We start from the raw sequence: 144,179 nt of genomic DNA, 5'->3' as shown, positions 1-144,179 counted from the left end.
AACATATACATATTTTTACTTAAGAAGAGCAATAGTAAGCAGCATGGTGGCTCATATTAACAATGAGGTTCTTAATCAAATCACTTGGCTTGGCACAAACATGATCAATAAACATGTACCATGCATCTTCATTCCTGGGGCTGCACTTCAGTTGCGCCATGCATCTCTTGGTTGAGGCTGGGGGAACTATCCATAGCTTTGCGGATGATAGATGCAGTTCTGGTTGTTGACGATTCTGTAGCCGGTGTAGGGGAACGGTAAACATTCGTCAGAGCTGGCTAAACATTAGTTGGTTGCAGGTGGCTTCACCAGTTAAACTGTGGTGTTAGATGAGCTGGTGGTACAGATGCAGCTATGTTGGCAGCAATCAGAAAATCCTGTTGAAGGTGAGGCTGTTGCTGAAACTGATTCTGCTGCTCTGCCGAGCCAAAAGCTGCTGACAGGGGAGCATGTGTTCTGTACATATATGATGTAGATGTTGGAGGGACAGGCACGGCAAAACCTGTCGCGGCTGTCTGTTTACATACATACCCGGCTGCTTCTTAAGTAGCCAGCCGTCTCTTCTCCTCGTGGCTTTCGTCTGCAAGGTCAAGAGCTAACCTCGTGGCACGGGTGACCAACTCGTTCATCCTTTGCTGGTCAATTTGGCGCATCAGAAATTGACCAGTGTGTGATGCTGCATCCTGCGCACCTGTGATGGCACCACGCACGGACTCCAACTGGGATGTCAGCGAAGACAATACCCGAGCTGCTTTGGGGCGGCAACCTGATACAGCTGAGGTTGAAGGTGTCGACAACTCGGACGCTGCGTCATCATCCACGGTCTCATCCGAAGCGAACTCCTTTCTCTTCTCAGAAAACTGTAAATACAAAATGTATCCAAAATAAATGCACAGTTAACAAATAAACAAACTCTTGTTTATGTCATTTAAATTAAGATATAATGAAGGCTTATTTACGTATATTTTAACATACATTTATTATATAGTTTATTCATTATTTATTTTTTACAACTTACTTTGGATCCCCTCTGGTCACGCAGTTGTACAGGGTAAGGGCGCAGGAATTCAAAGCTGTCCAAAAGCCACTGTTGCCCTGCTGTGCGCTGTACAGCACCAGATCCCGATTTGTTGGGAACCTTGATGAGCTTTGAGTACTGTGTCCTCATATTTCGGTACCATATTGCAGACAGGTCACCAGGTCTCATGCCCAACTCCGTCTCTTTCGCAGCCCATGCACTGTTTTTCTTATCCGTGTACTTAAACCCCGCTGATGACTTGAGTGAGTGTACGTTGTAATGTTTTCCGGGGTTTGAATTCAGTCTGCCAAAATAAAAAAGAACACTTATGAATATCAATGACAATTACCATTAATGTTTTTTTGTTAAAAAGGCCCTTTGAGCCTAAACTGTCGAGCAAATACAGCCGTATACTAAATGTATGAATGCATTTGTACATGACAAACCGTTTAACAGTATACATTAATGTATGAAAATAACTTTCGAATTACTTAGCAAACAAAATAAGTGTTATGTCAGGGTTATTTATATAATCGTAGAGAAAGCGAAGAACTACAAAACATTTTGGTACCTCATTGTCGGGAAGATAAGGGAATTCTTCCGCTAGCTCAATTGGAGGTGTAGGTGGATCATTCCTCTCTTCCTGTGGGGGTACAATTACTTCAGTCTCAGCGACTGTACATTTACCACTAGTTTTAGCGGTATCAGTCGCCTCTTTTCCTTTTCTTGGCATCTTTAGATGTTTAATCGTCCGATTCTAAGAAGGTAATGGAAGACAAGCGCGACGTTTTGTTTTAGTGGCATGAGCTCGTGTATGGTCGAACAGCAATCGGAAAGTGATCTTGTACGGTCGAGTAGCCGTCGGGTAGCAGTCTAGTAAATATGTACATCAAATCGAATAGAGGTCGAGTGGATCGTGTTGCGATCTAAAATGACTCGGGTAGAGGTCGAGCGGATCGGGTACAGATCGTGTTGTAGATGTCAATCCGATCGCCACACGATTTCTTCACGATCAACTCGATCTTCTACTCGACTTATACACGACCACTTCCCGAGCGCTTCTCGACCCATTTTCTACTCGACCGCTACTCGATATTTTTTGAAATGTCAAAATATATCGGGTAGGAAGCCCGACCAATGCCGACCTACCCGATCGCCCTCGACCACTCATGCCGACCGAACTTGACCAGTACCCGACCGCTTGGTCGGGCTTGATCGAGTTGATCTGATCGGCAGTGGGAACCCAGCTTTAGTTTGTATTACTGTCCTTCCGGCTTTATTCTGAAATGATTGAAAACGACGACGCTTTGAGCTTGTCGCTTCCATAAATAACCCGGATGATAGATCGTATACACCGTGTAAAATAACAATAAATGCAATGAAATAGATTTTAATGCATTAGCAATGCATGTACATGAACGTATATTTCAATTTAAGTTGCTTTTTCATTTCCATAATCAAATCTTCACAAATGTATATTGTTTTCTATTGTTATTAATTTTATAGTGACATTAAGGTAGTCCACTAATCTTTCGATTTTATGATTAAGTGGATAACAAAATGTCCACATGAAATTTTCTAATCACGACAGTTTTTAATTATCTTTTAAGGAAATAGCATTTTTGCTCTGTAAAAAATCCGGTATGTTTCGTGTTCATGTGTGATAATTATATGAGCCATATATTGTAAATGATGCGTCACATCGTACGATATGTCGTCATGTAACATGTCAATGAAATTACAAAAATGGGTTGTGCTATCACATGAATAACACAGCGTTTGAAAATGACAAATTTATAATAAGATTTTAAATGGATTTGGTATGCGTAGAAATAATTTATTGTTTATGTTTGTGTTTTAATTTTTCTGCTTATGCGTAATAAATAGAATCTTACCGTATACAACATTTAGTGTAAATAATAAAATGGTATTGTTGAACATTAATAAAGACTTCATAATACCCAATATCTAAGACATTTGTTTGCAAGACTTTGCAAGAACAACTGAATTATTTATGCAATGAAAAAGCTTTACTGATGTCTCTTTATTTAGAAAAAAAGATGACATTCTTTTATTCATCAACGTATATAGTCTTAACTCAGTTTTTTTATTTCGTTTGAGTAGCCATCTCTCACTGTTATGAGAAACTTTGGTGTAATGAGAAAGCATATCTTCAATTCTAGAATAACGATAAAATATATTCTAATAATAAAAAATTCTAGATGCACTTCGTACATTACCTATAAACGTAAACAATAAATTCAAGTCATAAACTGAAAACATTTTATTCAAAGCATGCGTATTCGAATATTTTACATATGGACATCATGTCTTTTGGCGAGATTTATATTAAACTTAAATCCACATGTCAGAGTCAGAGAGAAACCTGTATAAGAACCCAAGTATAAGAAATAGTTAAACAGTTTCTCTCACATTAAAAGTCCCAAAACCGTATTGGCGTGATATTTAGAAGGTATAGAAAATATCATTAACACATGTATGGAATTGCAAGTTAAAAATAAAAAAATTAATTGTAAGCAGTCAATTTATTACCTATAAATCGTAGTTAGGTTGTATAAAAATATTCACCTTTAAAAGTCCGACAAATTTCCGCTTCAAAACATTTTCGTGTGTTCGTTTTATTTGATTATAAATTATAGAGACATGTGCAGGAGCACCTGTTGCCCAGTAGCCGGTAATGCAGACACATACATATAGCTTCACAAACAACGGCTATCACAAAAAGCCAAGGAGACTTAGCTCTGAATTGAAATGATGACATATATAGCATTAAGTGTTTCGACAAGCAACAACAATGACAATTAACAGTATTGACCATAAAATTATCGAATCTGAAATCGCACGGTACCTTTTACGAATTTTAAAATATTTATTTATTTGATTTGATGCTCGAATATGGTCAGTGATTTTGAATTACTCTTCTGGATACCTATATATCATCAAAATAGTTTATAGAACAAGAAAGACTTGAGCATTGTACTTCTGAAAACCTTTTAGCAAAGCTTCAACATGATAACTTTGTTATATAAACTTTTTCAGTAAGATCATATTTTTCAGATCTGTTAATGGATTTTAAAATACATAAAGTATAAGTTGTTTATGTGCCGCAGAGTGTATTAAGCATTCTTCTTTCGCACAGATACTAAATATGCGACATAAAAATATTGAAATAAAACTATAACATACTCGTCTAAAGTACGGAAATACGGTCGCCTAATATCATGCACATTACATAGGTTTTTTTGGAAACCGGATATTAGTCTTCTAAACATGTTGTTTGTGCTCTAATAATCTGCCTGAATTGTTTTCAAATTGCTAAGCTTCAGCTGAGAATATTTGTTAAATTAACCTGTTAGTTCATTTTCGTGGTGACTTCAAATGTCGCTGAGTACCCCTAGAAGCAAATGAAAACTAGTGTTGCATGATATTAGTTGTTTCTTTTTAATTCTCTTTTATGTTTGAAAACACTTTGAAAAAAAATCGTTCCGCTTTTCGTCGATAACTCAGATAAACACGCTGGCTCTCTGCGCAAAGGTAGCCTTTCAACAATTCAAAACTAAAAATTAAACTGCCGTTGGATGTTAATATTCATTGACATGCAACATAGAACATACATTTTAATGCGATAACATGCACAATACAAGTCTCGTTTTAGAGATCTCTTCTAAAGAGTAAAATTATAATTTCCATAAGCGATGCGTAAAAACCATTACTCTCCTCAAATATACCCCTGATGAGACATCTGACATTCCAACATAATATCTATATTAGCTATTCCTTTCATTATAGACTTAAATAATCCGCCTCAGCGTTTGTCGTTGAGTTTTGTTAGTCGTTGTTATAAACGACCCTTGGCTTGTGTCAATTTTTTTCCTATCACTCGTGGATGGCAAACCAAGAGCAGAGTATATAGCAGCTCTACTTTTATGTTAGCCTTAGTAATTTAAGGCCCGTCATCAACAGTCTTATTTAAAAACTTAGCCGACCAATAATAGACTGTATTATGAGCTCATTACTTAAAATCAATGTAGTGTTAAAGGATCTGTCATATTGTTTTCTTGTTTAATTCGTGTGCGCTTCGTAGTTTTATTTGATCTATACTACCAATACAATTTCATAAATTGAAACCATTCAGCGACCTTGCATGATCACAAGCCAATCGACTATATTACTGTGCTAAAATGTTCTTAATACGCTGATCAAGAGTTTAAAAGAAAAATTACAAACACATTATTTTGCAATAAACTTTTAAACGAACAATTAACAATCTGTGTTGTATTTATAACATGTTAAGAATAAGACTGCGTTTTTGAAAATGATAACATATTGGGAATCGAAATTATCGAGAATGTCGAAGCAATTTAAGGCATACTTTGCTCTTGCTACAGATAGACCCGATAGTTACAGGAAAGTTATTGCGTCCATAAACTCATAAACAAGTGCAAGAACAAAAGTATGTACGATTAAAATATGTAACTAAGGCGTGTTGTATGTGCTAAATTGAGACCATGCTTAATGTTGTCGAGCTTTATCAATGGTTTTAATATTTTAACATGTACATAAATTTATATGAATATTACGGGATCCCGATGGGCAACTAAAAAGCTCTTAATACAGTCTCTGATTGAACGTTTGACAGACAACTCATTTAAACTCTTCCGCTTGCAAAAACAAGAACTACATCAAGCGAAACTAAACACAAAATCCAATACAGACCTGGCTTCGAATTCAACTCTAAATTCAATTGTTCTTTAAGAGCTAATAGTAGAAACATGCTTTCTTCTTATATTAAAATGTATTGAGAAAAATAACAGGGAATGCTAAATCAAAATAGAATGCAAGCCTGGCTGCATATTCAGGACTGAAATCAGCATCGCATTGAAAGGTGTATAACCTCGAATATATACAGTATTTTTAAAGTATATATTCTCTACCTACACCTGCATGTCGTCCTTTCTGCGTGTGTTTTCAAAAATACTGTTCTGCCAACGATTTGAAATATTTATGTGGAGTCGTTCATGGATTTTGTCCACTTAACTATTTAAAATCGAATCGTCGACGTTTCAATGCTGATATAAATTGAATTACCCAGGCAATATTCTACGGTATCCAATCCATACTGATATCACATGTGTTTAACCTCACACGACTACATGTATTATAATTCCCCCTGAAAGTTCTTCGGCTTATGCTTATCAGCGATGTGTAATAACCGTCAGTAATGTTTTAGATGATCAACACGACATATAGCAACACGCGCCGACATTCTTCGAAAGAAATTCAAACATGTAAGTAATAAAAAACACCTATAAATTATTTACAGGACTGATTCTGAACTTGTTTTGTATCTATACACTTAGCGTATAGAATCTTCCTCTTGATTAAGTATTGTGGCACTCATGTATACTATCGGATATTTGTTAGACCTTTGCTACTGATTTGCCTTGTGCTTTCGATCACGATACTTTGGTTTAAAAGAGAAGAGCCATATATATGTATATTGACGTAATAATACCGATATTTCCTTAATTGGCCACCTTTTCGAAAAAACAAATTCTGCTGATTAATGTCAGTGCAAGCTTAGTCTGAGAAATGATTAAGTTATTGTTGTAATGGCAATAAAAGCATAGAAACACAAATGCTAAAATACGTCTATCGTCACATAATTTGTCAATTGAACTGGCAGACATTATTGGCGTCGCACTGGAGTGCGGCGACTTGTATTTAATGCATTTTTTTCGCTTATGGGAGGAGAAGTTATTTTACGGATCAATGTATATATTTTTGTTTTAAGAATATCTTGCATAGTGGTGATTTTTTGTGTAAATTAGTGAGAATAAGTACTGCATTTGTGCCTATTACATTTATTACAACATTTATTGCCAATAATGCAAAGCTAATTGTTTTAAATAATGACTGATCACATACTGATCACAGGGGAAAGATCACAGGGACTGTACAAATACGCAAAACTTTCTGGTTTTGTATAAAAAATCTAACAATAACGCAGACTTTTGCTGTTCGAGTTTTGATTAACGCGTATTTTCTTCAATTTTACAAGACGACAGCGATTACATGGTTTATTACTTTATTGATAGCCGTTACACTACAGTCAATTATTAAGGCAGTAGGTGCCTACTGAGATCGGGAATAGTCGGTCGATATCGACGTATTCGGAAAGCGTTTCGGCTATAAGCGATATCTACGGTAAAGTCCGGAAATTATACTAAATAAATACACGAAATAAATTTGTAAGTTTTTATTAAAGAGTTAAATTTGCTTATCTCTTTACGATTTAATAACTATACAGTACATATATAAGTTAATTTAATTCGTTTCATTAAATAGTTGTGTTCATGACGTCACGGTTCTTGACATTTTCTTAGCAAAATGAAAGTGCAAAATAAAAGCGAGCGATTTGCAAAATCGAAAAAGAAGCAAACACCGATCGACAACGTTGTGTTCGATAACAATTATCCATTTACCGAGCTCTACGATGGCGATTAGTGTGAAAATGACTCACGTAAAAGCTATTCGCATTTGCTAAATAGCGTGAAAAGAGTAAGCAGAAGTGGGTGGGGGGATTGAAGAAGATTGATTGACTCGTTGAGCTGGAGGTTTTGCTAAACAAATTACAGTATGGTCAGTTTTGTAATCTGTGTCCCATTCCTTTGACAATATATAACATTGTTGGCGAAGTACAAAATGGCCTCAGTGGTTATTTGTACGTTGTTTGTGAAAACCCTGACTGTAGAAAAGTCAACCGTGTTGCTTATGGAAAGCAGCACCATCTCAAGATCAGGGAATGCCATGCTTTGACGTAAATACCAAGCTTGGAACAGGTATGCATGTCTTCATTTTCAACCTGCCATTTCTATCAATGTTTAATCATTGTACAATTGCCATTGATCTTTGGACTTCTTACACATTTTCAGACCTCTTAAAATTCCACGTGGCATTCCCGGTGAATATTTGTTTATCGTGTAATATATAAGGAAATATTCCGGTGTCCATCATATTCAGTTTTCAAATTTAGTTTCGCATTTGTGTTCTTAAATCGAATTGATTGCTCATTCAGGTTATTTAATGATGTAATGATGATACGAATGAATTCTATGAAAATACATTGTGACGTCATTATTAAGTAACTACGGCCTTATTTCGTTTTCATGTTCTTATCATTTTCAATTCTCTTTTCAGCAATGAAAGTTAGTTTGGGCAGGCCGGTGAAGGTAAATAACTTCCTAACCACTCTAAACATAACGCTTATTGCAAATAGAAATCTTAAGAAGATGGAGGCTCGTGCTGGGGAGGCCATCAAGAAAATCTCAACTGCGTCGTCTAACAAGGCTGCCATCGATGCTTATGAGAAAGAAATGGAGTAAGTGTAAAAACTAACTTTTAATACAATGTTATTGACTATTCTGGTGCCAAATTTTAGTATTTTTTCTCATCAACTGTCTTCTTATTTCTTATTCCAGATAAACATGAAACATATTAATAATAATTGTTTTATTAAAGGCACTGTGTCCATAGTTTGGTAAAATTACATTTTTTAAAAAGATTTTTGGTTAGATACCCAGGGCAGGCACATTATTAAAAATATTTGTGATTGTTATTATAAATATTAAAAGCTATTCCAAATATTACATTTTCTAAATAAATTCATTACTTTTAGTAATAAATCTTATGAAGGAGCATAGGTATATCAAAATTCTGAGCTATTCGAATTCTTTTCACAAGCGATAATTTAAGTTCAACGACTTGTCAATATGTAAGGTGCTTGTTGTGCTGATAAATGATTTTTCTCATAACCAACAATCATATAAGGCGTCAGAATGAAACTCAAATGGGAATTATAAAATTCATGAAATAAGCAATGTGTGAATTTAATTTTGTATTTCAGTTCGAGGTACAGTGCCTGCTATTACTCAGATTGCTGCTGTGCATTTGAAGACGGGTTTTAAGTTCTCGACATATGTGAAGACAACAGTGCCAATTTCTTCCGAAGCTCAAAAAGTGATTGGCATCTCTTTTGATGATCATGGCATAATGCGTGTATCAATTAAAACTTCTCTACATGATTGTATAATGTGGCTTGCAAAGTTTCCCAGAGCCATTTTTGTTGCTCATAATGGGCGCAGGTTTGATGTTCCGGTTTTGGTTAGTGCATTGCTGAACACACACTGTTTTGAAACGTTTTGTAATTGTGTAAGCAGTTTTGTTGACTCTTTGCCGGTTTTCAAAAATCGTATCCTGGACAGTCACACAAACAGAAAGATCTAGTGAACGTGTTCTCCAGGCAACCTGCAACGCCCACATTGCTCCTGATGATGTTGAAACACTGGGATCTTTGCTTAAAACATGTAAAAGTACTGACAATATGGCCCACATCTTTACTGTTACTGAAATCCATAATTCAGTTTGTTTAAGTCATGAAAAGCCTTAAAGGCAAAGAACATTACGTCAACTGAATGTAATAAGTCATGTAACTGACATTTTTATAAATTTTTACTTTTTTCCATTTTTGTGTTTATTAAGGTGACATACATCAACTGTTAAAATATTAAGTCAACCTATTTGGTAAAAATAATGTTTTTACCAAATTTTTGAAATTGACATTACGAACACATGTCATTTTTTGAATTTAAAAAGTAGCGTACTGACATTTTGTTAAATTTTCAGGAGAAGCAAAAAACTGTTATATTAAAATAAAAAACATTTTTTCGTATTCAAATTTTCTGATTAGTATTATAATAACACTTGAAAAATGAAACACAACTCCAAACTGATATGTCTTTTTTAAAACAATACAAAATTAAGAAAGGAGCAGTTACCATAATTTCAACACTGAAATATTTTCAATGCACAAAATAACGTAAGTGCTCTTACTGTATTTCAGAAAATGTCAGAAAATATGCATTCCTGAACAATTCACAAAATGTCAGTTACCCTAGTTATAACATTCAGTAGACGATTAGACTGTTAGACGTGCTGTTGCATAGAGCAACTCTAAAGCGACCAACAGCTGAACACATTGCCGGATATGGACTGGCCTTGTGTGATTTGAAAGCCATATTTTCTAGTTCCGGAGAGGGATACTTTCACTGCTAAAAACAATGAGGGACTACTAAAAGTCACAAACGCAAATAAAAAATTAAATCATTTGTCATTAATGTTTATGCTAGCTTTGGTGTAAAAGCTGTTAACAGTATTTCATTTTCTTTAGTTTCTGAGAACCAAGTGCTCAAATATTTAAACCAGCTTAGTTCTAATAAAGCAACAAGTTTAGACGGTATACCCTCACGTGTTGTGAAAGATGGGGCTTCGATTATTTCTCAACCTCTTACTCACGTTATTAATCTATCTCTTATACAGGGTGTTGTTCCAGATGACCTCAATTCTGCTAGGGTTGTTCCTATTTTTAAGAAAAGTGATAAAAACTCTGTTGGTAATTACCGTCCAGTCTCCATTTTGAGTATTATATCTAAAATATATAAAAAGGTTGTATATGACCAGGTTGAGTAATACTTCAAGGTTAACAAATTGTTGTATAAATTTCAGTCTGGTTTCAGAAGTGGTGTTTCAACGGACACCTGTCTCATACATCTGACTTATTGGAAATGGATAAAGGTAATATCGTAGCGATGATTCTTCTAGACATCCAAAAGGCCTTCAACACTTGCAGTATTCGTGATGCAACTAAAAAAGGATATTAAAGCTCCTATAAGTAGTATCCTACCAGCGTTCCCACGGAACACTAAACGTATTCTATGAAGATGTGTCTAATTTTCTCTTGTACAAAAGTTGATTAGGCAAATCCCTCAAAACCATAACTGTATGTGCGCCGGTGCTCACAAACTGTTTTCGATATGCTTTATAAGCATTTGGGTAGGTTCTTAAACGATGATACACATGTAGGTTTATCTCCAACGATGATGTTTTCGGGTGTTAAAAATGGCTTTCATATTTAAATTGATTGAGGTATTAAGGGACAGTGATATTGGCAAATAAAATGAACTGTCTGATTTTTTGGTTTGTTATTTTAAACTTTGTAGCAAATCAGAGTAATCGCTCAGTTTGTTTTCCTGAAATATATTGGATCAATTGGTTTGAAAAGAGTGATGTTTCAGTAAACCCTTTTGCTTTCTAAATGACATGTGGCTGGTTGTTTTACAAAAGCTCCTGGATGGATAAATATGCAGTTTTTTTTACAAATATTTGTCAAAAAAATAACGAGAACATGTTTATAAAACGTGTTTTCCCGTTAACATGAGTATTAAAGGTGTTAATTGTTTATAAATTTCAAAACTTTTGAGTTTTCAAAAGATCCATATATTTCACATAAAAATGAAATGGTGTTACAATTCGCTATCTATTATTACAATTATGCAATATGCTTCTTATATTGATTTGACTTAATATTTCAACCAACAAATACGTATTAACTAATTCGCATTTACCGGTTCATGGCTGTGACAGCAGCTTTATTCAGTTCGTATGTTGTGTTGTGTGCATCGCCCTGCATTGTATAGGCAACAGATCTCTGGCCGTCAATAAAGAACTCGAAATGGCTTATAAGAATTTATATCTTGATACGTGTTCTGAAGTTGTATTATTCCTAATTATGTCTGATATAAACAGATATCCATTATGATTAACCTCTTATGTTGACTACTATATATTTACTTACGACAGGCACTGTTTGTACGTTGTGGTCTCCTTAATCCTTAAGCAGTAACGTTCCAGAGTAGAGCTGCCTCCGGCTCAAGTACATGTCCTGACTGTGTCAATGTATTTCAGCCTGAAATAACTATACCGTTTAAACGACCTCTTAATTCTCCACATGTATTGGACTATTTTCAACAAATACTTCATGAAATTTATTTCATCCCAATAACTTGAAAGCGACTTGCGCTAATTAAAAGACATTAAATGTATAAATATATAAATCTTAGTAAAATAATCACCAGTCTGATGAAAAAAACATTTGACAAAACATCCAGTATCAGAAATGATGATATTATTAAGGACCACTAGCGTTGTCTGTAATGCATCTTTTGCTTGTTCTTGATGGTTATCTTAATGTCATTTCGTTTGTTGAATACAATGTCATTACAGTCATGTTCTAAAATTAATGAAAGCTTACGTACATGTTGTAGATTTAGTTACATGTTAAGGTAAGGGCAATACACGTTTTGGTCAGGCAAGTGAAATTGTATTGCATTTGCCGATTGGACAAGTAAATTATAAAGTTACTTTCGAGCTCTGATATTTTAAATATGTTTATGGAAATATTTAATTTGAGTTTTTTAATGCAAATTATAACATTGATTTTGCTATAAAAAAAATCATCATTGGTTTTGTTTCTATAATATAATTTAAACACAAAAGATAAAACAGATGAGAACGGCAATACTCGGGCCATTACGCACACTTCGGAAATCGTTTCGGCTACGATCGGGTATCTACAGCAAAGTCCGAAAATGGTACTGAAAACAAAATAAATGTGTGTTTTTACATTAGAACTAAAACACGAAATGAATGTGCGTGTTTTTATGACTAAATATGCTTATCTCGTTAAGATTGTATAACAATAAAATAAAAATATAAGTTTTATTAATTCGTTGAAAAAAGATGTTTTATGAAGTGAGGCTGTTGTCATTCTTGCACAAAATTTAAATGCACGACCAATCGGCAGTGACTCGTCCTGAAGATGGGACAAGCAACACGTGAAGGATCCCATAAAACATTACACGGAACCTTTAATCAGTCTGGTAAGCGTGCATCATACACTTATGTATAATATAGAAAGTAACACACTTATAAATAATCAAATATCTCAAAATACTTTCTGTTCTTATTTACTAAGATCATTCTTTGTAGAGCCCTGGAGGCCGTTTCATAAACGATCGTACGACAATTTTAACTTACGAGAGAATTTTGTAACCTGTGAGGTAAATATGTCAATGTGCCGTGGCTGCCTTCGGCGCCATATGTTAACGGACAAATTAAATCCCAGTGATCGGGGGGTTAAATTCGATATCGGCTGAAGACGCATACGTTATCAAAGCAGACTATAAACCACACCTTTAATCTTTATTTTGTAATCTTAATAAGAAGACGAACTAGCTCGCCATGCTCGTCAAATATATAAGGTGCTTGAGATGCCTATGCTGTTAATTAAGTACTGAAAATTTATAATCATATGATATGGACTTTAGCAATTATGTATCTTCGAAAAATGCATTGTATCGTGAATGTGTACTACGCTGTTCATTGAAACGGTCCCAAGGTTTATCAATCCGAGGATAACGTGCTCAATCCACGGCCGGGACACATTAGTTCTGATGAGATTGGCCATACAATCCTTTCTACGGCCATTCGCCCTGTACCTCTGATTCATGTAGGGCAGTTGGATGTTATTTACAAAAGTATGTGCACCAAGTAGTGGTAAACAAGCTTTCCTAGGAAAGCGTGAGTTGGTAAACTGAACACCATGATATGAATGAAACACTGTCGGAAACGGAGAAAAACCCAACTCAATTAACAAAACAAGTGATGTGTTCGTCAGAAACACAATTCCCCCTATTGCACCGCTTTGAAATAAACAAAAATTTTTTTTTTGACCTTTGACCTTGAAGGATGACCTTGAACTTGAACTCAAAATGTGCAGATTCATGAGAACGCCGCTTTGAAAAAATTATTTTTTTTACCTTGAAGGATGACCTTGACCTTGAACTTCCACCACTCAAAATGTGCAGCTTCATGAGAACGCCGCTTTGAATTTTTTTTACCTTGAAGGATGACCTTGACCTTGAATTTCCACCATTCAAAATGTGCAGCTTCATGAGATACACATGCATGCCAAATATCAATTTTCTATCTTCAATAATGCATAAGTTATGGCCAACGTTAAAGTTTTTTTTTCGGACGGACGGACAGACTGATATACACACATACACACATACACACATACTGACATACTGACATACTGACGGACAGTTCAACTGCTATATGCCACCCTACCGGGGGCATAACAAGCAAAAGAATAAAACTGGAAAAATACATTTACTTGTATTTTGGATACTTTTATTTAAGTGATGGACATCTCTCAGATGTCGATCTGAGGGCATTGCCTGGAGCAGTTTCCAGAGGCAATCAGGCTTCTGTCAAGTTTGAGTCATAGCAAGCCTTGGTAACCTGTTTATCTTCAAACAATTGATCTAAGCAAGACAAAATTGTTTGGGGATCTTTCCCATGTGCATACAATAAAACGCAGTTGCAAGAAGGCTATAGTATTTAGAGTTTCAACGTTTGATACTCTTTCATTATGCAACACATCTTTTCACGTTCGGGAATTCGAGGTCAAGGGTGAAATTCGTTTGTTTCGCATAACATACAATCGTATAAGGCATCAGTATGACATTTTTAGGGAATACTTGAATTCAAGAAATAAGCAGCGTGAATTTATTTTTTTCAGTTCAAGTCACAGAAATGACGGACATATTTCGGATTGCCTGCGTGTATTTGAAGACGGGTTCCTAGATCTCAATATATGTAAAGCCAACAGTGCCAACATCTTATGACGCCCAGAAAGTAACTGGCATCTTTGTTGATGCTAATGGCAACATGTTTGTAAATGGTGTCAATAAGGACAGAGTTTTTATAACAATTTCCAAAATTATGGTCCAAATATTTACCGTAACTTTAATCAAAAATGCATTTCGAGTCGGTGATGAAAAAGATAAAGAACATTATCTGCAGATGTGTAAGTAGATACAAGGATATAAAGCGACCAACAGCTGAAAATATTGCAGGATCTGAATTGGCGTTTTGTCATTTGAAAGCCAAATTTTTTATTGTTTTCATTCACCAAGGATTGTCACTTGGATCCTTTCCTCGCTAAAACAATGATAGGCAACCAAGATATACATATTCAAACAAGATCCTATCTGACGCGATCCATTAAATCTATCAGATTTTCAGTAATGGAAAGTGGTCGTTTATAACCACTACTGTGTTAAATGTTCATTTCAATTTCCATGATACTTAATATTATAACACCTTTTTCAAGAACTAATTTTATAAGATATAAATTGTATTTGTATGTGCTATATAGAATATATAAACATTATTTTAAGTAATGTATGCAATATTGCGAATAGTTTTCATTTCTGATGAATTCGTGTGTTGCCTTTTGTTTTATGGTGATCTTGAGACTATTTAATTGCTCAATATTAAAGGGGCCTTTTCACAGATTTTGGCATGTTTTGAAATATGTCATTAAATGCTTTATATTGATAAATGTTAATATTGGATATACAAAGCTCCAGTAAAAAATGAAGAATACATTTTTTTTAAAGAAAAAAAGGTAAAACTCAGCAGGGCTCGAACCACTAACCCCTGGAGTCCTGGAGTAAAAAGTCTCCAACTTAGACCACTCGGCCATCCTTCCGTATACAATGACAGGTGTATTTTATACTTCATATAACCATTCCTCGTTGTTTCACAAAATATAACGACAACAGAACTCTCCAAATTATTAATTCGTCTCGCATTGCAACGCTTTATAATTTTCAGGTTTTTAATCGTTAAAAGATGCATATAATGGCTATTTTGGCGCATGGTAAATGTTCAGTATTACTGTTTCCTCACAAATAGAATAACTAAAACGAAAATTTGCGAATCTGAAACAACTTTTTTCAATTTTGTCAATTTACCCAAACGTGAATAGGCCCCTTTAAGCCAAATGTAGACAATATTATCATATATCGGACTTTAGATTTTAATTAAGCAACTAAAGCAACCCGCCCCCAACCCCTACTGGGGATGGCATATTCAAATGGTAATTTCTTGAAATAGAAACAGTAAACTTTCGTGAAATTCAGGAAGTATGTATATAATTTATTATGTTAAGTAAAATTTGTACAATATATAAATTTTATTCCACTGCAAGTAAAATAAAAAAAGGCCATTAACGTTTCTTGTCACTGCACGAACTGTTGTCCTTTACGCCTTTTTATCCAGATGATTGGAGATCAACGGCACAATCGCTTTGAATGATACTGTTTTCATGCTATGTCTACTAGCACATTCCATTTAAGTACGTTAATTAAGCTTGTAGTCAAAATGTATGCATATCCCACATACACAAGCTAAACATTATGAATATATGTTCGATCCAAATAAATTCCAGGCCAAGACAAGATGGCTAGTCAAAAGATTTACAATTTTGCACTAAGGAGTGCTAACTAATTTACAATGTGGAAACAATAACACATTTCGTATATGTAAAAGTACCCACAAGGCTGCAACAAATAAAATGCAAGCACTTAACTAGACACAAATTAGACCTCTGATGCAACAAAAGTGAGACACAACTGTTCAATATATGCATTCGTGTTTTAGAAGGGTACCTGCCACCAGTAGGGACGAACAAACTGAGCAACATGGGAACATCAAAGTACTGGTTTTACGATGCTTATGAAGAGGATGGATATATAGAGGATATTTGTTGGATTCGGTGGAATATCGATTTTCCCAGAAAAACTGCAAAAATATCGATATTTTCACTGTTATTTTGCACTGTTTAAAACAGTATAATACCAGTTTATTTCACTGATATTTCTGTATAAATCACCGGAAAGCATAACATAAATAAGCATCCATTTAAGTTAATCTACATCACCGCAATTGTGTAATTTGTATTGCTTGTCATTTATCCGCAGGTCAATAGTTAATGGTTGTGGTGTAATCGTTTTCGTTCTTGGACACTGCATCCCTTCAATGAAATTTATTTACCTAAATATCTCATATTTGAACTTACAACTCTTTTGGGAGTAATGGTCCAGACAACTGGATAAAACAGCAACAATATGCTAATCCATTATTTTTCGAGGAACATAATTGAGAATTCCTGTGCTAGCCCCCAATCACAGTATGTTGGGGTATAATAATAGTCAAATTTTGTTTATCTTCTCAAAATATTGTCGTAGATTATAAGTTGAGGAATATATCATCCAAGACTACAACTTTTAGAAAGCCATTTTTTTCATTTATTTTTATTGATAAACAAGGTTTTGTAACAATCTATACTATACATAGATAGCTTTAACAGCACAATGTGGCTCATCTGAAACTGATTGTTTCCTTTCTTCATGATGATCTAGAAATAAAAGGCATTGTGAGTATGAACAAACTATTTGCGTCTATCAGATCTAGTTGAGCCTTGTTACCGAGTTCCTACTTTTATTTATTTGAACATTCTGATTAACTGCCATGAAGATCAGGTAAAAAATGTAAGTGTTAACATAGATTTTAATGATTTTAGTTATTGATCAAATGCTTGAAAGCACATGACCCACTTTGGAACGTGACCTGTTAATCACTGAGACTAGACCTTGTAACCTAAATGTTGATTATGCTACTTTCAAGCTTGACTTTGAAATCATTTAAAATAATGTTCTAACCAATTTACAAGTGGATCAGAGAGAGAATGTGACCACTAAATTATTAACAGACCTTTTCTTATATTTGACCTTGTTCCCTAATTTTTGATAGAATATGAAACCCAAAATGACATAGAGGTGACTAGTTTCATAAGAATCTGGTAAAAAGGTGACGCCCAAATTTAAACATTGTATAATGATATCTTATGTGTTCATAATAAACTTTGGATAAAATACAACAAAGAGTGATAACAAAAGCTCACCTTATCACATCATAACAAGTGAGCAAAATAACCAAAACTATGACATCATATAATTGCTCAGTTACTTCCAATAACAATAACATGTTACTTTTGAAACAAATACAATACCTTCCCTTTCTTACTACAGGCTGTTCTAAAACAAGATAGCCCTGTATCGCTTACCCCAAACTCCTTCTATAGTGTCAAAAACTTGTGTATAAATTAACTAAGTTGTAACCTAGCTTTAGCCTGCCAGGACCAACTTGCAAATTCAGCTTTTGATTTGATTAAGATGGACATTGTAAGCAATTGTCATGAAAATCAGGAAGATAATGTGACCTGTAGAAAGGTAAAGGAAGTTTTCTATATTTTGACCAAATGACCTAGTTTTTGACAAACTACCAACTTTCAAACTTAAACTTTATTTCATCGAGATAACATTCTGTCCAATTTTCATGAAGATCTGGAAGAAAATTTGACCTCTGGAGTGTTCACTATCCTTTTCTGTGATTTGGTTAGTTGACCTAGTTTGGACCACATATAACCTACTTTCAAACTTAACTTAGAATTGACAGAGATGAACATTTACCAACATAAGACAAATAAGGGCTGTTTGTAAAACATGCATGCCCCCATATTGGCTGTCAGTAGTAGTGGTAGCCATTGTGTGAAAACATTTTTTGTCACTGTGACCTTGACCTTTGACCTAGTGACCTGAAAATCAATAGGGATCATCTGCCAGTCATGATCAATTTACCTATGAAGTTTCATGATCCTAGGCCTTACTATTCTTGAGTTATCATCAGGAAACCTTTTTACTGTTATGAGTCACTGTGACCTTGCCCTTTGACCAAGTGACCCGAAAATCAATAAAGGTTATATAACAGTCATGATCAATGTACCAATGAAATTTAATGGTCCTAGGCGTAAGCATTTTTGAGTTATCATCCGGATACTATTTAACTGTTTTTAGTCACTTTGACCTTGACCTTTGACCTAGTGACCTAAACATCAATAGGGGTAATCTGCAAGTCATGATCAATGTACCTATGAAGTTTCATGATCCAAGGCGTAAGCTTTCTTGTGTTATCATACGGAAACCATTTTACTGTGTCAAGTCACCGTGACCTTGACCTTTGACCTAGTGACCTGAAAGTCAATAGGGGTCATCTTTGAGTCATAATCAATGTACCTAAGAAGTTTCGTGATCATAGGCGTAAGCATTCTTGAGTTATCATTTGGAAACCATTTTTCAAAGTTGAGTCACTGTGACCTTGACCTTTGACCTAGTGACCTGAAAATCATTAGGGGTCATCTGCGAGTCATGATCAATGTACCTATATAGTTTCATGATCCTAGGCATAAACGTTGTTGAGCTATCATCCAGAAACCATTTTACTATTTCGGGTCACCGTGACCTTGACCTTATACTTAGTGACCTGAAATTCAATGGGGATCATCTGCGAGTCATGATAAATGTATTTATGAAGTTTCATGATCCTAGGCATTAGCGTTTTTTGAGTTATCATTCGAAACCATTTAAGTATTTTGGGTCACCGTGACCTTGACCTTTGACCTAGTGACATCAAAAAGGGTTATCTGCGAGTCATGATCAATGTATCTATGAAGTTTCATGATCCTAGGCATAAGCGTTTTTGAGTTATCATCCGGAAACAATTTTACTATTTTGGGTCACCGTGACCTTGACCTCTGACCTAGTGACCCGAAAATCAATAGGGTTCATCTGCGAGTCATGATCAATGAACCTATGAAGTTTCATGATCCTTGGCATAAGCGTTCTTGAGTTATCATCCGGAAACCGTTTTACTATTTTGGGTCACCGTGACCTTGACCTTTGACCTAGTGACCTCAAAATCAATAGTGGTCATCTGCGAGTCATGATCAATGTACACATAAAGTTTCATGATCCTAGGCATAAGTGTTCTTGAGTTATCATCAGGAAACTATTTTACTATTTCGGGTCACCGTGACCTTGCTCTTTGACCTAGTGACCTCAAAATCAATATGGGTCATCTGCGAGTCATGATCAATGTTCCTATGAAGTTTCATGATTCTAGGCATAAGCATTCTAAAGTTATCATCCGGAAACCATCTGTATGGACGGACATACGGACTGACATGTGCAAAACAATATACCCTCTCTTCTTCGAAGGGGGCATAATAAGACAGTAGCATGAACCAACAAGGGAGGCAACTTGTTATGTCACAATTTAGCAGTGTATAAAAAGTGGTACTTAATTATCTCGCTACACATGGGTCTAAATTACGTTTAAAAGCTATTTTCTGATTGGATGAAACAGTCCGAAATCATCCAATAAATAAAGTCGAGATATTTATCTTGCGGAACATGCAATGCCATGCCGCATGCAAGCTATTTATAAAGTAAATATCGTAAATCAAAAAGTTAGTTAAGTTTTTTTTTCGCGGCCATAGACAGTGTTCCTGGCTGAAAACGATGCAATATTACTTTTAAATCATTCATGCATTAGTTTTTAGCAAGAAAGAGGTAGAATATTAGTGTAAAACTTTTTTTTTTATTTAAACTTGTGTCTGCTACCATTTAACGAGTGGTTACGAAAATTACCGATTGTACAGATGTTTCGACAGACATATGCAAAACGAAAGAATATATTGCATATTTCAAGTTTATCAGCCTTGAAATTACCTATTAATCAAATGAGAATCGAAATTATTAAAATATAAACCAGTAATGTTCATTAACACCAAAATCTTTCGGCACAACCATAATATTTTTGGAAACCGTGACGTATTGTTTTTCGGAAACTGACGATCGGTAATTTCCATAACCATATGGAAAATTTCATCAATGACAAGTTTCGTTTCTAATGTTTTTCTCAAATAATCTACCACAAAATTATTGTATACCATTAAACAAATGAATGACAAGTAATAATTCCTTGATTTTGGGGAGGGACACTGTCTATTAATGCTTATAAACACCAGAGACTTAAACAAATGCTTATAAAAACCAGAGACTTATACATGTTTGTATAGGTCCCTGTAAAAACGCATTGAGGCTAAACTTAAGTGCATAAAATATTGAAAAAAAATATCATAATTTAAGTGTAGACAAGTTTTGGTTTTATCCGATATATTCATTTATCCACATTGCTCAGACACTCAATTATATTGGAAATTATTACGAATATCTGATAAAACTTGCATTATTTATTTTTATCTTTAAACTTCCATTTCATAAATGTTTTTTATTTTTTGATAAACGTCGTCAATTATTAATTGTATATAGATTTCTCTATAGTTTGAAAAACATTATGGCAAATATTTCTCATGTAAGATAAAATGCAAATAATTAATAAAATATTCTATTTTAATCAGTATGTTGGTTTATCGGTCAATAACAATATCACTTTGAACATTGAATTATTTAAAAGTTGTAACAAACATTAAATGTTTTCCGAACAAATGATTCATAACACATATAACAGATTGATAGAAAGATATGAACAAATCAAGGATACTAGGTTGCCCGCCTAGATTGGTCCCTTTAGTATGGAAGTACTTGATATATAAATTTTTTCGCCTGTCGGTGTTGTAAAGACATTAAATATTTTATGAATGTCTCAAAGTGTAGAATACTTTTGCATTTAGTAAAAGAAAGGCAACATATAACCCTTCAGCGGCTGACGAGAACTTGTGGCTAAATACAACTAAAAAGAGGCATTATGATTCTTGAAAATAAAAGTAAACATCATTATATATGAATTTTCTGATCAAAAGTGTTATTTTTAGTGAATAGGGGAAATACATTTTCAAGAATAAACAATATAATTATAAATGTTTTGGCGAATTGCATCATAGTATTATCATAGTACCAGTTTTGGTCTAAAAATCCAGTAACATTTTTTAAATTTCATTACCCCTTGTTGCAAAAAAAAATCATGAAAAATAGAATTTTCAGAGTAACCTATTAAAATAAAATAAAAATGCTTTATTAGACCCTAGATATTTTTTTGCAATCATCTTTCATCAATTACAAATGTTCAAAAAAATTATTGTTTCATGCTACTCATGGTACCAGTTTTTTGTCAGAAAGAGTTATGTTGTTGTTGTTGTTTAATTGTGTAAAGCTGTTGTTAATCAATTGTGTGAAACTACGAAGATTGCTTATCTTAGGTATAAAATACGTCAACCATTTATACTTTGCAGAATAGTCGAGCAGGCTAATGCGTTTTTACTCCAGGACTAAGGGGGTCACTGATTCGAGTCCTGCTGCGGACTACTTTTTTTTAAAGAATTTTATTTTGGATTTTTAACTGGAGCTTTTAATTTTCAATGTTTACATTTATCAATATAAAGCATTTAATGAATAACTTCAAAACATGTCAAAATCTGTGAAAAGGCCCCTTTAACATAATATCTACTTCTATAAATATGAGGTCAATATACATGGACTAAACGGTAAATTACGTCTAATTATTTGGACTATAATGATATCAACTACTTAAATAGAAAGAAGAAAGAATTCATACTTACCAGTAATTTGAGTAAAGAGTTTGTAATCAATGTTGTATTTCAGAACAGCTTGGTGATATGCAAATCCCATATGACATATTGATATCTGGTATCATAGCCATTCATTAAGTCGCAAAATGCTCGAACAAAATTTATAAAGCAAAATGGGACTTAAATTGATAACTAAAATTACCAGTATCATCAGTATGCCAGTTTTGCCTTGTCAAACTGTTGAGATCCAGAAAGTGCTTCATTCACATTGAATATATCCTTCGAATTCCATTTATTGTTGCATTACTAAATAGCGAAACAAGCCGATTTAAGCTGTAAGAAAGTTTTGACACGAGTGTTATCAAGTCCCTCATGGGCGAAGCCATAGAAAGTGATCCATTCACATCGAATATATCCTTCGAATTCCATCCATTGATGTCATTAGCGGAGATTTAGTGAATAAATAATTCATATATCATAAATGACAGCTTCTAAATAGCGAAACAAGCCAATTATGCAGTAAGAAAGTTTTGACTCGAGACTCTCATGGGGGCGGCCATTGTTGAATGTTGAAACACGAACGACACCTCTGCTAGGAGAATGTTCCTACGCATTGGCGAATGCCCAAGGGAAGTAACTGAAAAATCGAGTTATCTCAATCGGACTGGCTCGGTCTTTTACATAGGTCGCCATTGTGAAGAATTTTTTGATGGTTATCATACCTTAGACGATGCTGTTCCAGCATCGTCAAAAAGGAGATAGAAAGAAAGGTATAATAAACTCGATTTATTAGAGGGGCGAAAACGGCTGACGTCTTCGCTTTTATTATCCATTATGTAAGTTAACAGCAAGGCAAGTAATTAAAATGATACCAAAAATCGTATGTAGTCCATTATTTCATATTGACTAAATTGCGTAAACCCTCGTAACAATACTACGTCTGTTTTAAACCTTTCCCACTCAAAAAAGTGCAAACATCATAAAACCAGAACATCCTGCGAGTAACTCGTAGTCTGTTCAGGTTTTATGATGTTTGCTGCTAATGAGAATGTAAGGGTTGGAAGCCTTGAATTTTAATCTAGTGAAACGGTCTTTACTTAAATTTAACTTTCTGAGAGACAACAAATGCGTCAACATACGTATCTAAGTGGTAAATGGTTACAATAAGCATACATTGAGCATTAGCCTTGAAAAGCAATCCAAGCATGGGTTGGCCTATAAATATGTTATATTTAATATTGCATAAAGGTACACATGTCGAGGTGATTTGGCATGTAAACCAAAAATCAAGTCATCGGTTAACCATGTATTTACGTTGATGTACATTCGAAAACTTTTGGTGCGAAGACATTTTTGTATAATGTTATTTGAACGTTCTTAATCTTGCCTTATTTCAGACACAACCATTAAAAGGACAAATCAATTGATGGTCATATTTTTCGTTTGCTGTCTTTGCATGGCAGCTTTCGGCGACGTAACAATATTACGATATGTGTACACTAACGTGCAAGATACTTTTATTATGATGTTGAACGTATTATGTTTACCAAAGCCTAAGTCAATAATTACCAAATCCACGATAAGACACTGAAACCAATCAAACACAAAATTCTGTGGTGGAACAGGCCAGCGTGGCTGAACAAGAATGTAGAGTCATGTTCCGATTGCCGTATTACGACGAACAGAAGCGAGCTAAGGGATGCATACGGCGTTGTTTTCTACATTGGTATACTAGCTAGAGTGCCCCAAACGAAACCGCATCTACGCAATCCGGATCAAGTTTGGATTGCATTTTCTATGGAAGCGCCTCAGATTGCCGGAAAACGCCACATGGCACCGGCGTGGCACATGTTTAGTTGGACTTGGACGAACCGGCCTTCAGCGTATATATTTATTCCTTATGGTTTGGTGAGAACGAGAAAAGTTGCACAACACAAAAGTTACAGTGAAATATTTCATCGCAAGTCAAACTTTTCTGTCTGGGCTGTATGCAAATGCGACGTCCCGAGTAAGCGGAACAAATACATAAAGCATACAAGTGAACGCTGTTGATAATTACGGCAAGTGTGAGGGAAAAAGAGTTCCGAGTGAAGAACAGAATGCTCTGTTGGACATGAAATATAAATTTTATTCAAGTTTTGTGTGTGGGGGTTTAAGAGATTACATGTATAATGCGCGCCTTACGCATATTAGCCCACCACTAGCTAGTACTTAGTTTTCAATCGGTTCTCGTTTAGCTACTGACGATGCGTCTCGACAGAGAACAATTTATCGGCGTAGTATTCCGCAAATATCACACATAGTGCCTATGGTATATTACTAAGGATAGTATTAATTTTTATTCGTTTTACGTCAAGTTCAATATCGTGTCTACTTAAATAGATAAGCAATCATAGATAATATGTTAAAGTCTACCTGGACAAGACAAGAACTCACCAAGTAATGGCCTATTGCTCATTTCGCTGATTAGTTATGTCTGGGTAAGCATGCAGCACATTTATTGTTGTATAATCTCATGTAAATGGCGGGCTAACGTCCATATACGTCCGTTGCATGCGTCATATTAGGTCATTGCTTTTGGGCACGTGGTTTCGCACACGTTCCCGTCGGAAATTGCACACGTCACCATTGAGTGTTCCAATCTATATTAATATATTTTTATTCAGTAGAGGTCAGTACTACGCACACGGCAGTATATAGCGGACACACAATTTTGTATTGTCATGAGGCCAATAGGCCGCCGCATGTATCTTATAGTTGAGAATAATGTGCGGACACTGGAAAACGTTGTGCTAGTATTAAATCAATAGAAATAAATCGCTATGAACACTCAAAAGGAGTACGTTTATTATGTTTCAAAAGCTACGTGCCAAATAGTCTCAATAGTTAAGGAATAACACATTCACCACCATGGATGTCATGCGATCATTCGCGTGTAGTTCTGCTGACCGAAAGCGAGAATATGTTAACTTATTCATTGCCAATAATGATTATGGATTTGTATTAAAGAGGAAACTTCATTAACAATTATGTAAGATATACAAGATACATTACAGTATACTCAACACAAGTTTAAAGTTCATTTATCAGCTATATCATCTTCAAACTTCAGTTGATAATTTCATTTAATATTACATATTTATAGTAATTTTAGTATGCCTACATTGTTTTCTCATTTTGAGTAAATTACATAAGCCCACTATCACATGCACAGTGTTACCTGTAAATGCTCTGGTAACGCCGATGCAAATCATTCCATTTAATTCTTCCGGTAATGTGTTTTTACATGAACTAATAAGTTATTCGCACATAAGGTGGATTTATATATACCGTATATTTCCACACTCTTTTTTTATTGACAACGCCGTTTTGAGATTTTCAAAATTCTGTCGCGTGGTTTGAGACCGATATTACAATATGCCTTGCATAAATTCGCGAATAATCTATCTGGTGTAGTTTATTAAAGGTTTGATCGTCGAATTTTTAATTCGTGAAAAGAAGGATTCCAACAACAGATGTTTGGACAAGATAACAATACGATAAACCATGCGAACTATAGTGCATTATCATTTAAAGAACAACATGTTCGTGCATGAAATTGCTGTTCATAGAGAATGTCGATCTCGTATTATCAGTGACAAACAAAAGGAACAACAATATTAACAACAGCAGGATTTTTAGCACTGTTTTATATACCATTTTGTGAACAACGCAGCATAGTTAAATGACATAAAGCCAAAACCTTGACCCGATTTCTCGACACATGTAAAGTTTGTAATAACACAACTAGACTTGATTACGCTGACTTTCTTTATATTGCAATAAAGGGTAAATTACTAATATTGTGCCAGATAGTCAAATAAGTGTCTATCTATTTTTATTTTATTTTATTTTTTTATTTTTTTTTTGGGGGGGGGGAGACATTTGTTTAATATGTTCCAAACTGAAACCAATTACAAAAATATTATTAATGAATCATCATATAAATAAATATGTTTAAAGCACTCTTGATACGAGCCCGTGGCCAGTGAAAGAAGAAAGCTTCTTAGAAATATATGAACTGCTTGATTCCGAAGCATTACATAAGTCGGTTTTCAGTTTTGAATAGGGTTTTCTGTATTGAACCGAGTTTTATCTAGTTTAGATGTTCATATTGGTCAATATAGCCTAAAAGCATATAATTTTGTCACGTAAAGACAACTTAACATACCCATTTGACGTCATCAACCGCGTGAAAACATCTGACTGTATGACACTAATTTTTTTCAACCGTTCATTACAATCATAATGTAAGAACGCATGTTATTTGTTCACGCGACAATATACGTTATCATGAAACTGATTATTTGGCGCCCTGAAGTTTCGCTACGTGTATCATTTATGCAGACGGCATAAAGCCGATGAGTCATTTGTAGTTTTAATGGTAGCGTTATAACGCACGTGACTTGCACAACGGAGAAATGACATACAAGTCGCCAGCAGTTTCAAACGATGACGTTTAATAGTACGAAGTGTTTGTAGGCGACAACGACGAGAATGATCATGTGAGCAATGGAATTCGTTGCTATGCCAACGGATGATGACGTCTGTTTAGGGTCCAGAATGACCTCTCGGCTTTTAAGCCGGCCGCTGCCAGAGCTGAAAAACACAGAAACGAAGGTACAGAAGATAACTATTTAAAGTAAAATGAATTGGAATAATACATAATACAACACAGATAACCATATCAACTTCAAACTTCGATAATTGATAATAATTGTAAAATTATCTTCAATTGAAATTCCCAAAATAATTTGTTTTGATCATTCTGTACATGTAGAGCCCTATTTGATTACACAGATTATTAAACCGTCCCAAAATTAAACCAGAGGCTTGTATCAAAATCTTTATATAAGTCCACAAACGAATCGAAAATTGGTTAAATATGTAATTCTCTGCAGCTTTTAATATTTAAAAAAATCTGACTTGAGAAAGCACTAGTTTATTTTGTTATAATGATCTTGTTGTTAACTTAAAACGAATACCGATTTTAAAATAAGTAAACATATTGCTAACCTAGCCCGCAGTCGTATGGGTTGCGTCACGCGCATGTTTGGTTCAACACGTGACCATTCACGCGTGCGCTCTGAGTAATACTCCACTTCCTGTCCTGGAAATTCCGTTTTGACCAGGAGTCGGCCATTTACCAACCTTTACAAACATAAAAATAAATAACGTGTGTTCATAATAGTCATATGAATATTCAAACATAGTGTTCGATGTTTTAAATAAGTATCTTGTATTTTAGATAGGATCAATAAAAAAGCAAATAATCCTAATACATAATGACGCAAGACAAACGGAAATTCTTATGTCCGGGTGCAGCACAAATGCGATGATTGTGGACAAACGTAAGGTATGATAAATTGTTCTCTTTTATCTAAAACAACGACAACTATATATTTCTGCAAAGTGTGAAACTTAACAAAATTAGTTTGCTTCCCTTACTCTAATATAAAAAATACGAGAAAACAAGTCAGATAAAAATATAGTCTACGCCGCCTCTTTAACCTTTTTCCATTAACACGAACAGTGCAAATGGCTCATGCAACCAGAAAATAACAACAAAACAGCCTGTAAGTAACTCGTATGCTGTTCAAGTTACATGCTGCTTACAGCTCATCAGTATCTAATGAAAATGAAGCCTTAAGAATTGAATCTAGTGAGAGAGATCTCAACCTAAATTTGATTTTCTAAGGGACTACACATGCGTCCATATGCGTATCTGAAAGGTAACGAGTTAAGCACCCACCGTGCCCCGGGCGGACCCACTCTATATTGGATGTCAAAAGCCTCCAAGCGGTGCAATTCACCGAACCCGACTTTCGACACAAATATCGACCAATCGCGTTCCTTTTTAATGACGTTTGTTGTGTCGTCATCCTCCCAGCTGGCTGTGTGCCAGGCGCGTTCTGCCACCGCAAGCAGGCGCGGGAAAAGCATGCTTTCAATGTGTCCGTCCGTTCGTATAACCTCACTCCAAACCTCTGCCTGGATTCCTTTAAAGATAAAAGCATTGTTTTAAAGTCGTTATATTGTATTATTACCTTCGCTGTTGTAAACAAGTCAATTAACGGGAAACCGTCTCGAAAAAGCAGCCTTTCATATAAGCTACAAAAGTTGTCTATGCTGAACATTCTTTACGTTGTTCGCAAATTGAAAATAATTGTATGTGTGTAAATGTCTATGAGAGGTATCTGTTTATCAAAGTGTAGTTTATTATTCATTCGATAAGACCCTGATGAGCCTATATATAGCCAATCGAGAAAACGATCCCGTGGTTTAATCCACCCGCTGCAGATAAATTGATCTTTTTCTGTATAAACACTTATCATACCGCATACTAGGCTTTAAGGTGGTTTATAGCGGAAAAGTGTACTGTACCGGTCTACCCAACATACCGATAACGTTTTGTGGTTTCAACAGCTTATAACACGCGTCCTTGTTTTTGACTCGTTTCGGACAACCTTCGTCATCGTCAGCATCTAGCGCATGCGCGGTGAGGTCCCACGCGTCTCTGGTGGACACGGACCTGGCTGCCCAGTACAGACCCCGCTCTTGAGGGTCGGGTTCGTACGGGTGGTCGAAGTAAAGGTACGAGCCGTAGGACAACACCACCTGGGTTCGTGCGAAAAGTATTAGTATGCAATATGCGTCAAGCGTAGCTCCAGACTATAAAGTCACGGAAAGGTTCCGAAGTCTCATATGCGGAAAGCGTAGCTCCTTACCAGACTGTGCACATGTGCAGGATAGTCTGGAGCTACGCTGGCCGCACGTGATATAAGACCCATTTTCGTAAGACGCGGGTCGTATTTCGCATGCATCAAGATGCCGAGGCATAAACATAAACAAGCAGTTTAACCTTTAATACGGAAAACAAACATGTGCTCATTAACCTATTGGGTGTACCTTGTAGTCGTCATTGGCAAACAGCTTAGCTCGATGTGGAGTGGACACTTCCTTTGGTTGTTTCCATACGTATGAGTACATTTCACTACAAAAATAATATATTTGCAACTATACATTCAACGCACTATACAAACATATGAAACGGTAGGGTAACTTACACATTTTGGAATTGCCGCTAACTTAACCCTTTCGGAGAGATATCACTCACTAAAATCTATTTGTTGGAAAGTATCGCTAATCAAAAGCTTCCTTTTTAGAAGTTCTTGTAAAATAAGGCCCTTATTTCGAAACGTATCCCTGATACAGAGTTTTTCGCATTTCGATATACATAGTCTTAATAAGTGATTACGTATTCTGAAACGAATCGCTAACCGTTAAATTATTTTTGAAGGAACGATAAATAAGTATCAATATGCAAAATAATAGAGGGTCGACATTTTGAAAAATCGATACCAATTAAGTACTTAAAGGGATCTTTTCACGGTTTGGTAAAATAAAAAAATTGAAAAAAGTTGTTTCAGATTGGCAAATTTTCGTTTTAGTTATGATATTTGTGAGGAAACAGTATTACTGAACATTTACCATGGTCTAATATAGCCAATATATGCATCTTTTGACGATTTAAAAACCTAAAAATTATTAAGCGTTGCAACGCGAAACGATCGAATAATTTGGAGAGTTCTGTTGTTGTCGTTAAATTTTGTGAAACTACGAAGATTGCTCATATAATGCATAAAATACATTAACCAAGTATGCTTTGCAGAATAGCCGAGTGGGCTATTGCGTTTTTACTCCAGGTTACTCCAGGACTCCGGGGGTCACTGGTTCGAGTCCTATTTTTTTTCCTATTTTAAATTTTATTCTTGATTATTTACTGGAGCTTTTAAGATCCAGTGTTTACATTTATCAATATAAAGCATTAAATGACTTATTTCAAAACATGCCAAAAACTGTGAAAAGGCCTCTTTAATATACTTAAAGAAGGTATCGCTAACTTATATAATGTGCAAAGTTTCACGCTGTTTATTATTGTGGCAGGTATCTCTATATCATTAATTTACTTACACATTAAACATGCCAGTATTGCTAACTAATGCTCGATTGGTAATTGATTGTCGGCTCAGGTCTTATCTTAAAGTCCCTCGGGTACTCTTATGTATATTTCAAAATACCCGGTGTAGGAAAATAAACTTAAATATATCGGAGTATACCGGTAGTCTTGTGCCTTTAAGCGTATTGTCCGTACCCGGGGCAAATAAAAGTATACCTGAGATTACCCGGGGTACTTGTTAGTAGTACCTCAGCTTACAACGACCATTTGAGCCTAATTTATCATTTACCTATTTTGGAACGTTTCGCGGGGGAAGGGCAGCCCCTTTTCCTCCGTGTGCTCTATCAGCCCATCCTCCCATGCCCCTAGAGAGACCCCACGAGAGGCCCCTATTCGCGCCACGCGGGTCACGAAGTGTTGCATCAACTCATACTGTGTAGGGGCACCTATCAAGTATGTTCCAAAAAAGATATTAGCCGCGCTCTGGGAAAACGGGCCTTTATGAGTCGTGTTCTGAGAAAACTGGGCATAATGCATGTGCGTAAAGTGTCGTCCCAGATTAGCCTGTGCAGGCTGATCAGGGACGACACTTTCCGCGCCTCAACTTGATTTTTACTAAGAAGAGACTTCATTTAAACGAAAAAGGTCATTAAAGCAGAAAGTGTCGTCCCTGATTAGCCTGTGTGGACTGTGTGACACTTTACGCACAATGCCCAGTTTTCTAAAATGGGACTTTATGTATGGGACTTTCCGCCTCATCTTGATTTTTGCTAAGAGACTTCATTGAAACGAAAAATGTCATAAAAGCGGAAAGTGTCGTCCCTGATAAGCATGTGCGAGCTGCACAGGCTAATCTGGTACGAAACTTTACGCACAAGCATTATGCCCAGTTTTCTCAAAACGGGTATTAATGTATGTGCGCAAAGTTTCATCCCAGATAAGCATGTGTAGTACGCACAGTCTCATTAAGCACTAATTAAGTACCGCACTGTCCGCTAGTTTGACTTTTTTGTGTAAAGCAAGTTTCTTCTAAACGAAAGTCAAGCCTATGCGCAATGAGTCGTCCCTAATTAGCCGGAAAAATTGGATTGTCGCTAACACTTCCTTTAAACAAAACCTACAATACAAGCGGAAAGTGTCCTCGCCGATTAGCATGTACGGACTCCACAGACTAATCTGGGACGACACTTCACGCACAAACATTATGCGCACTTATCCCAGAACAAAGCTCATATGTGAAAGGTTTCTCTAGATATCGTTCGGAAACTAATGGTCTATGGACCGACCTACGGACCGACCGACGAAAGGTTACCAAGCAATATACCGTCGCTTCTTCAAAGATGACATACTGTAATTTCTATTAGTCAAATACATTAATCATTAATATACAATGAGGTTCTTCAAAATAAATTTTCTTACAAAAATATTTCGCTTCATGATAATCCATGAAAGACATCCTTATTTAGTACCGTATACTATTCTGTTAGTTATAGCTTGCGCGATTATGCGGAGCAAATAACGTTATGTTGGAATAGCAGACACGACTACGATTCTTACCTAATTAGTTATTACAATTCGAATGTAAAGAGGATACGAGGGTACTAATTTTCTTTTGCAGCAATGCCTGACAACGACAAGCAAATAGTGATCCTGTGTGCAGGAATGTGCACATATTGCATACATTTTAGCACAAATGGTATATTAAAACATCTACAACTTAAAATCATTTCTCGTTTGCCAGACAGCACAAGTGAAAAGATTCTTACTTGAAAACCACGATGCTCTGTTGAACAAATTCCGACACGGTTTAGAGTCTTTCCACGCCCCCTTGGCCACCTCGTCGCCGCCGAAGTGGAACAGCGTGAGGGGCTGAAGGTCAAAATGAGTCGTGTTCTGAGAAAACTGGGCTTAATGCATGTGCGTAAAGTGTCGTCCCAGATTAGCCTGTGCAGTCCGCACATGCTAATCAGGGACGACACTTTCCGCCTAAATTGGATTTTCGGAAAAAAGGGACTTCCTTTAAACGGGAAATACCATTAAAGCGGAGAGTGTCGTTCCTGATAAGCCTGTGCGGACTGCACAGACTTATCATGGACGACACTTTACGCACATGCATTTGCCCAATTTTCACAGAACAAAACACAAATATACACATTCGGACACCCATAAACCCTCATTTTTCTTAACGAGCATTCTAATCTGAATGCATTTACGAACTACAAAAGGTATGTCATATGCGATACTCGAGAAAGGATTTTACACTTCTACCGGCTTTTTGGGTTGATAACAACCCGCATTCGCAAAGGTTTCCTGCTTTAGTCTAAAATCGTAAAATATAACAGTGATTTCTTTGTGAATATTAACCCATTTATGCCTAGCGTCTAGAAAAAGGCCTTTCCGACCAGCGTAGACCCAGATGAGACATGATGCGGCGTCTCATGTGGGTCTACGCTGTTTACTTAAAAGAATTTCTGTAATAAATATTCTAAAAACATATAAATATACAAGACATTCCTAATTTTGGAAATAAATTGATCGCATTTAGAAGGATGGAAGAGTCCACTAGGCATACATGGGTTAATGCTTTCCCTGCACACAGGTCGAGAAAAGAATAACAAAACAAGAGTCATTAACTGAAAGCGCGTATTAAAGTAAATCAAGTTGAGTATATAATAGAACATCTCAAATATTTAGTATACTGTAACCTGAATATCTCGATGCATCTCTTGAACCGCGCCGATAATCTTCTCGACGAACTTATATGTGCTCGCCAAACAAGGATTCATGGCGTTGTCCGAAAAGTGTTGTCCGGACATGAAGCTATTTTTGTCATTTTCGTCTACGATGGTATATACTTCGTTCCTTTCGAGTCGTCGCTTCTGCTGATAAGCCTATGAGAAAAGACGTGAACCGCGCACTGAGGAAACGGGGCTGCAAGCATTTGCTTTAAAAACATGCTTGATCAGCCTATGCAGTTCGCACAGGCTGATCAGGGACAATACTTTCCGCTTGTATGGTATTCTAGTTGAAAGGCAGTCGGATTACACTTTAAGCACAAGATTTTCGCCCATTTTGCTACAACGTGGCTTAAATAATCATTACAAATTGAATGCCGTGTTTTCAAATTTAGTAAGCCTCACACGCATAAACATTGCACTAACCTAAATGCACATATATTTTAAATACCGTTACAATGAATATTTAGTTTTTATAAATGGTTTCCAAAACAACAGTTAAAAGAATAAATATTAAACTTATTATTGTTGTGTTTACATTTTACTCGTGAAAAACGTGTACAAACAAAACAGAATAGGAATATATTGAACAAATCAAGCTAGATTAATTTTCTTCACAACTATAAGGTTAATGTTAGCGAGCTTAAGAAGTGTGGTTTTCTTTAAATTTGATTTGCTCGTGTGTTTTTTTTTGCTATCGACTGATTCCTATTTATACCTAAACACAGTCAAATTCTCAACATGTAAATTTCAGTATTTCTTGGATTTGACAATTTTAAATTGCGTAACCTATTTATGTTTTTGAGTCACTTCAATGTTTAACGAGTTTCACATGTCTGAAATAAATCTTAGAAGAGAAATGTGCTATTAAACGGTTCAAGAACATCGCTATGGGTAATTGCGTGTGACAACAAGAGCACCGCCTTGCGGTTGCAGACCGCTCATCTATTTTCTTTTTAAAGGTGAAGGGACTCTCAATTTCAATCAGAAAGGAGGGAGGGGTGGAGTGAAGAGGGGTGTATAGTGTGGGGGTGTAAACATTTATTACATTATCTTCAAAAAATGCGGGAAAGAAAATGCAAAAAAAATATTAATTTTTTTGGGGGGTGGGGGTGGTAGGGGGGGGGGGGAGGGGATTCTTGGGTGCGATGGTTTGACGGTATTTCAAAAAGAAAATAATAAAAATAAATATTTTTTGTGTTTTTTAACCGTTTCAAAAAAAATGGGGGGGGGGGGTGGGGTGGGGGGGGGTATAGTGTGAGGGTGTGGTGGTCATTTGTGAGATGATCTTTAAAAAAAATAGGGGGGGGATTCGGGGGGGAGGGGGGGGGAGGGCACGGGGGATGGTTTGGGTGGAGTCTATTGTGGTATGTCAGGTAAGAGTAGTTTTGTCATTCAAATCTAATCATAAATAAAGAAGTTATGGCAATTTTAGCAAAATTTAATAAGTTGACCTTGAGAGTCAAGATCATTCAAAGGTCAAGGTAAAATTCAACTTGCCATGTACCGTAACCTCATGATAGCATGAAAGTATTTGAAGTTTGAAAGCAATAGCCTTGATACATTAGAAGTAAAGTGGATCGAAACACAAAATTTAACCATATATTCAAAGTTACTAAGTCAAAAAAGGGTCATAATTCCGTAAAAATGACAACCAGAGTTATGCAACTTGTCCTTTTACTGTACCCTTATGATAGATTGCGAGTGTTCCAAGTATGAAAGCAATATCTATGATACTTTAGGGGTAAAGTGGACCAAAACACAAAACTTAACCAAATTTTCAATTTCTAAGTATAAAGGGCCCATAATTCCGTCCAAATGCCAGCCAGAGTTACATAAGTTTGCCTTCACAGTCCACTTATGATAGTTTATAAGTGTTGCAAGTATGAAAGCAATAGCTTTGATACTGTAGGAATAAAGTGGACCTAAACACAAAACTTAACCAAAATTTTCAATTTTCTAAGTATAAAAAGGGCACATAATTCTGTCAAAATGCACGCCAGAGTTATCTAACTTTGCCTGCCCAGTCCCCTCATGATATAAAGTAAGTGTACAAAGTTTGAATGCAATAGCATTGATACTTTCTGAGAAAAGTGGACCTAAACGCAAAACTTAACCGGACGCCGACGCCAACGCCGACGCCGACGCCAAGGTAATGACAATAGCTCATAATTCTTTTTCAAAAAACAGATGAGCTAAAAACAATCCGGGGCGTATATATTCATCTTTTTTTAAGAAGCATGTTTTTATTTGGAAACGGTGTTTCTTACACGCGATAACATCAAGTACCTCATTGCGGTTGTAATTTGGTTATCGGACTCTAACCTTTGCATGGACCGCTTTAATGGCCGCCCGACTGTGGCCCGGCATATCAAACTCGGGAATGACCTGCACGTGCTTCTCCAAGGCATAAGTAAGGAGTTCTCTGTAATCAGAAACGGAATAGAATCCGCTCCCGGAAGTGTCATTAAATGGACCTGAGCCAAGTTGCGGAGGCAGACAACGTTCCCCAGGCGGGTCGTGACACCTGTTACCGCCTATCTGAAATGAAAGATTAAGTATAACATATTATTTCGTTTCAAAGAATTTAATTATCTTAAGCCACAGTCCTATATAAGCACGGATGGACACGGCAGTCCCGTATCGCCCCGGATCCCCCAAATCAAGAACAGGGACGAACCGGGACAATCCGTTGCCTTCTAGGAATTTTGAGTGTCGACGGTCTTCCAAAGGCCATCACCCCGATGACAGCACGACATCAACACGGACAAAACTCGGTAGTGACACGCCATTAACACGGCGCACGAGAGGATTGTCCCGGACAGTCACGACAGAGCCACGGGTCTATACTGCAATGACACGAATAAACACGTTATCCAAACGGACCAAACCCGATCGGCGCCAGACCGACAATAACTTGTATACTAGAAGGTTGATTTCCGGTGATTCCATCATTCAGAAATTCAATCTCGAAAGTTTAACCTCGTATACATATATAAATTTATAAAACGTCAAAATGCCACCTAAAATTAAGCGTTTTGTCAAATTGGACCTTCCAGCTTCCAAAAAGATCGTCACGAGCAGCATCCGCTACCAACGAAAAACATCAACAACAAGGAGAATCAAGCTCTATGCCCAGATCAAGAATGCCATTACATTTGCACGTGGTCCAACAATCATCAATACCAACCACAGAGACGGATGCCTATAAAAAGAAGACGTCTCTCGTAGGCATGAACCAACAAGGGAGGCAACTCGTGACGTCACATTTCAGGTAATGAACAAACAGTGGTTCTTTATTACTTCGCTTTACATGGGTCTTAATTACTTTTGGAGCTCTTTTCTGGTTGGATTAAACAGTCCGAAAATTACCCAATCAAGGAAGTCAAAACACTAATTTAACAGAACATTCAATATCAATCTGCATGCAAGCTATTTACATCACAAAAATTGTAACCCAAAAAGTTTGGAATATTTGTTTCCGCGATTATAGACAGTGTTCCTGACCGACATCAATTTGCTATTTCCTTGAAAATCATGTATTTATAAATTGGTATACACCAAGAAAGTGGTAGAATACTCACGGAAAACATAAGAATTTTGATTAAATTTTGTGTCTGTGAAGATTGTCTGAGTGGTTACGGAAATTGCAGCTCGTACTGATATATTGATAGACATAGGCATAAGGATATAATAGCCTTCTCATTTGAAGTGTATCGGCCTTGCAATTGCCACTTAATTAAATGAGAAGCAAAATCATACATGTGTCAACCAGTTAAAGTCATTAACATTAACATTTTAGGATGCAGTCATTTTGTTTTTCGTAAATCGCGACATGCTCTTTATCAGAAACCGACGATCGATAATTTCCGTAACCATTCGGAAAATTTCGCCGAACAAGTTTTCGTTGACATTCTTATGTTTTCCGCAAATATTCTACCACTTTCTTGTTGCAATTCCAATAAGTAAATGATCTAAACGTAATATTACCATGATTTTGATCAGTTCGTCTGACGAGCCTTTGTCTGACCCAGATGGTTCTCATTTTCATTATATTCACTAGTTTAGATAACCTTTTTGCAAATTTTCTTATTCTCTGTCGTGGTTTGCTTTAGCAATCAGGATACTGTTTCAACCTGAGCTTTGAGCAGTAGAAGCTGGAATCTAATCAGCATGAGCTTGTCTTCTGTCTACATCTCATCGCCCATGTTGCATCGTCGGTAGCACAAGAAAAAAAGTACAACTGCCGTCACAATCCTTGAAGGGTAGGGGTCTGAAATGTGTTCCCGGACAATCAAGGACGCACACGAACAACCAAGGCATCAATACGGTTGTTCCGGACCCTATACGGCTGTCCGCGGACCCCACACGGCAGCTACACGGGCCATTCCGGATGGTGCTCTCATCCCAGATCGTCACGGATCAACACAGCAGTTTTGAACTTCCCAACACTGCAGTGTTTGGCTCCCGGAGCACCAAGGACATTCCCGGAGGTCTTAGGACCTAAACGTATTGACACGGAGCTTCACGGAGGCTACACGGTTCACGTGCCGGATCTTCCCGGATATGAACCGTGTTGATCCGGCACCTGTATGGGACTGGGGCTTAACATAAACGAAATAATGGAAAAGCGTATATTTTAAATTTAATACGTGTATAGAATAATCGCTAGAACAAAACATCATTTCGGGAAAATTTGAAAACATTTATTTATTGAGTTGCGTTCTTAGAAAACTGGTCATAATGCTTGTGCGTAAATTGTCGTCCCAGATAAGCCTGTACAGTCCGCACAGGCTTATCAGGGCGACACTTTCCGCTTTTATGACATTTTTCGTTTAAATGAAGTCAATTTTTAGACAAAATCCAATTTAGGCGGAAAGTGTAGTCCTTGATTAGCCTGTGCGGACTACACATGTTAATCTGGGACGACACTTTACGCACATGCATTATGCCAAATTTTCTCAGAACACGACTCTGTTATTAAACAAGTAGATGTCACACTACAGTGTTGATATACGTTTGCGTAAGGCTACGCTGGTCCCCAAAAAAGTGGTCAAAGGCGAATGACCGCCGATATATAGCTGAATAACTGCAAAATACAGGGGGCGACAATGATACAAAATAAACAAGCTATAAACACACAGGGGCAACGTCTACGGGGGTGGGAGGACAACGTTCCTTCTTTTAGGGAATTTTTGGACGGCGATTGCGAGTTTGGGTATTGTGTTTTATGTGGGAAAGTGCCTTTTACGAGTTTTGTTTATAAATACGGCATGAATAGCTGAACTACAAAACTGATATTTGTAAGTGAAACCTCTGTAAGTTCCGGAAGTCCTGGGATCTCCAGGCGCCAACCCTCGTCGTCCGACAAGTGCAGATGTAGCTTGTTCATCTTATACACGGACATCACGTCCACCAGCTTCAACACTTCGTCCAGGGACGCGAAGTTGCGCGCAACGTCTACAGAGAAATGCATGTGCGTCAAGTGTCATCCATGATAGGCCTTGCAGTCCGCACAGGCTAATCAGCGATTACACTTTCCGCTTTAATGAAATTTTTCGTAAGACGAAGTCTCTTATAAACGAAAATCCAATCTAGGCAAACAGTATTTCCCTGATTAGCCTGTGCGGTCATACATTCAGCCGATTTTTTTTCTAAAACGCGTCTCATGTAATTAAAGTCCCAGTCAACACAATTTCCTTCTTAATCAACTGTGTAAAAAGCGATTGTAATGGGCATGTTATCAACATCTTACCGACCAGAAATACAAAAATTTGAATCGCAAAAATAATAACGAGTTCGTATTAATTCACCCTACTGTTTCTATACATGCGAATGATTTGTGATCACTCTAGAGTAAATCGAGTAAGTTTATTGCATTCGTAACAAGTACTGTCAAAAATAACTTAATTCGCACCAAGCGCATTCGAATGTATAAATTACTAACGAAGTATTGTAAGTCTGAAAAATCAACGTCAAAACATCAAATTCAAGTGGCTGTAAAAAAAGCAACAAAACATGTTTAAATCGTACATATAAATCAAAATCGAGTTGTACGCAAATCGCCTTATATAGAATACACACTATAAAAGCCATGTTTTGATACAAAGTTGTATGTACCCTTAAATACTGGCTATGAAACGCATGTCGAACTAGAAACATACACTATTCACAGGTTAATATGAGTTTAACAAATATGATTCAAATTCGAATTTCAATTAAACCTGTTTGAATGACAATTGATTTTGAAGAACAATAAGCCGAGTTATTGGCAATCTGTGCTCAATGCATGTGCTTAACGTGACGTCTCAGGTTAGCCTGTGCAGTCCATACAGGCTCATCGGGGAAGACACTTTCCGCTGTTATGGAAGTTTTTGATTATACGACGTATCTTCGAAACAGATTTCCAGTTTAGGCGGAAAGTGTTGTGCATAATAAGTAAGTGCGGCCTGCACTCGCTTATCGGGAGGGGGGGGGGGCACTTTAAGCATATGCATTAAGCCCTATTTTCACAGAAGAAGACTCAAATACCTACCGATATGAAGTCCGCGATATGAAAATCTTGGTGCATCTACGACCCGAAACTTTGGCAGCGATATCGAGGCTCCTTCAACCGTCAACCCCGCGCCAGCTTCAGGGGCGAATAAAATGCATTCTAGTGTTTGAAATGCATAGAACAGTCCGGTAGATGTCGGTGTGACTATGTGGATAGAGTTGTCCTCCGGTTTTGATTCCAGAATGTACGATTCATTGGCCACGTGACCAAGGGTATGCGTAGTTTTTTTGACCTCTTTGATAACATCGACTGGACCTTTGGTAATCTTGATGTAATTTCGCGTTGGTTTTGCGTAAACAACTTGCATCTCTGAAAGCTCTGTAAAATTGACATTAACGCATGTCAGTACGTTTTACCAATGAAAAAGTCATAACTAGTGAGCTTCATATTGTATGTGTCAATTATTGTTATTATCATGACTAACTAAGATAATAATGACAACGACCAAAATGATACAGCTAATGTTGCTTCTGCTGATTGTGATAATGGCAACAACAACGATGATGCCAGTGATCATTTTGATGATGACATTAAATTATATGAAAACGCCGATAAATTCCAATTTCCAATAATACAAACGTATATATATTAGTGCAATTGTCACAAAGATAAGGCAGTCAAAATAGCCTTTCTCTCGGTACAGACTAAATGAATACAGAAAATGTATATATTCATATTTTTATTCATATTTTTATTTAATTAATTAACTATTTAACAATGTACTTTTTATTTATATATTCAGTAAACCAGTGAGATGTTTTGTTTTTAAACGCAATTACTAATGATGATTACTGGTAACCTAAATTTAATTTAAACAAGAGCTGTCACCATAGGATGACTAATGCCCCCTAGAAACGCTTGATCGAAGTTATGAGCTTTTTTCGAAATCTATACGCAGATTTCGAAACCTAAATGCGGACCCTAAGCTCAAGGTCAATGTCACAGGGGTAAAAATGTGTGTGCGTATGGAAAGGCCTTGTCCATATACACATGCATGCCAAATATGAAATTGCTATCTGAAGCGACATAGAAGTTATCAGCAGTTTTCGAAACCTAAACGCAAAGTGTGACGGACAGACGGACGGACAGTCCGATCACTATATGCCCTCCTTCGGGGGCATAAAAATATTTTTAGAAACTTACTTCGACGAGGATTTATATATCGTTACACTATAAGAGGGATTGATGCTGAGTTTGACTTAAGAAAACAATCAATTGAATGTTTTCAAAAGACCCATAGGTATATTGATGATGTGTATAATACGGATTACTTATATTTTGAAAAATATATTAATAAGATTACTAGATATTGTCCTGCTTAGTAAAGGAAAATAGCTTTCCACAAGGTTGATGATGACTAGCTGAAAACATATACACACATTCACCTATTAAATTTTACCATGTTATAAAATGCAGCCCATTTCTAAATGCCCCCTCAAAAATCACATCAAATAATGAAATGTTCTTCTTGTATGGTTATGTGAAGAACAATAACTTTGATAATGCTGTTAACTAATACGTTAAACCAGTATTAGTCGAGTGAAATATTCAGACATAAAATTGTTAGTGTAAATATCCATCAATTTTGATTGTCAATAGATGTAAACATCAAACAGGTATTTGTTTAAACGAGTGCTTACCTGCAAACAGTTTTATCTCTTGAGCAAACGCAGCTTCGTTCACGATTTTCATATTATCCCTTTTAAACACCATTCTCAAGTTTGTTTGTACTTCTACATGAAAGGGCGTAGGAAACACGTTAATATCCGCGGATTTTGCGACAGGAACATTGTACATGTCATATCTCTCCGCGAGCGTCAGCGGACTACTTTTATCATCCGGTCTCCTTTTGTACTGTTCCACCCGCGTTAAATCACTGACGAACGCCAGCGACTCGTCGTCCGTATTGGCAACGATTCTCGGTGACAAGTCTTTTCCGGTAACATACCATCTCGGAAAAGAGTCCGTTTTCGCGATCTGAAAAGCGTTGACTTTGATCAGACACTCTAGAAGCGTTCCCGACGGAATGCCGGGAAACAAATCTTTTACCGGCTGGAATTTGTACAAATAACCGTCCACGTGAAATACCTTTAGACCGCAGCTCCATATATAAAACCCGTCTTTATATGGAAATGCCTCGTGTTCTACTTGCCGCATAAAGTAGCCGTATAGTTGCCATAGAGACTGTGGGATATCACGTGACCCGGTATTGGAAAGCGTCAGACGGCTGGTGAAGAATCCACCCCAGCCCAACAGCTGACCACTGGCAAAGTTACTGTCCACTGATATGTTAAGCTGGACATATTCGCCGAAATAATCTATAAGACCTTGATTGGGGTCTGGTAGCAACGTTTCTGCAATGATAATAAACACAGATGTAAATATACCAATAATACAAGCTGCCATAAGACCACGCGCTCGACTATTCTTCCTCTTTGATATCATTATGTATATTTTCTGTCAGTCGCCTGACCTATTGATCACAAATACATATTTTAATTTCTATATAGGTATAAGTTATACAATATGTCTACATTTAAAACAAATTGTGTATAAATTGAAACAAAAAATATGACCATTCTAGAAAAATATATTGTCAACTATTTACCGATTAATTTAGATGAGCTAATTTGTTTCGAAAGCGAGATGTGCAGATTTACTACCTACACAACTAATAACAGTACACTACATCCATCTAAAACTCATCTCAAACTATAGAGCAGAAACCAGTTTTCTGTTTTAAGTCACAATGACTGACCCGACTGGACTCATATGCAATCCCGCCGAATGGATGAAAGCTCCCAACAAACAAAATTACATTACAACATCTCCATCGAAATAAGAGTTATAAGTCGGAAACATATCTGTCTGTTTGTATAAACATTCGCCTTGACACATCTGGCTCCAAATGAAATCGCTCTCTTGATCAACCAGTAACCTACGAACTAACAAAATTTCAGCTCAACATGTATGTATATCCATCCTAAATAAATTTATTGAGCGCAAACTTTTTATCTATTTTAGCAACAGTGACTTTGACCCAACTGGCCCCTTATTCCCCAATGCTAGATATGCAAAACATGTAGAGATTTGATTTTCTTTTTGGCGAAAACGCTTACTAAAAGTACACGAAAAAAACATAATCATGCTAAAATGCAGCTCACAGTTAAGTTCCTTTGTCGGTGTCCCCATATGATGAACCCGTAGACATATATGAAGTTTAAATCGAATATATGTAGTACATGTGATTACAGAGATATGCACTTCTTGCATGCACAATTTCAAATGAATTTCAACTTGCATGCAAACACGAAACTGAAAAGTACAAAAGGGGACAAAATCCTGTATAAGACATGTTAAAATTATAGGCCTTAGTCGGCGAGTATTTACAAAGCCCTGAACACATATAAGCCTCGCTCTGTGAAAAGGGGGTTAAATGCATGTGCGTAAAGTGTCGTCCCGATTAGCCTGTGCAGTTCGCTAATCAGGGATTATTCTTTCTGCTTTTATTGAATTTTTCGTTTAAAGAAAGACCCTTCTTGACGAAAATCCAGTTTACGTGCAAAGTGTCGTCCCTGATCCGGAGAAGCGGCTTGTTTACCCTCACACAATTTCTGAGTAGCAAGAAGGCAAAATTGTACTAAATTGCAGGTAAGACATATGGAACTTAATCAGTGACATCATATGGCCCGAAACACGTGTGTAAAGTCTCAATTGAATACCTGTAGTACAAACATTGATATAGAGATATTGCAAGTTTAACTTAACCCATTTATGCCTAGCGTCTAGAAAAAAGGCCTTGACAAACAGCGTAGACCCAGATGAGACGCCGCATGATGCGGCGTCTCATCACGGTCTGCGCTGTTTGCTTAAAGGAATTTCTGTAAGAAATAGTCTAAATATAGAAATAAATATACTACACATCCCTAATTTTGGAAATAAATTGATCCAATTAAGAAGGATGGGAGAGTCCACTAGGCATAAATGGGTTAACATCAGCATTTCATGGACGCCGACAACGACGTCGACGCTGACATTGGGTGAGTAGTATATATCTCGGACTATTCGGTGTGTAGTCGAAATAAGGATCTATAATAATTCGTACAAGTCAACGATCTATCAATTCATGCTAGCGATCGTACTTTATTGGCGCCATTCATGTTTGCTCAGAATTTTAAGTATTTTATTTTATAAAGTAACGGACAGTACATACTTTAGTTTACATGCACTCTAAATCACGAAGTAACGGACAGTACATACTTTAGTTTACATGTACTCTAAATCACGAAGTAACGGACAGTACATACTTTAGTTTACATGTACTCTAAATCACGAAGTAACGGACAGTACATACTTTAGTTTACATGTTCACGAAGCTTGATAATAAGCTGTATTCTGTCATTTCTTCGTACGACTAAAAAGTAGCGAGTCTGAAATCCGCTTTGTGGTGTAATATATATATATATATATATATATATATATATATATATATATATATATATATATATATATATATATATATATATATATATATATATATATATATATATATATTAATAGAACCGCGTTAATGCACACGCAAAGAAATACTTGCCTCCGAACAGAACGTGATATAGCAGCCTCTTTGATCCCGTATCGTAGCTGGCTCTATGTCTGAAAAGAAGAAAACATTGTACTTAACCCATTTATGCCTAGCGTCCAGAAAAAAGGCCTTGGCAAACAGCGTAGACCTAGATGAGAAGCCGCATGATTCTGCATCTCATCTGGGTCTACGCTGTTTGCTTAATTTCAGTAAGAAATATTCTAAATATTGAAATAAATATACTATACACCCCTAATGTTGGAAATAAATTGATCCTATTTACAAAGATGGGAGAGTCCACTAGGCATAAATAGGTTAATGAAAAAGTACCATTCCACGAAGACGCACGTGTAGGACATCCTTACTATTGCGAACCAATACTTTTACACAATAAATAGTCTATGAATTTATATTCTTGCACTATACAACGATTCGTTGTTAAGACATCACGAGTTGTTCTGTTGAGGTAGGAGGAAGAAGTAGCAGACACACCCAGCCCACTCCTCTTCACTACTGCGTTTTCCAAAATAATTAATTAGTATGTTTAGTTGTGGACTCTATTTCAGTTTAATTAGTTATTCCCTGTTTCAAGCGGTATTTTACAAATTGTACTGTTTTTATTAGCTTCAAATTTTTCTGGTTTCTAAATTGAAACAGTTAATAAAAAGATCATCACCTATCCGGTAAATTTGTGAATGACGTCATATTTGAAATCGTAGGGTTTTATTCTCTTCAAATTTGGCGAATGCAATTTTTAAATGTAAACAAATGGTGCAAATGCGTTAAAAACACAAACATATAGTGTTAGCATCGATCTATTTTCATGTTGTATATGGAGTTAATATCTTATCTTGGTTGCTTAAGGAACACGTTGTGAACACAAACACTTTATATTGAGCCTTGGGGAAAATCGGGCTAAATGCATGTGCGTTAAGTGTCATCGTAGACTATTTGATTGCGCAATCCGCTAATCAGAAACGACGCATGGACACCTTTTTTAAGTTTAGAAGAAAATTTGTCTGCACAGGCTTATCAGCGACGACACTTTCCGCGTCTTTTTATTCATACGAAGTTTCTTCTAAAAACTCGACACTTTACCCATATGCATTAAGTCCCGTTTTCCCCGCGTGAGGCATCTTATTAAAGAAGTTACCACATACCTGCTGAAGAGTAGCAGCATAACCGAGGATACAAGTACGACAACAGCGATCTTCCTATGTAGCCCTTTCCTGAACATGACATGCATGCGGTATCTCTGAAGAATCCGCATGCTTCACTGTTTCTTAGAATATGGACAAAACTGCTTGCATGTTCGCAGACAGTCTGTAAGAAACATAATCCACGTTTAGTAATTGTTTTATAAAATACCGACAGAGTAAACTCTAAAAATCTTATGTTTTAATGAAACCTTGTGAGGGGGACAAAATATGCAAGATAAGAAGCAGCAAATAAAAAAGTTCCTTAGAATCAAGGAAGACAGTAGTGCGTTGAAATATCGTAGGTAAAACATCTTGTCCAAAACATGCATTAGACTAGTAATGGCGCGGCAGAGGCCGACGCGTATCCCCACGCCGCATGTTTGACCCAGGGGCGCCCCAGGGTTGGTAATGGGGCCATGCATAGTTGAGATTTACCGTATTGTCATAAGAGAGGTTTAGTATCAATTTGAAGTAATTCGGTGTAGAAATGAAGAAGTTAATGTAAAACAAGCAAATTCGTTGAATTTATATCCCCCGCCAATATGCTTCTGGACACAAAAGTGTTATATTTGACACTCAAAAAAGCATTTTTTTTTCAAAATACAAAGGGCCATAACTCCTTTATTATCCAATGGTGTACAATGCCATTTGGCGTGCATCATCCTCTTATCCATATATATACTCATACCAAGTTTCAATGAAATCCGCCAAAGCACTTCCAAGATATGGCTCCGGACACAAAAAAGCATTTTTCCAAGATACAAAGGGCCATAACTCTGTTATTAACAGATGGTGTACAATGCCATAGGGCGTGCATCATCCTCTTATCTATATATATACTCATACCAAGTTTCATTGAAATCCTCCAAAGCACTTCCAAGATATGGCTCCGGACACAAAACTGCCGGACGGACGGACGGAAGGATGGACGGAAAGACGGACGGAAAGACGGACGGACGGACGAACAACGCCATAACAATATCCCTCCGCCTAATGCGGGGGGTAATAACCTAACAAATGAGTGAACATCTATACCCTAATTTCTCCTCCTCATCCTGCTCTCCTAACAAATCTAATACTGAATCAACTTCACTGACGTCCATTATGTACATCTCATCCTCATTGGAATGACTTATGAGATGGCTGAACATGCTCTCTTATAGCCAATCTTCTTGCTTCTGTTTTGGAAAAGTTATGTTTTGAGGTTAAATGGTTGACTAAATAGTAGCGTCTCAGAAACTTTTTATCGCAATCTTGTACACTACAATGAAAATGTTGAATTTCATGTCTGTCTTTGATGTGCCTGTTCAAAGTCCATCTTGCTTTAAATTGTTTCTCACATTTTTCCCACTTGAACATTTTGACAGATTTTCAGTAATGAGTCTAAAAGTGAAATTGAACGAATTGAAAGTGTCAGCACTTTTAAAGATTCTTGAGGCTCTATTCCATGAGTTTATCATGCTTTTTATGCTTGACTTCATTCTATCTCTTCTATCATATACAGGTGTCCCTTTGCGCCAATATTTTATAATCCCTTGTATAAACATTAGATGGACGAGCTAAACCATTTCACAGATGAGTTAACAAAAACAATTGACTACTTAATACATCTCTGCGCCACTACTGTGTAACTCTATATGTGTTTTCAATACACAAGCTTCATTGTTGAAAAATTCCTTTGTCCGATGAAAATGCTTGCACTTCTTCTGATTGGGTAGATAACCACATAATAGATTTCGAAATCTAAACGCGAACCCTAAATTCAAGGTCAAGGTTACAGTGGTAAAAAATTTCATGCGCATGGAAAGGTCTTGTCCAGATACACATGCGTACCAAATATGAAAGCAATATCTGAAGGGACACAGCAGGTATAAGCCTTTTTCGAATCGAAGTCACAGATTTCGATACGTGAACACTGACCTCAAGTTCAAGGTCAAGTCACAGGGGTCAAACATTTTATGCGCATGGAAAGGAGTTGTCCAGATACACATGCATGCCAAATATGAAAGCAATATCTGAAAGGACACAGAAGTTATGAGCCTTTTTCGAATCGCGGTCACAGATTTCAAAACCTGAAAACTGGCCCCAAGTTCAAGGTCAAGGTCACAGAGGTAAACATTTGTATGCCCATAGAGTGTTGTCCAGATATACATGCATACCAAATATGAAAGCAATATCTGAAGGGACACAGTAGAAATGTGCTCTCGATTTCGAAACTTGAAAACTGACCACAAGTTCAAGGTCAAGGTCATAAGGGTAAACAATTGTGTGGGCATGGATAGGTGTTGTCTGGATACATATGCATGCCAAATATGAAATCAATATCTGAAGGGACACAGTAGTTATGGCCTTTTTCAAATCACGGTCGCAGATTTTGAAACCTGAAAACTGACCACAAGTTCAAGGTCAAGGTCACAGGGGTAAAACATTGCATACGCATGGAAAGGTGTTGTCCAGATACACATGCATACCAAATATGAAAACAATATCTGAAGAGACACAGTAGTTTTGAGCCTTTTTCGAATCGCGGTCGCATATTTCAAAATCTGAAAATGGCCCGAGTTCAAGGTCAAGGTCACAGGTGTCAAAACTTGTGTGCGCATTGTAAGGTGTTGTCCAAATACACATGCATACTTAATATGAAAGCAATATCTGAAGGGACACAGTAGTTCTGAGTCTTTTTCGAATCTCGGTCGCAGATTTCGAAACCTACAAACTGATCCAAAGTTCAAGGTCAAGAACACAGGGGTCAAAATTTTTATGCGCATGGATAGATGTTGTCTAGATACACATGCATACCAAATATGAAAGCAATATCTGAAGGGACACAGTAGTTATGAGCCTTTTTCGAATCGCGGTTGCAGGAAAATCTCTGACCCGGCCCTGCCCCAACCCCCATAACTTTTGACCCAGGGGTCAGATCAAAATTCCGTCACTGTCACCGTCGTACATATGTTCATAGCTACCATGTATGTACGTTTCAAGGTTCTAGTGCTAATAGTATAGGAGGAGCAGATGGCCAGGAAGGACGGACGGACATCACCACAATATCCCCACGCTTTTCGGAGAAAAAGTGGGGATAAAGGTTTAAAAAAAATTGATTCTACGGTTGTGGCAAAAATTATCCATATATATTGATTGACACAGAACCAAGTAACGTCAATAGAGATTATCAACAGACTTTCTATTTGAAAGATTTTGAACAATAGAAAAAACGTAATTATAAATATTAAGAACAACAGACATTCGTAAATTTAAGGCCACTTAGCAAATTTCTAGGGTAAACAATAGCAAGTTTTATGAAAGGAAGCTTATGGGCATCACCTCTGTGTTCTATTTGCTCTGTCAATAAAAAAAAGTTCTATAGCTGAAATTCAATCCAAACGTCAATCTGTGACAATACATTTTACCTCAACTTTTGACATTGGAATATTTTTTGAGTCATAAGTAGTCATTAAAAGGGACTTTTCACGTTTTGGTAAATTGACAAAATTGAAAAAAGTTTCAGAATCGCAAATTGTCGTTATAATAATAATATTTGTGAGGAAACAGTAATGCTGAACATTTACCATGCCCTAAAATATCCATTACATCCATCTTTAGAGGATTTAAAAACCTGAAAATTACACAGCGTTGCAACGAGAAACGATTGAATAATTTGGAGAATTATGTTGTTATAGTTATATTTTGTGACACTACGATCATTGCTTATATTAAGTCTAAAATACATCACTCATTATATGAGCACGGATGGCCGAGTGGTCTAAGCGTTAGACTTTTACTCCAGGGTTCAGTGGTTCGAGCCCAGTTGAGGATTACTTTTTTCTTTCTTTAATATTATTCTTATTTTGTACGGAGCTTTTTAGATCCAATGTTTACATTTATCAATATAAAACATTTAATGACAAACTTCAATACATGCCAAAATCCGTGAACATGTCTCTTTCAGTAGCCTTAGCTGTATCTCTCGGTCGTCCTCTTGTTAAGACTGATGGATTATTAAACGTGCGAGTCAATATCATGTTATTACAAATCGGTAGGAAACACATCTACAAATATTTTCAATAGCCCATTGTGTTTAATTCGTTAATATCAACTAGATTCATACGTTTAGAAATCATATTTAAAATATATTGTGTGGAAATATAAGTTTGTGTTGTTCTTTTAATTATGCAAATAGCCACTTTATCTTTGACATGCTGGGCGATAATGCATTCAAATTGTAAGTATTTTACATAAACCTCATATATCAAGTTAAAAAAAGCACGCTATGTTTCGAGACACATCAAGTGTGTATGCAGTTCGAGACACATCAAGTGTGTATGCAGTTCGAGACACATCAAGTGTGTATGCAGTTCGAGACACATCAAGTGTGTATGCAGTTCGAGACACATCAAGTGTGTATGCAGTTCGAGACACATCAAGTGTGTATGCAGTTCGAGACACATCAAGTGTGTATGCAGTTCGAGACACATCAAGTGTGTATGCAGTTCGAGACACATCAAGTGTGTATGCAGTTCGAGACACATCAAGTGTGTATGCAGTTCGAGACACATCAAGTGTGTATGCAGTTCGAGACACATTAAGTGTGTATGCAGTTCGAGACACATCAAGTGTGTATGCAGTTGGAGTGTCAATCCTTTGTTTCGAGACACATCAAGTGTGTATGCAGTTGGAGTGTCAATCCTTTGTTTCGAGACACATCAAGTGTGTATGCAGTTCGAGTAAAAGCACGCTATGTTTCGAGACACATCAAGTGTGTATGCAGTTCGAGACACATCAAGTGTGTATGCAGTTCGAGACACATCAAGTGTGTATGCAGTTCGAGACACATCAAGTGTGTATGCAGTTCGAGACACATCAAGTGTGTATGCAGTTCGAGACACATCAAGTGTGTATGCAGTTCGAGACACATCAAGTGTGTATGCAGTTCGAGACACATCAAGTGTGTATGCAGTTCGAGACACATCAAGTGTGTATGCAGTTCGAGACACATCAAGTGTGTATGCAGTTGGAGTGTCAATCCTTTTTTTCGAGACACATCAAGTGTGTATGCAGTTGGAGTGTCAATCCTTTGTTTCGAGACACATCAAGTGTGTATGCAGTTCGAGACACATCAAGTGTGTATGCAGTTCGAGACACATCAAGTGTGTATGCAGTTGGAGTGTCAATCCTTTGTTTCGAGACACATCAAGTGTGTATGCAGTTGGAGTGTCAATCCTTTGTTTCGAGACACATCAAGTGTGTATGCAGTTCGAGAGTCAATCGCAAAACTGTACAGCTGCGTAAAATGTCTATTTCACTTAGTTCAACACTAGATTTAGTGAAGAGGCCAACTTACAGTTTCAGATTAGCAAATTTCCGTTCAAAGATTGTGTCATAAATCTTATTAAGAAATCTGCACTTTCACAATACATGCAGTGGCGATATAACTTGTTGAAACCAAACTCTGTATATGAATTAACCCATTTATGCCTAGCGTCTAGAAAATAGGCCTTGACAAACAGTGTAGACCCAGATGAGACGCCGCATGATGCGTCGTCTCATCAGGGTCTGCGCTGTTTGCTTAAAGAAATTTCTGTAAGAAATATTCTAAACATAGAAATATACTAGACATCCCTAATTTTGGAAATAAATTGATCCAATTTAGAAAGATGGGAGAGTCCATTAGGCATAAATGGGTTAAATTCATGTACGCATATGTTCAAATCCACAGTGTATAAACACTTATTACAAGATTAAAGCGCGTGTCGTCGACATTTCAATATACACGTGTCACGTTAAGAACGCACTCGAAGAATGTAATTATTTTGTTTAAACCCGTTCATTTTTGCTCGTTTGCATCGAAAGCATTATAATCACGCCGGGTATGCGGATACTTTGATAACAGATGGCACTTCGATACCCGATAACAACAAAAGCCACGCGCGAGAGTTGAGTTCTTCAGCTTTTTTGCATTTATGTTCTTTTCGTTTGGTTTTCAGACACGTAACATTGTTTGGTCGATTAATGGCAAAGTACTTCGTATTGCGGAGCAAGAAAGTCGTGAAAAAAAACCAGTGGATTATAAAAAAGAGATACAATTTCATCGATAATCGTCATGAATTCGATGATCAGTACGTATTTCAACAAAATTAAAATACATGTACTTGGAAATAAATCAAGAACGTGCCAACTAATCGAAATAAAAGATCAATATGCCCATTAATGTTACAACATGTTAAATTTTAGATGAATAACGTATTTATGGAAATTCAAATGTTTTAAGAGTCGGATGGCAAATTTTCATGGACACTACTTTTACCGATCATCTAAAAGACAATGGCACTTCGATTCCAGATAACTCGACACTTTTTACTAGATATAACACACTCTATTTAGTGAATCATAAATGCAGAATTCGCTATAGTAAGCAGGCAATAAATAAAAATGTATGTACTGACGTAAATTAAAAAAGAATAACCGAAACATGTTCATATCCCTTTGGAATATGATAATGAAAGGGAAAGGGAAGTGTAAAGCTTTATATAAAGGGAGTTTTCCAATCTCTTTTCAATTTTGTGGCTACGCATTACTATCGTCTTCATGGTGCGATTCTAATAAACCAATAACAAAGGATTTTATGAGGAGCATTGGCCGCTTTAAGACCCCTTGCTCCCCTTATCTTGAGTTCTTCTATAAGTTCAATTGAACACAGTCGTGTTGATCAACATGATCCGTTGTATTTTCAATTCTCTTTATCTCAATTTACCATTTAAAAACAAGTTTATTATTTAGACAATTATTTTCGGTCGTCACTTGAAATATATTTCTTCAGAAGCACGGTGATTACTCTACATGCTGGAATATCAATTAATTTCTTGCGATATTTCTAAGTAGTTTTATTTTGTTGAAAAGTTTACTGTTCATCCAGTTTATGCTGTTTTCCGACCGAATTTTCTAATTTTTTTGAAAAAATCTACCATTTCTCCGTGATGTTTTTCTTTGTAATACAAAAGGATACACCATTTATAAACTCGACCATGCGCCTTGTCTAAAAAAACTAATCTTTATTATATAGCTTATAAAAAAAACTGATGAACTTTCCTCTCGCGCGTGGCTTTTGTTGTTATCTGGTTTCAAAGTGCCATCTGTTATCAAGGTATCCGCATACCCAGCGTGATAATGCTTATTGAGTCACCTTCGCGGCCGTTTTATTGGTAGAACCAGTACTCGCTGGTATAAGTAAATGTCTTCCGAACGCCCCCTGCAGAGTGATAAACGCTACAAGTCTCGCTCTTGGAAAATGGGGCTTAATGCATGTGCGTAAATTGTCGTCACGTGTTAGCCTGTGAGGTCAGCACAGGTTTATAAGGGAAGACACTTGCCGCTGGTAAGGTATTTGTTTAAAGGAAGTCTCATTTATCAACTAGAAATGGCGCGGCAGAGGCCGACGCGTATCCCCACGCCGAATGTTTGACCTAGGTGTGCCCCAGGGTTGGTAATGGGGCCATGCATAGCTGAGATTGACCGTATTGTCATAAGAGAAGTTCATCATCAATTAGAAGTGAATTGGTGTAGAAATGAAGAAGTTATAGTAAAAGGCAATTTTTGGGTGGGTGTGACATATGTGGGCAGGGCGCCCCAGGGTTGGTAATTGTGCCATGCATAGTTGAGATTGACCGTATTGTCATAAGAGAAGTTCAGTATCAATTTGAAGTGAATCGGTGTAGAAATGAAGAAATTATAGTAAAATGCAATTTTGGGCGGGTGTGGTCTATGTGGGCGGGGCCACAGGGTTGGTAATGGGGCCATGAATAGTTGAGATTGACCGTATTGTCATAAGAGAGGTTCAGTATCAATTTGAAGTGAATCGGTGTAGAAATGAAGAAATTATAGTAAAAGGCAATTTTGGGTGGGTGTGGTCTATGTGGGCGGGGCGCCCCAGGGTTGGTAATGGGGCCATGCATAGGTGAGATTGACTGTATTGTCATAAGAGAAGTTCAATATCAATTTGAAGTGAATCGGTGTAGAAATGAAGAAATTATAGTAAAGGCAATTTTGGGTGGGTGTGGTCTATGTGGGCGGGGCCCCAGGGTTGGTTATGGGGCCATGCATAGTTGAGATTGACCCTAATGTCATAAGAGAAGTTCAGTATCAATTTGAAGTGAATCCGTGTAGAAATGAAAAAAATATAGTAAATGGAATTTTTTGGTGGGTGTGGCCTATGTGGGCGGGCGCCCCAGGGTTGGGATTGGGGCCATGCATAGTTGAGATTGACCCTAATGTCATAACAAAAGTTCAGTATGAATTTGAAGTGAATCCGTGTAGAAATGAAAAAATTATAGTAAATGGAAATTTTTGGTGGGTGTGGCCTATGTGGGCGGGGCGCCCCAGGGTTGGGAATGGGGCCATGCATGGTTGAGATTGACCGTATTGTCATAAGAGAGGTCCAGTATCAATTTGAAGTGAATCGGTGTAGAAATAAAGAAGTCAATGTAAAATAACCTAAAAAAATGAGTGATAATTTCTGACGCGGCCCCACCCCAACCGCTATAACTTTTGACCCAGGGGTCAGATCAAAATTCCAAATAGTGCAGGGTCGCAAATATGCTCATAGCTACCATGTGTGTAAGTTTCAAGGTTCTAGTGCTTTTAGTGTAGGAGGAGATAGTGGCCAGGACGGACGGACAGACAGACGGACGGACGGACGGACGGACGGCGGAGATAACCACAATATCCCCACCTTTTTTTCAAAAAGCGTGGGGATAATTATCCAGTCATGTCGGAAAGTTTCGTCTCTGAATAGCCTGTGCGGAATGCACATGCTAATCTTGGACGACACTTTTCGCATATGAAATAAGCCCCGTTTTACATATCTTGTACATGTACGGCTAGTTATGCGAAAGCGTAAAAAACACATGGAAAAGTGAATTCGATAGACGAATTCGGAATTGGCACACAACGTATTAACTTTCAGTCTTCAGACCACATGTTATAAATCGAATTTGGTAGACATGATAATATACTCAAAGCAAATAGAACATGATAATTTCTCCAACAGATTAAATCGTGTTTTGGACTTGGAATGGCATACCTTGAAAGAAATATAATGAGGTAAGACTAAGAGAATAGTTATATCCTCATGTACAGATAAGATAATGATAGACATCTACTTTATTTCAAAAATAATGTGTTATTATGACGAAACTACAATAAAAAAGTATTTTATTACATATAATATCTCATTGAAATTATGAACTGTCAAAATACATAGTACTTTGTTACTTTTTTATTTTTCAACTAAAACTGTCTATTACATTTTGATTATTCATGAACGTGACACAACTCTCCTATTTTTCGTGCTGTTTTAAAATTTACATGTATTTTGGGCCGGAGGCCTTTGTTTATGAATTTGAATAAACAAGCTAAGCTTGTTGAAAGTAGGTGTAGTAATTACGTGGTACGTAAAATGGACATATATTTTTGGCCGGAGTCCTTTGTTTATGCATGGGAATTAAGATGTTCTAAGCATGTTTAAAGTAGGTTTTGTAATTACGTGGTACGTAAATCATTTGTAAGCAGACGCCTGTCAGTGCATACACAGTGCGTCTTTTCAAAGACATTAATCAGATGTACAGATGTCGCCCCTAGACACCCTTTAGTGTGTGAGGAATCTGAATAGCCATGCATGTGTGCTCTAATTCAAACATATACTTATAACGAGTTTGAAGCGCTTTTCGTAGTCATTTCTATAGACACTCACTACTTTAATTTTCTTTTCACCTATTTATTTTTGCTAGATTAAATCGAAGGCTTTAAACTTAATGAATCGCTAAAGAATCTGCTTCTTTTGGTAGAGTCAACACTTGCATTCTTTTGAGAGCTCTCCGCGACGGGATACCTCATGATTATAATGCAGATACCGAATCCGCCTTAATATCAGCTCGTTCTATGAGCACTAGACTTAATTCGTGTGCTGAACGCGTTGTCCCAAATATGTGAATCAGAGACGACACTTTAAGCTTGTATGGGTTTTTTCGATGAAGGGATGTCCCTTCTAATTGAAAATTTTGTTTAGGCTGAAAGTGTCAACCCAGGCACCATATTAACCCATTTATGCCTAGCGTCTAGAAAAAGGCCTTGGCAAACAGCGTAGCCCAGATGAGACGACGCATGATGCGGCGTCTCATCAGGGTCTGCGCTGTTTGCTTAAGGAATTTCTGTAAGAAATATTTTAAATATAGAAATAAATATACTAGAAATCCCTAATTTTGAAATAAATTGATCCAATTAAGAAGGATGGGAGAGTCCACTAGGCATAAATGGGTTAAGCACAATTGTTCAAGAACAAGGCTTACACGTGTTTCTTGGTATGTGGACGCGTACATCAAGTTGAGCTCACGCATCCAACCCGTAATAAACACATCGTCAGGTGACTTCCATAGAAAGACCCAGGTTTTTTCACGCCCCCCCCTCCCCTCCCCCTCTTCCATACCGCATTGATTATTATCAACGTCATTGTCCGTTCATCAACAACAACCACATATTTTAAGCACAATCACATACAAAATACTGGTGCTCTTTGTATAACGTAGTTTGACCTCTTATCACGTGATATCCGGATGCGATTATCTTATAATGCTGCAGTCAAGCACTAAATGTGTTTGACATGTGTGGAACCGTCAAGTACATATCAGACAACTTGATTTATTAAGGTGATGAATGAAACAAATAATATAATTACTTATTTGTGTACATGTTAATATATGCAGCAATACATATGTAATGTAAGACAGAATGCTATAAAACAACATAAACCATTAAAGTGAAATATTTACAACGTTAAGAATTTATTACTTGCGTTTCCGTTTCACCTTGTGGTCCTGTTAAGAGGATAATGCAGCATAAATTAAAGCCGTTGTCGTTCACGTATTCGCGTTATTAAGGCTAACACCTTATACCAACAGTAGGAAGAAATTAATGGAACATGGCTAACACCTTATACCAACAGTAGGTAGAAATTAATGGAAAATGAGAAGTCGCTTGTCTGTGCATATAAAGAAATTCATCAAACACGCAGCCGTCGCATCTAAACATTTTCAACTGTTGACACAATCTGTCACTATACCTGATTCGCGTCATGCAAAACTGGGTCTTATGCCATATACGACCAGCGTATATGTTTTTAAGGTCCTTCCCCGCATCGGGCGTATAGTGTGAGGACCCAAGTGTGTTCCTCCCTAAAAACTTACTAGACACATAAAAGTTAGGATTAATTGTGAGATTAATTTGCGATTTCCAGTATTTTATTTGTGTTATGAAAGGCATTAAATTTTGGTGGGGTATTGTGGGGTGCGGGTAGCCGGAGTACACTGAGGAAACCCTAACTCTCCAGTATGGTGACCACCAACCAAGCTATAATGATCCTCGAGCGGATTGAACCCGGGTCGCCTACGTGAGAAGCGCGGGTAACCCGGGTCGCCTACGTGAGAAGCGCGGGAAACAACGTCTGCGCTCACCGGGGAGCCCTATGCGTCCAGACGCGCGATTGCGAAGGATGGACTTGAGCTACCCTTGGTGCGTAAGAGCCAATGTCGCAAGTTTTGGATCGACTATATCGAAAGAAAGATCACACTGAACAAGATAAAGCTAAGCTTAATTATCAATGACATTAAATACGAACAAAAACAAAATAAACTAATGATCAAACATAGTCAAGGAAGTATATCTACTTACCGCACAGCAAGCTATGCTATCCTTGACTGCAGCATGTAATACACACCGTTAACCACGCTGTTATTCGATAAATGCTTTAATTATGTACCACAAATGTCACCGCATGTTGTTTAAAGCTAATGTGGAGCGGAGATTGCGTCACGCACCGGAGGTCACGCACATAGTTAATTGATCCCGACTTAAAGCCGATGTTCGTGTAGACAATCGATCGCGTTCCAAAGAATATGAAAACATTCTATTATTCATGCCTTTCATGGACGTCAATGTAATGGTGCGAGAGTTTTAAAAGCGGCCCATCCACACACAATATCGTTGTCAATTTTATTGTCAATAATGAAGATTGACAATAAAACTGATAGTAAATGGATGATATTAAAGGCACAGTCAATGTATAGATGAAAATCAGAGAGCTCAAATATTTATTGATGCATTGTCAATTTTATTGACAAGTGTTTTGCACCCTTCAATAATATTTAATCAATATTTACATATAATTTCTTCTTTTTTTCGCTTTCGTATATCCAATAGTAGCGCAATACTTATCATGACAACAAGATCCATCTTGTTTGATTGATGACCGAAGTACAAATGAACAAAATATTGATAAATATTTTTGTACACTTGACGGCTAAAAATGTTCTGTCAATATTATTGAGTCAATAAAATTGATAATGATATTGTGTGCGGATGGGCCGCTTTAAAAGCACAAAGGTACACATCTCCAGTTTTTTAAATCGCATATAGTGAATTAACGGTTAATTCAAATATTGATATAAAGTAGTATTCAACTGATTAAAAACATTTTCCCTACTCAATACTACTATTAAATGACCTTTCTGTACAGAATTCGAATCAGTTTTTTGGACCTCCAATTATGATAATGATTTATATTGCGAGTGTAAAACGTTTTTCCAGATTTCTGGTGAACAAATCAATGTGACCTGTTATAAAAAAAGAGAGACAAAAATCAATTGTCCAATTCATGAAATGGTAACGGTTTCACATTGTTTATTAATGCGGTTTCCTACTTAATTGTCGTTACCTATTAGAGATATTTATTTCGCTTTTTATAGGTAAAACTTTAATAAAGTATTCGGGTTTGGCTACCATTTGGATTTATTAAACATAAAAATATGTCCTTAAAACATTTCAACTTTACGTGAGGTGAGGAGAAAAATAGTAGCACAATTTAAATTCCGTTCTCACACCCATTACCTCTCCATTCAGTTGCCGGAAACGGAGCTTAACTCTTAACCCATTTATGCCTAGCGTCTAGAAAAAAGGCCTTGGCAAACAGCGTAGACCCAGATCAGACGCCGCATGATGCATGATCACATTCTAATATGACACTCGCCAATCTTCTTTAAAGGGACTTTTTCACAATTTTGTTGTGTTTTTTTAAATCTCAGAAAATATGTTAGCTAGCACGTGTGTTATGTTTTTAATAGTCGTACATAAATACAACAGTAGAAGAAAAGTTGAATGTATAATTTTGCCGTCACTTAGATTATAACTAGGGACCTCAAAACAGAGCGCTCTACCACAGCGCCAAGCATACTTTGCCAAAGAGGCAAATTTATATACGCTATCTTGGTTTTACTCTTATTTTCCAAATCATCGTGGTAATCCGTTACACACGGTTTTTAACGATTTCGAATGACTATTATCAAGTCATCCACCAATAATTAAAAAGATGGTTGGGAGTGTTTTTTGCTTGTTAAAACATACAACATAACTAGTGTTTTTTATCTTTGACGTGTTTTCATGTTGTTGTTGTTTTTTTTACCAAAATCGTCATATTGTCAAAATGTGAACAAGTCCCTTAAATGAAGCAGACAATGAAACTCTATAAACTTTGCATGTCTTGTTCTAATGGACTACTTTAACAACATAACCCAATTATCAATATGCGATGATAAAACGGGGATCCCCGCCTTGCTGGTAAATGCAATGAGTTGGTTGTTTGAACCGGTTTGAGGGCTAGCAGAACCCCACACTTTCCCCATAATTAATCACAAACCAAACGCTCGTCTGAACAAAAAAACAACAACAATTTATCTACGCAGAGATAAATTGAAAACATTAATGTAAAAACTTATCGGATGAATCAAATACTACAAACCTAATAACCCCAGTGTACTAGCGTCGTATGCATCGGAAGTCAATAAAAGCGATTAGTGGATACCCGGTCGAATATGACATAGAAAGATGCATAAAAACTAATCATAAACAACTGTAAAATAATTTCAAACGTGGAGAAATGTTTAAGATAACGATAGTTACTTATCTCATTTCACGGTGTAGATGCATAACGGTGGCCTCTCTGTCAAAATGTTGCCTCTCTGTTCATTCTTGGCTGCCTCTCTGTTATACACATGAAAAATGGATAATCGTAATTCACAAAAACAGATAAGAAAATCTAAAATTAAAACCCGTTATCACATTTGTGCATAAAAGGAGGTGGTCCATGAGTTGAAGCATACAGGTTTGACTGTATATTCAGCTACATGTTCACAGTATTCCGCAGGTCTAAACACTTATCACAAACTCTATCGAAGATGGAATGATGACGAGGGTGGTGGAACAATCGTGCATACATGCCACTTTGGTGACTTTTTAACATAGCTTTTCCGTAAAATGTCAAATATCTAATGTCATTGATATCATCTTTATTATCAAAACTTTACGTTCAATGTACGTTATAAAGTATTTTTCACCAATTGTACTTAAAAAATGCCTACTTTCGCTTTCGTTGTTGCACTGAAAGATTCTCGATCTGCTCACTTTTCTGGCACGGGAAGCCTAGTCGTCGATTGACATTTTTATTTTTCTAAGTAAATTGAGTTGAACACTTGTTAAAAGTATTGATAGTAAAAGTTTAAAATGTCAGAATATTGGATTTTAATATCAAAGGCGAAAGGGGGCTTTTAACGCAATTATTTGGACTAACGCTATTGGCTACATATTTGAAATATCTTAATGTACATGAACAAATCCGTCAGTAATGATGAGCGCGTTGATGATCTGCAGAAATAATGGACACAGATTGGTGACAACGTGTTTACAGTACTTAATGCAATAACCAAAGATTTGGTAAACTGCCACGAGTTAATGGATTTTCTCGTGCAATTCAAGTAACTTGTCGCCGGCTAGGCTCAGGTTATCAAAAAGGCCCATTTTATATTTGGTCCTTTTAAAGCGGCTTTTTACAACTGGATTAACCAGTCAATAAGTATCATTCTGTCCCTGTCCATTGACTCAGACTTATTGTTTCCTGGTTCACTGAGTTCTGGTATCAAAATGTATTCATTTCATAGCAATTTTTATTTTACAATTTTCGCCAATAGCCAAAACACAAATGTGTGTGCAGAAATATTTAAAATGAAATATTTACAGCTAAAAAGTGCACACATACAATATTCAATTTTGTATTTCATATCCACTTGAGAAGAGAGTTTTGATAAATCAAGCGGTTTAGTTCGACGACTAGGCATCCCGTGCCAGAAAAGTGAGACGATCGAGATGCTTTCTGTCCCACAACGAAAGCGAAAGTAGGCATTTTTTAAGTAAAATTGACGATAATTACTATATAGCGTACATTGAACGTAAAGTTTTGATCATAAAGATGATATCAATGACATTATATATTTTACATATTACGGAAAAGCTATGTTAAAAAGTCATCAAAGTGGCATGTATGCACGATTGTTCCACCACCCTCGTCATCATTCCATCTTCGATAGAGTTTGTGGTAAGTGTTTGGACCTGCGGAATACTGTGAACCTGTTGCTGGATATATGCTTCGACTCATGGACCACCTCTTTTTATGCACAAATGTGTTTACGGGTTGTAATTTTAGATTTTCTTATCTGTTTTGTGAATTACGAAAATCCATTGTTCATGTTTATAACATAGAGGCAGCCAAGAATGAAGAGAGAGGCAGCATTTTGACAGAGAGGCCACCGATATGCATCTACACCGTGCATTTGCACAAATATCAATAAAGAAATGTCGAAATCGAGCCGAAAACATGCGCAATTTTATTTTATGAAGGTTAATAAAAATATAAGTGCTTTTGATCCCTAGCTATCATGCAATGAGGCGGATGTCCTCCTGGTTTAATTCAAGTCGTTATAACTCATAATCGTTGTACATTTACATTTTGCATTGCCTAATACCTCAGTCATTTTGTAGCATCGGGCGGCGTCCGGATTTGTTATAAGATTTGTAAAAAATTTACCCGACGTCGGGCTCGGAAAGTAATCGAGTTGAGATCGAAAAAAGATTGGACGATCAACACACGGTTGTCGTCCGTCGATCGTCCGACATCGGATTCAATGTACGTGTATCGGCAAAAATCAAGGTATTTACAAGGGACTTATATATCGGCCGGACGGTGCTTGTCATTTTACTCGTACAACGAATCCGATGGTCGATCGCCGGGCGATAACTGTGCCAGCCCGATGAGCGTAAAAATACGTAGTACGCTGATCGGACGGTGATCGGTCTCTATTTTGACTGAGGTATTAAACTGTGTTACTCATCGGACGGCGGACGGTTAAGACGTGTCCAGTCTTCCCGATGCCTGGAGATCGGACACATCGGTCGGCTACCTGATAATTTGTGACTGAGGCATTATGAAGCAACGCAGAATACTAGTACATGCTAAAGAAATTAAATTAAACAAACTTTTCAGAGAAAGATCACAAAATGTTTACATAGACTGAAGTCCTGCGAGATAAAGCCACGTGTCCTGTTGGTGATTAATTTTTATCCGTTACTTACCTACACTATTGCGTAAGCGGAATTGCTTGGTTCAAAAATGATATAAACTTGTAAAGTCGACGAATTATTATCCTATGAGGCATAACAACTACACCAAACATCCATAATTTGCAACTATCCACTGGGATAATACTGATTATCGAATGCTAAAAACTGCGTACCAAATACAGTAAATAGAAAATCCAATTGATTAGTTTTCAATGCTATTGCAAATTCAAATACAGACTGTGGTATCGAATTGCAACTCACCGAATAACGCTACAGAGATTTATGAGAACACATATTAAATAAACTGTGTTTGCCGTCATATAAAAAAATCTTAAAAAGACTTGTTCAAATACCCGCGAACTGAGAATGTTTGAACTCACAGATTTAAACAAGAGCAAAGTGACATTACAGAACAAGAGATGTGTTCGTCAGAAACACAATGCCCGCTATTGCGCCGCTTTGATTTTTTTACCTTTGACCTTGAAGGATGACCTTGACCTTGAACTTCCACCACTCAAAATGTGCAGCTTCATGAGAACGCAATATTATGGAGGCACTTGTCCATGGAAAATCAGCTTGAGACATCTGTGAAAGATTTACAAAAAATTCTGAAACATTCGGTCGCATTCTTAGAACTTCTTATTCCGTGTGCTCAATTACGTTTTCATTCCGCAAATATAGACTGTTTGTTTCTTAAAGATCTCTGTAATGACAGACGGTTGTATTGGTTGGACCTCACTGAGTGTACATTATCAACTTTGTGTTCCATTCCGTGTCTGCCAAACATTGAAATACTAAATCTATCAGAATGTCGAAGTTTGGTGGATGAAGTCTTTGGAGTGATTTTGTCTTTGCAACCTGTACGTGGCCTTCACAAACATTGCACCTGAAACAATCGTTACTTTATGTGAACCATTGACTCAACATCGTTCAAGAATACTGAAACCAGAGTTGTTGCCTTTTCACTTAACACTGGCGAGTCAAAAAGATGAACAGATTAGTAAAAAAACGGTACATAAAGTTGTCTTTACATTTTTACAGAATTTGAAAGTAAAGATGTTTTCTAGAGATAGAATCTTAGTAAATCTGGCCTTGAAAAACAGTCTGAGCCTCATTTTAATACTGACGATACTAGGTCAGAGAGAAGGAGTTTTATTATACAGGGGCCAAAATTGAGGAACGCGAATCTACAAGCAACGAAAAAGACAAGTTGACTGAAATCTTTAAATCAACTTCTGCAACAAATTTAACCAGAAAATAACCCATTTCTATCGAGACAAAACTTGGAAATGATGATGAAATGTTAAAAGCTACAAAACGTGATATTAATAATAACAACTACCTATCGGATAACGATGAACCTTCTAATATATCATTTGATAACGATGACGAAGTAGCAGACCCAGATTGGAAAGACACTGATCCTCGAAGCTCAGGTACATATGACTACCCTATGGACAACAATGAAATTGACCACCAAAACGTGATAGAAACTAATGTTATTGAAAGTTAAGGTTCCAAAACAAAACAAGTTCCGAAAGATCATTTCAAAAGAGAAGTTTAAAAGAAGAAACGAATGAGAGGCGAACAGTATTTAGGGGTGTTGAAAAATAAAGATTCAGGTGTGAAAACGTATTGCGTTTGAACGTGCTGGACGATTGCTTTGTCCAAGAAAATATGGGAAAAGTGCACTAAAACCAGCAAAACAAGACAATGTCCAAACATAGATGACGAACACAGAACGATGATTTTTGATAAGTTTTTGGGGAAAAACATGGATTGGAAACAATATAAATTATACGTAATTAACCAAGTGAAAAAGGTTGAGGTAATAGAAAAACGACAGGAACACCTTCGTCGAGCAGAAGGAACTTTTTGTACAGGTAATATCTGACAAAAAGAAGTGGAAGAATCCCAGTTTATAAAAGTATGTTTACAACAACATTGGGTATAAGGGAGAAAACAGTTTACAACTGGCTGAATGATTCAGAAAGTGGCATACCAAATACTGAGAAAAAAGATAATCGGGGTGCTAAAGACGAATACAAGAAGCGTGAAGTGGCGGCCAGAGAATATCTTAATAACATTCCAAAACTTGAGTCACACTATTGCAGGGCTTCTTCTAAAAAGAAATACTCTGAACCTTTATTTGAAAGTAAAAATCATGTGTTTCGCGAGTACAGAAGTTTATGACAAAAGAAGGAAAATCACCTTATCACAAAACTGGCTTTTTCGAATTGTTCGAACAAATGAACTTATCGTTATAGAAACCAAAAAAGGACCCAGTGCGATAAATGCTGTGAACAAATAGCTGGGAACGTAGACGACGAAGATTACCAGCTTCATATAAAATTTAAAGACGAAGCCAGGCAGAGCAAACATTCAGATAAGGAAAGAGTGCAGAATGACCTAAGTGTTAAAGTAATATATATGGATCTACAGAGCCTATTGATATGCCCCCGTTTAGAGGCTAGTAGTCTCTACTACAAAATGAAACTCTCCTGTCATAACTTTACATTGTTTGATATAATTATCCAAGAAGCTCAGAACTATTTTTGGCATGAAGACAAGGGCGAACTTAATTCCAACATCTTTGCGACATTTGTGATTGATTATCTTGATAGTATTGATCTTTCAGATGTTAAAAAAATACGTATTTATAGCGACGGTTGTACGTATCAAAACCGTAAAACAACCATAGCCAACGCCTTGTTGCTTTGGGCAACTAGAAAAAAATGTTTTGATATATCAAAAGTACCTTGAAAGAGGTCACGCGCAAATGGAGTGTGAAAGTGTTCATTGGTGTATTGAACGCAAAATAAGAAAACAGGCGATTTACGTCCCGCAAATGTACGTAGACATGATTTCAGCCACATGTCGTAAAAACCCCATACAAGGTACGGTATGTGAACGACATGTTCTTAAAGAGATATGATGAACTTGCCTTTTACCCATCAATACACCCAGGTACTGGAGTTGGATCACCAATTGTGACTGTTAGAGTCAATATTGGAATACTTGCCCGAAGGGAAGATTCAATATAAGTTAAACCATGGTGATTCCGACTTCATCGACATCCTAAAAGCCAGAAGTGTTAGAACTCGCACGGTTCATGTTTCAAACATAGACCTGGTTGTAACCTATACAGCAACAACCTCCCAATTAAAAAATCGAAATATCTGCATCTGATGCAGTTAAAGTCCGTGATACCAAAGGATTTCCATGGATTGTATGACAGTCTTTCGCACGCATCTTGAAGTTAGAAAACACGATTGTCATGAGTCCACGTATAATTTATAGTACAATGTGCTTACTTGTGTATTGTGAAGTAACAACTAAAAAGTAAATTGTTGACATTTGTAACGGAATAACGGATTCGCCATCAAATTTCGATCAGACAGACACGCGTCAATTTTAAACATGCAAGTCCGCGACTGATTTCACTTAATTAGTCGTTGTATGTCTGTCTGGTTGAAAGCCGAAGTCGGAAACTATACTCCATAACAGTAAAATGTTTAATGTTGTTATCAAGGCTTGATATGTATTCCATGCTTTTGACTTACTTTATGTTATTGCATCTGATTTGTAAAATGTGTATTATGTATTCAGGGGTCGGCCTAGAGTCAAATTTTAGGGCAAAATCACTTCTCTCTTGACAGGAAATAAGGGAGACGTAAGACCGGATAAGGGAGAAGTGAGAAGTTACATTTGCTGCTAGTTATACACGACTTGTATTATATAATTGTTATATGCGTACATTCTAGAAGTACTTCATATGTTTATTTTGTATCCAATGAATACACATAAAATTAAATAATCTTACCGGTAAGTGTTTTTATTGTTTATTGTTGCTTCATAGTCCATATTAATAAACATTTCAGCTATACCCTATCCACCTACTGCTCACAAATGAAGAATAGAAATATATTATGCTTGAGTTTTTCAAACAGTAGACATTAATATGGTTTAGAATATAACTGTTTACAAACGCTGCAAGATAACAGAGGATCTTACATAATATTGAGCATTGATTCTAATAATAACACTTTCGCAATGCCAATTATCTATCATATATATATATATATATATATAATTTTAGGCATTTCGAAAGTGTTACCATGTTTACATCAAATAACGTCATAACGCTTGAGTTAAAATACACCACCTCACTGTAATTCCAAACACGTGTTTTCGTTAAAATTAGCTGGCCATGGCATATGCATATGTAAAATAATTACCCGTTCTGTTCATTGCTATTTAAGATATCCTTGAAATTGGATTGTATTAAAATTTGAACTGGATTCACGATTATGCGTTTATATGTTGACACTTTTCGAGTTATTCTTCAGTATGAAATACATACTGGTAATGTACCAAATTCTAGCCTGTACGAGAAATGTCGTTTATGTTCCAGGGCTTTAGATAACATTTGGGGTATATTGGGAAAATTACCCCCTGTTTCTGACAATAGGGTTTTTGTAAATTCAATAGAGTTTTAGCAAAAATTTTCACCCCCTACTTTTGAGCTAAATTGGGTTTATTAACTCAATAGGTTAATTAAGGGAATTACATATATAGTATAATAAAAATCTACTAAGGTTACTATATTTATACAAATGAATTACAAAAAAGTAGTGTACATAACAACAAACAATTACGATTGACCATTTTGATTATTTCAGAAAATGAAAGTAGAAATCGGACCGGTCTGCGAATAATTACAATAATACCCCAAAGATTGATAACCGCTGGAAAGACTGCTTTCTTTTCTTCATAGGACGGCATATAAACTATGTATCTATTAACTTACAGTCTAAAAAAATACGCCCGGTGTTCGTAAGATTCGTTTCGTGACCTAATGTTTTTTACGGGAATTAAGTTATTAAATTTGTATTTGCGCTTTGGTACGCTTTATTTTGAATTTAATTACAATTTTGGTTATTTTAATTGCTTTATAACGCAAATACGCTTGTTATCTATAGCCTAGTGTAAGTATCATTACCGCCAGTTTGGCTAAAAATGACACAACAATGTGATTTTGTACCAATATTTTTTGTTGTAAAGTTTTATTATGAACAGTGCTTAACTTTATAGGATCTTGAAAAGTAAAACATTGAAAAATGGCCAGAATCATCCACACCACAAGTATGTAACTTATCGTATAACTAGTTAATAAATGTTGAGAACAACACAAAAATAGCAAAAGTAAAAAAAACTTACATGTTTGCATGTCTGCATGGTTTGTAGTTTTTGATAGTTGCAAATACAAACGTGAAATGATCGTTAACAATTTTTTTCCTCCTTAATATGTACGCTGATGGTGTTATTTGTTTGCAATAACTGATAATTGGAAACATTTGCACGTGTTCTTCTGTACAGTAGGAATTAAATAACAAGTAGGTGTAATTTGTGATAATTATTTTCTAAAATAAAAGAAGTCCCCGTAAAGGACGAAGACTAAGATAACAATGACTCTTTACAAAACTCTTTACTCAATATCAATCAATGAACCCACCCGAACTTCAATGCTAATCAGTTTTTGTTATTATTCTTTAATTAATGAATTTACACAGGATGAGAGCTTATGCTGATTGAAGTTGCAGAAGACCATATGTGGTATGTTATTACAGATCTGATTGGATAGTCAACAATCTGTTAGCTAATCAGAGACGTTAACAAGGTATTGGCAAATCTGATTTAACCAGGTCAGTTACAGCTGGCGCAGTCTACCGACTCGCCAGGGTCATTGACAGGTATCTTGCACTTGAATATCCTCGTGTATTGATTTGCTTAGTCGCTTATGGCGTACCATTTGGGTCAAAAGTCAACAAGACCAACTAGGTTAAATGAAAATGTACGTCGACGTACAATATGTACGTCGACGTACATTTTTTTGTACGTCGACGTACAAAATTGTACGTCGACGTACAATTTGTACGTCGACGTACAATATGTACGTCGACGTACAAAAAATGTACGTCGACGTACATATTGTACGTCGACGCACATATTGTACGTCGACGTACAATTTTTCTGAACAGCCAATCAAACCACTCGTCTCTTGAGCCGCTTTTCCTTCAGACTTATTCATAATAATCGTTTTAAAAAAAACTTTTTAATTGAGGACAAAATGGATAAAAATATCAAAAGTGAAATAATAAAAAATAAATAAATAAGTATCTATACTTGACGGTATTTATTCTAAAATCGTTTCAAGTAATAAATATTATTAAGTCCTAAGACCGGTCTAGTCCATATCCGGTTTCCAAAAAAATATGGCGGACGTCGAAGGTTTTCGAGAAGAAGCAACTCGCATTATTCACTCTTTATGTAGAAATTTAATGACGCAAGATACAGATGCAAATTTGTGTGAAGCTAGTCTTATCACTTTGACAGCATTAAGTCGGAATGCACGACGTATGTGTACCCGTTATCCCATTTTTGAACGGTTGTGTGAGATTATCGACTCGTTGATGTCGACAATTGAAGAGCGAAAGAGGTTAGTATTTTCCCTGACCATTTAAATAATTTTCGATCCAATTACTTGCGGACTATTTGTTTCTATTGACCGGCTTTCGCGAAGCCTGCAATATCTTAAACCAATCCTCGACCAATTAGGTAATAAGATGAAATAATCCAACGTACATTGACTTTGAGTCGTAGGCGGTGCTCTTGTTATTACTATTATAACTAATCATAATATCAACAAAAGTGATTATCTTGATACAGTTAATATTTCTATGCACTTGTTAACAGGAGCATTCAGTTGTTGGTTGGTTAACAAAACAACAAATAATCAGACAAAGACTGGTTCGTTGCTTCGTGTTTATTGTCACACAATTGATTTCCGTCATCATTGCGGCATGCTGTTTTAGTAGGCGAAAGCGTTATTTGACACAATGTAGTGCGCTTAAGATCGATTTTGTACGGTTAAGTCCATGGAAAATGCATTAATAAACATGTTTTTGGTAATTCTTTAATAGTTTTTTCCCCGTAATTTACATTATACAGTGCGGGTTCGGTACTGACATTGCTCTTTCTGTACTTATACAGCGTTAGTTGTCATAATGTTGCGCGCTTGAGAACAAATTTGTACGAAATATTCCATGAAAAATGCATTTATACACAAGTTTTCAGTTATACTTCAATTGGAAATTTAACTGATTTACTGATTATTTCCATAACATACATTTTACAGTGCGCTTTCGGTAATGCTTTTGCGCTTTCGGTACCGATACCGAAAGCGCGCGCTTTTGGTAAATCTAGTAACCGCTATAATATAATATTATTTGTGTTGTAACTTTTGTTGATTTTATCTTTTCAGGACGCTGCAGCCTCTCGTTGGTTTCTTCGCCGCAAAACAGACTACAACCAGAGGCAGACCACTTTACGTCATTAGTCGAGAGCAGCTGGAGTATCTAGTTGAAGCAGGCTTCAAACGAAGAGCTATTGCTAGTCTGCTTCAGGTGTCAGATTCTGTTATTAAGCGCAGCCTCAGGTATGTTATCCAGTCAATTGAAAAAACATTGTGTATGCAGGGTGTCCCAAAAAACCGAAACCACTGGAAAATGTTTTAATATACAGATAATATTATGCCCTTTTGACACATTATTATTGAATGTTAAATGGGTATTAGTTAGGTTCATTAATCACAAGGTGGCAATTTTTAGGAAGTGATTTCATTTTTTTATAAAATGAAGTCATTAAGTACTTCTTTTACGAATTAAAATCAACCTAAAATTCAAAATGAACAACTGCAAGACAGTTTCTCAGATAATGCAAGTGTTGTATAAGGCAACAATGTTATATTATTGAAGATACAGAAGTGCAGTTGAAACATGTTATTTAAATGAATACTTGTATAGCGATTTGGTAAAACTGATTGTTTAAAATAGAAAAACAATCTCAACTCAAGATCTGGACGAAGGGAAAATCGAGTACTTTAGTCAGATTGCACTGCATGGGGAGCCACAACACAAGATCTTGATTGCTGCAAAGGCACAAACATACAGCAAAACATATTTTCTCCCTTCTCAGTGAGGTATATATTTCATATTCACTCAAAATAAACAAATATTCTCTATTATATATTTTCAGGTCATATGGTATAAGCATCAGAGGAAGGTACTCAAGCATCTCCAACGAGGAACTTGACAATCTGGTCCGAGAGATAACAGATGGCAATCAGACACTTGGGCAACGAATGGTTCAGGGACATCTTCAGAGTCTAGGACATCGGGTTCAAAGACAACGTGTTGCTGACAGTCTGATCCGGGTTGACGAAGCAGCTGTAGCCATGCGATGGTGTCACTCGATTCGGCGAAGGGTGTACAATGTTGCTGGTCCAAACTCATTGTGGCACATAGATGGAAACCACAAATTGATAAGGTACAAAATTACTATGATTCGTATTTTTAACAAATTAAGATTAAATAGGTTGATTAAATAAATACCTTTGGTCAAAATGTTAACCTTGGTGATATCTTATTTTCTAAGTCAAGTTAGAAGTAAGGTCACTAGGTTAAATAATAGAAAAACCTTGTTAACGCTTTAGAGGCAATATTTTTTCTTAAATCATCTTGAAAGGGGTGGGGACTTGAAAGGCTGTTTTTGGCCCTAATATCAAAAATCATGTGAGAAAGTATATAAACCTTTTATATTACCGTTAACCGTTACCTCAATGAACTTAGAATATTTATAAAAAAAATCTTTGCTGTTTCCATATTGAACAAGCATCTAAAAAAAAAGCTGACATAGTGGAATTTTGGATAATTTTCAGTCAAATTTTGGCAGAAATTGTGAAAAATAAATGACATCAAACTAAATTTTAAATGTTATCTAACACATATTTTGTGCAATTTTGGTGTTGTTTGTTGATTGGGGAGGCATTTAAATATTGCGTTATATGCCAAAAAGATGCATTAAATTGCTCTAATTGCTCAAAATTCCATTTTCCTAATTTCAGCTTTTTTTAGAATGTTGTGGAAACTGTGTATCAGTTTTCTTCAATTTCTGCCTAAATTGTATAAGATTAAAAACTTAAAATTTGGGTTACAGTTAGATAAGAAGGTATATTCAACAGATTTGAATTTTGTGACTAATTTGGGCCCAATTATTTTGGTTTGACTTGTTACCCCATTCCACTTGAGGCCATATATAAACACCAAATCAAACAAAATACTTTGCAATTTTAGTACATTTACATTGTAATATCTATTCAAGTATGTACAATTTTTTATTTTTTTTCAGATGGGGTTTTGTCATACACGGAGGCATTGATGGCTTCTCGCGGATGTGTGTTTTCCTCCAAGCTGCAACCAACAACAAGGCTACCACGATGACAAAAGCCTTCATGACAGGCACCCAGTGCTATGGTGTCCCATCAAGAGTCCGCAGCGATCACGGGCTGGAAAATACCGGCGTTGGGGCGTTTATGATAGCGCATCGTGGACCTCGTCGGGGTTCTTTCATCACGGGAAGGAGCGTCCACAATCAGCGGATTGAACGCATGTGGCGTGACCTGTTTGCCAGTGCAACAAACGTGTTTCACGGATTGTTTTCACATCTTGAGGAGTCTGGACAGTTGGATTTGACAAATCCAGTGCACATGTGGTGCCTTCATCACGTGTTTGTGCCTCGTGTCCAGCGAGCGTTAGACATATTCCGTGAGGGCTGGAACTGCCACAGGTTGAGCAGTGAAAGAGGTAGAACCCCCACACAGCTCTACATTGAGGGCATGATGCGCCAAGCTGGACAGGGTCATAGGGGTATCGACGACATGGTGTTCCGTGCTCCGGAGGAAGACATCCAAGACCATACTGAATATGGTATTGACGATGAGGTCGAGGTAGCCCCCCGAGAAGACATGATCACCAATGTGTCAAATGTAGACTGTCCTCTGAATGAGCAGGACTTCACAAGACTAACACAAACTTTGAACATTGAGAGTGACCACCAGGGTGTGGATTGTTTCTTGGCATGTGTTGAGTTTTGCAATTCTGTGTAGTGACCAAGCTATGATTACATGAAACTGCTTATATGGTGACCAGAATCAGATAGTGAATTATCGGATGATGATTGTTGTGGCAACTAGTCTAGTTGCCATAACAATCATCATCCGATAATTCACTATCTGATTCTGGGTCATATTCTAATATAGTTTAGATTAGAATCACCTGAAACTGTTTTATATTCTGGAAAATTTACTATTTAAAGTCAAATTGGTGTTAGTACATGTTTTAATGTTTTTTAATACATGTATATCTGTTATTATCAAAATCTTGATAATTGAGACTCTCATTATCTCTCAATATTCTCATTTGGTATTTTATTTGTGCTTTTCATAACATGTACACTTCTTTTTATCAGACTTTTATTAATTAAGTTATGTACATGTACTCATTTGTTAATGTCACTTAAAGTGCCAGACATATACTCATCTGATATCAGACTGTAATTTATTAAGTAATATACTCATTTGGTAATTTCATTTGAAGTGCTAGTCATAAACTCTTGGTAAAATGTTATTGTGTTAAGTGGAGGTTCATTATATTGAGATTGTTCTTTGTCAGTCTGACAGGTCAATTTTTGCAACTGTTTAAATGATCTCATGTGCTAAGAGTTAAACACTGTTATTGTACTGTTTTATTGTGTACTCTTAACACAGTATTACTTATAAATGTTCTAGTATTTGCTCATAAAATGCTTCAGTATAATTGTTTTAATTCTTGTGATGTTTATCAGACTTTATTTTTCTTAAGGTAACTTACTCCTTTGGTAATTCTATTTGAATTGCTAGTCACATTCTCTTGGTAAAATGCGATTGTGTTAAATAGAGGATCATAATATTGAATATTATTGTTTGACAGTTGATAAAGATGTTTACAGTTTTTATACGCCCGTATAAAATACGGGACGTATTATGTGAAACCCCTTGGCGGCGGGCGGGCGGCGGGCGGAAGGCATCACTTTGTCCGGACTCTAATTCAAATTGTATTCATCCGATCTTCACCAAACTTGGTCAGCAGTTGCATCTAGTTGATATCTAGGCCAAGTTCGAATATGGGTCATGCCAGGTCAAAAACTAGGTCATAGGGTCAATAAGTGCATTTTCAAAGGGGCCACTTTGTCCGGACTCTATTTCAAATTGTATTCATCCGATCTTCACCAAACTTGGTCAGCAGTTGCATCTAGTTGATATCTAGGCCAAGTTCGAATATGGGTCATGCCGGGTCAAAAACTAGGTCATAGGGTCAATAAGTGCATTTTCAAAGGGGCCACTTTGTCCGGACTCTATTTCAAATTGTATTCATCCGATCTTCACCAAACGTGGTCAGCAGTTGCATCTAGTTGATATATAGGCCAAGTTCGAATATGGGTCATGCCGGGTCAAAAACTAGGTCATAGGGTCAATTAGTGCATTTTCAACGGCGCCACTTTGTCCGGACTCTAATTCAAATTGTATTCATCCGATCTTCACCAAATTTGGTCAGAAGTTGTGTCTAGATGATATGTAGGTCAAGTTCAAATATGGGTCATGCCGGGTCAAAAACTAGGTCACGAGGTTACTTAGTGCATTTCAAGCATTTAGCATGGTGTCCGCTCTCTAATTGAAGTAGTTTTCATCTGATCTTCACCTAATTTGGTCAGAAGTTGTGTCTAGATGATATGTAGGTCAAGTTCGAACATGGGTCATGCCGGGTCAAAAACGAGGTCACATAGTGCATTTCAAGCATTAAGCATGTTGTCCGCTCTTTAATTGAAGTAGTTTTCATCTGATCTTCACCAAATTTAGTCAGATGTTACATCTAAGTGATATCTAGGTCAAGTTCAAATATGGGTCATGCCGGGTCAATAACTAGGTCTTGAGGACACTTTCAAGCATTGAGCATGGTGTCCAAAACCTTCGAACGGGCGTACCTTGTGACAGTTTGGCACTCTTGTTACTGTTTCTTCTTATTTGCAATAACTACTTGTGGACTAGTCATTTAAATTAGTTTAGTTATATATTTTGAAATGTCATTGTCATTATTGGAAGTTATAACTTATTAAAATGTTAAAACTTCCAGTGTTTGTTTAATTCAGATTGTCATTAATACTGTAAAGAATACATGTTATGTACTGTACAGAAATTATACATAAAGCTAGGGCCCGGTCCCTTCGACCCCGACTTTATTTTCAGGATTTCAAATTTGGGACAATCGACACCCCGGAGAGTTGATGTAACCTGAGGAATTTATTTTTTCTTAACAATTCACATTAATATCCTCTTTTTTAACTGGGGAAATACATGTAAAATATGTGCCAAAAATCGCTCGAAAGCCACGATTTGGCACCTTTATTTTAAAAAAAACTTGGCCTCCTCAAATAATTCAAAAGACTGCTACAAAGAATTCTAATGAAAACCCTGATGTATGTCAGATATATGAAGTTTTTATACTCAATGTCATGTTTCAGCGATTGTGTTGTTTTAAAAACATAAAGTTGATTTTGAAAGTGATATTTGATGTTAAGCTCACCTGACACACAGTGACAAGATGAACGTTTGTGGCCGTGATTTTGTGACCATTAAACATTTCACCCTTAATACTCGAGTTCTTTCAAATTCGCTGATCAAACTTGCCAGAAGTTGTATCTCAATTAAATTTAGGTCAAGATTGAGAGTCATGTTGGGTCAGACACTAGGTCACTAGTTTATAGTATAGGAAAACATTGCTCTAGAGGTCAGGTTTTTTCCTCATCAAACTTGTTCAGAATGTTCACCTAAATGATATCTTGGTCAAATTTAAACATGGTTCACTTGACTTATTAAAATAGGTCAAATTAAAGAAAAACAACGTTCGCACTCTAGTTACTGTTTCCTTCAGTTTGTTAGTGCAAACAACATACATGACGAAGTACCCAGCCTTACTGAGGTACACCAGCAGAATGTTATTCATAGGTATACCCTACACCAACCTTTCAATCCAGATTCTTATTTACTGTGAGTTCAATGTATAACATACAGAGGTAATGGAAAACACTACTCTGGTACCTTCGAAGTAGGTGTGTTATCGAATGAAGTACCTTGAGACGGTATATCAACACAAACACTGAATTCAATAACCAATGACTGCCTATCAAAATCGAAGGTGAACACAAAGCCAAAATGCGCCTTGCACTTAATATAGCCAAAGAAGAAAAAAAATAAACTAACATGGAGAACTTATATAATTAAAAAAAAAACATGATAGGTCAATGTCTAGATCACTAGGTCAAATAAAGAGAAATTTGTAAACTCTTTATCAAAATAGCTAGATGTATACATCTTGATGATTCAATTGTAAAATTGTACATGTTGTGCAAGGTCAAACACTAGGTAATCAGGTCTAAAAGTAACACTCTAGTCACATTTTTGCTGTTAGTAATAGTAATGAGTGTTGGTCAAAATATGTGACCTCTGAAGTGTTAACAGTATAATAGTTGATATTAAACAAGTGCATCACAATTATGGACAGCAGACACATGGCGATCACAATAGCTCACAAACCAAAAATGACCCTATTCAAACTTTACCTATATAACAGAGGCATATTTAGTGATCAATATCGTTCAAAACTTGACCTGTAGAGCATTGGCATGTTTTTTTGCTCACATGTCTCATAGAGACAATCACTATACCAGTCATATCGGCATCCAACATTCCTTGGTAAACAGGTCCTAGTTGTGAGGACATCTTTGCAAAACCAGGTCACAATATGTATGAAGATGGTATAAAGGTGGAGTTTGTGTATCCTAGTTGTTTGCTTCTTATTTGGTTTTGACTATTTTCGAATAAGTTATAGCCCTTTTTATATATAGTATAGAGAAAATATTTTGTTATGGTTACTCTTTGAAAACTACCTGAGGATTAACATTTAAACACTACAAGGTTGTCTAATGGTACACTAGCTGTGTCCCATGAATTTAATTTATTTCGGAAAACTTTTAGGGTGTTATGGATATTTGACTCTTTTCCTTTTTACATACTCTGGTACAGGACTTGATGAACTGTCAGTTCTTGCTTGTTATTCCTTAAATATCTACAAAATATGGTTGTTAAAAGATGATGTTTGTTTTTGGCATCATCAATAAGGTCTTGCACACATAACTTTCACACAGGCACCAACATCTGAGTGACTGCAATAAATATCAATACCCTTCAAATAGGTCAACATGCATTTTCATGAACAATATGTCGTGCATTTTAACAGGAATGACTTTATTTTCGATTGAAGGAGAAGCACATGATACAGGAATAAAAATAAACACAATTCGTTCAAGAGCAACAGTTTATTTTGATAACAATCTCAAAAACTAATAGACACAATGTCAAGTCTAAAACTAATAGACACAATGTCAAGTCTAAAACTAATAGACACAATCTCAATTCTCAAACTAATAGAAAAAAAATATACATTAGGTAAGTTACAGATCCTGTACCATTCTGGGCCCGTATTCACCAACCCATTCTTAGACTTAAGAATATACTTTGAACCAAGAAAATTATGCCCATGGTTTGAAAACATACAGGCAACCAGTGATGGTTATGTCCGTAAAGGAAATTTCTTCATTACGAATGAATTAGATAGAGACAGTTAATGTCAAGTTTGACTTAATATTAAAGCAATTTTTTAATAATCCTATTTAAAGAATATTCTTTATTCTTAGACTTAAGTCTAAGAATTGGTTGATGAATACGGGCCCTGGTTTAATATTTATGTTCGCAAGAACTTTTTTTGAAAGTCGGCACATGTGCATAACTTTTTAAAGCTTGTTTACTAATACAATATTGCTAAAGTAATACGGAAAAACTATATTTGGAAACATGTTGATAACTGTGGCTCAGCAACTTTAGTTAATGAACAAATTGTTTAACTCCAGTATATATTTATACAATATTTACAAAACACTTAAAAACAGTAATACAAAAACGTTTTTTTTTGTTTTTTTTATTTCCACAAGCAAATAGACATCGAGTTTGGTGAGGAGTTTTGTCTTGTATTTTACAGAGCGATTGATAAACTCATCAACATTAGATCTTATCTCCATAACATAAAGAAATATCACATATCACCGAATGTTGATGAGTTTATCAAACGCTCTGTAAAATACAAAACAGGGTCCTCAACAGCAGGCGTCAGATGCTTTAACGTAACACAAAGTGCACAAGTGTTGACCCTTTCCTCGCCACCAAACTCAATGTCAATCTGCTTGTGGAAACCCACAGCTGGGATTTCTGTTGAACCCGACATCCACATGAGGACATCCTTCGGCTTCAGGGTAATGCCGTTGATGGTGGCGCCATCACCCTTTGTCGCCTGAAGGAACCGAACAAACTGCTGGCCAGTTTCCCGGTCAGCCTCCCGGTTGATATCTTCGCGATATTTAAAGTTCATCAGACCTCTTACATCGGCAACAGTGACTGGCGGCTTACCACCACTGAATAGACAGGTCAACTTCTCCTGTCTCACTATGGTCAGAACATCATGAGTTTGTAGACCTGGAAGGATAATATCAAATTGAGTTAATGCTACAAACAGTCATTTAATCATCACACAGTTACATGTTCAAATGAAACATAGTGTCTAGTCATATGAAGTTGATTCATAAAAAGCATGTTATTTAAAACGACCCAGTAATGAATATAATGCAATTTAATAAATTATCAAACACACATCTTATATAATGGCACTAAAGGCAGTTTAATCAAAATGTTTGATTCATACATGAAAGCTTTTAGATTTTGATCAGCAGCAATTTCACTATTTTTTATTTTTTATTGAAAATAACTTGTATCATTGTGTGTTTAACTTGATGGAAAATCTATTGACAAGCCAGCTTGCAAAAACATCTCATTACATTTGGAGGAGCTAAGTTACTCAATATAATAATAATAATATCACATTACCTTCAATGAACTGGTCCAGTTCATCTCTGCAGTTCAACACCATGTTGTTAACAAGGGCCGACTGCAGGAGGGGGATGTGGTCCTTCTTGAAGATGTTAGATGGCAGGATAAACCCTGCTGCCTCTCGCTCGTCATAGATGCTAAAATAAAGGTCCTGGAGCTCACGGTCAGTCGAAGCATCTGTCATCTGAAATTATACATCTTTATTATATGATCCGTTTACCCGAGTCAGATGGACTGCATTTAACTCCATTTCAGCACAAACAAATCAATTTTCATCAAGAATTGACTATGTCAAAAAAAAATAATTATGTTGAGCTATTACTCATGCAAATAATATTTGCTACTTGGATAGGGTGTGTGAAGTTGGTTGACTATATAACATTGCATGTCTTTTCCTTACATATTATAAATTTCAGTCACTGGTTGTAGTTCAGGATCTGAATTTCAGGTCCGAGAGTATCTGTTTTGGCGGGATCAACTGCTAGCTGAGTTCCCGCCAAAACAGTTACTCGAGGGCCGGAAATTCTGGTCTGAGTCTAAAACTAGTGATAAATATTTTTTCTTGCATACATATTTAACAAGTTGTAAAATGGAATGATTTACGGCTGAAATGAAATTTGTTTAAGCTTTCTTTTTATTACGGACGCATATTTTAAGAAGCGTGGTATTATGATATCATTAAGAGAAAGTGACGAAACGCCATAACATTAACATCGAGAACAATGCACTGATGTAATTTTAATGTTTAAATTGCATGCCAGTCATCTGGCATCCCCCTGTGCCAGAAGGGGTTTCCTGGCATGAATGAAAGCAGGCAGCAGAAATCTCAGTCAGATATGCAAGAATCATAGGTCTTATTTTATGTCATTAACACATATTATAATATATACCTCTTCAAGTGTTTTCACCAAGTCTGGATTGAGGTCATTTGGATTGACACCATTTGTGATGTTGAGTATCTTGTTGACCACACAGTCGGCAAACACTGGCAGACCTGGACCATCTTGAAGAATGGAGAGAGCCACAAGCTGACCAAGGTAGAAGAAGGTGTTCTTCTCACGCTCCACAAAGTTCTTTCTTAATGTGAGGCGCCCGGGAGAACCTGAAACACCAAATACAAATAAGGAATTTGAATACACATAAGGGAATAATGTTCTGTGGTTACCCATTATAGTTCTCTATCTTATTAGTTCTGAAAGTGTCTCCTTTGAAAGCACAAAATGCATCCTAGAAATATAATAGCAGACCCGGTTTAATTCGGTCTGTTCTGGTAATGGAGAATGCATCACCACTCACGCCCATTAGCACCGGCTTAAGAGGTATTCTACTATAACAATAATGTTTACATTCTATAATCCCAAATGACCAGAAAATACAACTAAATCAACAGGCCAATTATAATTGATAGATGTACAATACTAGAGGTCATTTCATAATTCATGTGACACATACTTGAATTTTTCAAGTGAATTTGAGTTCAGTATTTCTTGCATTACACTTTTATGGATTTTTAACTTTTAACTTTCAATGACAGCTTGATATTTTAAACCTTATTTAGATGCCAACAAAAAAGCTGGTCTCTAAGAATATGCAAAGAATACTATAATAAAAAATATGGCTATCAAGTTGTTCACTTGGCAGACATTGTATGGTTCCAATGCTAGATGATAAGCTTTACCTGATGTAAGCGCTGAATGGCTGAACTGGTATGCAAGGAGGGAGAAGAACTCGCGACGGAGACCACCGAGATCAACACCGGCCTCACCAATGAACTTGATCTGCAGTTTGCTGCTGAGGTCACTCGGTGAGTACCGTAAGGTGCCTAGGGCGTCTTTCATGACGTGGTTACGTCTCACCTCCAGGAGCAAAGGATCTGTAATGGGACCAGTGATGCACATGCTCGCTTGTTGTTTGAGCTGCTCTCTGGCAGTATCTGTTATACGGCTTGGTCTGCAGAAACATATTTTTTATTTTAAAAAATATACAAAATCTCATAAAAATATCTTTATTCAAAATCTCAAATAAAATTACATTTTGATAGAAATAGAAATTTCTATTTTGACAAGGATCTGGTAAATTTCAATACAAAAAATCAGATATTTTCTAATTTCAGTGTGGTCATCCTAGCAAATTTTACAAAGGTTCTTCTGCATCAAAAATATCTAGGTTACCGGTATGCAGTGTGTAAAGCACATTGCTTATTGATTTTTGAGTTTAAATCCTGGCTTGGTCTGTCCATTTGCTTGGTAGCTCATACATGTATATAATTAATCTGCTTTCTTTTGAAATTGATAGCCTAGTGTTTATTCTACAACAAGGATATGAAAAAAAAAGCGAAAGAAGCCTCATTGCAAGATAATGAATTTAAAAAACAATGTCTTTAATCAAAACACTTCATTCAAAAATAAAGATTATTTAAGATATCATGCATAACATTTCATGCACATCAAAAATCTTATGCTCTTACGGAATGGGTTGTGCTGTTTGAACCGCAGGGATGTACTCATTCAGAACGGCTGATGACTGGTTGGTTGTCTGGTCAGCAGGCTGGTCAATGTCTCTGTAAGGGCAAAGTCAATTTTTTAATACTAATAACAGTACAAAATGGAAGCTTGAGATGCCAATTCTGGATATAGAAGCAAAGAGTAAGATCACATGCCATCTGACCAGGCACTTCAACTGTTGGATATCAAACAATATTACCTAATGACCATTCTGTAGCTAACAGTAACTGTTAAGTGCACTGTCAGGAGGCTGGTAACTGCTTAGCCATCAACAGTATTTATGTTACAGTGTGGATATACCACATGACTTTTGCTTCTTGTTTTGCTTCAAGTCTAAGACAAAACAAGAGATGTTTTTGTCAGAAACACAAAGCCCCCTACTGCGCCGCTTTGAAATAATATTTCTATTTATCATTTGGCAGGTATAGAAATTATCTCCCTTTAAAGCTTAATACTTCCCTTGGATTGTGTTTTTTTACCTTTGAGCTTGAAGGATGACCTTGACCTTTCACCACTTAAAATGTGCAGCTCCATGAGATACACATGCATTCCAAATATCAAGTTGCTATCTTCAATATTGCAAACGTTATGACCAATGTTAAAGTTTTTGGATGGACGGACAGACAAGACGGACTTACAGACAGTTCAACTGCTATATGCCACCCTACCAGGGGCATAAAAAAGTTCACTTCAAGATTAGAAATATTTTACTTGTTCATAAATTTCTATGGAGCATACATTCTTTAAGTGAAATGGTAGCTTAAGACAAAGAGGATCTTCATAAACAAATGAGCCATTTTTCCACACACTTTAGTACAGATCACTCACCTGGCTATGTCAAGGAAAGTCTGTTGACGTCGAAAGAGAACTGTGGGTGTCCCAGCTGGCTCATATAGGGAATCACTCTGTAATAGAAATATGTTATTTAAGAAATTGTACAAACAACTTAGGGTCTTTTGGCCTTATAGTGATGGATGAGTCTGCCCCAAACTTAAAAGGGGCCCAATCCAAAACACTGAGGTCTGCTATATGTTTGGGGCTGACTGGGAGGTCACTAAAAGGCCATAAGATCTTAAGTGGTGTATCCTATTTCTTATATTATACCCCATATTATTTTTGTGCAACTTGATTGTTCATTAACAGATTTTGTATGGGGATGTCAATTTTTGTTAACACGTGTGCCATCAACAATACACTATTCTTAAACAGTGCTTGGTACTATGCTGATTTATAGCCCCCTGTTATTCATATGATGTGCAAAGAAGGAACATATTTATTTTGTGTAAGGCATATTTGTGTTGTTGTTATACACTATCATGTCTATTTTACACCAAATGCAAGATATTATCAAAGCAGCATTCCACAGATGATGAAGGCCTTAAATCGCTCACCTAAAACAACTATCCAACAGGATAAAAAAGGAAGATGTGAGCAAAATGCAAACAGACTGTTATGATCAAACCACTTATTTGATTGGACCTAGTGGCCTAGTTTTTTATCAGAAATGACCCATTTACAAAATCGGCCTAGAACTTATTGATTAACGACTAATATTCATGAAGACCAGCAAGTAAATGTGACCTCTAGTGTAATTATTATTATTATTACACCAGAATTTAGCTTGGCATACATGATATGGATCAGTTTGTACTTAAAACCAACCTGAATTTCTGGAATGTCAATCTGGAAATCGTTGTCAATCTCAACAGCTGGCGTAGTCCTGATGGCTGGCGTTGACAGGATGGCTGGCGTAGTCATGACGGCTGGCGTTGACGGGAGAGCTGGCATAGTCCTGACAGCTGGCGTAGTCCTGACGGCTGGCGTAGTCCTGACGGCTGGCGATGACGGGATGGCTGGCGTAGTCCTGACGGCTGGCGTTGACAGGATGGCGGGCGGAGTCCTGACGGCTGGCGTTGACAGGATGGCTGGCGTAGTCGTAACGGCTGGCGTTGACGGGAGAGCTGGCATAGTCCTGACAGCTGGCGTAGTCCTGACGGCTGGCGACGACGGGATGGCTGGCGTAGTCCTGACGGCTGGCGATGACGGGATGGCTGCCGTAGTGGTGACCGCTGACGTTGACGGGATGGCTGGCGTAAGTGTGACAGCTGGCGTTGATGGGATGGCTAACATAGTGGTGACGGCTGGCGTTGATGAGATGGCTGGCGTAGACGTAATGGTAGGCATTGACGGGATGGCTTGTGTAGTCAGGATGGCTGGCGTTGATGGGATGGCTGGCATGGTCCTGACGGCTGGCATTGAGGCGGCTGGTGTAGGAGCAGTTATCTGGAGACCAATGTGGTAGTCTGGTAGGACCCAGAGTCTAACAAAGCCGCATGATTTGGTATCATCTTTAAGCTGTTGAAGAGACTTTTCCCTCTGAATCAACTCCAACTTGCATCTTGCCTGACCCACCATCAACTCAAAAGGTATAGTGTGGAGAATAGGATACAACTCAATGATCTTGTTTCTCAGGTCAGACTGTGTCCCACTAGTCGGAAGAGTGAAGGTGGTGTCTGGTCGCCTACCCAGACCTTTGGACATCAACTCTGTGTGATTCACTGCTGCTGTTGATGTGTAGAGCGGGTGGTCAAGCGCACAAGCTTTGAATCTCAAAATGGTGGATCTACGTCTGTCACCTGTGGGTTGTCGGCGGATCGGGGCCCTCCTTGGACGTGCGGGTGTCACAGATCTGTGAGGTCTCCCTAAGGTGGGAAGCGCAGCTATCAGCTCTTGCCCATGCTGAGCCAAGACCTGATGGCTCCAGTCAGACACCTGACTCATGGTGGTACTCAGGTGTCTTCTAAACCGATCGGCTGAAATATATTATGAGAAATTATTGACACAATTCCTTCGTTGAACTATTAAATGAACAAGCAAGTACTGAAAGTACCTGAGATTTTTTTTGTATATTCTATATTGTCATACATAGAAAAAGCCATGACTCCTTAAACAGGACCCACCATAGATCCTACAAGCCCTCATCTGCTCAAAGATGTTTGCTACTTATAAGTTTTTTTTCTCAATATTATTTAACCTAGTGATCTTTGGTGGTTTTGAATCAATATTACCCACAAGTAAAACTTCAAGATACAGTCCCACCCCTCTTTAGCAGCCAGTCAAGGGAAACGGCCAAATTGGCTGCTTAAGCGGGGTGGCCTCTTAAGAGGGGGTTGGGTCATAGGGAGTCTGGAGTTGATGAGTGCATGGTTAACTGTTCAATTTTTGTATAAACAAAGTGGTAAATATGTGTACATGTATTACAAAATGTATAGACTTAAAATAATTTTATTTCTTCATTTCTAATATCAGCCATAAAACAACATTTTCATTCATTATTATTTAAACAATAACGACATTTAGAGCAATACCGGTAATTATTGACCATATCGGCAAGCTGTTACATTCTCCGCGGCCGGAGAAAAGGGGTGACCAGTAATGAGGGGTGCATTATATAGTGTTTATCAACGGTCGCGGCACAGACCGGCCGCCTACACGGGGTGACCGCGGATGAGAGGTGACCGGGAGTAGGGGTTGGACTGTATATACATTTTGATGTACATGGTTAACAATGTTTTTCTGTGATTTGACCTAGTGACCCAGTTTTTTATATTACATGGCCCATTTTCCAACTTAACTAATGCCTCAGTCACACATTCACTGAGTTGATACTGAATTAGCTACGGATACGATCCGGCATCATTCATGGCAATCTGTATTGGTCTGTAGTTTACCAGTTGAAATTGGCCTACTGGTTTTTGAGAAGATTTTCTTAGAAGTGTAATAGACAGACACACAAGTCAATCACTATATGCCACCGCATAGCAGATGCTGCTGTGGCATAAAAAGCCAGGTTAGTTAATAATCTATATTCGTACTCAACTCTACAGAATTAATTTATTTGGTTTACTTACCGGCTGCTGTATCTGTAACAGTCTGTGTAGTCTCTGACATGATCTGTAAAATATAATGTTTCAATATTATATCTTCCAAATTTGAAAAATCACTATTTTCGAAAACAATTAGAAAACTATGACATATTATCGTAAGAAGTACTGACTGAGTAACAAACAGTTTGGATCCTGACCAGGCTACCCTTTCCATCGCAGGCTGATCTGGATCCAAACTGGTCGCAATCGCCTTAAGGACCATTTTCCTGTGATGCGGCTCTTATAACAATTCTATTATTGCATTGCATTTTTACTCATAAATATTATTCTATTTAAAAGTTCATACTTCTGCGAAAATATTTTAATCAAAATAAGGCATACACAAAGTGCACTATTCTCGATTTTGCCATTGTCAAAATTCCTGTTTTTCAATGTTGCAGTCCGTAAATTGCCTTATGGGAAACATGAAAATCATGATTTTATTTTATTTTTGGTGTCTGTTTAGTTGATGAACAATAGTAAAATTAATTGAAACAGATGTTTGTGTTAATTAGCTTTATTTTCAGATATAAATCATATCTTTTTTTGCCAACCGTTATGTAAATATACGCGCGGAACCTCGGGACGGTGAATCCGGCATTTAATGTACGCTTTATGGAATGGCATAAAGGTGAATTATCTCTAATGAATTTCTTTAAGAAATCATAAAACCATGACTATTAAATAAAAAAACATTTTTTAAGGGATAAGTTTGCATCATGAACATTTGCTCAAATATCAACAAAATATTAATAGAAATGAAGTAATTTAATTTTCTTAACCATTTAAAGAAATTATATTATAACGATAAAACAGAGGGGTTTTCAACCGCTGTCTTTTCACACCACAGTCACAGCAGTTGTGAAATCTAGCTGCAGTCACTTATATAGTAGATTAACAAAATATACATTTATGAGCTACCTAGCATATTATATCTTTAAATAAATTAACATCAATTAGAATGTTTACAGTAAACTTTTAATAACTGTATCAGAAATATAATTTGATAAAGTTAAAAACATGGACGGTAACTTAAAGCGTATTTAGCACCAATTTTGGCAAATGGACCCACTATATCCTGTAATCATTAAATGTAAACAAGATGTGTTTGTGAAACACTATGTCCCCTATTGAGCGATCTGACTCATATATTTGACCTTTGACCTTGAAAGATGGCCTTGACATTGACCTTACACCACTCAAAATGTGCAGCTCAATGAGATACACATGCATGCCAAATATCGAGTTGCTATGTTGAATATTGCAGAAGAAATGGCCAAAATGAGCAATTTTGACCCATATAATTGACCTTTGACCTTGAAGGATGACCATGACCTTGACCTTTCAGCACTCAAAATGTTCAGCTCCATGAGATACACATGCTTGCCAAATATCAAGTTGCTATGTTGAAAATTGCAAAAGTTATGGCCAATGTTTAAGTTTGTGCAAACCAACAAACAAACCAACAAACAAACGGACAGGGCAAAAACAATATGTCCCCCAGTATAGACTGGGGGACATAAAAAGTATGACAGACCAATCCTGTCAGTGTTGAATATATGTGAATCTAGCCTGAACGAATTTATTTAACTCATTTAAAGGAAACCATCAGCACATATATGACTGGAAAATATATGAAATGTATTATTATTACTAAAAAATTCTTTTACAATTTATAATAAATATGTATTATATGAATACATTATGTAATTTATAGCTAAGATCACTATAATTTGTCTGATATCAATTCTGTTAAACATGAAAGAAAATTTTCATATTAAATTAAAAGTTTCATGCCCTCATGCATAAAAAGTTGTGCAAATGGTAATGCAGAAATTGAAACAAAAATTTTCCCTTTCCCTTGCACACATTATAATTTAATACTTCATCCAATTAGATCCATGGAAATAGAGTGGGCGGGTAATTTTGACCAATAGAACGACTTTTCATAATATATTCACAACTGAATGGATTGCTTTGACAATATACAAGACCGTATTGAAGCTGTCATCACCCAAGAAGGACCTTTGCATGTGTGAAAGTTGCAGTACACGTGAATGTGTTGACACAAAAACACAAACTCATGTTATCAAAACATTTCTTGACATAGAAGCACCCCTTTTTGCTAAGAACCTGGCACATTTCAAAGTTGCTAATACATGGTCAGGTCTAAGTGAAATCTTTGAACAGTAAATATGATTTAAAAACTTCAAAAGCATATATTAAGCAATAAAAATGTATAACCCCTGCATAAAGCAACACATGGAATATTCAGAACTTTTCTTAACATTGCCCTTATTATATTGATAATTATTGCCCTCAAATTCTGAACTTTACCCCTTATTCCATGCATAATATCATACAAAAAACATGAATTGTTCAAAAGTTCCCCTTCATACCAATATATTCAAAAAAAGATTTTACTACCTTTCTATTTTAATTTTAGCCTCAAAGGTTACTGGAAACAAACAGTAATTTAGACACAAAGATACTTATTAAATAAAATACACACTTTCTTTCAATTATATATATATATGAATTGTTAACTGATAAAATTGAGCTCAAAATTTATAATGTTTACCATTATTGGGTACGGACATTTGCCCCTAGGACATAAGCCCCTTCAAAAAAGTGCATGCTAGGACATTAGCCCCCAGGTGTCTTAAAACGTTCAAAACTGTTTTAAAGTAACAATTATTAATATGTTGAAGTCTAATATATTTTTTTGCAATATAAAGTCATAACATATGCTTACACATACAGCAATTCATAAAGGTGTGAAGCATAATGAATCATTTTTCAACAAACACCAATAATTAATTTATTAATGGGTAAACTGTAATACCGATTAACCTATCAGAATCTTCTTAAATTAGTTGAAGGCTTGAAGCCAAACATATAGTACAGAAGATGCAATACTCTTGTTGTTTATCCAGTTGTTAAAACATAAAAACTTTTCTTAAGTTTTAATCACTCTTAAAATATACACAATTTTAAAGTAAAACATAGTTATATATATATATACATATAGTATACTAAGTGCACTGTTTGTTACTAAAAATCTTATAAAAAATACATTTTGTGTACCTAATTCTATGACCATGACATGTTTTACAATATTTCATCAGTGTTGCAATGGTGGAGTCCATTGTGGTATGTCAGGTAAGTCCCGTCTGTAGATCTGCCATAGTCATTAGCACTTTTCTATGGAATTCCATAGAAAATATTATGGAATTCTACGGAAATCGATGGAAATCCATGGAATTTGATGGAATTCCATCCACTTGCCAATTTTCCATCTGAAGCTGTTATGGAATTCCACGGAATCTCGACTAAAATTCCATGCATTTCCACGGAATGTATGGAAAACACCATGGAAAGTTGGACTTAGCCATTTTTTTCAACGGAAATCGTTATGGAAAATAACTTATACATTTTCTTGGGATAGAAATCAATGGAAAATAACTTAGAAAATTTTCGCTGGTTGTCTGAAATGTATTTGTAGTTTAATACATGTATGAATTTATTTGCATCATGTATTTTGTATTTAAAAGAAAATGCAATACAGATAATTATAAATTTGATCTAGAAATTGGAACAGTTCTGGAACTGTTCCATATTTGTGTTCTAAAATGTATGTTCTGGAATTGTTCCAAAACAGTTTTTTTAGAATAAATCCAGAACATTTGTGGAAAACGGCTTAGAACTGAAACTGTTCCAATAATTTCAAGAACCTTTTTAGAACATTTCATGGACAAAATATGGTCAAGAAATTTCTAAAAATGTTTTAAAATGTAGTTCTAGAACACATCTAGAACGCTTTAAGAACCAGTAAGTTCTACAAAAGTTCTAATGAGGAATAAGAACACATATAGAACACCTTACACTTACAAATAGCCAAATAGACTTCATAGTAGCGACAGCAGCAGCAGCAGTAGTAGTAGTAGTTGTAGATGTAGTAGCTGTATTAGTAGTAGTAGTTGTTGTTGTTGTAGTAGGTGTCGCTGTTGTAGTAATTGATTTAGTAGCAATAGTGTTTTTTTTATATCAGTGGAGGTTGTGGTGGTAGTAGTAGTAGTAGTAGAAGTAGTAGCATTAACAGTTTCTGTAGCAATAGTAGTAGCAATAGAAGTAGCAGTAGTAGCAGTTGTTGCAGTAGTAGCAGTTGTTGCTGCTGTTGCTGCTGCTGTTGTTGCTGCTGTTGTTGTTGCTGCTGTTGCTGTTGTTGTTGCTGCTGTTATTGTTGCTGTTGTTGGTGATGGTGTTGTTGATGCTGTAGTAATTAAAGTAGTAGTTCTGCAGAAGTAGGAGTAGTTGTTACTTTCAAAGCAATTTCTACAAGTTTAAATTCCTTAACCCTGTCCAAGTGGTATACACACTGTTTTTTCTCAATATCAAACTCAGCCAGTCCAGGTTGTCAAATAACAATCTATCTGATAAGGTCAGCAAGTGTTGTGCATCAGATGTTGGGTATGTTTGCTGCAAATCTATTGGTTATAAGATATAACAGCCTTTTCTAATTGGCTGAATTCAAATACAGAAAGTTTACCTGTTAGATTGAAACATGAAACATGGTGGACAATGTACTGGTTTAACTTGTTAAAATAAAGTTAAAGAAATTTAACAAACAGAAGAGTTCATTAGTTTTTCCATTAAAAACACTTTCTTAAAATACTTATGTATTTATATCATTTGGAAAGTGACATGAAATATTGCTAAAGAGTGATGCATACAGTGTTTGAGCAGTCTGTCTAGGAATAGAACAACAACTGAAGGTTTGTGATTTTTATTATTTCTAAATATTCCTTTAAATTTAATCTTCTTATGACATTATTGTAGACCTTTTTATGTGATATTTGAGGTTTTAGTATGGCAAATATTAGTTTAAAAGCAGCTGTCACCCAAATTTTCACTTAGTGAAGTTTGCAGGTTGAAAAAAGAAATTAATAAGACCTATGTGGAGAAATTAATAACGTTGAATGTAGTATCGGAATTTTATCATGCAAGGTTATGGAACTGAGGCTAAGGAAGTTTTGTACTGTGCATGTTGCGCACTCAATGCTCATTAATGGTGTTTATGTTTATTATTTTCCCCCGTCATAGGCGGAGGGATGTTGTTTTGGCGTTGTCTGTCCGTCCTTCCATCCTTCCGTCTGTCCGTCTTTCCATCCGTCCGTAGCCATATCTTGGAAGTGCTTTGGCAGATTTCACTGAAACTTGGTATGAGTATGTATATGGATAAGAGGATGATGCATGCCAAATGGCATTGTACACCATTAGTTAATAACAGAGTTATGGCCCTTTGTATCTTGAAAAAATACTTTTTTATGTGTCCAAGGCCTTATTCTGGAAGTGCTTTGGCGGATTTCATTGAAACCTGGTTCGAGTATATATATGGATAAGAGGATGATGCACGCCAAATGGAATTGTACACCATCTGTTAAAAACGGGGTTATGGCCCTTTGTATTTTTAAAAAATGCTGGTTTGAGTGTCAAATATAACACTTATGTGTCCAGAAGCATATTGGCGGGGGATATCAATTCAACGTATTTGCTTGTAAATAAAAAATTAAACCAACGGAATTGGTTTTTAGGTATCTGAGTGTGCATTTTCATACCAATAGAATTACACATCATTCTAATTATAGCAATAATAAATTTGTACTAATCATAACCACCAAATTAGGTTATGCTTATTGCTTGGCGATGTATTCACTTCGTATTTAGTTCTCTTTCTAAAGACCATTTAACAACTTAAAATTTAAAACAATTCATGAATTACGTTCCCTATACATTTTCATTATGTGCTTTAATTACCATTGACCAGTTGATGGAAGATACTGCAGAGTTTGGCAGGGAAAGAATCCAACAGCAAAGCGGCTCTTTAAGTGCATTTACCTAGAGGACTTACAGGGCCACAAATTCATGGTAAATATTGTCATGCCCTGGGCTAGATAAGTTATTTAATGTTAACCACCTGAAAGTATTTTGTCTTTTTGGAATTCAATATATTGGTCTAAGTCAGTTACACTTTTCTGGATCCTGGGATAACTTTAAAAGCTCTAAGTATTTTTTCATGAAACTTGAAACATGAACAGATGACAATAAGGACATTTTGCACGTCATTTCATGTTGTTTATAATGCAAGAATTCTGGTTGCTATGGCAACAAATATATTTAACAAACTTAGAATAGTGAAGTTTAACAGGTAGGGGACCATATTGCTTTGCAATCTCTTGTTATAGTTAGAATGTAAATAACTCTTTGCTTAAGCTTAGACATTTTTATGATTTTTAACCAGGTTTTCCGAAAGAAAAAACTGGTTATTAGATTGGCGAATGCGGGCGGGCTGGCTGACAGGCTGGCGGGCGGGCGGAACAAGCTTGTCCGGGCCATAACTATGTCGTTCATTGTCAGATTTTAAAATCATTTGGCACATTTGTTCACCATCATTGGACGGTGTGTCGCGCGAAATAATTACGTTGATATCTCCAAGGTCAAGGTCACACTTTGAGTTCAAAGGTCAAAAATGGCCATAAATGAGCTAGTCCTGGCCATAACTATGTCATTCATTGTGAGATTTTAAAATCATTTGGCACATTTGTTCACCATCATGGGACGGTGTGTCGCACGAAAGAATCACGTCAATATCTCCAATGTCAAGGTCGCCACGACTAAAAATAGATTTGTTTTAAAAACAAACTTACAAAGGGGGTTAATTTTGTTTGTTCATTTCAAAAGTTCAGTTTGAGTTTTCTCCCTTTATCAGATTTTTTTTTCACAATAAAAACCTGGTTTTGTGACAATTTTGTCCCTTGTTTATTCTGTAGAGCACATGTGAGCAGTATACAATGTACCTCATACCAAAAAGGACCCGGAGGCAGTGACTGGTGTTCAATATTCTCAGAAGAAAAGGAAAATGGCAGTGGAAGACTTGGACGAACATTTTTAAAAACTAGCCTCTGTGTTAAGCCTGGCAGTCTGTGGCTGGTGACATGTTTTATTTTGGTTACTTCTTGTATAAAAAAGACCAGTTATTTAGTTTGTGAATTGTATTTTGTGTTTGTTTTTTGTCTTAATTTATTTGTTTGTTTTTTTAATTTAGGAATTTGAAACTTGGATAATTGAATAAAGTATGTGTTCAACAGTACTGAGCATAGTATAATAAATAACAAATTTACAACAGTTGTTAATTTGTTATGTATTATTATTAACTATGCTCAGTACTTGAATACTGGCTGTCTGCATGGGAATTTGTTTTCTAGAAAGTTGGTTTCAGACTTAAATATTTGAAGTTAACCTTCGGAACTTTTCTAGAATTGTACTGGAACACATCAACTAGAACTGAACTTCTGTTATCATACTGAAAGTGTTCTAGAATTAAATAGGAACAGTTGTTGAACGTTAAAATTTATGAGAAAAAACTCTAGAACAATTGTGCGTGATGTGTGACAGTGCATGTAATTGTGTGTGTTTATGAACATATGTGAGAAAGGAAGTATACTTGTCATAAGAGAAATGTAAAATTCTACTTCTATGTTTTATATTGTGCCTTTTATAAGTTTTTCTTTTCTCACCTGTATATGCGTGCATGTTTATGGATGTGTTTTTGAATGTGTGCATGCATGCCTGTGGTTAAGAGAGTTGGTACTTTATGAAAATGTAAAACCACTCATTTTTGAATATGTACTGTGACTGCATGTGTGTGGTTAATGATTGATGCCAGATCTTGTTCTTGTTTAACTTCTATGATGAAACCTTTAGTTACATTCACATTTGTTTATCAAAATCAATGAAATGCCTTTGATCTTTAATCTGTTTTTTTCTATTTTATTCCAGCTTTTTATTAAATTCCATAGCTTTTCACGGAATTCCATATAATTCTATGGAATTCCACGGCATTCTATGGAATTCCACAGCATTCTATGGAATTCCATGGCGTTCTATGGAATTCCACGGCGTTCTATGGAATTCCACGGCATTCTATGGAATTCCACGGCATTCTATGGAATTCCACGGCATTCTATGGAATTCCACGGCATTATATGGAATGCCACGAAATTCTATGGAATTCCACGGCATTTTATGGAATTCCATCCCATATCAAGTCCCTCCCTTGTTTTTTTTTCACTTTTCCATTGATTGCATGGAATCGGATGGAAAGTTAGTGCCAATACTCCACGGAATTCCATCTAACGATTTCCATAGAATTCCATATGATTCCACGGCAGATCTACAGACGGGGTGTTGTTTTGTCAAAGTATGAATCAAATCTGATCATAAATACAGGTACATTACTGTCATGATAATAAGAAAGTATTTGAAGTTTGAAAGCAATAGCCTATATACTTTAGAAGTGAATCTAAACACAAAATATTCAAAGTTACTAAGTTAACAAAGGGCCATAATTCCAACTTATGCAAGTTATGCAACTTTTCCTGTACAGTCCCCTTATGATAGTTAGCAAGTGTTCCAATTCTGAAAGCAATAGCTATGATAGTTAGGAGTAAAGTAAACCAAAACACAAAACTTTACCAAAATTTCAATTTTCTAAATATAAAAGCGGCCATGATTCTGTGAAATGCCAGTCAGAGTTACATAACTTGCACAGTCTCCTTATTATAATTAGAGAGTGTTGCAAGAAGAAAGCAATAGCTTTGATACTGAATAATTATACTTAATTACTTAATTTACTTAACCAAACTTTCAATTTTCTGTGTAAAAAGGGAACATAATTCTTACAAAATGCTTGATACCCAAGGATCATTCCTCGTTTCGTTCAAATCAACCCAAAAGCCTTTTACTAAGTTCTTCATTTCTACACCGATTCACTTCAAATTGATACTGAACTTCTCGTATGACAATTCGGTCAATCTCAACTATGCATGGCCCCATTACCAACCCTGGGGCGCCCTGCCCACATAGGTCACACCCACCCAAACGCCTTTTACTATAACTTCTTCATTTCGACACCAATTCACTTCTAATTGATATTGAACTTCTCTTATGACAATACGGTCAATCTCAACTATGCATGGCCTCATTACCAACCCTGGGGTACACCTAGGTCAAACATTCGGCGTGGGGATATGCGTCGGCCTCGTCCGCGCCATTTCTAGTTGACATTGGTTTCACCCAAAAGCTTTTTTTTTTTAATTTTGGTCACCATGAATATTGCTTTAAAACTGAGTGAAAGTTAATACTGCTTTAAAACTAAGTCAAAATTAATTCTGCTTTAAAACTGGGTTGCCATGAATACTGCTTCAAGAGTTACAATGAATACTGCTTTAAGAGTCGCCATTAATACTGCTTTAATGACTGAGTCGCAATGAACACTGCTTTAAAACTGAGTCGCCATGAATACTGCTTTAAGAGTCACAATAAATGCTGCTTTAAAACTGAATCACAATGAATACTGCTTTAAACCTGAGTTACCATGAATACTGCTTAAAGAGTTACAATAAATACTGCTTTAAAACTGAGTCACAATGAATACTGCTTTAAAACTGAGTACAATAAATACTGCTTTAAGAGTAACAATGAATACTGCTTGAAAACTGAGTCAAAATGAAAACTGCTTTTAATCTGAGTCACAATAAATAATGCCTTAATCTGAGTCACAATTAACAATTAATACTGCTGTAATTGGTAGCAGGCTCTTAGTCTTATTAAGACCCAAGCTTTTTTGGCCCAGTCCTAAAACCTGGACTATATTTAATTACACTCATTTTTTTAAACTTACTTAAAACACCATTATCGCTTAACAAACTGTTACCAATTTATGTTTTGGTTTAGAATGTATGAAAGCAGTTATAGAGCGTTGGATCGTTGCATTTTATTATAATTGATAAAAGGAATTTAAACTGAGTCACAATGACTAAACAAGAGCACCGCCTAGCAGGTGCAGACCGCTCATCTATTTGTCAAAGTATGAATCAAATCAGATCATAAATAAAGAAGTTATGGCAATTTTAGCAAAATTGTGAGTGTGTGGACATTTATTACATTATCTTTCAAAAATGATTGTTTTACTTTCTTTTTTGGGGGTGGGGGGGGGGATTCTTGGGTGGGATGGTTGGACAGTCTTTAAAAGAAAATATATAATATTTTTTATGGGGGTCGGGGGGGGGGTGAAAGGGGGGTATAGTGTGGTCATTTATTACATGATCTTTCAAAAATAAGACGAACAAAATGGGGAAAAAAATGTTGGGGGGGGGTTTCTGGGGGGGGGCGTGGGGAATAGTTTGGGTGAAGTCTATTGTGGTATGTCTGGTAAGTGTTGTTTTGTCAAAGTATGAATCAAATCTGATCATAAATAAAGAAGTAATGGAAATTTTTGAAAAATGTAATACTTTGACCTTGACAGTCAAGGTCATTCAAAGGTCAAAGTCAAATTCAACTTGCAAGGTACAGTACCCTCATAATAGTTAGAAAGTATTTGAAGTTTGAAAGCAATAACCTTTATACGTTAGAAGTAAAGTGGATCTAAACACACAATTTAACCAAATATTCAAAGCTACTAAGTCAAAAAAGGGCCATAATTCTGTCGAAATGACAACCATTTGCCAGGTACAGTAACGTCATAATAGTAAGAAAGTATATTAATCTTTAAAGCAATAGCCTTGATACTTTAGAAATAAAGTGCATGTTCATAAAAAATTTAAAAAATATTCAAAGTTACTAAGTCAAAAAAGGGCAATAATTCTGTCAAAATGACAACCAGAGTTATTCAACTTGTCCTGTACTGTCCCCTTAGGATAGTGCGGGAGTGTTCCAAATATGAAAGTAATATCTATGATACTTTAGGAGTAAAGTGGACCAAAACACAAAAGTGAACCAAATTTTCAATTTTCTAAGTATAAATGGTCCATTATTATGTGGTTTGGGTGGAGTCTATTGTAGTATGTCAGGTAAGAGTTGTTTTGTCAAAGTATCAATCAAATCTGATCATAAATAACGAAGTCATGGCAATTTTAGATAAATTTTGTTATTTGACCTTTAGGGTCAAGGTCATTCAAAGGTCAAGGTAAAATTAAACTTGCCAGGTACAGTACCCTCATGATAGTATGAATGTATTTGAAGTTTGAAAGCAATAGCCTTGATACTTTAGAAGTAAAGTGGATGTAAACACAAAATTTAACCATATATTTAAAGTTATTAGTCAAAAAAGGGCCATAATTTCGTCAAAATGACAACAAGAGTTATGCAACTTGTCCTGTACAGTCCCCTTATGATAGTTTGTGAGTGTTTCAAGTCTGAAAGCAATAGCTATGATACTTCAGGAGTAAAGTGGTACCACGAAACTTAACGAAATTTTCTAAGTATAAAGGGGCCATAATTCTGTCAAAATGCCAGTCAGAGTTACATAACTTTGCCTGCACAGTCCCCGAATGATAGTTAGTAAGTGTTGCAAGTATGAAAGCAATCGTTTGATACTGTAGGAATAAAGTGGACCTAAACACAAAACTTAACCAAATTTTCAATTTTTAAGTATAAAAAGGGCACATAATTCTGTAAAAATGCACACCAGAGTTATCAAACTTTGCCTGTCCAGTACCCTCATGATAGTTAGTAAGTGTACCAAGTTTGAATGCAATAGCTTTGATACTTAAGGAATAAAATGGACCTAAACACAAAACTTAACCAAATTTTCAATTTCTTACGTATAAAAAAAGGGCACATAATTGTGTCAAAATGCACACCAGAGTTATCAAACTTTGCCTGCCCAGTCCCCTCATGATAGTAAGTAAGTGTTCCAAGTATGAAAGCAATATCTATGATACTTTAGGGGTAAAGTGGACCAAAACACAAAACTTAACCAAATTTTCAAGTATAAAGGGCCCATAATTCCGTCAAAATGCCAGTCAGAGTTACATAACTTTGCCTGCACAGTCCCCTTACGATAGTTAGTAAGTGTTGCAAGTATGAAAGCAATGGCTTTGATACTTTAGGAAAAAAGTGGACCTAAACACAAAACTTAACCAAAATTTCAATTTTCTAAGTATAAAAAGGGCACATAATTCTGTCAAAATGCCAGTCAGAGTTACATAACTTTGCCTGCCCAGTCCCCTCATGATAGTAAGTAAGTGTACCAAGTTTGAATGCAATGAATCCGGGTCCGTTCACCCTAATTTCAGTTCGCCCTTATTCCCCTTCGCCCTAAATCCTGTTCGCCCTGGGTCCGTTCGCCCTAAATTTTATTATCAAAGCAGGGGAAATATCAAACAAAAAAGTGTTACCGAAATATAAAATACGACGTTCTTTAACTTGTAAGCGTGTTTGTAACATAGGCCAGTAATGTTCACTAATTGCTTATTATATTAATTAATGAAAACTTAGGGTACAAACTTGGTTACTTGTGTGAAAAATCAAGATGGCGCGTTACATGTGTGAAAAATCAAGATGGCGCTCTTTAACTTGTAAGCGTGTTTGTAACAAAGGCCAGTAATTTTCACTTATTGCGATTTATATTAATTAATGAAAACTTAGGTACAAAATTGTTTACATGTGTGAAAAATCAACTGTTTATACCCCAATATGCAAATGATAATATAGGGCGAACGGACCCAGGGCGAACGAACCCAGGGCGAACGAACCCAGGGCGAATGTGTAACTATAGGGCGAACGGACCCGATACCGAATGCAATAGCATTGATACTTTATGAGAAAAGTGTACCTAAACGCAAAACTAAACCGGAAAAAAAATAGATGAGCTAAAAATGTCTCAATAGACAATGATTAAACCCTTAAACACTCAGATCAATTTGGAAGCGTGTTTTTTTTTTCCCTTAGAAAATCAAATATTGTAAATTTTAGGCTTCATTCCCAACCTTAAGATACTGATGAGCAGGAAACAGTGTAAAACAAGAACAGACTTCGAGTTACTTGCATGCTGTTCTGGTTGCATATAGCCATTTTCACTTTGCTTCCAAGCAGGAAAGGGTTAAACTTATTTCCAGTGCACATTGATATATAACTGAGTATCATGCAATTCATACTGATATAAAACTGCATCCCAATTAATACTGATACAAAACTGAGTAACAAAAAAATTCTAATATAAAACTGCAAAACAACAATTAATACTGATATACAACTTAATAACTTATTAAATTAAATGTATGATAAATAACTCCTTAAAAAAGACATTAATATTAAGTATTAATAAAATCAATATCCAGTCCATGTTCTTTTGCAAAAATGGTATCATTTCAATGTGAGTCACAATGACTCAAAACTGAGTCTCAATAAATAATGATTTAAACTTATAATTTCCAATGCATATTTATATAAAACTGCATGCTTAGGTATATATATAATGAATACTGATACAAAACTGAGTCACAAAAAATACTTATATAAAACTGAGTTACAATTAATACTGACATACAAATTAATAATTAATTATATTAAATGATGTACGCACATAATGTGCTATGTTATAACCTTATTAAGCATAAACTTTTATGATAATAACTCCGTAATAAAAATATTATACGCTCAATGTTCTTTCCTAAAAATGGTAACATCATTACAATGTCACAGTAAATTGGAATAAACAGAATATTTGAAGTAAATGAATTTATATAAATAAAGAATTGCTTATAAAAGAATTGTAATTTTAATGTAAAGTTTGAAATCAACTTACATTTTGTTTCTCAAATCTGTGTTAAGTATAGTTCCTCACACGAACACAAAACACAACTGTTGGGAAAAAAGAAATAATGTTATAGTTCCTCACACGAACACAAAACACAACTGTTGGGAAAAAAGAAATAATGTGAGTTTAAATAAAAAAGCAAATAACCATAATCCAATCAAATCAAGTTGAATTCATACGCTTATAAGAAACCTTTATTAAAAACATCCCAAATACCATGTATATTCCAGTGACACGAAAGGACCCATGTCATTTTTACCTGGCTCCTAAATTTTCTGGCTCAACCATGGTGTCTTAAGCTGTGGCAAGAGGCAAGCTCCCTTAAATGGCATTTGACACCTCTGGTCCCTATCTGCCTGTTTAATAACAATAGTGTCAGCAGTTTCACACCTACCAATACACAAGTTTGTATTTAGACAAAGTCCTTATTTTAAATAAAATAATGGCTAAAATAAAGATAAAATTGTGCGTTAAAACAAGGCTTGTCATTATAGGATGACATACACATGTATGCCCTCTTTTTCCACATTTTTCGAAACCTAAACGCAAACTTTAAGTGTGACGGAATTTCAGATGGACAGTGCGATCACTAGTTATATGCCCACCCTCGGGGGCATAAAAATAAGATATATATAATAAAACATAAAATTTAAATAAGATTATGACAAACAAATGTTAGTCATAAAACAAATAGTTATTTGATAAGCCACTAACTTGTACTTTAATAATCATTTAACATTGTCAATACTTACAATTTTGAAAATTTTAAATGTTTAATTTAAGTAATGATAACATTTGTGTGATCTGAACTTTAAGCACATGCATAAAACCATCTTTTTACAGAGCGAGGCACTTTAATTTATCCCACCTCTGAAAGTTGTAATTCTGTTGCTGTGATAGCAATATTATACCCTTGAGTATTTAAAATGCAATAGGATATATCTATATTCTCTTGAATTGCTTTTTAATTTGAGTTACCAATTTATTGATGTCAATGTTTGTTTTTTAGTTGAATGTGATTTATGTTTTGTGATTTATTCTGGGCGAGGTGTGAGGCTTGACATGTATTTTAGCCGGTTAAAACTGCTGCCACTGAAACAAAAATGAATATTGAGAATATGGCGACATGTACCAGTGTCGTTCTTTTTCCAATCCCATACCATAATATTTAATCTGAAATCACCGCTTTGATGGCTTTGAAACTATCAATTTAAAGATGTCATAATTTGTCCCCTACCGGTTTCACCGGAGGGGACTTATGGTTTGCGCTCTGTGTGTCTGTCCTTCAGTCACACTTTTCTGGATCCTGCGATAACTTTAAAAGTTCTTCATATTTGTTCATGAAACTTTAAACATGGATAGATGGCAATATAGATATTATGCACGTCATTTCATTTTGTTCATACGTCAAGAATTCTGGTTGCTATGGCAACAAATACTTAAAAAAAATCAAAAAAATCTGACAATGGTGGAGCCGGTAGGGGACATCATTGCTTGGCAATAGTCTTGTTTTGAATGTTTGACTTCGTGTTGTATGTATTGTCCTTTATAGTATAGGCAATTGGTCACTAGCCTTCAATAAATACTAGACCCAGTCGCGATGATCGGCTTGATTGTCGAAAAGGTCCATGAAATTTCGGAAAGATATCAGACAGAATCTATGCCGATCAAGCAATTGTAGAGCTATGCATGTATATCGAATAGTTCTAGTAATTGGGGTACTCGCTGGTAAAGCGTTTAACTGCATGCATCTTTTATAACATATATGTATATAAATGTTTCTACCGGCAATATATATATTTCACGCGATTGCCTTGTCTTTAATATAACTATAATCCATTTGCGATGAGAAATTCGCCTCTCAAGATGATCTTGAACCATCATACAAATACAATACCGTGTGCATTGGATGATACAACTAAACAAGAAATATCTTTAAAAAAGATATACGGCGTATATCCTGACTTGGAAATAAAGTAAGAAAAAGTATGTTTTATTTGATTCTGTAGTAGAAACAAAGATGCAAACTTGCTGAAAACAAACCCTTTTCTTTTTAAAGTAAAAAGGGGTTATAATTATGATAAATTGCCAGGACAGAGTTACGGGCCTTTGTTTTTGACATCTTATATGGTGTGTAGCTAATGATGGTGCCCTAATACTAATGATACACGATATAAAGTAAAACAACATGCAATTACTGTGTATGTATGTGTGTGATAGAGAAAATTTTCCAAACTGTATTTTTTAATATGAATATTAAGTAACATACATTATGACAACACAAAGTCATGTTTGTATAATTTATATCTGCATTATGTGAGTTGCTGCTTATATGGGATCCCCACCAGGATTTGAACCTGTATTTCCTCTCCATATGGAAAGGTGTGTTTCCTTACACTATAAGGATGTTCCCATTAACAGCAATATTGGTTACAGCAGTTATTACAATTTTATCTTTATTTTAGCCATTATTTTATTTAAAATAAGGACTTAGTATAAATACAAACTTGTGTATTGGTAGGTGTGAAACTGCTGACACTATTGTTATTGAACAGACATGGGCAGGGACAGTGTACTGACTGGTAGGCCGGGCCAAGAGGTGTGAAACAGGCAGACAGGGGCCATAGGTGTGAAACAGGCAAACAGGGACCAGAGGTGTCAAATGCCATTTAAGGGAGCTTGCCTCTTGCCACAGCTTAAGACACCATGGTTGAGCCACGAAATTTAGGAGCCAGGTAAAAATGACATGGGTCCTCCCGTGTCACTGGAATATCCACAGACAGAAAAAAAAAAAAAAAACTTTCTGCTAGAAAGCTGAGTGTTCATATGTACATGCAACTAAACTATTTAAAAAAAATAAATATTGGTCACGGTCTGTTAGTCAAATTTCATATTTTTCAGACAATGTAAAAGCGAAAATGTAATGACTGAGTGCTTTATTAAAAAAAATGCATTTGTAAAATGCAATGCCACAGCAATGAGTGTTTTGGCATAGAAATGTGAGTGGGTATGTGAGTGGGTACAAGCCTTTTCTATCATAGACCTAGTTTCTGACCCCATATGACCCAGATTCAAACTTGACCTTGAGATCATAAAGATAAACATTTTGATATATGAATGAATTCCATTCAGACATGTGGAATTATTACCACATATCGCCTTCCCCTGAATAATAAGACCCCCCTCTCCCCCTATACACAAGGGAGGATGTGGAATTGCCGCATGATTCTCCTGTTTAAATACAAAACTTAACTTGTGACTTATTGCTCGGACCCCCTTCTGCAATATTTGATTAGGCCCTCTTCAATATTTAATCAGAACCTCTTTACACAATTTCATCTGGACCATCTATATAATTAACTAGACATCTGTTTAAAAACTTGGAATTTTGATTTGGCTCCCTGTGTATTGACCCCTTTTGGGTATCTTATATAACCGCTTTTGACTTTCAGAATCCTTCTTTGGTGCCAAGTTCCTCTACGCAACTTTTATCTCCTGGTATACATTTAAAATAACATATTTGTCCAATTCCAAAGGGTCATGGCCCTTACCCCTCTGGATCTCTGTGGCAGCTATATTTAACTGCTTAATGATGCATGAATGCACGAAATTCTTACTTTTTAATTGAAACATAAGAAACTGCAAAAAATTAAGTCCACATATCTGATGAAGTAATGCCAACTTTTCGTATACGGAGAGGGCCCCCCCCCCCTCGGAGAAGTGCTCCCCGGAGAAGTGCCCCCTAATTTTAAGGGGACGGATAAGTGCCCCCCCTGTTGGAATTAAGTATGTGGATATCTGCCCCCTCACAATAATTCAAAGGGCGGATAAGTGCCCCCTTTGGGACTATCGTCTGTTCCAGGCAGTTCTGTAACCAGAAATTCCCGAAAAGTTGACAGTTATATCGAAAAAAACAGCGATACGACAGACATTGCTTAAATGAAAATCTCATGAGATTCCACAGTCATACATGTATGACTTTATTTCTATTTAAAGTAACCTACCATGTGCTCAAGTGTTTTCAATTCAAAATGACATTTCCCTGTATTTTTAATTATTCCTGCTTGTTTTGCAAACAAATTGTGGTGTAAATACAAACTCAAAGAAAAAATTAATTAAAATTACCTGATTCATGTGACAAAGCGTAAAAATTGTGAATTACAAGCTGATGGCTGATGAGAGTTATTTAAATCTATTGTAAAATGCATTTGAAATATTTGAATCTTTGATACATAGCGTGAATAAATATCTTACGACTAGTCGAATTGGTTTCCTTTTTCTTGGTGAATGAAAAACTTTTGTAACAAAGCTTTGCAACGCCTCTCGGACTTCAAACGAACTCCATATTTGATGCAATGGTTATGGTAATATTCAACAGTCTATGTTGTATTTTATACATTTGACAGAAACACTTTGCATTTTGAGCAGAGCATGTCAACATGCATCTGCTTTAATTTGCAGTAAATAAGTAAATTTGCAGTTTATTAGGATGGAATCTTTTAATTGGGAGACCGGACCGACATTAATTATTGAGCATGTTTTACCTTTGAAGAAAGCCGCAAACAGGTTGATGTCACACATTCAGCTCCCGCAATTATCAATAATCGGATTAAACATGCCATAAAGGTGTCAAGTCTTTACCGCCCTATTGAAATAATGTAAAACAAACTGTGAATGTCTATTACAGAAGTGCGGTAACACCAAAAAGTGATTGACGCGATCATTTGAATAAGTTCTGATAAACAATTTAATCCGTAATTAGTGAAAACAAACAAATCAATTATTGTTTTCAGCTTGCACACGATTGTATTAAATTGCATGCTAATGCATGGGCTTTTGGTTTGAATTTCGGTGGAAATATGAAACAATCCCAGTCCCGAAGCCTTTTAATATTAGCAAAAAAGGATTTTTTTCTATTCTTAATATCGCAACATCCGGGCACTTGCGTCAGTTAGAGCTACATGCCCTTTGACGACAGTGAAAACAAAAGGGGAGGGGGGCATCCTTTCATCAATTTTGTGGTCTTAATTTGTTGCAATTTCTTGTGTTTGAAAACAAAAGTAAGATTTTCATTTAGCAGTTAAATATAGCTGTCACAATTATATATAACTGTCAATTAAATCTAGCTGATACTCATACTTGTCAAAACTCATTGACGAATTGGTTGAAGCATCACAAAAATAATAACTTCTCTAAAACAAACCACCCAACTTTCACAATCATTAAAATACTAGCGAGTCTTTACAGAGTAAATACGCAGAGAAATACAGAACATGTACTAGAGTGGACAAAACAGCCTTTAGAATGCTTAAATCTGTCACTCTACCGAACTTATGCGGGATTGGTTAAAAGATGTGTGGCGGCCCGGTAAACTCAGTCGGGAGAGCATTCGCCCTGTAAGTAAGTGTCCCAGGTTCGAGTCCCGGACTGGCCACACATTTTTCACCACCCGGCGACAAATCGAAATGAATGCTACTTTTAGATTAGTCTAACTAGATTGACGTGAAAGGCAGACCCATTTTATAAGCTGATATTCATTACTGTCAGCCTTCATGTCTAACTTTAAAATGCATGTAGCCAAGCAGGGTTGATGTAGATTCCTATAATGTTTTAAGCTTTACAACCTTTGACTACCAAATATATTTAGCTATTGTTGCTTGTACAAAGAAGTAACAAATAAAACAACATAAACCTACCTAGTTATAATACATCAAGAACAGTTTTATCCTGCCTCCAATATCATGTTTTGGTCATCTGCCATTTTCGTCCGACGTCATAGTATGCTATTCACCTAGTTCTTCTTGTATGCTCTGAGATTTTATGAGTACATTCATACAGCTCAGCGACCCGGAGGGTCAATATAGCTGGGAGTTGGATTATTGCAACTAGCTATTCACCGAAAGTCGGCGTCCTCCGGTCGTGTGAGCAAGTCCGCACGGGGAAAGCGACCCATCCCATACCGTACAAGCTATCGGGTGGTGTCTTATCAATTTCGATTAAAATAAATAAATAAAAACACAAAAGGATGAAACATCTGGTTTTACAGTACTCGAGTAAACGATTTCGGATAGGGAAATTTTGGACGAAGGGGAATTTCGTAAAATAGAGCATTATTTCAATTGAAAACCACTATGACATTACTGATAAGTAAAGGAAACCGATATAAAGAATAATTCCTCATGTTTTCTTTGACTGACATTAGTTTTTTGGACAATAATTGTTGTCAAACAGGTGTTTTTTTCCAGAACCGAATGATTGTATGGAGGCCGCCATTTTTTACAATTCCACGGTGAATGTTTAATATGCGGATCAAAGCAACAGATGTAAGGCGTCTTCTGATTGGCTAACACTCAAGGGTCGATAAAATTGTACGTCGACGTACAATTTTGTACGTCGACGTACAATTTTTGTACGTCGACGTACATATTGTACGTCGACGTACATTTTCTTTTAACCTAGTAGGTCTTGTTGACTTTTGACCCAAATGGTACGCGATAGTCGCTCCCTACTGTGAACATGCGCGTGTTATCTACAGTTTGCAAATGATTTTACTCTGAAATTAGTGCGAAGTTTTTTTTCTCCCTTTCTGTATTTTAAAAGCGAAGTTTGCTCCCCGTGGATTATTTTTTTTTGGCCTCAGTCGCCCGACCCCTGCCAAGCAGCGAATTGTTTGCCAAATTTGGGAATAGTACCAGTCCCAGACCAATTGGTTAAAATGTGTGCAAAAAACTGAAATTTTGATATTTTTCATCGTGAAGGCTTCAGATTGGGAATTTGGTGTATTTGATGTTTTTGCTCACAAATACTTTTAAATTGATAAGTAAGTGTTGTCAAGTTGACAATATTATATTTACTTAGGTTCAAGCCATAGGGCTGCATAGGTAAAATAATAAATGTAGCATTTAAAAAAAATGTTTTAAACCTGCACTTGTGATTTGTTGGACAGCACTAGGAAATTTGCATTTTTTCACAATTGGGAAAAACCGTTTTCCGGAACTTTATACAGAAGAAAACAAATCGCTGTTTGATGAAGGTTGGACATGAATGAGGCCACTAGACTGTATACAAGTTTTACTCACAGTATATAGTTACCCAGTTTTGAGACTTTGTGACCAAGTTTAACACTCAAGCAATATATAAATAGGACACTAAGTTTCATGAAGAAAGGGAAAATCATGTGACCTCTAGAGTTTCCACAAGCCTTTCCTTTAATTTGACCTTGTGAACTACATTTAATCTCAGGCGAAACAGTCTGTAGATAGTCTCAACAAATGACTTTCAGAGTGTTCACAAGTTTTACTAAAATGTATTATAAGAAATACTGCCATTTTGAATGGACCATACACATTTGTACTCAGTTGAGATATCATAAGACCAAATGTTGTACCGGGTAATTATAATCAACTTTCATAATAGTTGGCAAAACAATTATTGAGTGTTAAGAAGGTTTCACTTTAGGCATACCAAGAAAACTGTCACGCCCCCTGGTGGCCAAGTATTTCAATGGACTGGAACCATACACAAACATGGGCAGAGAAAACCTTGAGACAAACATTTTGAAAAACTTTTCATTAAAATTGGGCATTGTATGTAACATCACAATGTTTCAATTTAACCATATATTAGAAACTGCTCAACTCCATTGGGGCTATGTTTTTAAACAGCCCGTTAGCGCTTTCGAACTCAACCAAGATTTCATTGGGAAACATTTTCTGACAACTTTTCATGAAGATTATGAAAAAAATGTGCCCTTTACTGAGTTAAAATGGCAAATTGTAGACAAACAGCGCACAACAGACAAATGGGGATCAAAAGCTCACCCATAGCTGTGTTATGCGCAGGTAGGCTAAACATGTATATTATGCATTATAACTCAACATATTTATCTTAGAAATTACAGAATGGTATTTAGTGGAATGGACGCTGTCATTTTAAGAAGAACGAATCAACCCAACAGACGTTAGACTAGACACAAGTGTAAAAAATGAAGTGCAAATAAAGTAGTCATTACCGTACCTTCATACTTATATATATATACATTTGTAAATGGTATTAATGTATAGAAAAGCACATTATTTAAACTGTGGTTTAAACGTTCCATGGGTTCTTATTATCAAATTGACAGCATGTAACCTTTATGTCAGGACTTCTTGCTTGAAAATCTGTAAGCTTAGAGAGAACACTTACCTTTTGAACCTGAATAATAACAACTTATTCCTATACAAATAATCTGTTATAAGGACCCTGGTACATAGATTTATGGGGGAAAAATAAGTTTTAAAACATCACATACAATTGCATTTCACTACAATTTAGCCCAAAAACATTTTCAAGGGTACTTCTTTGCACAACTCAGGTAATCATATGTAAGCAGAGATTTTGCTTTTCAAAAGGCAAGTATTTGCAAAACATAATACCAAAAAGTGAAAACTATACTCTGTGGCGTTACACGTATCCTTACACAGGGTGTTTAGAATTCTGGAAGAAATACCTATTGTCATATATTGTCGCAGTATAAAAGTAGCATTTCAGAGGTCATTAGAACCCAGAAAATGGTTTGTTTATACATGTGTATGGAAATTGCTTGACCCCTTGAATGTATATGTCGGATAATTCTCAGTCTTTGGGCAAATAAGAGCCTGTCGGTACAAGCGGTGAACTCATTGTCAGCAAGCATCAGTCTGCATTATATACTCTATTGTGTGTGATCTGAACAATTGTGAACAATTAAAGGTTTTATATTCACATCTTAAATCAGTTCTAGGTCATTGAAAGTGTTATCAGACATTTTTTTTCCTAGATAAGTGATCAAGTGCTCAAATAGAGCTGAAAATCGTTAGTTAGTATTGTTAAAATATCATAAAACATTTTATCAGTATTTTCATATGTAACCAAGCTTATAAAGTCAATCCCATATTGTAGCTACCGGTATCTTAGTTTGAAGTAAATGTTTAAAGTCAACAATCTAGCCTCAGATGTTTCGACAATAAATGATGTTGATAACCCAAAATGTCCTATGGACGTTCTAACATTTAACCTGTTTTTTCATGTCAGGTGATTTTATGACATGATATCATTCATATAGGTGAAGTGAATGTAAGATAATTGAACTATTATCTGAATCCATCTTGTTTGAATGATGACCGAAGTACAAATTAACAAAATATTGATTAATATTTTTGTACACTTGAGGGCAAAAAAAATGTTCTGTCAATATTTTGAAGTCAATAACATTGACAATGATATTGTGTGTGGATGGACCGCTTAAAGGCACATATGTAAAAATCTCCAGTTTTTTAAATTGCATATAGTGAATTAACGGTTTATTCAAATATTGATATTAACTAGTATTCAACTAATTTAAAACATTTGCCCTACTCAATAATACTATTCAATGACCTTTCTGTACAGAATTCGAATCAGTTATTTGGACCTCCAATTATGATATTGATTTATGTTGCGAGTAAAAAACGTTTTTCCAGATTTCTGGTGAACAAATCAACGTGACCTGTGAAAATCAAGAAAATCAATCGTCCAATTCATGAAAAGGTAAAAACCCGACCCAACAGAAATCCATCACGTAACGGTTTCACATTGTTTATTAATGCGGTTTCCTACTAAATAGTCGTTACCTAGTAGAGATATTTATTTCGCTTTTTATCAGTAAAAGTTTAATTAAGTATTCGGCTTTGCCTACCATTTGGATTTATTAAACAAAAAAATATGTCCTTAAATCATTCCACCGTTACGTGAGGTGAGGAGAAAAAAGTAGCAAAATTTAATTTCGTTCTCACATCCATTACCTGCCCCTTCAGTTGACAAAAACGGAGCTTAACTCTTAAAGTACTGATCTGCAGCTGGCGCGTGCATTGACATTTGCATGATATATTATACTATAATATGACCCTTGTCAATCTTCGTTAAAGGTACTTTTTTTACATTTTTTTTAAATCTCAGAAAATATATTAGCAATCAAATTAATGTTGTAATGTTTTTAATAGTCGTCAATAGTTACAACAGCAAGAAGTAAGGTTGAATATATAATTTTGCCGTCCCTAAGATTAGATCTCGGGATCTCAAAACAGAGCGCTTTACCACAGCGCCAAGAAACTTTGCCAAAGAAGCAAATTTATATACGCTTTCTTGTTTTTAATTGTATTTTCCAAATCATCGTGGTAATGCGTTGCACACGCCTTTTACCGATTTCGAATGATTATTATCAATTCATCCACCAATAATTTAAAAAACAAGGGAAAATTTGTCACAAAACCAGGTTTTCAAATCGGGATTTTCGTAACTAAGAAGTTGTCTCTCATTCGGGTAGGTATCACGAGTATCCCGGCATTGTGTCACACCGGTCTTACTGACCTGTGTGAATGCGCGCTAAGCATTGTGGGAAACGGACTTTTTTCCATCATGGCGTTGGTAAACATAATAAACACGGAAGTGAAAAATGGTAATTAATTATTATCAAAAACAGGCCCCATCAAACCGGGCCAGCTGTAATATATATTTGGATGCAGTTTGTGCTTCAAAAGGAGCCACTTTTCACGTCAGTCTATTATTTGTAAGAATCACTAAAGACGTAACTTAGACTAACTAAACACGTTGCAAGACGGTATCTTCGAAATAGTAAATAAATCTAAATCATAAATAAATATTTATAATTAAATACCTGCTGAAATTTGAGAACGTAAACGATTTAAAATAAACGCTGTGAACATTACAAGGAATCTTACATGTAGGCCTAATGTGTGAGAGGATTATTCAGGGATAAAATAAAATGGAGTTCGAAGGATCTAACATTTTGAGGATGACGTCATGGTAGTCCAAATAATTAGACGTAAGCTACCCCGCTTACGTCTAAACGGCTACCGTCGTTTTCCTATAGCAAATTGAGTTCAACTTAAACTTCAGTTTTTCTCGTTAAATCTTTGCTAATGCATAAAATTATCATTAATTAGACATAAATATGAGCGATTACCTCTTAAATGTGTAAAAATTGTGCTTTTAAACCACTTATGTACATTTTTAAAAATAAACATACACAACACACGAAGTGTGTTTGTCGTTTATAGAATTACATTGAATTATCTTGAACGAAATTATTTTTTGAATAGGTAACACATAACCAATTGTTGTTGTACAACAAACCACATCACTTTTTAGCTCTCTGTACTTTTTAATTAAATGAAACCTATATGTGTGTGTTAAAACTATCAGTTGTATCACGGAGTGTATATTGATAGGAGATGATTCGAGTATTTGACCCTTACTGTATTAAATTCAATCTTATGCAAAAACTATTCATTCGATTTTATTGGTTTATACGTTATCTTGTTGCTTATTAATTCCTCTTTCAAAAAATATACGTTTTAGTATACTCCCGTTGTTATTAATGGATTTATAGCGAGATAAACACAAGAAATACACATTTTATGTTTTACCACCGCGCTTTTTTCCGTGTTGTGGCTATCGATCTTGTACAATTAGCATACAGCGAAGCGCCGAGGTTATACATTTTGATGTACCCACTCACGTCTTTTGTTGAATTATAGTTTCATTTCTCGGCCGATTTTGACAAATTATATATCATTAGAAAGCTTACGTTACTTAGTAAACAGATATATAAACATATATTAAGTTTTTCTTCTGATTTCGACAGCCCGGCGAGTTATAACTTTAACTTTTGCAAATATCATACCGTATTGGAGTTTTAGAATCTAGATTTACGGTTGACATGTTCGTACTTAATACCAATTTGTAGCGTTCTTCTGATTTCGACAGCCCGGCGAGTTATAACTTAAACTTTTGCAAATAATATACCGTTTTTGAGTTTTAGAATCTAGATTTACGGTTGACATGTTCGTACTTAATACCAATTTGTAGCGTTTATATTTGGAGTTCAGTTTTAAAAATTACATCTTGCTTAGGAGAATAGAATTGTGTATACGATAGAAAAAAAATTGTTTAAAAACGAAAGTAATGAAGGCGGAAGAAAGTAGCGCGCGTTCCTAACGCAATGAACTGATGCTACGGTCTTGGCAATTATGCTTTTGTTTAGAAACCGGCCATTGAATTTCCTTTGCCATGATTATTACATTTTTTATGGAATATATTGTGGTATTTTGTTCACGAAACATATCAATAAAGCTTATTATAAATAAATCTTAATAAATTAACGATTTCAGCTCTTGTTTATAACACAGAAAGGGTGATAAATATATGATGAAACAGCGTATATAGCGGATCCTCTCGATTTTATTCGGCTTTGCATGCATACTTGAAATAAAATGGGTGTCAAAAACATTCATCGTTTGCTGTTAATTATAAACGAGGGAATTATGTATAATTATATGAAATGTTATTTACCTTAAATTATCAATTTATTAAAGATTCTTGAAAATCACGGTCGGTGTTACGCAGGTCATTTCGTATTTTGACATCAGGGCATCATGTCCAACTATTCAAAATCAGATTTTTTTCACTGGGACGATGACGGCTTAGATTTAGACAGGCAGACAGATAGTTTATTCAGACTTATACAACAGTACATCGTCTTCAACTCAAATATATAAATTATTTTTAGACGAATTGTTAGGTGATTACACTTATAGCAGTGATGATTCTGAGAATGTTGCCATGTTTCTTATCCGTGTTATCTAGTCCATGGTTTGAGCATTTTTATCGCGGTGTTCAATAAAAGATATCTCAATAATCTTGTTTATTGATAGATCTGTGGTTTTATTGCCACTGTGTTCAGCACAAACCAATTATCTCTTTATGATCAGATACTGAGCCGACCAATACTAAATAACACTATGGTGTCATACGCCACAGCAGGGACCTATACTTGTGATCATGGAGTCTTAGTGCAAGACTTAAAAAAGTATGTTGATTCGCTTGCGGTTGTTAAAGCCAAAACGGGGCTTCCCAGCTGGCACAGCTGCTGATATTCGGATCTGAATACCTAAACTTATTCAGACCTTATTCTTAACCGTTGCGCGTTTTACGATATCGGATTTTAGGCGGGAATACAACTCAGTGAAACTATTCAATTTCTTATACAACATTAAGCATATTAACAGTTATTGAAATTAACAATATCAGCGACATCTTTTTAAAGACTAAACACCTTTTCAAGTATCGAATTTAACATGTCAATAAAATATATTAATACCAAAAAAGGTTTCATTTAATTTGTTCACATTAAACCTTTAAATGAAAGTGTCGCTTTAACTATTTTCCGTGTCTTATTAAGCCGCGAATCGTTTGCTAAAAACAGTTAACAAAAAGGGCTACACGTTCTAATTCTTAATGAATTACAGAAATAAGTATAACTTTATAAATAACGTCCATAAACACACACGGCAAGATCAAAGTTTTAATGGAAAACTAATATGACATTCCACGTTAATTATTATTTTCGTCTAAATCGAATACTATATATAGAGAAACAATGTATTTATAACCGACCAATGAGGTAACATTATGCAACTTTCAATTTACACAGTGCTATATGGCAACAATATGGAATTTGAACAGTGGTAGTGTTTTAAGGTCTGGACTATCATTACTTGTAAGTTTGTATAAACATTTTTCTAATGCAATTAGTAAAATAATGTTTATATTTTATGTTTAATAATTTATTGCATGATTATTCTGTGCTGTTATATGAATTTGATGCCGTTAAAGCTTCCGACATGAATTCATGTCGGAACGATGCTATTGCAAAATAACGTTAAACGATATGAGGTCGATGTAAATCGACCTCATATTTATAGGAGTAACGTCATGGTATCTTGGACATTTGGCACTTTCATATATTTATTTAGTAGATACTGAAAATGCTGAATGTGCTAATTGCAACATCAAAGACGAGCAGGTGAGATTTTTACAGCTTTATTTTTCTTGACATAATATTGTATGTTTTCCATTTAATTTATATGCCAGTGTTTATTTTCACCTTTTTGGGAATGGGGCCGTGTCCCTTTAAATTGGGAAATAAAGTGTTCTTTTTAGTAAATTTGGGAGATTGATATTGTTGCTTTTATGATTAAAAATACTTTGACATTGATTATAATAGTGATTTCAATATGATATATTTTAAGGTTCAACTTCTTTAGCTTGACTTTGAGATAATTATCGTGTTTATATAATTATTAATTTTTTTTGTGGAAACCTTCTTTTGGGAATTTTTAGGTCCCATTGGGAAAAATACATACTTTTTTCCATAGGGAATGGGTCCTCTTACCAGACCCAAATTTGAACGATAAAAACACTGTATGCTCAATTTTAGCTCGGCTGTTTTCGGGGGAAAACCCTAGGTATTGTCATAGACAGCTCGTTGTCAGACGTCCGCGTTGTGCTAAAACCTTTACATCGGCTCTAAAATCAAAGTGCTTCCACCTATAACTTTGAAACTTCATATGTATATGCACCTTGATCATTTCTACACTCCACACCCATTTTGGGGTCACTAGGTCAAAGGTCAAGGTCACTAACCTCTAAAAAAATCAGTTATTCAAAACTGCACCGCAGCCTAGCTTGGCACCCATTATGTGGTGCTCTTGTTTATATATAATTTAAAACATGTATTAATAACCAGAATAGTTGATGCATGTATAAATAAAAATATACAGCCATGAACAGTGTGTTTCAATTTTAATAAATATGCTTTGATTGCGTATATGCAAAACAATGAAGTCCATTAATTGTTTAATAATTTTTAAAATGTTGAATGTCACACCTTACGTACCAGTCCGTTTATGTACCGACACTTAATGTACCACTAGCTGACACTTTATTTACCATATTTATAATATATAGAGATAACTAATTTAATATGAATGTGTGTTATTGATGAAATGCATTTTGTGTGATAGTATTAATGAATTTAGACTTATATATTGGTAATAGATTTTATTTTTCGTCAGATTGTCTAAGTGTCATTGAGTGTCTTAGTGTAATTTATAAGCCCAAGTACATGTAGTACTTTATAAATGATTTATTAGTCTTACCTGAAATTGAAGTAAATTATAAAAATTCATTTGTCTCTTATCTTATCCTGACTAAGAGTTATAAAGTCTAAAATGTTTGTATTATATTGTAAAATTGAAATGTGATACTTTAAAGAGAAGAGAGAATGACCTTAATGTTCAAACTGTAAAAAATCTAACTATTTCCTTCTTTAGACTTTAATCATGTTTAGAGAATGACCTTAATTCATTAGGACTGCTATGAATGAATGGACAATAACACCTATATTTTATGTAGGTGGTACGTAAAGTTTCAAAATACCGGTAGTACATAAAAGGTCTGGTACATGTACATAAGGTGTTACACCCTAAAATGTTCATGGTATCAGTGTTTCAATAATGAAGTGTTTCTTATTATGTATTGCTTAGGTTGTTTTGTTTCAAATTTCAAATTTGCATTTATTTTAAAGCATTTTCAGTCATTTTGTGAATTCCATGTTTTTTGTAATAAGGTGAATTATGTTGCACATGGCGTCAAATATTAATTTATGGTCGCTGTGGTGTAGAGAATATTGTCCGCTGGGCCTGGGTTCGATCCATACTCTGGGAGAGTTCTCATTATCGTCTCTATGGACAACAAGTACTGGTGTACCAAGTAGTAGTAGTAGTAGTAGTAGTAGTAGTAGTAGTGGTGGTGGTGGTTGTGGTGGTGGTAGTAGTAGTAGTAGTAGTAATAGTAGTAGTAGTAGTAGTAGTAGTAGTAGTAGTAGTAGTAGTAGTAGTAGTAGTAGAAGAAGTAGTAGTAGTAGTAGTATTAATATGCTCAGAAATGCTTCTGGATGGGCATACACCAAATTATAAAAAATATATAATTTTAGGGTGTCAAAATTTAACAAACTGAACAAATCAATTTGAACTTCTCTTGCAATGCAAATGGAGCCTATTCAAAACATGCATCAGACACACCTTCTGAAACTTTTAAAGCGGTTTTGAAAACGCTATTTCATTGCAAACTTTCGTCAATAAAGGATACATGTTATCGTGAAAGTACCTCTTCTCGCACCTCGCCTCTTCTCGAACCTTTCATTTGTTTACATTTTATGCGCATGCGCGCACGCGCACAACGTCATCGTTTTGTGGGTACCTACGTATTGTTTACGACGACTCGCGCGTAGCTGTCAATCTCCGAAAATGCGTCACAAACAGGTAAAATAAGTGTATTAAACATAAAATACGTAAAAATCATTGTTTTTATTAATGCTTTTTTACCTATAATATGATTTTCATGTAAAAACCTATAAAACATGGTCTAACTTTCGATCTCAACTATGCTTGACAAAAACACTTTTCGTCTGCGGCAACAAGTCACGTGACCATGGTCAAATCATGTGACAAAGCTATTTTTAAACGAAGTAAAATGTTGCATGTCACTAATTGTTGCAACTTAAACATATGTTTCTGATTGTGTTTTTGTAACTTTTTATTTAATATTTGTCCAACAATTTTCAGAAATTCCCAATGAAAAGAGTTAAAAAACATAAGGGGTACTCTCCATCAGCACTCACAAATGCTTACAAACTTGTAAAAGAAACTGGGATCCCTATTAAAACTGCTGCTAGACAGTATGGAGTGCCACATAACACCCTTCGCGATAGGGTAAAAGGCCGCGTGGATCCAGAAACCACGATGACAGGTTCTGGTCCACTATTTACATTGGAAGAGGAGGCAAAGTTAGTAGCACATATTAAACTGATGGCTGATTTGGGGTACGGTTTTACCATAACAGAAGTGGTCTCAAAAGCAAGTGACTATGCAGTCTTTCTTAAGAAGAGAACACGGGACAAACCATTGACCGTGAAATGGTTTAAGGGCTTGCGCAACAGGTGGCCGGAGCTCAGAGTCATAAAACCTAGGGGGTTAGCTAAATGTAGGGCAGAAGCTACCAATGAACAAGCTGTTAAAAGCTATTTCACAAATTTAGAAAATGTGCTGAAAAGTAAAAACCTTATTGACAAACCTGAGTGTATATATAACATAGATGAAAAAGGGTTTCAAACTGAACATGCCCCACCATACATAGTAAGTGGTAATGCATCAGCTCCCGCAATCACCTCTTCACGGACAGCAACAACCACGGTCATTGGTGGCGGTAACGCAATTGGGACACAGATTCCTCCCTTCTTTGTTTTCCAGGGTGCGAGAATGAATGAAACATTAATGCAAGGTGCTTCTTCAGGATCAGATGCAATTATGTCAAAGACAGACTGGTCTAATTCAAGCATTTTTTTGGAATATTTACAATCCCACTTCATCAAGTACATTCAAAGATCTGATCCTAATCAGCAAATTATCATCATATTTGACGGCCACAAATCTCACATCAATGTCCCTGTGTTGGAATGGGCAAAGAAAAACAACATAATTTTGTTTGTCCTTCCAGCACATACATCTCACGTGCTTCAACCTCTTGATGTAGCCTGCTATGGACCTCTGCAGAAAATATATAATTATGCATGTCAAAAATTTATCAGAGAACATCCATCTTCAAAAATCACAAGATACAATATTGCAGAATTAGCATCCAATGCATATGTGACAGCATTATCCGTGAATAACCTGAGGGCTGCCTTTGAAAAGACTGGCATATTTCCATTCAATAGAACTGTGATAAGTGCTGACATTTTTAAGCCATCAATTCCTTATGTTGTTCCTCAAGAAAACACATTGGCTTCTGACACTCAGCCATGCATTGACAATTACTTTACAACTGCCGAAAACATAATTGAAATGAAGAAAGCACACCATACACTAAAAAAGACTTTAAGAAATCATGTGTCTGGTCAGGAAATAACTAGTGATTGCATAAATCAAGAAATATTATCACAGCCTTTACCACGTTCCAAAGATACACCAGTCTTTCCTATCAACAAAAGAAAACAAACAAAAACAAATGCAACAAATGTCAATCAAAGTAATGTCCCCCTCCCAGAACCTCTTCCTGGACCTTCGCACATTGGCATCTGTGATACTGATAGTCAGTCTTCTGAAGATGATGTTTCTGAAGAAGACAAATGTTGTGTGTGTAAACTTTTTCAACCCAAGGAACTGAAAAACTGTGTTTCCCTTGTGTTTACAAAATGGGCACAATGTGATCACCAAAACTGTGGACATTGGACACACTTGATTTATTGTTGCAAACAGAAAGTTGTTCGGCGGAATGATGTCTTCGAATGCCCATGTCATAAAAGTGAAGAGTAAAAATACTAAAATTGAAATAAAAACATATATTTGTTCTAAAAAACATTGTTATAAATCAAGTTTTAATGTTATTTTCTAGTTTCATAAAAAACTGAACAAAATCTGCTTAGAATTGTGAATTTAAATAGTAAACAATGAAGGGTTCGAAAGGAGGTACGATTGTTTTGGCGGCCATGACAGTTTTACATGATATGGTGGTGCTGAAAACTTTACGCAAATCTGTTAACAAAAGAGGATTTGCATAACAATTAAAGTTGTCAGGTATGTAGGAACAATGTATTTATCACATAAAACTCTTACAAATACGTTTCACTATTGCCAATTTTGTTTTTGACATGTCAAAAATTAAGAGGTTCGAAAGATGGTTCGTCCATGATACAACCGAAAGTGAAGTACAGTTTAAAAAAGTGAATAAAGAGCGAAATTGTTGAAAACTAACGAACATTTTAATTGATACTAACATAAGACCGTTAGACTGAACAAAATAATACTTAACTTTTAAATCATAACACGAATGTTTACTTATAAAGCAAATTCTTCATTCATCCGCGGACGTCTTTGTGTCGTAGTCATAAATGCCTCCAAATGGAGTGTGGTATCCCGGGAAAAAAGCGGTCCCTCTAAAATGCGTATATGACTCATATCCGCGGATATGACCGAAAAGTGCGGATATGGACGAATGCAGGCAATATCGACACTTTTTCTGCAATGTTTATGTCAATGTTTAATAAAAAAAACAACACAATATGTGTTAAATATGTTAGTATTGTCTCAAAATATAACAATTTAATAGACATTATCATTTTTCCAACTCTAAATTCATATCCGCGAACATGACGAAATGCCAGAAGATTGTTTTAGGGCTACAAACCACAAACAATATAACCACACCGACACCACATATGTTTTGTTGTATAAATTTACATAATGTTTATAATATACTAATTGTATTATTATTCTTGATGTCGTCTCAAAACTATAGTATTTAGATATACAATATGCTTTTGAAAATAGTAAAGTATTTTTGCGCCGATTATCGCCAGACCACAAGTAATTAATGATGTTACTTTTCTGGTTATATTTTTAATTGAATTCAAAATGTTGAATTTATTTAAATATACTCAATGTTATGAATGCAGTTAACATTGTCTGAAATGTCACTGTTTCAAGTGGCATTTTTCATAAGAAAATAAATGATGATTTCAAATGCGCGAATATGATAAAATCGACGAATCTGGTTTATCAAATAAAATATCTAAATTTGTAGTGCTATAATAACTTGATGCAAGGAAAAAATATCTTTTATTTGATTGTTACTATTTATTGGGGAATATCATTGAATGAAAACTGATAATTTCCTGTTTCAAACAGTGAAAATTAACAGTGAAATGACGTCATTTTTTGACGAAATTACGTCATTATCCCAGCGAAAATCTTTAGTTAAACTCTCAAACAATGTGTCCCGATTTTCCGTCATGCAATGCATGTCCCGCTAAAATTTTGAATTGTTCGTTAATATTATGTTTTATAAGTGAATGTAACAGCTGTAATATTAATCTTAAACATATAGGCTTCGTATATTACTTATCGGGATATTGGATATGATTTGTTGAAATATTAACGAAAACTCTAAAGTTTCACCGGGCCGGGACATGCATTGCTTTTCAATAACAGCGCAACTATAATGGTTCTAATCATTCTTGAAACATTTAAATGTAGCACTACGATATCCTTTGTTCATTTGAATAAATGAAATAACGTGCATATTTTTACGTACCAATAAACTATAATATATAGTAACAATCAAATATAATATATTTTTACCTTGCATATTTAATACATTTTGTGTATTTTTAATTAAACATTGAAATAAACATTACAGAAAAAGTGTCGATATTGCTTATATTCGTCCATATCAGCTTTTTTCGGTCATATCCGCCGATATGAGTCATATACGCATTTTAGACGGACCGCTTTTTACCTTAGATACTCGTGATACCTACGCGAATGGGAGACAACTTCTTTAGTTACGAAAAGACCTAATTAAAAAAGTCTGATGAAGGGAAACAATTCAAAATGTGAATTGTTACCCCCCCCCCCCTTGTTTCAAATTAAATCTATTTTTACTCGTGGCAACCTTGATTTGAATTTGGAAAAAAGTCTGATAAAGGGAGACAACTCAAAATGTGCATTGTTTCATGTTCATAGTTACCCCCCTTGTTTCAAAACAATCTATTTTAGTCGTGGCGACCTTGACCTTGGAGATATCGACGTAATTCTTTCGTGCGTCACACCATCCAATGATGGTGAACAATTGTTCCAAATGATTTTAGAATCTCACAATGAACGACATAGTAATGGCCCGGACAAGCTCATTTATGACCATTTTGACCTTTGAACTCAAATTGTGACCTTGACCTTGGAGATATCGACGTAATTCTTTTGCGCAACACACCGTCCAATGTTGGTGAACAAATGTGCCAAATGATTTTAAAATTTCACAATGAACGACAAAGTAATGGCCCGGAGAAGCTTGTTCCGCCCGCCCGCTATCCCGCCCGCCAGCACGTCAGCCCGCCCGCCCGCCCGCCCGCCCGCCCGCCGACATTCGCCAATCTAATAACCAGTTTTTTACTCCCGAAAACGTGGCTTAAAATGATAGGGAGTGTTTTGCGCTTGTCAAATCATATAACATAGTTTGTTTAGTTTTTTATCTTTGATATGTTTTCATGTTGTTGTTGTTATTTTAATCGTCATATTGCCAAAATGTGAACAAGTCCCATAAATGAAGCCGACAATGAAACTCAATAAACTCTACATTTCTTGTTCTCATTGACTACTTTAACAACAAAAAAGCCAATTATCAGTATGCGATGATAAAACGGGGATTCCCGCCTTTGGTACATGCAATTCATTGGTTGTTTGAATCGGTTTGAGGGCTAGCAGAACCCACACTTTCCCATAATTAGTCATAAACCAAACGCTCGTCTGAAAAAACAATTTATCTACCCAGAAATAAATTGAAAACATGAATGCAAAAACTTGACGGGTTAATCGAATATTACACACCTAATAACCCCAGTGTACTAGCGTCGTAAGCATCGGAAGTCAATAAAAGCGATTAGTGGATACCCGGTCGAATATGACATAGAAAGATGTATAATCAAAGCGCTGAAGGCACTGTAAGTGTTCGCTGTTGTATAAGTTTAGACGCAACTTAGTTTAAAAATTATGTTATATATCTTTTTATATTGCAAGTTTTAAATGAACACAACCCATTCAAATTTATAAAGGGTGTGTCTTAAAGCACAGGTCCAGATGTGTTGTTTTTTTAAATCATTAATCAAAAATATAATTTAAGTTTCATTTTGGTAAAACAGGGCTTAATGCATATGCATAAATTGTCATCCCAGTACCGGAGACTCTCTTTAAACGAAACACATTATAAAATCGGAAATGTCGTCCTTGATTAGCTTGTGTGCATTGTACAGGCTAATCAGTAAGCACAGGCTAATCTTATTTGACATGCAATAAGCCCCGTTTTCCATGAGAGCAGCCAATATGTACAGATTTTAATAATAAACACTACACTGACCAATCTCGTCTTATTAGCTGTTAAACACTATTAGTCATATACACCCACAGCAGTGTACCAGTGGTGAACTATAAACAGGCAAATGTGATGGTTATCTTTCCTAGAAGACGCTCATAGCATTTGTCGTTTTCTGCAACATACAGTGGTTGTCTTTCCATAGCGTAGCTAATGCTTCTAAGCACATACTGATTTGCAAAATATGCTCTGTAACATTAGTGTGAGCTAACGCTCACACTAAAAACTAATCATAAACTACTATAAAAAGAATTTCTAACGTGGAGAAATGTTTATCATAACGATAGTTACTCATCTCAAATGCACAAATATCGATAAATGATTGTCGAAATCGAGTCGAGAACATGCGCGTTGTTATTTTATGAAGGTTAGTTCAAATATGAGTGCTTTGATCCGTAGCTATCATGCAATGAGGCGAATGTGCTCGTGGTTTGATTCAAGTCGTTATAACTCAAAATCGTTGTAAATTTATATTTTGCATTGCCTAATACCTCAGTCACAAATAGAGACCGATTAACGTCCGATCATCGGACTGGCTGACGATTGCACGAATACCGGGTAATTTTGTAGCATCGCGCGGCGTCCGGATTAGTTATAGTTTGTAAAATATTTATCCGACTTCGGGCCCGGGAAGGAATCGGGTTGAGATCAAACAAAGATTGGACGATCAGCACACGGTTGTCGCCCGTCCATCGTCTGACATCGGAAGAGCGTAAAAATACGTAGTACGCTGATCGGACGGTGATCGGTCTCTATTTTGACTGAGGTATTACACTGTGTCACTCATTGGACGGCGGACGGTTCCGACGTTTCCAGTCTCCTCGATGCCTGGAGATCGGACACATCGGCCGACTACCGGATAATTTGTGACTGAGGCATTATGAAGCACCGCAGCATACTAGTACATGCTAAAGTAATTAAATTGAGCAAACATTTCAGAGAAAGATCACAAAATGTGTACTAAGACTGAAGTGCTGAGGGATAAAGCAACGCGTCTTGATGGTGACTAATTTCTACCCGTAACTTACCTACACTTACCTACACTATGCCGTAAACGAAACTGCTTGGTTCAAACGATATTAACTTGTAAAGTGGACGAATTATTATCTTATGTGGCACCACACCTACACCAAACATATATAATTTGCAATTCAACACCGGGGTAATAATGGATATCGAAGGCTAAAAACTGCGTAGAAAATCCAATTAATCAGTTATCCATGCGATTGCAAATTCAAATACAGACTGTGGTATCGAATTGCAACTCAACGAATAATGCTACAGATATTTATGCTTACGCTTGTTATATAAACTGTGATTGCCGTCAAATTAAAAAAACACTTAAAGACTTGTTAAAATACCCGCGAACTGACATTGTTTGAACTCACAGAATTAATTCACACAACGTTACTGGTTTAATAGCCCTCGCCTAATAGATTCAAATGAAAATGACTTAATTAAAAAATATTTTAAAATTCAAACTTACTATCCTGATCTATTTTGATGTTATTGAACGTATATATACTTTAAGAACATATGCGATGTTTTGCATAATGTTTTAAGCATTGTACCCGTGAATGACTCGCTAATTGTTACCGACTTCCATTGTAATTGGTACGTGGCCCCTTAAAAAAGATCACTGAGTTTGCGTTTTATGGCATAACGTTACTAATATCTGGTGAAAATACATTTGTATATGTTGTATTTAATCGAAATGTAAATGAAAAGGTCGCTTAAGAAAATATAATTTCCTGATAAACTATTATTACAATGAAATAAAGTTTTACCAACTATTCTTATGCGTTCTATTTTCAAGTTCATATTTACAACTGTAAGTACTACCGTACTCTGACGTGTTCATATTTACAACTGTAAGTACTACCGTACTCTGACGTGTTTGATTTTGAAGATTTTTCATATGTTAAGACTCTTTTCACTGAATTTCTCGACTCTAGTTTTTTTAAGAGTTGCCTTCCTTTTTAAAATGAATCGAGAACTAGGCTGATTATGTTGAAGCGGAAATGACCTTTTCATGTTCAGTGGATAAATTATTAAAGAAAATAACAACACGTTGCGTTATTTGTCGTTCGACTTTTGCGTCACTAAAAGTGACATGTTTTATGTTGCATATGTTTTGAATCGAATTATATAATACTTAAATGAGCCGCGCTCTGTAAAAAGGGGGTTTAATGCATGTGCGTAAAGTGTCGTCCGAGATTAGCATGTGCAGTCCGCACAGGCAAATCAGGGACGACATTTTCGGCTTTTATGATAGTTTTCGTTTCAAAAAAGAATCTTCTAAGCAAAATTCAAATTAAGGCAGAAAGTGTCGTCAAATGTATTTACCAATCCCAACACTTGTACTGTTATAACGTAACTGTCATGGTAATGATAAATTTGTTAATTGAAAGATAAAGATAAGTTGAAGATAACACTTTTATTGATTTCAACCCATGGGTCGGATTAGTTTAGGCAATATGAATTGTCGTAACGACATTGATGGCATTATCTTTTGAATTGTATTAGCTTAAACATCATATTGCAGATTTTATTTTATTAGAAATTAAAATAACGTTTAATCACCGCATAGTATGTGTAAACAAAAGCGATTCCGTCATTAAATGCAATAATATTAACATTTTGTTTAAATCTACACACTGTCGACGTAGACATCACTTAGTGAAAAAAGGCATGAATTATCTGTGATACATATTGACTTTTTAATGGCGTTAAACTAAATTTCCATCAATGTAAACCGATTATTTTAATGAAGAAAAAAAAAAAAGAAAAACATATCACACTCGTTTGATCAAAATAAATGAGATCCCCCATAAAATGAAAAAAGTGTTTGTTGTCTTTCCACATTACATGTCTTTCGTCTCTGTGTACACGCCAGAAATTCATCTGTCAATTTTTAAAAGATCAAGGTGCAGACACACTTGCAATTAATGAAAGTATTGATCATTAAGAGCAATATATTTGTTGTGTTAAATTAAGGTAAATTTACTTTAAGATTTGCAACAATAATACTTTACTATCTACCAAATGTAATGCATGAAGTATCATTGTTTATTACACATTAAACAAATGATTTCCGCACAAATTAATATAATACCATGTTTCTTACGTTATTTCCACATGTCATCATACAATTAGGTCCAGACTTTGTGAAGGCACAGGCTGGTTTGAGGCTATACTGAAGACATATGGCATAAACCACATTTTTCAATTACGCGTCTTATATCATGTCCACATTTTACTGTGTTTGTTGAATGCGTTTTCTGTACACATACACTATACATTCCAAATACTTGATATAATCAAGCCAATCTTTGTTGAAAGTGACAGTTCGTCATCAAGCAGTGTACTGTTACAAGCTTATTAACATATTTGTATAATTACTATCCGATGATTAAATTCTCTTGATTACGAAGGTTTACACAGTCGATATCAGGAATTCTCGTCGATAAACGATATAATATTTGTCATGTCTAGATAAAACTTTCACATTTGCCTCAAGCTTATGTCATTATATTTTCCCGTTTTTAAAACACATTGAAAAATACAATGTAATACAATTTATCTTTAGCATTTAGCTGGTTTCTAATGGTTACAATGAAGTTACATTTTTATTTTACGGTGTTACAAACAGTAAAAAATAGATTTGACTCAAACACTGATTTAACAAATCAACCAGTCAATTAAAGAGAACCTGCTTCTACTCGCAAAAAAATACAAATGGTACAGGTACACACACAGGTGCAAATATTAGCACTTTTTTCCACAAAATGTGTTTTCAGCTTGAATCCCTTTCTTTGATATCATGTGAATATTATGGTCATGAAGCTGCGAAAGTTTCAGCAAATTCCAGGAACCAGTTAAAGGAGACTTGATTACACATACTTTAAAGAAATAGATATTCTGAAGGGAAAAACAAATGTTGAAGAGGAAATAAGTGAACACGCGTTGGAACCTACTTACGGTCCCACAAGAGCAATGATTATAGCCCCCCGTTCAGTTTGGGCAAAAGTAAATGAATATTTCATTTTTGTACACATGTCTTGATTTAAATGCCATCAACACGTTACCGGACTCCAAATGAAATGACTAAATTAACCTCATGACGTACTGTTATCCCGCACAATTTTACAGTTTAACCCGTGTAAAAAAATATTTACCAAAGTGTTAAAAAATTATAAACTACAAATCATACGTTGGCTTAATATGAATAGCAATTTCAACCCAAAGATTGTTTCAAACAAATGCTTCATCCGCGGTTGTCTGTCATAAACTACTATTGCCACTTAAACCCGTTAAAAGCTGATGTGTCATTGAAATGACATTTTTTGGAAAACTTCTATAAAAAATAATAAAAGGTAGTATATAATCCAAAATAATGGTTTGAAAAAAAGCAAGTTTTATTAAATTTTTAAGCCCAATTTTCAATGCAATAGTATTATTATGTTTCATTGCCACTTTTCTTTCGTCAGATAGTGTTGATGGTAAAAATATTTTAAGAAGGACCTGAAATTTCACTAATCTTTCGTCTTTGTTGCGTCGTTATTTGTTTTGGTTTGTATAAACTATTACAAAAACAAAGGTCAACTTCAGTACACGATTCGATGCCTTAGTAAATCATCGCTATCGCTATTTGTTTGCTATGTGTAATATAAACAACTTATGCTAAGAGCGTAGCCTAATTTACGGTTTTAATAACATTATCTTTTTGTTTGCATAGTTTTGACCACTTTGAATAAAGAAAAGAACAGAGCACAACTTTATTTACATCTCAGGCATACAGGTATGCAGTAAGAGGAACAGTATATATTTAGTTATACAATATTTAAATAGACATGTGCTTCACGATAAACGTGGTATACAAGTAACAACAACAACAGCAAAAAAGACAAAATATTAGTTAGAAAAGAAAAGCAGACAAAGACAAAAAAGTTATATTTTCTGAAACAATTTTGAATCCAAGAAACTCATTGTTTTCAATGTTATGTATCTATGGTCATAAACATAACTAGGTAAACTCCAGTTATTAGATATTTCTCAAAGGGTTTTTAGCAAATGTACTAAATTTATGTAGTAAGGAGAAGAACAATATATATTTAGTTATACAATATTCAAATAGACATGTGCTTCACGATTTAATTGGTACACTCATATGCAAGTAACAACAACAATAGCAAAAAGACACACAAAAAATCAAAAAAAATATTTATTTATTTTAAATCAGAAAATAAAAACGGACAATGACAAAAAGTTATATTTTCTGGAACAATTTGAATCTAAGAGACTCATTGTTTTCAATTTTATGTATCTATGGTCATAAACATAACTAGGTAAAATCCAGTTATTTGATATTTCTCAAAGGGTTTAAGCAAATGTACTAAATTTATGTAGTAGGGAGAAGAACAGTATATATTTAGTTATACAATATTTTAAAAGACATGTTCTTCACGATTAACGTGGTACACTCACGTGCAAGAAACAACAACAAAAGCAAAAAGACAAACACATAATCAGAAAATAAAAGCGAACAGTGACAAAAACTTATATTTTCTGGAACAATTTGAATCTAAAAAACTTATTGTTTTTAATTTTATGTATATATCGTCATAAACATTACAAGGTAAAATTGAGTTATTTGATATTTCTCAAAAGGGTATTAGCAAATTTACTAAATTTTTGTAGAGATTCCATGTTTTCTATAGACATTATATACTGAAGTTTATTAACATTGCAAACATGTCTTGAAAACATGATTCTATCGATTCTATCGGTAGTAAAGTGAGTGCATTTTAAAATGTAATGTTCTTCATTGCCAATGTAGCCTTCGTTACATAAAGAGCACATTCTATTTTTTCGGGTGTGCCGTTCCGTCTGCCAGTTTCGATTGGGAAATGATGATCAGCAGTGCGGAGCTTCAATATGGGTAGATACTTAGATTTTGGAAGCAGCTTCAGGTAATTCTCAAATTCAAGATTGCTTTTAAAGAATTATACAATTTACCTTTATTTGATTGGTTCATGTCTACACGCCAATGCTGAATGTATTGATCAACAAGTGTACGTGTTACTTGTAATGATAGTGATTTCATACTAGACGACTTTTGTTCTTGCCACACGATCGATTTTCCTGCCATATCTAATATTTGTTTCATTTTCGATATTTATTTAAAGTTATGCAAATTGTTATTGGTAAGGTTAATATACATTTTTTTAGAATATTTGTTGTCATTACCTGAAAGAATTCTAGCCCAGAAGCCTATCATTTTGCTGTAAATAGTGACAGATAGCGGGTAACTACCAAGTTCGCCATGTAGCATATATGACGGAGTACTTTTACGAGACATTGTTATTTTTCGAAGGAATTCCCTATGTACGCGTTCGATAATGTCTATGTTTTTCATAGCCCCATATTTCGCATCCGTAAGTAAGTATCGATACAATAGTGTGATCAAAACGTTTTAGCGTTAAATCCAGTGGCAGATCGGAATTATTTGCATGGATATAAAGTAAATTCATTGTTTTTTTAGCTTGTTTAACATTGTTTTGACGTGCGCTTAGAAATGAACCGTTTACTGAAAATGTGACACCAAGGTATTTGTATTGCTTAACAATTTCAATTTCACTTCTGCCGATGTAAAATTTATACCGCGCGATGTTTCTAGCCCCAAATAAGATTATTTTTGTTTTGATAGTGTTTGCATTGAGTTTCCATTGTGCGCAGTATTCATTAAAAACATTTGAACAACTTTGAAAATCTTTTTCATCGTCTGACAGAATTATAGTGTCGTCGGCGTATAACAAGACAAGTAGCTTCAGCCAGTGATAAGCACTAGATGGATCAGGCATATCAACACCTTTACCGTCGCGTATAAGAATATGACTTTCAAGGTCATTTAAAAATATTGAAAACAGGATCGGTGACAAATTTTCACCTTGCCGAACGCCGTTTTCGCATGGGAAGAACGGAGACGAGTTATGATCGACGGAAACACATGATTTAATATTCTGGTACATGTTATAGATAACATTAAATAGTTTTGCTGTCACAGAGCTAGATAGCAGCTTAAACCAGAGACCATTTCTCCAGACTTTGTCGAAAGCCTGGGAGAAATCTATAAAGGCACAGTACAACTTGTTTCTATTGCTGCGTAAGGTTTCGATTAGAGATTGAAGAACAAATATGTGTTCCATACAAGAATGATTTTTTCTAAAACCTTCCTGATTTTCGTTTAGAATTCCATTTGATTCTAAAAATTTGTTAAGCCTTACATTTAGAATTGATGTTAAGAGTTTTCCAAAACAATTTAGTAATGTTATAGGCCTATAGTTATTAGGGTCGCCGCTGTCACCTTTATTTTTGTAAATAGCGTTAAAAGTGCCTTCAATCCAGACATTAGGCATATGACCAGTATCGAGTATCATGTTGAATAACTTTACATAAATATGTAGAAACATGTTTTAAGTATATTTTATATATTCATTTAGTATGTTATCACTTGGCCCACCTGCTTTAGAATTTTTTAAGCGTTGAATATTCGCTTCAATTTCGGTCTCGGTAAAAGGCAGTTTAATTCTAGTGTGTCGTACACGGGATCGTTTTCGAGGGTATGTAAGTTAAACTCATTGTTTACCACAGTGCTATCATTACAATTTATACTTTTGAACTGTGTATATAACGAATCCAAGCTCGGTGTTTTCTTTGATTTTTTAGCGCCGATTCTATTAATATATTACCAGTATTCTTTTGGACTCTCGAATGCATTGTACGTAATGTTTGTGATTTTTTTTTAATTTATATTGATTATTTAATAAGTTCATCGTTCGTTTGTATTTCTTACTAGCATTTTGTAAAAGAGTCTTATTTGATAATGATCGCTCGCATTTATATCTGTTTTTAGCCTCATAATAAAAAGTTTGTGCTTGTTTACATTTAATACCGAACCATGGCCTTTTAAATACATGATTGTGAGAACGTTGTTTGGTGAGCGTTTCGGCTGCGGCATTTTGGAACATTACGGTAATTGTGTTAGTTATTTCATCAATCGATGATGGTGCACACGGGCTAACATCGCACAGATATTTAAGGTGGTCAAGTTGTTCTTGGTTTATATTGTTAATAAAATTGCTCGATAAATTTGGTTTCCATTTTGCGTGTATGTTATTTTTATGTGATTTCTGCTTGTGTGGTGGTGCTTTTTAAATCCTACTCGATACGGTAAATTTTATTATAGCGTGCCCATCAGAAAACGGCGAATCCGTCTCGATTATCTCGAACGCGGTTAAAAAACACAAAACATTCAGCAGTGGTAATCGCATTATCGATAACTGAGCTATTCCAGTAGGTAAATTGACTAGTGTCAGTGTCCGTGCCCATTCGACCGTTTAGTATAAAGAGATTGTTATTACGACAAATATCGATCAACGCTAATCCGTTACTATATTTTTTCCATAGATGTTCTGGACAGGGGTACATTACATTTGGTTAAGATATGGGACTTGTTAAGTGTACTAAGGGTGTCTGGATCAGTACCCTGTAAATATGCACAGAAATCATCAATACAAGTAAAGTCGGGCAGCGTGGCTGTTCTGGCATTCATGTCTCCTATAAGAATTGTTAATTTAAATTCATTGCACGTAATGTTTATTTTGTGGTCTAATTGTAGAAAATCATCATCGTTTAGGAATTTGGATTTTTCTGGTGGACCATAAAGCACACATAACATAATGTCATCGTCCGTGTTTGTTAAAATTTTGGAAATCTTAAGCCATAAAACGTATTCACTATTGGAGTTTTTAGTTTCGGTCAAATGTAGAATGTCATTTTTTATGAAAACACCTATACCACCAGATTTTCTCAGGTAAGTTTGATTTCTATTTTTGGCTATAAATGTATAATTAGGAACATCTAAAATATCAGTTTTATCTAAGTGTGTCTCTGTAATGTAAATTACATCATAACTATATATAAAGTCAATAAATTATGGAAATTTGAGTCTGTGTTTCAGACCGCGAACATTAAGGGAAGCGATTTTAAGCTCACTGTAACTCACTGTTAATATGTCCACAATAGCGTTTCTCTCATGTTCCTGCTTGGGCGTGCGGTCATTTCCTGTCATGGTCGAATCGCGCTGGTCCCATGGCCAGCTGAACTGACTAAGCGCCTGTGAAGGTGACTGACCGGATGCTTTTATGCGGGTCCGATCTTGAGGAGATGGTGCAAAAGTCCGGCGGCCCATTGGTGTTCGCGATCGACTGTGTGATCTACCTCTGCGTTGGCGGCTCGGGCTCGGGTTGCTCCGTCGAGCTGGCTCGGGTAGGGGTTTCGGGGACATCTCCGTAGCTGCGCCTCGCGATTGATAAGAGCTAATTTGATCATCAGGGCAGCTTTGCTCCGTGTCGCTGTCGATGGATAGTCGATTTGTTTGTTTACTGTCGTGGTTCGAGGCTACGCCTGTGTCGCCCATCTGTGTCGCGTCACTCGTGTTTGCACGCGGAAAACGTGTCACTGATCCGGAAGTATTGTTTACATTTTTCGTGTTTTGATTTTGGGGTATGGTTGTTATATTTAGTCGGCTACCTTTCATAATAGTGTTCCAATTTGGGAATTAATCACGGATAACTCTGTTGCCAACCACGAGTTTTGCTGGATAGACAATTCGGACTGTACTTTTTGGGTTCTGGCTTTTAAGTGATTTATATTAGGGCCACAGGGATTTACGTGCATTTGCTATTTCTTGAGGATAATCTCGATTAACACTATAATGAGTGTTTTTCAGCTTTGTGGCGTTGGCTAGAATCTGTTCAGTGTCTGTGTAATCACGGAATCGGAATATTATACGGCGCTGTTGGTTCCGTCTGAACAGTCATAGCCTATGGGCCCTATCGATGACAATGTACTCGTGTAGCCTCATAGTGTCACGCAGGAAAGACTTAATTGTATCACAACAATCTTCATTCGTGCGCTCAGGGAACCCGTAGAAAATAAAATTGTTTATACGGGAACTTGCTTCAGCATCCACAGACTTGTACATAAGTAAGGTAATTCTACTGTTCTGGTATTCTAACGATTTTTCAATTCCACTTACTCTGTAGCTGATTTGTAGCACAATGCCAATTTTACGCCCGAAGTCGACCATGTTTGATTCGTTTGTTGACATTTTCGAAGGTAGAAGTGACAGTTTATCGTCAACACACAAGTTTTTGAGTTGAATCATCTACGGTAACCACCCGTTGTCGCTTGCTGTTCCGGACAGTCTCAGAAGTACCATTTCCCCATTTATTCTGATTGCGCTGCGGAGATTCCGTATAAGATCTCTCTCCGTTATCCATTGTTGTTTCACACAATAAAGAATATTTATTTTTCTTTGAAATATCCTGAAAATTAATGTTTATCACCTCCTCAAGGCTTTCAATATACTCCATATAATGTTTTTATCACATAAATAATGCAGCGACTTATGTATTTCTCGAAATATTTATTACTTTTTAATTTTTATTGGAAAGAGAAAAAAGTACACCATGTCAACCAGAAGCCCGCTAAATTAACAAAGACGCTCATATGCAAGCAATGCCAATAGACACATACACGCACAAACACACGCACTACATTGTGTATAACGCTAATAAATAAAACGTGTAATAAGGTTAAATGAAATTTAGGGAAAATAAATGTGTAATAACGCTCAATAAGGAAAGGCGCAATGATTCGGGGTTAAATGAGTAATAACGCTATCAAAGGCAGTAGAACGCTTAATAAAAATTATTGTGCTTAACTTAAATGCGCTAAAATCGTAATAATTCCTTTGCGGTTTATATTACCGGTACTCGGCGTTTGCTTTTAAGTTTAAAGACATCAATTCATACATGAAGTGAATTTGGCCTCAACCGATTCGTAAAGAATGGCCGCTGAGATCTTAAAGCAAGTTATGACTTACAAATTAGATGCCAAATCCAACAAATTTGATATTACATCATTCTACAAAATGTTGCGTTTAAATGTGCTATTTTTAATACAATGTGCGATAATTACCGCATCGTCAGCCTCATAAGCGATCCCAGTCGGGTCATGCTATGCATCATTCTCAAGCGACTGAAAGGTTAGGCCAATGAACTGCTGGCGGAAGAGCAGACTGGATTTTACGCTGAACGGAATGAGCTGGACGGTGCACAATTAAATAAATCTTCCACTGCAGCATTTTAATTGATAAATACATGCAACACCAACTTGAGTGCTGTAACAACTTTATCGACTTGATGAATGCTTTCATACGCGTGTGGAAAGTTATCACATAAATCTACGGAAACACCAGCAGCGCAGTTCTTTTCAATGGACATATGGTGACTACTTCAATTCCGTCAGGGATTTCTGCTGCCCCCGTCCTGTTTAATTTGTTTTCATTGAGAAAGTAATACGAGAGACCCTACAAGACCACCACACATCTATCTCCATCGGTGACGGACCCATGTTCAACTTTTCCGATGACAGTAATATTATAAGTTGCCCCAGCAATTAACTCCAAGACCTTTAAACAAACTCTATGTATGAACGAGCAGGAGTATACGTGATGGAGGTCAGTGTGAAGAAGTCGAGGATCAAGAAACGATGGATAGACAATGTGAAAAAGTGGACGTCCCTCCTCCTCATGTATGAGCTATTCCCAGCAGCCCACAAAAGACATGACTGGCGGAGGATCTTTTTGTCCCCACATCAACGACCAGACCGTAAAAAGGGAATGATGTTGACAATGATTTGAATAAACGCTTAATAATTTTCAGGTTTTTAAATTGTCAAAAGATGCATATAATGGCTATTTTAGAGCATGGTAAATGTTCAGTATTACTGTTTCCTCACAAATATTACAACTAAAACGAAACTTTGCAAATATGAAACAGCTTTTTTCAATTTTGTCAATTTCCCCAAACGTGAAAAGGCCCCTTTAACAGAGAAAGTTCATATTTCAGATGAAGTTGTCCAATTTATAACATTAATTTGCCGTTATTGTAGATATGCAATCGTTACTAAGACGCTACGGTAGCTTTAAATCACCTAGAAAGGTTCAACGAAGAGTTACAACTTGCGGTAACACATTTGAGTCGCGTTCTGAGAAAACCGGGTTTAATGGATGGGCGTAAAGTGTCGTCCCAGCTTAGCATGTGCAGTCCACAAAGGCTAATAAGTGACGACACTTTCCGCTTGTATGGTATTTTTCGTTTAAAGGAAGTCTCTTCTACACGAAAATCCACTGTGCGGACTAATTTGGGACGACACTTTACGCTCATGCATAAAACCCAGTTTTCTCAGAAAGCGACACAGTTTATGACAAGATGACAATCTGAATACCGTTAGATGCAGATGCGCTTAATACGATAATGTTCGCAACAAAGAACAACATTAATTTCTGAATATTATGTTCAAAATGTATTTTACCTTGATTGTTTATCTGTATCGTGCAGCACATAATTTATACCACAGCGAGCTTTGTTTCCTTTAGGTGACCCCCAGTCAATCCTTAAACATAAAACCACTCTCAATTATCGGCTTCGGTCGACTACATGTTTATTGTGTGAAACAAAACTTATTTATACGTCTGACATCAATGTTACATCATTATTATGCACATTATGGAAGATTATCATAAACATGAACTAATCAATTTTCATTTTTTATTACTAAATAACATTCTTACCTTAAACGATTGATAGACAATATGGATTTTATAACTCCATAACGGAATAAAATTGTAACCGGAAGTAACTACGTTTAACTAAACTGTTCTTAAATATCAAAACAGTGATATTATATATATACATGTTCAACCTAAAACACAACCAACTAGTTTCATTTTGGAATGTTTATGATGGCTCCAGGCACTGATAGCAAATTACTTCCTGAAGTTCCTGGACGACTGTCTCGTTATCTCGAAAAGAACGAGTAAGGCGACTACAAAATGGATATCATAACAAAACTTCTCGTCCAAACCGCCCAATCGCGATAAGGAGTCAAAGCAACTGAAAGGCACTCCTTTTGGAATGTCAGAAGAGTACCTAAAGGAAGCAATGTCTGTGTTGCAAATATTCATACCTATCAAGAAAAAGTTAAAAGCCGAAGGCAGGGAAGCGTTCCTTGACTTTGACAAACTGTACATAAACAAACAAGTGTATGTGGAATAGGACGTTCGCAAGCATATAGTTAAAGTTTTCACATGGGATATGTATACTTATGATATTTTTCAAAACTGTTAAATGTGGTGTTGATCTTTATGAAACTTAAGGAATGGTACTTTCAACTGATGACACAAACTCGCGATACTGATTTTGATATTGACCCAGATACTTAACCCGTTCATGCCTAGCGTCCTGAAAAAAGGACATTGCAAACAGCGTAGACCCAGCTGAGACGCCGCATAATGCGGCGTCTCATCTGGGTTTGCGCTGTTTGCTTAAATGAATTTCTTTATGAAATATTCTAAATATAGAAATAAATATACTTGACACCCGTAATTTTGGAAATAAATTATTTGCAGACTACATGTAAAATACATGCGAAGGTACCACAATGTGTCCCCTGAATGGACGTATAAATAACGACCATAATTTAGGAAAGATATCGTTTAATACAAATAAAAGTGAAAGCTTAGTGCTTTGTTTATTAACTAATTACAAATTTCACACCGGTCATACTGATCAATACTTTGAAAACAGATGACACTTTGATTACAGAGAACAACAAAGTCACGCTCGACAGGTGCGTTTCAGTTTTTTTCCTATTTGTTCTGTTTATTAGGATTTCAGACACGGTTCAATGTCCGGCTGATTTATGGTATAGCGATTCGTATTTCGAAGAAAGAAATTAGCTGAACGGTGGATTATATGCACAAACACGCATCGAAAATTAACATGAAGTGGATTAACAGTACATTTTTCAACAAAATAAAAATAGTGTCTACAACATCAAGCATACCACCTATTCAAACATGCACTATCTTCATTCATATTTTAATGAGTAATATTAAAATTTCAATATTCGAATCACAGAAACAACTATACATGCTGGAATAGCAAACCATTATATTGTAATATTTTGTTGTATTTTTATTCTGTTGAAATGTGTACTAATCATCCAGTTTATGTTGTTTCCGGTTAAATGTCTGAAAATAATCTTACATTCTTCCTTGAAATTCTCTCACTGAAAAACACTATTTATCAACTTGATCGTGTACCTTTTCTCTAATATTAAGGATATAAATGTTTAAAAAGAGGAACTTACCCTTCGCTCGTCTCTTTTGTTGTTCTCTGTTATCAAAGTGCTATCATTTATCGAAGTATTGATATGTCCAGCATCATTTCAAGAATATTTTAGCTATTAGCTTAAAAAAAAAAAAAAATCGTACAAGCACGTAACTTTTGTTTATTAAAATGTCTTAATATTACTTTTTTTATTTGTATAGATATTAGCTTTTATAATTGCACGGCATTATCTAATCATGCTCCACTGACATTAGCTCATTGCACCTATAACGCTGTTTGAACAAGTATTAGTATCCGATTGTTTATTTTAAATGGACATCAAACAACAAATACGACTTTGTATGCGATGTATCTATGTACTTAATATGAAACAAACGCTATTATCGCAAATTGATGAAAACTATGACTTTGCTATTTAAGTGGGAGAATTGTATAAACTATTTAAACTAGAAAATGGAAAAAATGGGAAACTATATATGCACATTATGAAAACTTAAAAGGATTTAAGATTCGGATTAAGATAAAGAAAAATGTGTTGAAGAAAACAGGCAATCTCAATTTACAAGAGTTCTATACAGGTATAGTCTTAATTTAAATGGACAACAAATGATTTACCGACCAAGTTATTTCAGGTAAGAAAATAATTCGTCTTAGAAGGATATCAACCTTTACATTTTGGAGATTATTCTAACGTTAACCTATAGCACTAAAGTCAGATACGATACTGTGAAAAGGATTTAATGACAAATATATTAGTAGAGGAAAATATTGATGTAAATATAAATTCTTTTTATGCTGAAAATTTCTTACATGCTCTTGATAATAAACGGACAACAGAACCTTTGTTCCACGAACTAGATAATGCTATATCGAAATAAAACAAAAAATACATTAACAACACGAATAAAAACAATAACGCGCACGCACTGGAAATTAACAACTATTAGTTATTTTCCGAAACAGTACATGCCATCGCGGAGATTATTTATACATGCTTGATATAATGCGTTTTCCAGGTTACAAGGAATCAGAAGTTATCACACCAAAACATAAACGTGGCGACATATAAGACCCCAAAAATTGTGGCTGATTACTTTAATTAGTTGTTAAAAAAACAAAACTTTTTCCAAGTAAAACAAATTAATGTCTTAAATAACGGGCGGAAGAAAATGACATGTACACGTATGTCTGCACAATTCGGCTTTAATCCAAACTGTAGCACAATAGATGCAAATTTTGTTATTAATGCCCTCATAGAAAGGCAGTTGCAGAATACAGTTAAACTACGGCATGTTGTTGCTAGATGACCACCAGATGTCGTATAACGACATCAAGCGAGGTCAATTATGTAATAAAAGGATTGATGCGGACAACAACGAAACACTCTTAAACCTTTTCAATCAAAGTAATGAGAAATGAAATTACAGGTTAAACATATGAGTAAATATGTAAAAGTACGTTGGTCTATTTCAATGGTAGATAACCACGCTAAAATAGTGTTCGCTTTTTATTAATGACTAAGAATTCTATTGCAGAATAGTACAAACGCAGGCATTACACAAGATAAAAAAATCAATCTTTTTCAGTATCATTCACTGACGACTTTATTTATATTTCTTAAACACATGATAGTTTTTACGGAGAGGGTAGTCACGTGATTATCAAGATGGCGACGTCAATGCAGAGGCCGGTATTTTCGCCGTTTTATACCCTTTAATAACTTGTTTTAGTTGTTTAATTCCGCCCACTTTCCAGACATATTAGCAAGAACGTTACTGGCGTTTATTTCTTAGTAATATTTGCTCTATATCTCGATTTTACTCGGTGCAAAATTTCTTAGCGAGATGACCTAATTAGGGCTCCACTAAGAAAATTTGCGGGGAGTAAAGTCGAGATACAAAGCGAAATTAAATATGAAAGCACGCTAATCACTTTTTTTACTGATATAGCTGGAAAGTGAGCGTCGTTTAAAAATTAAACAAGAGTAATATAGGGAATAAAACGGCGAAAAATAACTGTCTCGGCGTGGACGTCGCCATCTTGACTATCACGTGATTACCCCTTTGTTTTAAAAATCATTAAAAAAATTAGAAACCTACTGCGTTAAAGGGAACTACGTTTAACTTTATGTGGTCACTTGGCATTAACGTCATCCATGTTATATTTTCATTGCAACTTGTTTAATGTCTGTTTATTTAAATTGTTCTTATTGTTAATTGATGCAAGTCTGTATTTATTTCAAACGCATGTTGCCGGTGTTAACTTGTTTAAATAATGATGAACATCTAAAAATATGTTCTGTTGTAGAATTACTATCACACAAATGATTATACCGATTGTATGTAAATGTAGCACAACTCTGTGGTTTAAATACTTCACATCTGATAAAAAACACTGTTCGGTGTTTCAATGTCTTCTTTGTTTTAAATTAAATGTATTTCACGATAAAGTGTCCCTCACAGCGGGATGGTTGCACTGTGAACGTCAATGAGTTATTAGAGAAAATCCAAAATGAAGCCGCGCGTATTGTCTTTTATACTTTTATTGACCCCATAATTTTCTGTGATAATTTAATTGTACTGAAAAGTGAGGTAATTTCAATTGAAACTTCTATTAGTGATCACCACGCCACGGCTGCGCATATTAAAGTCACAACAGTCCTAAGTAAAGTGATGTTGAGACATGTCTGGTTGTTCAAACGAGTTGATTTTCAACGTCTTAACCATTTAAATAACATCGAAAACATGAGTTTTATTTCACATCCTGTAGAGGATGCTATTGTTTTATTTACGGAGAAACTAATTGAACTGATGAAACTGTGTATTCCATTTAAATAAGTTATAGTACGTTCTTACTAAAAGCCTAATACAGTCTTGGATCGGGTCAGATCGCCGACGAGTAGGCCTCGCGAGTTGTGAATCGTGTTATTTCAAAACATTTGACCCAGCATTTGTAAAAAAAAAAGCAAAATGTGTAAATTTCCAGAATGTGAATTCATTTCTGCGCCGAATTAGCGATGCACCCTGTTCAAGGCGACGCACTCTGTTTTCGGGTTAATTTTGAGTTATATATATATATATATATATATATATATATATATTTGATAGTGAAAACAGTTTCAGAAAAATTGAATTATCGTTAAAATTTGATTTTTTTTCATTCAAAGTGATGTTTTCCTAATTAATTTCATAGCCACACGCTAACCACATGTGATCTTCACTTAAACAACTATTTAATTTATGCGACGACAATCGCCAGTACTGTCATACCTAATATAGAAACTCATCAATTTACATGACGGTTTAAGAAATAATTAAATAATTAAGAAATAGTAATATTAGTAATAGTAGAAGTAGTAATATATATATATAAATAAATAAATAAATATATATATATATATATATATATATATATATATATATATATATATATATATATACTCTTTAATTCTACTTTTCAGTAAGTTAATATACATACAGAATAATTCAAATTTGCATTCACACATATAAACGTTAAGTCATATACTATTTACACAAATATTATTTACATATGAATACAATGATAATTGAAATTCATTAAACGCTTGTTGGTTGAAACACGATTACATTGACGTTTTACTCATATGAATGAAAGTACATACGTCTGGTTGTCTCATCATTGAGAGAGTTGGCCGCTAATAAAAGTAATGTCACTTTATCATATGGATTAGTATCGGGGAGGATGTAGCACTCTCGTAGTACTGTAAGTCTATGTGCACTCAGTCTTCGTTTTATATTATCTACCGTGTTCGTTGTAAATGACATCATTTAATTTGTGTATGTCCCTCAACATAATAAGAAGTTAAAACTTTCCTATGGGAAAGACCCCCGATAATCTTATACGACTTTAGGTCTAACCCTTTTTTTTCCAATTATTATGTATGGACCAAATGTATAAAGGTGTATAAATGTTATGCTTTTGGAATTTCAATATGTTTTAAGTACAATATTTTCAAACAAAAAAGCAGTAAGCGGAATTGAAGCTAAAACTGTGATATCGGGAAAAAAAGGTGAGTGTCGAGTTAGTCCGGCGGTACTGCCGACGGTACGACCGAAGTTTTCCCGCCGACAGAGTCCAGGTGCTTTAGGCTCACATGAAGTAGACGTATAATCCACCGTACCACGGCTCACCCGATATTGCACAACCACATATGTCTATATGTATGAAACATGATCATTTGATCGTGTCTATTAATAATCGCATCTTAGTGGTTTCCCCATGTTTCGTTATTGATAGATGATCGAGTAGTAGGGGAGATAAATGTACGTAGCTTATGCATTACTGAAATAATTATGTCCCTTGCATAGTTTTCAAACCATGTGAAACAAATTGGATATCAAGTTTGTACAAGCTGAATCCTTTCTTGTTTTTTTTAAGACTTCAAGTCGTATAGTCATATTTAGAACATTTAACATAGTAACTGGAGGTTTATTTTATTTTTTTAATAATTACAATGGACATAAACGTTTAATATCAACTTAATTAAACTTTTATTATATACACTCTTTAGTAGCAAACATGTGGTTTGCTTGGTACACTCAGTATTTGGAAGAATAAACACGTGCGTATTGGGGACGATTGTTTGACCGAAATTTTTCTGCCGACAGAGTTAAGCAGCTTTAGTCTCACGTGAAGTCTTGGATATATCATCCACCGGACCAAAGCTCATCTGATAGTGCAATCTCAACTTGTTCAAATGAAACAATTTAACGTTAAAGTGTCGTCTTATAAATACAAATTACTATAACAGGGCATGATACGCACAGCTTATTAATTACCAAACTTATGACATTGGCCTCCCCTGGTGATCTCTTTGAGTTATTATTACCTAATCCAATGTTTATACGGTTCCATTAAAATACGTCCAAAGATTTTAGGATTTTTTCTTTCCTTTTCTTAATTTCAGATATTGCAAGCCAGGAAGCATTTTAACGATGAAAATATCTCAATCGAAAATTGGGATAAAAAGTTATATCGTTGCCAATATTGGCAAAATACATTCGCCTTAATGCATGTACCCTAAGAAAACAGGGTTTATGCATTGACGCTCAACAAAAGTTCAGTTAACACTCCCAAATAATTGTTAATTATATTCTACTATGAAGTGTACAAAATTGTACACGGACACACACACGATACTGGAAATAACGACGAAATACATGCCCACGATTGCTAAATTGATTTTATAGCAGAGGCGAAAGGAAAGGGTAGTCTTGTATGGGTTACAACAGTGCAAACAAGAGCTCCTGACGCAAAGGTTATATAATTATAATGTTCAGTTTAAAATAAAGCAACTATGGTTGAATCCATATGCTTAGAAAATTTCCACTACAGTTTCAATAATCCGGGTTGATATTCAATTAAATGCAAATTTAGAGCTCAAAAATGTTCCACAACAGTTTTACTGATCCGATTTGGTATCAAAATTAATGCATACATGTAATCAATAAGAAAACAAGCCATATCTAAGCACTTTATTGTTATACCTTTTCTACTCTTACATCAAATGTTTTATATTGCCTTATCAATTCATGCATGATGATAACGAGGAAAGTAACTTGGTTATGTGTAAATTGGCATCGAACACTTTTTAAACTGTATACAGAAAAAAGAAGGAAAATTAGAAATAAAGGGACAAATTAGTCTTTCGAAAGATTTTTAAAATTTAAAGTGTCATATTAGCAACATTTTATGTAGTGGTTGCTCTAGCGACCGTAATTGGATTATATACAAGAAAATGTACGCAATCTTAGCCCCCGGGCGCATTAATGGATTCCAAGACCTTTTATGCACAAAGTGTTCTTTTTATGTTCCATTCCTATGTAAATTTGCATCATTCTCAACAATTTATGTATTTATTGCATAAAACATTATGTTACACTTACTTTCACTTCTTTTCTGACACGTTACGCTTAATAATTGAGAAAACGTCGTGTTCAGCTGGTCTGTGCGTTGGCCATTATGACCGTTTCACCTCATTATTTTAGTAACTTTTCTTACTTTGAAATGCTCAGTTTACAACACCTTTTAGTAACTTTTTGGTTAATATATTTAGCCATAATCATTCATTCAGTTGCACACATATATATATATTTCCAAGTAAGTAGAGTTACTAAATATATATGGTATCATGTTTGTAAATAAATGTTCATGTAACTGTCCATTCTGTGTATGTAAACTGTTCCAACGTTGGAAGATGTGTTGCGGTGTTAGTGTGGAGTATATAACTGTGAATGAACCATCTTTTTGGGGGGATGGGAATTTCACAGTATGTCTGCTTCATTCTGCATCGTAGCTAGGCGCACACGCCGAAGTCTCCAATAGGAATATGAATGTCTGTTTGTATGTCTGTGTATCTGGTTTTCCACGCATATCTTTCTCCATATATATCAATAATCGACTGTGAACGAGTATCTATTAATAGATCCCGGGAAACGAAAATAACGTTGTTGTGAAATATAATTATCTCCCTAGAAACACAAAAATACTCATAATTTCACTGTATCTTCTAGATCCAACGTATTTCCGCTGTGTCTCTAACATAGTGTTAGGGTTAGGTCCATCCATAATGACTCCGTGAAGGGGCGCGCATGGACGTGTAAATAAACTCTGAACAACAACAACTTTTTTGGGGGATGGGGATTCCACAGTATGCCTGCTTCATTCGGCACACGCCGAAGTCTCCAATAGGAATATGTATGTCTGTTTGTATGTCTGTGTATCTGGTTGTTCACGCACATCTTTCTCCATACATATATATATATATATATATATACATACATGTATGTAATTTAATGCGTTTTTATGAAACAACCTGGTTTGCCATACGATGCGTCATGAAGGGAGCCAAAAAATCGAAAGTTTCCAAATGCATTTTTGAAACGACCTAGACCACAGCAGATCTTTTCTACTACCCACGCGAGTTCGATTTCAGACCGACATATCATTTGGATGTCTTCTACATTCTTCTACATTCACTGTTCACAATTTATTATTAGTTGCGCTTTTAAAAACAGCCCAAGTAGCCAGTTTGGTTTTGCGACGGAATATATCGCTTTATGAGTTCAAATGTTATGTTGACCATTTGAACATTCCCTGCAAATCAGGCGACAACTAAGCTCGGAACGTGTACACTGATGTCAGAGGGGCATAATACATCCATTCTTGTTAAATAATCTATTGTGTTGACGTCAGATTTGGTTTTCCGAGCTTACTATTTATGCAAAAAAACAACACAATCGCGATTGCGTATCGGATTTTTATTCAGTCTATTATAACTTAAAATTTAAGGCAAGTATCACGAAGCCCTTTGCAGATTAGAATCTCGCACTAAATCTGTTGATAGTACTGATGAGGTCAAAATTATAGAAGTTGGGCAGTTTAAAAGTCATATGATATTTTATTCGATCTTGATACTAGTAGGTTGGTTCGATGTGTTATTCGATTTGGTAGTAAGGGTTCCCATTGTGTTGTTCAAAGTGGTAATATCGTTGCCGCAATGCTATTTATTTACCTGGTGCGTTGTATTTGTCATGCATGCGCGGCAAATTAGCATATCGACCTAGTTACAGGAGCTTCATAACGCAAAAGGAATCTTGCATCGAGTTTCTTACCAAATAACTGTCTATCGACCTAGTAACAGGAGCTTAATGACGCAAAGGGAACCGTGCATCTGGTTTCTCTCGATATAACTGTCTATTGACCTAGTAACAGGAGCTTCATAATGCAAATGGAACCTTGCATCGGTTTTCCTACGATAAAACTGTCTATCGACCTATTAACAGGAGCTTCATGACGCGAAGGGGACCATGCAACGAGTTTCTTACGATAAAACTGTTTATCGACCTAGTAACAGGAGCTCTATGACGCAAAGGGAACATTGCAATGAGTTTCTTACGATGTAACTGCCTATCGACCTAGTTACAGGAGCTTCATGAAGCCACGGTAATCTTGCATCGAGTTTTTTTACGATATTACTGCCTATAGACCTAGTAACAGGAGCTTTATGAAGCGAAGGGACCCTTGCATCGATATTCTTACGATATAACTGCCAATCGACCTAGTAAAAATAGCTCCAGGACGCAACCTGAACTTTGCATCGAGTTTTTTACGATATAACTGTCTATCGACCTATTAACAGGCGCTTTACGACGCAAAGGGAATCTTGCATCAATTTTCTTCCGATATAACTGCTAATCGACATTGCAACAAAAGCTTGCATTGAGTAACAGAAGCTTGCATCGATAAAAATGCCAATCAACCTAGTAAAAGAAGCTTCATGACGCAAAGGGAATCTTGCATCGAGTGTCTATCGATATACCTGTCTATCGACATAGTAACAGGAGCTTCATGACGCAGAAGGAATCTTGCATCGAGTGTCTTTCGATATACCTGTCTATCGACATAGTAACAGTAGCTTCATGACGCAAAGGGAATCTTGCGTCGAGTTTCTAACGATATAACTGTCTATCGACCTAGTACCAGGAGCTTCATGACATAAAGGAAAACTTGCATCGGGTTACTTGCGATAAAACTGCCTATTGACCTAGTAACAGGAGCCTCATAACGCAAAAGGAACCGTGCATTGAGTTTCTTACGATAAAACTGCCTATCGACCTAGTTACAGGAGTTTTGTGAAGCCAAGGGAACCTTGCATCGAGTTTCTTACGGTATAACTGTCTGTCGACCTAGTAACAGGAGCTTCAATACGCATAAGGAACCGTGCATCGAGTTTTTTTACGATATAACTGTCTATAGACCTTGTAACAAGAGCTTCATGACACATAAGGAACCGTGCATCGAGCTTTTTACGATATAATTGCCTATCGACCTAGTTACAGGAGCTTCATGAAGCGAAGGGAATCTTGCATCGAGTTTCTTATGATATAACTGTCTATAGACCTTGTAACAGGAGCTTCATGACGCATAAGGAACATTGCATCGAGTTTCCTACGATATACCTGTCTAACACTGAATGGCTTGAAGTCCCACGGTCGGATGGTAATATGTCATCACGAAGAGTGATTTCTTGCAAATGTTAAAATTGAGATTGCGGAATAAAGTATTAAAGCAATCAAAGCCTGCTTTATAGCGATGTAATATTCTTAAAAGTAAAAGCAGGATGTAGGTATTGCTATTAGATCAGAATCTTACACAGTGCATTTATAGAAATTATGCGATATATATAGGATCTTGCATGAGTGGTCGTTTTGTATTGAATTTATTAAACAAGTCATCTAAATAAAGACAAAAACGTGGATTGCCGAGTTATTATCTTTATTTAGATGACGCATTTAATAAATTCAATACAACATGACCACGAATCTAAGATTCTATTTATAACATGACCAACAAATTGTCTTTTTCTTTTATGCTATTTTCACCGTTTATTCACATTGTAAAAGAGAAATTCGCTGGAATAATGACGTCATTTCGTCAAAAAATGACTTCATTTCACAGTTATATAACTATGTTATATAACTAGTGTAATACCACCCGTGTAATAAACAAAATTGAGCATTACGTTATTACACTCCTGAAACCGACTTTTTAACGTATATTTATCAAAACGAACAATATTATTGTTTAAAGGAGTTGTTAACAATTTACACTTGAGAATTGGTAATAAAAAGTGTTTAAGAAATGTTATTATATTAGGTTGTCTGTTTATAAATTCCATCAATTGCTGAATAATAAATTTGAACTTATTAAATCAACTGAATTTGTAAAATAAGCTCTGATTTTAAGAAATTATATTTCTAATGTTACTTAACTTCAAATAGTTATCCTCCATATATATCAAGTATTTTACCAAGTATTTTCGTAACCATATGCAATGCTACTTATGTTCATATTATTAATATGTTCTCTCCGTTACATAATTGTATGTGAATTATCTTGTGTTTAGACTATGTACACTGTTCAAGACTTAATAAATTATTTTATTGACGTGTCTTGATCAAAATAATATGAATAATATTAATTGGATAACTCAATATTAAATTAACAATTGCTGTTGTTTGACCAGCAGAAAGCTGACGATATCTATAAAGATATACTCTAATATTATGCACGCACGGTATTTCCTCCATTAACAACATAATGAAATATCCATAATATAATTTTATATAAAAATAATTCAGCCATAATGCTTAATACCACACTTTTTCGGATTTTAAATTAACACATTCACTTTGCGCTGCTGAACAG

The 144,179-nt window shown here is 35.7% G+C and overlaps 4 protein-coding genes across 8 annotated transcripts; 2 read left to right on the top strand and 2 right to left on the bottom strand.

The window, feature by feature from the left end:
• Nucleotides 1-25,909: 25,909 nt before the first annotated feature.
• LOC127850945 (beta-hexosaminidase-like) lies at nucleotides 25,910-123,031 on the bottom strand. Of its 5 annotated transcripts, XM_052384360.1 has the most exons (16): nucleotides 122,795-123,031; nucleotides 62,273-62,385; nucleotides 45,271-45,433; nucleotides 44,123-44,181; nucleotides 41,169-41,882; nucleotides 39,508-39,846; nucleotides 38,287-38,432; nucleotides 35,298-35,513; nucleotides 32,943-33,128; nucleotides 32,004-32,106; nucleotides 30,527-30,683; nucleotides 29,187-29,271; nucleotides 28,679-28,895; nucleotides 28,030-28,276; nucleotides 27,294-27,428; nucleotides 25,910-26,876 (listed from the first exon to the last, which is right to left on the bottom strand). In XM_052384360.1, the coding sequence occupies exons 3-16, from the start codon at nucleotides 45,378-45,380 to the stop codon at nucleotides 26,723-26,725; spliced, it is 2,868 nt and encodes a 955-aa protein (XP_052240320.1). In that variant the 5' UTR covers nucleotides 45,381-45,433; nucleotides 62,273-62,385; nucleotides 122,795-123,031; the 3' UTR covers nucleotides 25,910-26,722. The 5 variants fall into 5 exon arrangements, with proteins under 5 accessions (XP_052240320.1, XP_052240311.1, XP_052240304.1 ...); XM_052384351.1 differs by lacking the exon at nucleotides 62,273-62,385; XM_052384344.1 differs by lacking the exons at nucleotides 62,273-62,385; nucleotides 122,795-123,031 and adding an exon at nucleotides 57,028-57,184.
• On the top strand, nucleotides 67,927-73,864 carry LOC127850988 (uncharacterized). Its single transcript, XM_052384404.1, has 4 exons — nucleotides 67,927-68,299; nucleotides 69,125-69,298; nucleotides 69,898-70,188; nucleotides 71,050-73,864. The coding sequence occupies exons 1-4, from the start codon at nucleotides 68,076-68,078 to the stop codon at nucleotides 71,804-71,806; spliced, it is 1,446 nt and encodes a 481-aa protein (XP_052240364.1). The 5' UTR covers nucleotides 67,927-68,075; the 3' UTR covers nucleotides 71,807-73,864.
• LOC127850976 (uncharacterized) lies at nucleotides 76,096-82,516 on the bottom strand. Its single transcript, XM_052384378.1, has 7 exons — nucleotides 81,898-82,516; nucleotides 81,064-81,140; nucleotides 80,199-80,291; nucleotides 79,410-79,681; nucleotides 78,622-78,833; nucleotides 77,729-77,915; nucleotides 76,096-77,320 (listed from the first exon to the last, which is right to left on the bottom strand). Exons 1-7 carry the CDS (start codon nucleotides 82,489-82,491, stop codon nucleotides 76,884-76,886), a joined length of 1,872 nt encoding a protein of 623 aa, XP_052240338.1. The 5' UTR covers nucleotides 82,492-82,516; the 3' UTR covers nucleotides 76,096-76,883.
• On the top strand, nucleotides 113,843-116,369 carry LOC127850981 (uncharacterized). Its single transcript, XM_052384392.1, has 2 exons — nucleotides 113,843-114,005; nucleotides 114,309-116,369. Exons 1-2 carry the CDS (start codon nucleotides 113,991-113,993, stop codon nucleotides 116,055-116,057), a joined length of 1,764 nt encoding a protein of 587 aa, XP_052240352.1. The 5' UTR covers nucleotides 113,843-113,990; the 3' UTR covers nucleotides 116,058-116,369.
• Nucleotides 123,032-144,179: the final 21,148 nt, after the last annotated feature.

Source organism: Dreissena polymorpha, chromosome 1 (genome assembly GCF_020536995.1).
Source record: "Dreissena polymorpha isolate Duluth1 chromosome 1, UMN_Dpol_1.0, whole genome shotgun sequence".
Taxonomy (NCBI): Eukaryota; Metazoa; Mollusca; class Bivalvia; order Myida; family Dreissenidae; genus Dreissena; species Dreissena polymorpha.
This window is presented reverse-complemented; position numbering and strand designations above follow the sequence as displayed.

What these genes read in the sequence shown, in the direction of transcription:
- LOC127850988 (XM_052384404.1), top strand. Translation starts at nt 68,076, where the DNA reads ATGGCGGACGTCGAAGGTTTTCGAGAAGAAGCAACTCGCATTATTCAC. An exon ending in ACAATTGAAGAGCGAAAGAG is followed by an intron (nt 68,300 to 69,124) that starts GTTAGTATTTTC and finishes TTATCTTTTCAG; the next exon opens with GACGCTGCAGCCTCTCGTTG. An exon ending in GGAAACCACAAATTGATAAG is followed by an intron (nt 70,189 to 71,049) that starts GTACAAAATTAC and finishes ATTTTTTTTCAG; the next exon opens with ATGGGGTTTTGTCATACACG.
- LOC127850976 (XM_052384378.1), bottom strand. Translation starts at nt 82,491, where the DNA reads ATGCCAGCCGTCAGGACCATGCCAGCCATCCCATCAACGCCAGCCATC. An exon ending in ACTTTCCTTGACATAGCCAG is followed by an intron (nt 80,292 to 81,063) that starts GTGAGTGATCTG and finishes TTGCCCTTACAG; the next exon opens with AGACATTGACCAGCCTGCTG. An exon ending in TGGTGAAAACACTTGAAGAG is followed by an intron (nt 77,916 to 78,621) that starts GTATATATTATA and finishes GTATAATTTCAG; the next exon opens with ATGACAGATGCTTCGACTGA.
- LOC127850945 (XM_052384360.1), bottom strand. Translation starts at nt 45,380, where the DNA reads ATGCGGATTCTTCAGAGATACCGCATGCATGTCATGTTCAGGAAAGGG. An exon ending in ATGCTGCTACTCTTCAGCAG is followed by an intron (nt 44,182 to 45,270) that starts GTATGTGGTAAC and finishes TCTTCTTTTCAG; the next exon opens with ACATAGAGCCAGCTACGATA. An exon ending in CCCATACGACTGCGGGCTAG is followed by an intron (nt 26,877 to 27,293) that starts GTTAGCAATATG and finishes TGTGTTTTTCAG; the next exon opens with CTCTGGCAGCGGCCGGCTTA.